At 42.3% G+C, this 144,179-nt stretch overlaps 10 protein-coding genes and 3 long non-coding RNA genes across 15 annotated transcripts in view; 3 read left to right on the top strand and 10 right to left on the bottom strand.

Moving 5' to 3' along the window:
- LOC306938389 (aldehyde dehydrogenase family 3 member A2-like) overlaps window positions 1-11,606 on the bottom strand; it is a 16,438-nt gene extending 4,832 nt beyond the window's left edge. Inside the window, exons 1-9 of the mRNA XM_079522555.1 lie at window positions 11,492-11,606; window positions 9,915-10,082; window positions 7,977-8,208; window positions 5,996-6,081; window positions 5,677-5,885; window positions 3,611-3,728; window positions 1,874-2,015; window positions 1,305-1,471; window positions 639-738 (exon numbers count right to left, since the gene is read on the bottom strand). Of these exons, the coding sequence (XP_079378681.1) occupies window positions 639-738; window positions 1,305-1,471; window positions 1,874-2,015; window positions 3,611-3,728; window positions 5,677-5,885; window positions 5,996-6,081; window positions 7,977-8,208; window positions 9,915-10,076 (1,216 nt within the window). The 5' untranslated portion in view covers window positions 10,077-10,082; window positions 11,492-11,606. The remainder of the gene's footprint in view (window positions 1-638; window positions 739-1,304; window positions 1,472-1,873; window positions 2,016-3,610; window positions 3,729-5,676; window positions 5,886-5,995; window positions 6,082-7,976; window positions 8,209-9,914; window positions 10,083-11,491) is intronic.
- Window positions 11,607-27,220: 15,614 nt separating this feature from the next.
- On the bottom strand, window positions 27,221-33,965 carry LOC306938533 (uncharacterized protein). 2 transcript variants are annotated; one of them, XM_079522757.1, is made up of 4 exons: window positions 33,860-33,965; window positions 32,935-33,117; window positions 31,339-31,440; window positions 27,221-29,973 (listed from the first exon to the last, which is right to left on the bottom strand). In XM_079522757.1, the coding sequence occupies exons 2-4, from the start codon at window positions 33,014-33,016 to the stop codon at window positions 29,057-29,059; spliced, it is 1,101 nt and encodes a 366-aa protein (XP_079378883.1). In that variant the 5' UTR covers window positions 33,017-33,117; window positions 33,860-33,965; the 3' UTR covers window positions 27,221-29,056. The 2 variants fall into 2 exon arrangements, with proteins under 2 accessions (XP_079378883.1, XP_079378884.1); XM_079522758.1 differs by having other exon boundaries at window positions 27,221-29,970.
- Window positions 33,966-36,369: 2,404 nt separating this feature from the next.
- Window positions 36,370-53,850, top strand: LOC306937954 (uncharacterized protein; the record flags this gene model as incomplete). Its single annotated transcript, XM_079521977.1, has 5 exons — window positions 36,370-36,603; window positions 38,380-39,442; window positions 46,175-46,318; window positions 51,219-51,362; window positions 51,594-53,850. 5 exons carry the CDS (start codon window positions 36,370-36,372, stop codon window positions 52,883-52,885), a joined length of 2,877 nt encoding a protein of 958 aa, XP_079378103.1. The 3' UTR covers window positions 52,886-53,850.
- Window positions 53,851-58,431: 4,581 nt separating this feature from the next.
- Window positions 58,432-69,119, bottom strand: LOC306938436. The gene is made up of 4 exons (XR_013791725.1): window positions 68,965-69,119; window positions 64,979-65,123; window positions 63,541-63,684; window positions 58,432-61,932 (listed from the first exon to the last, which is right to left on the bottom strand). It is a non-coding gene; the product is annotated as an uncharacterized lncRNA (long non-coding RNA).
- Window positions 69,120-70,429: 1,310 nt separating this feature from the next.
- Window positions 70,430-82,078, bottom strand: LOC306938243. 2 transcript variants are annotated; one of them, XR_013791695.1, is made up of 5 exons: window positions 81,937-82,078; window positions 76,322-76,501; window positions 73,941-74,084; window positions 71,073-72,765; window positions 70,430-71,041 (listed from the first exon to the last, which is right to left on the bottom strand). It is a non-coding gene; the product is annotated as an uncharacterized lncRNA (long non-coding RNA). The 2 variants fall into 2 exon arrangements; XR_013791694.1 differs by having other exon boundaries at window positions 70,430-72,765.
- A 934-nt stretch (window positions 82,079-83,012) lies between these two features.
- On the bottom strand, window positions 83,013-88,749 carry LOC306938308. The gene is made up of 4 exons (XR_013791703.1): window positions 88,558-88,749; window positions 87,047-87,222; window positions 86,546-86,689; window positions 83,013-85,341 (listed from the first exon to the last, which is right to left on the bottom strand). It is a non-coding gene; the product is annotated as an uncharacterized lncRNA (long non-coding RNA).
- A 4,724-nt stretch (window positions 88,750-93,473) lies between these two features.
- Window positions 93,474-94,412, bottom strand: LOC306937882 (mitochondrial glutamate carrier 1-like; the record flags this gene model as incomplete). Its single annotated transcript, XM_079521896.1, has 1 exon — window positions 93,474-94,412. One exon carries the CDS (start codon window positions 94,410-94,412, stop codon window positions 93,474-93,476), a length of 939 nt encoding a protein of 312 aa, XP_079378022.1.
- Window positions 94,413-98,948: 4,536 nt separating this feature from the next.
- On the bottom strand, window positions 98,949-100,073 carry LOC306937881 (fructose-bisphosphate aldolase A-like; the record flags this gene model as incomplete). The annotated part of the gene is made up of 1 exon (XM_079521895.1): window positions 98,949-100,073. The coding sequence occupies exon 1, from the start codon at window positions 100,038-100,040 to the stop codon at window positions 98,949-98,951; it is 1,092 nt and encodes a 363-aa protein (XP_079378021.1). The 5' UTR covers window positions 100,041-100,073.
- A 499-nt stretch (window positions 100,074-100,572) lies between these two features.
- Window positions 100,573-102,009, top strand: LOC306937953 (cytochrome b-c1 complex subunit 1, mitochondrial-like; the record flags this gene model as incomplete). Its single annotated transcript, XM_079521976.1, has 1 exon — window positions 100,573-102,009. The coding sequence occupies one exon, from the start codon at window positions 100,573-100,575 to the stop codon at window positions 102,007-102,009; it is 1,437 nt and encodes a 478-aa protein (XP_079378102.1).
- A 2,310-nt stretch (window positions 102,010-104,319) lies between these two features.
- LOC306938241 (uncharacterized protein) lies at window positions 104,320-124,146 on the top strand. The gene is made up of 8 exons (XM_079522317.1): window positions 104,320-104,357; window positions 106,479-106,720; window positions 116,131-116,309; window positions 118,280-118,369; window positions 119,468-119,639; window positions 120,236-120,398; window positions 123,523-123,678; window positions 124,028-124,146. The coding sequence occupies exons 1-7, from the start codon at window positions 104,327-104,329 to the stop codon at window positions 123,573-123,575; spliced, it is 930 nt and encodes a 309-aa protein (XP_079378443.1). The 5' UTR covers window positions 104,320-104,326; the 3' UTR covers window positions 123,576-123,678; window positions 124,028-124,146.
- Window positions 108,669-116,730, bottom strand: LOC306938240 (collagenase 3-like). Its single transcript, XM_079522316.1, has 7 exons — window positions 116,642-116,730; window positions 112,775-112,888; window positions 112,296-112,384; window positions 111,493-111,783; window positions 111,068-111,287; window positions 109,867-110,298; window positions 108,669-109,423 (listed from the first exon to the last, which is right to left on the bottom strand). Exons 1-7 carry the CDS (start codon window positions 116,721-116,723, stop codon window positions 109,029-109,031), a joined length of 1,623 nt encoding a protein of 540 aa, XP_079378442.1. The 5' UTR covers window positions 116,724-116,730; the 3' UTR covers window positions 108,669-109,028.
- A 928-nt stretch (window positions 124,147-125,074) lies between the features above and the next one.
- LOC306939014 (uncharacterized protein) lies at window positions 125,075-131,777 on the bottom strand. The gene is made up of 4 exons (XM_079523452.1): window positions 131,598-131,777; window positions 130,289-130,422; window positions 129,101-129,243; window positions 125,075-127,979 (listed from the first exon to the last, which is right to left on the bottom strand). Exons 1-4 carry the CDS (start codon window positions 131,725-131,727, stop codon window positions 127,760-127,762), a joined length of 627 nt encoding a protein of 208 aa, XP_079379578.1. The 5' UTR covers window positions 131,728-131,777; the 3' UTR covers window positions 125,075-127,759.
- Window positions 131,778-138,278: 6,501 nt separating this feature from the next.
- ssr2 (signal sequence receptor, beta) overlaps window positions 138,279-144,179 on the bottom strand; it is a 6,568-nt gene continuing 667 nt past the window's right edge. The window contains exons 2-6 of the mRNA XM_079522146.1: window positions 143,508-143,665; window positions 141,643-141,741; window positions 141,201-141,309; window positions 139,706-139,783; window positions 138,279-139,452 (exon numbers count right to left, since the gene is read on the bottom strand). Of these exons, the coding sequence (XP_079378272.1) occupies window positions 139,342-139,452; window positions 139,706-139,783; window positions 141,201-141,309; window positions 141,643-141,741; window positions 143,508-143,665 (555 nt within the window). The 3' untranslated portion in view covers window positions 138,279-139,341. The remainder of the gene's footprint in view (window positions 139,453-139,705; window positions 139,784-141,200; window positions 141,310-141,642; window positions 141,742-143,507; window positions 143,666-144,179) is intronic.

The following is a 144,179-nucleotide window of genomic DNA, read 5'->3' as shown; positions in this document are numbered from 1 at the left end:
TGTTCCAGGTTGTTGGACTGGTTATAGGCACCACTCAAAAGAATGTTATACTAAAATATGTGATAACAAAGAGATATCATTACCAGGGTGGTGTTCAATTTTGAGTTGTAAATGACGTGCGTATATGGCTTAAATTAAACATTAATCCATGCAATTGAATTTCAACATGTCTGAAACAATATATGGCAGACATGACAGTTAGATCTCTCTCTCTCTCTCTCTCTCTCTCTCTCTCTCTCTCTCTCTCTCTCCTCTCTCTCTCTCTCTCTCTCTCTCTCTCTCTCTCTCTCTCTCTCTCTCTCTCTCTCTCTCTCTCTCTCTCTCTCTCTCTCTCTCTCTCTCTCTCTCTCTCTCTCTCTCTCTCTCTCTCTCTCTCTCTCTCTCTCTCTCTCTCTCTCTCTCTCTCTCTCTCTCTCTCTCTCTCTCTCTCTCTCTCTCTCTCTCTCTCTCTCTCTCTCTCTCTCTCTCTCTCTCTCTCTCTCTCTCTCTCTCTCTCTCTCTCTCTCTCTCTCTCTCTCTCTCTCTCTCTCTCTCTCTCTCAAAATGGTCAGCAGTTATGTCAAGCATACTGTGTATATAGTATACTGTGAGTCACAATCAATGGGCTAAACATGACGCTGATTCTGTATATTACTCACCCACTCCTCCAAAGGGCAGAGCACTGACGGTAAAGTGGACCAGGCAGTCATTGGCCACTAGGGCTCCACTCGATGTCTCGGCTATCACTCTTCTGATCAGCTGTCGATGGAGGAAGTAGCATACAGCGGGAAAGGAACAGTACAACGTTGAACTACTGTCATTTCGAACATCACTTTGTATTTTACTGATGGTTTTCTTATTTAGAATGCCAATGCCTGATGTGTATTGTGGTCACGGTCGATACCAACTACGGCGGAAGATTGGGAGTGAGTCTGCAGTTCTGATTGTAATGGGAAGTGCATTCCATAGTTTTGGAGCCAGAAGGGAGAAGAGTTTGGGACGTGTGTGGAGCGTTGTCCCGGCGTTTTACCTTTACCTGACAGCAAGGACAGAGTAGTATAATAAGAGACTGCCTAGTTCCCTTTCCCTGCTGAAAGGGCGCTCCGACAAGTAGCATGAATCAGTAGTGCAAGGAGAAAGACCCAGTCCCTGTCTTGATTCACCTGTGAATCCTGCCAAATGTGTTTGTTGGAGCGCCTGGACAAGCAGGTGGCACCCTTGGCCACCCTGGCTTCTGCGGTAGTGAGGGATGTGTTGTATATCTCCGTACCACCTGGATGCAATCATTATGTTAATAAGGGAACTGGTGGTGTGTGTGTGTTTACCTTGTTGTCTGGGGAGAAGACGTAGATCGCGAGAGGTTTCTCTCTGTCGTTGATTAACTGGATGGCCTCGTCAACACCACTCACTGTGAGGATGGGCAACACTGGTCCAAAGATCTCCTCCTGCATCACCTTGGACTCAGTGGTCACATCCCTCAACACTGTGGGAGCTGCACACAAGAAGAAGAAGAAGAAGAAGGCATAACTCAAATGCAGCACAGATGATAAATATTTCACATAATAAAGTGTGTTGCTATCATGTTATTTAAAGAGGTTAGGTCAGTCCTATATGAACCTAACCTGACTCCGCCAGATGGGGCAGCAGAGAGTACACTGGGTTCCCCCCTCCTGCTCCCATCTGGGAACTCTCAGGCAGACTTGATGCTCCGGCCAAAAAACGACCTGGCCAATCAGCGGCAGCTAGAGGCGGGATCAAGGCATACATAGCTCTGCTGCCCCATCTGGCGGAGTCAGGTTAATATGAACCCAGTGACATTGATCTTTATACTATGGGGATAAAGAAAGACGCCCTAGCTAGTAGCCTAGGTGACAATCATGCACGTGCCACACACCTATATAGCATTCGGATTCGTCGCTGTCTCCTCCAATTGCAACAGTGCTCCCTTCCATGAGCGCCATGACCCTCTTGAAGTGGCGCTGGTTGATGATGCGTCCGTAGTCCTCGAACGTCTTCGGGTTTTCTGTGTAAAATTCCTGCCATACAAATAAAATGTTGAACGTAAATACAAGACAAACCCTTCCTCAAGTCAATAGACTTAAACTGTGTTGTTACTAGAGGCATACTTGGTCGAGCGCAACCAATTCAATCTAGCTGTAATTTAGGCGCAGGAAGTGATGACTACATGCATCAGAAGTCGAAGACACACACAATATCAACGATAAGCGATGCAGTGAAACATTGTTCTGCCTGACAAGATGTTCATTGTACGTAGAGAGAGTATACAGTTTACTACCAGGCACGGCCGTGCGGGCCCTCCCCCCCTGCGGGCCCTGAGGCAGCTGCATCGGCTGCCTCTACTATATCTCCGCGCCTGACTGCTGCATTGTCGGAAAGTGCGCTTCGTTTGGCAGGTGTGAAGGCTCAATCGAATCCTAATGCACACCAAAGAACCACATTCTACTCCGCCAAAAAAACAGGGGTTTCACTTCGCTTCAAAACGCAGCAGAGTGCGGAAGATGTCCCGTGGACACACGTGGTCTAATGAAGAGATAGAAGCCCTTATTTCAATATGGCCAGACCATCATAGGCTTAAATGATGAAGGTTACACACAAACAATGCAGTGTATAGGCTACACTGTAGCCTATACACTGCATTTCATGTTGCGCACCCCCTAGAAGGCGCTCGCGCACCACAAGGGGTGCACGCACCACAGTTTGGGAACCACTGGGCTACAGGATATAGCAAGAGAACGGAGGCGAGCCGATTAGGTTCCATCGCACATTTGCACAATGTTGCAGGTTGCGTAAAGTGTTTGCACTCGTAGTAGTACAGACCTGGACCAGATAAAAGTGGTATGTGTGTTTGTGTAGCTGTAGACCAGTGTTGTTCTTGTTGACTAAAACTAAGACGAAAAATGTTCGTAGACTACCTTTTTTCACTGACGAAAACTGAATGGAAACTAAATGAAAACTAAGCTATTATGACAAAAACTAAAATGTTAGGAAGGAACTAGTGGACAAGAGATCCACTATAAGTCATTTTACACTTGGTTGCATGCTGAAAATAGCCGTGTTGTGAGCTTGTAGATCGGCTATTTTCAGCAAGTGTAAAATCAGCCATGACGACGACATCAAGGCCCACCAAAATACATTTTAGTCGACTAAATCGACTGTAGATTTAGTCGACTAAAATCGCATGACATTTTGTCGACTAAAACTAGACTAACACTAAAACATTCCATGTGACTAAAATGTGATTGAAACTAAATGAAAACTATTCAAAAGACTATGTCTAAAACTAAAATCAAATTTTGCTGCCAAAAGCAGTAGGCTACTCCTAATTAAACTACCCGGTTTATTTAATGTATGGGTACAATGTATTTTTTCACTGTGTAGTTTATGAATTGAACACATTGATAAAGTTCCCTGCTGCGTTTCTGATTGCTGCGGATGACAGCGCAGTGTGAAGGCAAAAACACAGCAAATTAAATATGCAAGAAGGATGCCACTTGTGTGAAGTGTGAAGGCAAAAACACGGCAAATTAAATATGCAAGAAGGATGCCACCCATTCGCATCGAGCCTACAGAATTAAGAGGTGTGAATGCGACCGTATAGTTTCAAACTGACCTGAATACATTTCCTGATCTCATCCACCACTTGGTTCTGGAGGCTGGGCTCACACAGGATGTAGTCGGGGGCGATGCACGTCTGACCACAGTTGACAAACTTCCCCCATGTGATCCGCCTACACAGGGGAACACAAGAAATTATCTTAAAACACAGATTCTTCAGTCACTCCGCACTGCTGTAACATTACACAAATACATAGTGCTCGAGACAAAGCTAATCAATACGCAGTTGCTAGTATACATGGGACCTCAACGGAAACAAGTCCAGTAGGACTTTTTGGTGTAAATCCTTTTAGACAAAGTGTATGTATAGTAATATAGTAAAAATGGCAAATACGTGCAAAATATAACACATGATGACATGATTATATGGGCAAATTTCCTAATAATGATGACTCAATCAGGCAAGCTGGTACACTTTCCCTTCTTGAGATTCTAACTGTGGGATTTCTTAACATTAGAAAGTTGTAACCTTAGACAAAGTATTGTTGTCACGCACATCCAAGGAACAGTGCAACAAAAGTTTAGTGCACTGTTCCGTGGAAGAAAATGCTAAATCTTCACTCTGCTACATTACTAAATGCATGGTGCAGGGACCACATGCAATACCGTCACAGACCACCAGGGTCCACAGACCACCTGTTGAAAACCCCTGGATTAATCAATCAATCAATACAATTAGGATTCTGAGCTACTTGAAGGAGTTGTAGAGAAAAGCTTTTTATTTGCATCAATTTACCAACTATTTAAGTGCTGGGCCCTTTCCCCCTCAAGTGTTCTGGTGCGACCAGCATTCTCAGTTCAGAACTTTCTTTCCCTGTGTGTGTGTGTGTGTGTGTGTGTGTGTGTGTGTGTGTGTGTGTGTGTGTGTGTGTGTGTGTGTGTGTGTGTGTGTGTGTGTGTGTGTGTGTGTGTGTGTGTGTGTGTGTGTGTGTGTGTGTGTGTGTGTGCGTGAGCGGCGCCAAATGAAATGTACAGTGGCCTGCAGTCTCGATCCTGTCCCTGAGTAACACTGTTCTATAAAAAGCCAGCAATCTCTCTTCAGCTACTGTACATGATGACTTACTGTGCATGCACCCACTCACATTTGCAGCTAAGTCGTCCTTGTCGTGTCTGTACTGATAAGACACAATGACATCCCACTCACAGAATAGACTTGGGTAGGTATACCCTCACAAAAAAAATGCAGTAATCCTGGTCTCTAAACTGCCTCCCCCTGGCCAGCCGGGGCGCCTGATGGAGGGGAAAGGAACTGGTTGGAATAACGTGTTCCTTCCACGCGCTACGTCCAACCAGGGAAACTCCCCCCTGTCAGGTGTAAAGGAGCAACTTCAGAAGAAGCATGAGTTCGTTGCTCTCCCCATGTCTCTCCCCATGTCCCCCATATATGAGGACTAGGTTGGCGGAGGGTGTGTAGAGGCCAGGATCACATTAGATTGACACAGGGGTGAAAAATGGGTTACAAAATCGTGGGATAAAAAAACAAAATAATAATAATAATAGACTTGGACCATATTGCTATATTGCCACATGTAATGTCTGTCTTGGAATGGCACCGGCTGCTAGTATACGGTGGATTTCTTATTTTTGTGCCTAAGTGGCTCAGAGAAAAAAAAGAAAAAAACATTTTAAAATGCGTAGCACAGTGGAATATGCACATAATAAGTGGTCCATTGGTATACATTTAGGGCTAAATCCTTTGGATTTCTGGTCAAATTATTGACCACTTATTTTGCACGCCTGTGGGTAAATAATGACATGTTTTATGATAATGTCCATCACAAGATGGCATGGTGATGATGACCCCTGATTATCAGTGGTAGATTGACAAACTGATTATCAGTGTTATATTGACAAACATACTGTATATGTTAAACAGTACACCGAGTACAGTATCTTACTAGTATCATACATACTTGTTAAAAAAACACAGTATATCACTATCATCAGTGGTAGAACACCATACTCACGTATATTGATATTCACTATTATTACTGGTCAATTACATACATACTCCTCTATGTTAAACAGTACTGTATATCTATTAATATAGTGGCAGATTACCGGCAGGCAACTCTGAGGTCACAGTTCTTGTCGATGTAGCAGGGACTCTTTCCTCCCAGCTCCAGGGTGACAGGGGTGAGGTGGCGGGCGGCGGCCTCCATCACAAGTCTACCCACTGTGCTGTTTCCGGTGTAGAAGATGTGGTCAAAGCGCTGCTTCAACAGAGCCTGGGTCTCCGTCACGCCACCTGTCACCACGGGATACAGCTCCTACAGAGGGAACATGGATGGATAGGCATCAACCTTTCATTCGTTCTGCACCACATATTTTACAACATAGTTGTTCCTTACACTTCAGTGAGTGCACAAGCTAGCCTTACCTTGTCTAAATAGAGAGGGAGCAGTTCCTCCATGACCTTGGCAGAGTGAGAACTGACCTCGGAAGGTTTAATTACAGCTGCGTTTCCTTAAAGGTTCAAAGGAGAAAAGCAGAACGTGAGCTGAAACTATATGATATCACCTCAGTGGGTTATTATGGCAGTTCTTTATCGTCTAAGTGAGGTGAATGCACGTCACAAATCAATGCATTTTCCCTCCTCCATCAACATTCATAAATCACTTCAAAGGAACCCTGGTATCTTTTCATTGTCTCCACCAGGCCGAAGGCATGGGGAGAGATGTATGTATGCCAACGATGAACCTCTATCTGCCCCAAATGTTCCAGAACGGCCTGTTATAGTGCCACCAGGATAGCCTGGCTAATAAGCCAGACTCAAATCACACTGTCGTGTGGTATTTGAGTCTGGAGATGCTGTGTATGGATCTTGTTTCCCGGGGTGCGGGTTCAAACATTTTCTCTTTGACGCAATTGGTCAGAGCTACTGTCAGTCAAAGGTCTCAAGCATTGAACGTCAATGTACCAAAGCCCGCCCATATTGCATACCGTGTCCCGATTGGCCACACCAGTTCTCTGGTGTAGGAAATGGGCGTACAATTGAGCCTCTCCAGACCGTAATCCGCCGGCAGGCAATTATTTTTTGCCAACGGCTGATTTGGTCTGGCTTATTAGCCAGGCTACCACCAGGAGGCAGACTTTTGAAAAACAAATTTTTTGATATTACTCTTTTCTGTCCAAAAATCCCGCAAATCGTTACACACACTATCTCTATAGTCATGTGTTCAAGATGGATCTGTCCGATATTTCATATTCCATCCTAATTGGCCAACATTGGCTTTCAAAGTTTGCAGGATTGACCCGTTTTGAACAAAAAGCCTCAAATCATGCACGCAGCGTGCAATTTACGTGAAATCTTTCACAGACTTTCCTACTAGGCTGAGGAATATATCCCACCCTTTTCACATTGGCTTGTTATAGCGCCACCAACAGGTGGATTTTTGCTAAACAATTTTTTGAACAAACAAAAACGAACAAAAATCATCCAATTGCCATCCAAGGCGTAAGAAGAAATGGCACCCTTTTCACATTGGCCTATTATAGCGCCACCAGGAGGCCACAACCTGACCTGCCCTGGTGGAGACCTGTACCCCGAGGGGCACTTTAATCTAGTCATACCTGTCCCTATCTACAATTATCTCTGTTATTGTGGACACAGACTTAGTTTCAATGTCCTGGCTTCGAGAAAGACTTGAAGTGAGGGGCGGCTTTATATCATAAATGGTCCATAGACTTGACTGCCACATGACGTCACGTGGGGCATACATAAAGCAAACATATAAAGTCCATAGACTTGGCCGCCACATGACGTTGCAGGGGGGGCACACACAAAGCCAGGTGTTGGAACACTTAAAAACGAGTACATTATATATAGGCTACTGCAATAATCCACAGTCATAATGCCGTTTGGTGTGAGGAAACCCACAGTCAACATGGGGAGAAGATGCACAGAAAGGCCCCAGTGAGCCTCGAGTGGGAATTAAAACCTTGTAATTTCTAGCTGTGAGGCAATAGAATTAACCACGACCACGAGCCACTGTGCCCAAATAATAATTTCTTCAGAGCCTGTGAACAGCTTTCTATGGCATAGGCAGCTCCCGGCAGGGTCCGCCGGGAGAAACTAGACACAGCTGCAGGACATGAGACTAATTAATTAGAGCGACAGAGAGAGAGGGGATACGTGTGTGCGTGTCTGCGTCAATTTAACAAAGGTGCAGACAATCAGAAATCAGCAGAGAGAGAGACCGACGTTTGCACTGCCGAATTGAAGTGGACTCGGCCCCAGACTTTTTTTTTCTCCCTGGAAATAAAAAAACGCCTGGGTTTCCGAGGCTAGTGAACTAGTGACTGCTCAAAGCACGTGGCTCTTATCTCCTATCTAACACTGAATTTGCATATTTAGTTACCAGCAGCAATCGCTCCGACCAACGGTTGAAGGGTGATGGCCCAGGGGTAGTTCCACGCCCCGATAATGAGCACCACTCCCAGGGGCTCTGGTTGGACGTATACCTCGTCCGCTATGGTGAGGAGGTTCTTCTCCACAGGCCGAGGGGCGGCCCACTCTGCCAGTTTACCTATGGCCACGTTGATCTCTGCCTCCAGGCCCAGAATCTCGAACAGCTCGGTCCCGTGTTCACTCTGAAAAGAAGAAGGCGTGAGAAGAGCCTTTCAATGATCATTCCGCATACAGTATATAAGGTGGGTCACTAGGGAAGAGTGGGCACTTTCAGCTGAGAAGAGTGGGCACTAGAGAAGAGTGGGCAACCAGGAAGACTATAGGCACTTTCAGCTGAGAAGAGTGGGCACTAGAGAAGAGTGGGCAACCAGGAAGACTATAGGCACTTTCAGCTGAGAAGAGTGGGCACTAGAGAAGAGTGGGCACTAGAGAAGAGTGGGCACTAGAGAAGAGTGGGCAACCAGGAAGACTATAGGCACTTTCAGTGAGAAGAGTGGGCACTAGAGAAGAGTGGGCAACCAGGAAGACTATAGGCACTTTCAGTGGGGGAAGACAGTCCTAACAAATATCTTTAAAACACTAATAGCCTTTGTCCCAGTTAATATTCACATCACAATTGCCAGTTTTTGCCACAATTAAAATAATAATAATTGTTTTCATTGGTTGCATATAGACGTTTATCATGTACCGTTTGTGTAGCTACTGTGTACTGTACATGCTCACCTAACCAATAAGCAGAGAACATGAACAAAGCCTGTATGTAATAACAACTATGGTCATCTGCGCCAGTGTGAAATGTATATGTGCATGTGCATGAACGGCCGCATACACAAACGTGTTCCTGGTTTGGGGGCTGAAATAGCTCAAATGAGGAAACTGTCTTTGCATTGGCTCCACAAATTAACACATAACAGCATGTAAAGAAAATGTTTCAGTAGTGTGTGGTTGTTTGTTCCATTCATGCTCAGTCTTTCAATGTATTTTGCAAATGCTGTGATCCAACATGCTAATGGCCACCTATTACATGGTATTGTATAATAGCTAGATTACCTGTGAAAAATGATTGAGTTAACTTATGATTATCATCATAACTAATGCCTAAACCTATAACCTTAACCTCAGTAAAACTATGCCTAAAGCAAACCAGTAAACCAGTTTTACTCCAGCAAGTTCAACCAAAGTTTAAAAAAAAATCACACCCGTTTGAACTGAGTGGTGCAGATCGATTGAGTCGGGCACCCCCCGAGCGTCAAAAAATGCCCGATTATCGGCTAGTGTAAGGCCACCTTAAGACGAAAAATGTTCGTCGACTACCTTTTTTCACTGACGAAAACTAAACGGAAACCAAATCAAAAGCTATGATGACTAAAACTGAGACTAAATATACTGACAATTTCGTCAACAAATAAAAACTAGACAAAAATGTTAGGAAGGGACTCGTGGACAAGAGATCCAGTATAAGTCATTTTACAATTTGTTGCATGCTGAAAATAGCCGATCTACAAGCTCACAACGTGGGTTTGTAGATCAGCTACTTTCAGCAAGTGAATAAAACAGTCATTACGACGGCATCAAGGCCCTCCAAAATACAATTTGTTCGACTAAATCAACGGTAGATTTGGTCGACTAAAATCTTATGATATTTAGTCGACTAAACTAAAACATTCCAGGTGACTAAAATGTGAAAACTATTCAAGAGACTATGACTAAAACTAAAATCAAAATCTGCTGCCAAAAACAACACTGCTGTAGGCCTACAAATTGCATGGCAGCTGTGTTCATGTTCAGAATAAGAGAGATGAGGTCTTATTTTCTCTCTACGGGTAACAGCCGTGGTGCAGGCCCTGCTCGCAGGCCTACACGCCGGGTCTCGTGATGTAGACCTCACCTTATTCAAGTCCTTTTTGACAGCGTCTGCGATGTCTCTCCGCCTCTCTGCGATGAAGCGGTGCAGGCTCCTCAGCTGGTGCAGTCTGAACTCCAGAGGCTTAGTCTTACCTGTCCGGAAGGCCTTCCTCGCACGCTCAACCACCAGCTGCTCTCCAGACATCTTGGACTGAGAGGAGAGAGATTCTCAATCAAATCAAGCTTTATTTATATAGCACATTTAAAACAATCGAGATTGACCAAAGTGCTTTTACACAATACAATCTAGAAACAGTTATGCATATAAAATATGGATGTATGAATGTGCACCCACATAACAGCAAGAAATGAAACGCCGAAATGACAAAAAATAAAAAAAATCAGGAATGATCAAAGGCCATAGAAAAGAGATGAGTCTTAAGAAGAGACTTAAATAGTTCAATGGACTGAGCACTTTTAATATAAAAAGGGAGGCTATTCCATGCAGAGAATGGGTGCTGCACCTCTCACCTCTTCCCCCATCCAATGTTAGACTGGATGGGGGAACAGTCAAAAGCAGCTGGCCGGCAGACCTCAAAGGTCTAGCTGGAGTACAAACATCCAAGAGGTCAGATCAGTATAGTGTATAACAAATAAAAGTATCTTAAAATCAATTTGATACATTCATTAGTTGAGACTTGCTTGGTATTTTGGAATCTCAGGTCAACAGGCTAAACTGATGGGGTCCACGGCCACTAGATTGTTAATAGAACATGGTGGCCCATTTAGTGACATCTAGGTGAAAACAGTCATTTACATTCTTTCAGTAGAAAAGTGTATAGGTGAGGTACCCTGTGGCTTAAGATATGCATGCCCTGCAGCCTTTCAGGAACACAAAGATAGCTGTAGCCTATAGCATTCTGTTGGGTAAACAGCATTTTCATGCTGTAGCATGTTCATGGATGTCCTTAAATAACTAACAGTGAAGAGTTATACCTATATAATAGAAGAGATTTAGGCCTATCAATGATTAGCCCCATATGTGCCCTCTCCCTACGCTCATTCTGTAGCTCTCGGAGCTACAGAATGAGCGTAGGGAGAGGGCACATATGGGGCTAATCAATGATATAAACTTAAACAGATGGGTGGTCCCACAAACAAACAAATACATGACTAAAGCATTGGCAGTGAAGACATGCTTTTATTATCGACTCAGCTTAATTAATTATATTACGACTAGCACTATAAATATAAGAAACACATGCTTGTTAAACTGTATACTTCATGCTGAATAATGAAGCCGTCTGTTGGTAATGTTAGTAAACATTGGAGTAAGCCATTTGTTTCATGTTTGAGGTAAAGAATGAATTAATGTTCTGAATAGCTTATTTCCTACAAATCAAAATCTTTAAGAATGTGTGTGAATATAATCCCAATTATCTTTAAAATAACCCCAGAGTGGGCCTTTAAAAGTAATAGATAGATGTATGTATGCATTACTGTCACAAGTTGTCACTGTTAGCATGGCTGCTAACAATACAATACGCTATATGGAAATATTGGTACAGTATGTTAGTATATTATTGTTACATACACAACAGCAAAAAGAGTTTGTTGTACCTGAGTCAGTCGATCACCTGCAGCCGATTTCAAAAGAGTGCAAACTCAAAGTTGCAATAATGGTCAAGCTGTGGTGTCGCCCTGTGCCACCGTTGGCACTGTTTTTCTGGCAGCCCTAAGGGGCACTGTTTTTCTAGCAATTCTAAGCTAGCAAATATAAGACTTCCGGGGGACGATCTCTTCAAAATAAGAGTGCCCTCTAGAGTATTGAAAAAAAGATTAATTTGCACATTAAAACTATAAATTAAGCATTTAACAGCGTGCAAACAAACTTGTGTGTCTTCTTTGTTGTTGGAGGAGCGTCCCACTTCACAGATGTAAACCGCCACCAACTGGACTGGAGGGTATCAACAAACATTAATTTATTTATTTATTAATAAGTATGTATTTATTGACACAATCACCACTACAATTACAAATGACAGCCGGGACAAAATGCAGTTACCATACGCCTACTGGAAAATTAAGCTTACACATGTTTCATGATAAATGCATTTTTGTATTCCCATGCTTTGTTCTTGCCTAATGTAAATCGCTCTAAATGCCTAAATTGTAAAATAAAATATAGCTGCAAGCAGCGATAAGGCGGGACCAAGAAAGAAGACAATACGCAATAAGAACAATATGCACGAATAAGAATAATGGGCTGAGTTGTTGGTACCCGGATTTGAACACACAACCTTGTGGTCCAAGGGCAAGAGCTCTAATACTGACTGAGCTACACGAGATATTCAGTTACCCCATTGTAAACAGAAAAATCATTCAGTGTTTTTGATAACAATTATGTGTGTCCTGGTTTATGGGATCATTGTCCATTACTACATACAGTGTGTTCGATGTTCATGTTTTCACATACAAACTTTCAGATAATGGTCCATAGATTGTGTGTAGGACTTTTCAGGTTGTATTGGTGCCTTGCTTGGTTTCATTGGTTTCCTCCGCCATCTGCTACTATAAGCAATAATATGTAAAAAAAAAAAAAAAAAAAAAAAAAAGCAATGGGTAGAATGCTCCCCAATTTTTTTCCTCTGTGACACATCTAGGGGCCGCAATCTGCATTCAAAGATTTTCAATGACAAAGCTTCTAGGAACATCTTTGAATGCAGATTGCGGCCCCTAGATGTGTCACAGATACACCATTTTTCTGGGAGCGTTCTACCCATTGCTGTCTGAATACCAAAAGAAAAAGAAAAAAAAAGTCATTACAATTTTGACATATTATTGCTTAGCAGCTTTAATGTGTATGTGAATGACTCAATGTAATGCACAATCTATGTAAAGCACCATTTCCCATAGTCCTGAGGAGGGGAGGACGAGTCTTGCTTCCTGAGAGAACAGATTGGCCCAATTCCAATTGCTGCCCTCAGCTGTAAGTGCTTGAGGGTGAGAGGCTGCAAGGGCTCCAATTAAAGGAATGGGACAGTACTTTGAAGATGAATCCGTCATTCATGACACTTAAATCTTACTGTTCTTATTTACAGTAGGCAAGACCGAAAAGGTGTAGCCTGCCACTGAAGCAGAGGCTTTATTTATGCCACCCTATTTGAAGATTTCTTTACAACAAAATCATATTTCCAGAGCTTAGTTCGACAAAAATAATAATATACATCAGCATATTTTAGCATGAGACAAACCAAGAATACAGAAATATGCAATACAACACCCATGATATGCATATTTTCGGTATAAGTAGGCAAAAAAACAACAACAATGTTATGTAGGCTACATATGTTTTCATGTCCATCTCTGCTTGGCCTATTAATACATTCATTGTTGATCAATAATAAATGTCTATTTAGTCTAGTCTATTTTAGTACTTCAAGTAATATTATTCATTATTAATTGTATTTCCATATAATTTTACTTTTTTAATTTTAATTTTACTCATTTCTCATCATGTTTGACAGTTTCTCTTATTTCTATTAAATATATAGCCTATCTTCCATTCCGTCTTCCTTTGAGAACAATGAGACACTATTATTTGTTGACAACAGACATTACAATTCATAACTAATTTGCAGTGGCTGAAAAGTACTTGCAATTTGTACTCAAGAAAGAAAAGGTATCAATACTGCAATATAGAACTACTCACAAGTAAAAGTCCAGAATTCAAAATGTACTTGAGTAAAAGTACAAAAGGATTGGCATAAAAATGTACTAAAGTACTGAGAGTAAAAGTACTCATTATGCAAAATGTCTCATTTAAGGTTTTAAAATGTAGAAACATCTTTTGAAAATAGCAGATCTACAAGCTCACAATGTGTTGCGACGCATTGTGAGCTTGTGGATCAGCTATTTTCAAATGGCCAAAATCTAGGCCTGCCTATTGAAGTGGTTACTACAGTATATGTTTTGTAATAATTGAAATCTACAAAGTAACTAGTAAAACGTTTTCAAATAATTGTAGTGGATCGAGTAAAAGTACAATATTTTACTCTAAAGTAAAAGGTATTGGAACTACAAATGCCTAAAAATTGTATTTAAGTACAGTAGCCTACTTGAGTACATGTAGGCCTACTTAGTTACTTTCCACCACTGATGATGATGAAACCTAAATGAAACACACATGATAATTCCTTTCAGCTGCGGTTCACTAGTCAAAAACGCTAGCTTTGCACAGGTTTGGCACGTGTGTGGGTTGGGTTTGGGGGATCCATTTGTCTTCATCCACATTGTGTGGTGTTGGGTTTCCTACACGACTGTATCTAAGGAAATGAAACAGAGTTACAGTAACAATACTGTGTCATTAAACATGCAGTATAAGTGTACACTTCTCATGCAGTTTTATCATTCATTAAGTAAGAATTTCAGTCCATCATATCACAAATATCTCTGTTCAGTTCTAAATCACTCAACAAACACTTATGATTGTGGACTCTGATGCTATTAATAAATGTTGTAATGTTTGTACAAACAAAATGGAGTGATACAATCTACTAGGTGAATCAATATAAGGTTTAACCCCCAATTTCAATGGATTCTGGTAGTATTGGGCATGCTAAATAACATACTAAAAGTCTACCAAAATCTACTCCCCAGAAAGCCGTCATTTTCAAGATTGCGTCCCAGACGGAGTTTAAAATATATATCTCAAATGGGAAAACATTTGCAAAGTATTTTTCAACTTATTCTAGTACCTCTGGACATGCTTGAGAACATACTACAAATTTAAGAAAATATACCTTTGGGAAAGGCGTCATTTCCAAGATGACGTTAAAAATGGCAGGCTTATAAAGCTTATAAACGGCTATACTGTATATCTCAATTGAAAAGAAATACACAAAATATTTTTCACTTGATTCTTGTACCTGTAGACATGCTTGTGAACATACAAAAGATTTAGGAAAATACACCTTCTGGAAAGGCTTCATTTTCAAGATGCCGTTCAAAATGGAAGCCGGCACCGCTATACTGTATATCTCAATAGAAAAAATTGATACAAAAGATTTTTCACTTGATTCTGGTAGTATTGGGCATGCTAAATAACATACTAAAAGTCTACCAAAATCTACCTTCAGGAAAGGCTTCATTTTCTAGATGGATTGAGATATAGCAATTTTAAGCTCCCGGACGTCGTTTTGGACACCATCTTGAAAATGAAGCCTTTTCCAAAGGTATATTTTCCTAGATTTTTGTTATGTTCATAAGCATGTTCACAGAATCAAGTGACAAATCATTAATATAAATATATTCTATTGAGATATACAGTATAGCCAATTTAAGCTTTGCTGGCTGCCACGGCTGCCATGTTGGACGTAATCTTGAAAATGAAGCCTTTCCTGAAGGTAGATTTTGGTAGACTTTTAGTATCTTATTTAGCATGGCCAATACTACCAGAATCAAGTGAAAAATCATTTGTATACATTTTTTCTATTGAGATATACAGTATAGCGGTGCCGGCTTTTGAACGGAATCTTGAAAATGAAGCCTTTCCGGAAGGTGTATTTTCCTAAATCTTTTGTATGTTCATAAGCATGTCTACAGGTACAAGAATCAAGTGAAAAACCTTTTGTATATTTCTTTTCAATTGAGATATACAGTATAGCCGTTTATAAGCCTGCCATTTTTAACGTCATCTTGGAAATGACGCCTTTCCCAAAGGTATATTTTCTTAAATTTGTAGTATGTTCTTAAGCATGTCCAGAGGTACTAGAATAAGTTGAAAAATACTTTGAAAAGGTTTTCCCATTTGAGATATGGCCATTTTAAACTCTGTCTGGGACGCAATCTTGAAAATGACGGCTTTCTGGAGAGTAGATTTTGGTAGACTTTTAGTATGTTATTTAGCATGCCCAGTACTACCAGAATCCATTGAAAAACCTTTTGTATAAATGTTTTGGGGTTAAGGGATATTTCTTCCTAAAGTGACTCACCTATACAGAAAATCTGGCTTTCCAATCAATAGATGGAACGCGCATGCATAAAGTTGAGTGGCAAATTGATTGGCAAAGAGTGAGTTTAATGTAGTTTAAAGTCGTTTAATACTATCAGATAGGACTTTTCTGTTTGGATGTATGCAGTCAAGGCCAGGAAGTAGTTCTGCCACACATTAGGCATTCCCGCATAACTTCCGGGTAGGATGATGATGTCACGTACCCTCTATTACAGATAAATCCATTTGTGAAAATGTGACAAATTCCCCTTGATGGGAAACTAGTTGTAAACATAATTCAGATAAACAATTTCCTGTTGGAAATAAAAGACAATCCATTTTCATAACGTCACATCTACAGTATATCGGTTATTAAAGATGAGATTACTAAGCAGTGGAAGACACAGTTTGAGAGTTAGATACATCCCAGTCCAGATCAACGATGTATAATGTCAGTGAAAATTATTTTTTTAAACAATATTGTAAGTCTGACAATCTAAATGCGTATAGGCCAATCAAATGAACCATAGATTTAAAAAAAAATCATTTGATTGAATCATTAAAAAATATATATACTGTAGCATTTTCAATGTCACCAGATTGGTTGATAACTTCATAGACATTTGTGTCGCCTAAAGGTAAACAAATGAGCATCATTCTTTCAATAATGGTTTCAATTATATAGTAATGATCTGTGCTATGATTCATACAAGAATGCACTATTCACCAGTGGAATCTACCAACAGTCAACGCTACCTGGCGGCCCCTCCCATGAACAGCTTACTGGGAAGAGAGGCAATATAGACCTGGCGTCCTTCCAGCGGTATGTCCGTCCGCTGTCAGACTAACCCCGGAATAGCAGTGGATGGACTTCCAGGCACATGCAGCAGAACAACTACAGAGAGTGCTGATTCTGAACTGGTTGTCAGAGGGTTTCGACAACTTGGGATGCTCGCCCAAAGACAAGGCATGCAAGGCTGGCAAAGTGTGCCATCTCTGCTGCCCTTTATGGCGGAGCTGCCACTGCTTGTGCCCAAGGAGTGCTAAGTGACATGTGTATTATATCATGAGGACATATCCATGAGTTTGTGAATGTAACCTTTACTGCACCTAAAATATTTGTGTTCCTGTATGCTTTCCCTGTGTGTGGACATAAATAAATTGTTAAACTGTGTGTGTGTGTGTGTGTGTGTGTGTGTGTGTGTGTGTGTGTGTGTGTGTGTGTGTGACGGCGCCGTGCGTGCGTGTCCTGGGCATCAACGGACTGAACACGCAAAAATGTAATGTAAAAAACAAAAACGGAGAAGCATTTCTAAAAAATCTAATTAATGTGAAGCTGAAAATAAATGACTCTCTTAACATTAATATTCCACAATACCACCAAATGAAATTAGATTAAATCACATGATTGGATGACGGATGTTTAAAAAAGTAATACTGTATACCATTTTCATATTCATCAGGGTCGATGGGTCTGTAATTAAATACAAATGAAATATTTATCAGAAATTAAGTATCTACTGCTATCATGTTGATGGATAGACAGAGATCAGTATTGTACTTACGTGACATAAACTGGATCTGTAAATTAAAATATCAGTGTTAACTTGAATATTTGAACCAAATAAAACTGTAATTGTAATGTTATATCAGTTTCTTCTTCATGTTAAAGCGTGTCAATGAGGTGATGTCACTGTCACACACTAAACAAAACTGTCCTATGAACAGAGAACCTGAAGCATTTCTTACAAATCTAATTCATCTGAAGATGAAAATAAATTACTTTCACAATAACAACAAATTAAACTAGGTTCAAATAATTTGATTGGATGTTTCAAAAGTGTATAGGCTACTGTACCATTTACATATTCATCAGGGTCGATGGGTCTGTAATTAAAATACAAATATTCAGAAATAAGTATAAACAAGGTAATCTACTGCTGTCATGATGATGAATAGACAGATCAATATTGTACTTACGTGACATAAGCTGGATCTGTAAATTAAAAACAATAAGTCATAACTTAAATATTTGAATCAAATAAAAACCTATAAGTGCAATTTGATATCAGTTTCTCATTGCCTGCCAAGAACGTGTTTTCATATGTCAGCGAACAGCATCATCTTCTGTAAAAACACAGGAGTTGCAGTCACACAGGAAACAGGAACTAGACGCGATCGCAAAATCCTGACCCGCTCCTGTGGTGTTTATTGTTTTCACGAAAATGGTATCAATACACTTTTAGAACAACATGTTTGTGCCAGCATGGTCTGGATGACTACATTTATTTCTTGATTGCCTCTTGTCTTGTTTTTTGTTTTGTGTTGTGCTTCGTCGATTTCAAGAAGGCACTGGACTCTCTACACTACAGTCTACACAGAGGAATGATAATGAAAATATTTAAGGCCTACGATGTTCCTCCCAACCTACTCCCAGCCATTGAGACCATATGCATGGGAACGAGAGCCAGTTAACATTACTATTCCACAATAACAACACATTAAACTAGATTAAATATAACTTGATTGGATGTTTAAAAGGCATATACTATACCATTTTCATAGTCATCAGGGTGACTTATGACTCCATACACGTGTGTGTCACCTAAATATAAACAAAGCATTAATGCAGTGCTAATAATTGCAATCATGGTTTCATTGTAGGTAATTATTCCGCAAATTTTAAGAACAAGCACAGAACAAACTGACTGACTTACGGTGCTTCCAAAAACAACATTCATTGATTGATCACTGGAGGAGAATTTAGATTAGAAAAAGAATCAGTTTTCATTATCAGAAAAAATAAATAAAAATAAAATGAACGTGATTGGTTCAAAGACTGACCATGCTGCAGTGGGCAGTACAAATCATCAGGATTGCCATTCTGGGCTCCAGCTGAGCCCTGATTGGTTTTCGGAGCTACAGCTGATCCCTGATTGGTTGTCTGGTCTGCAGCTGAGCTCTGATTGGTTCCTTGAGACTGAACAGGTCTGTAATTTAGAAGATGAACACCAGATGAAATCTACTGCTGTCATGGTGATGAATAGACAGAATAATACTTAGTAGTACTTACCTGGCACAGCATAGATCTGTAAAATAAAAAAGAGCAAAAAATACATTTGAGCCTTTGAATTTGAATTGTCATAATATTTCCAATTTTAAGGAGAGTTGCTCAGTGATTTTACCGGTAGTGTAAATGTACTTACACACCAGGAGCGACGCATATATACAATATGCAAATGAATATTACACATACTATTAATTTGGTGGTGCCTCATTCATATGTACATGATTTCATTTACGCACACACAGTCGCACACACGCACATCACTTACTGCACTTTTAATCTAGATGTAATCCATGTAATGTAGTCCTTCTCACCTTTACACGTTGTGTATCTACACAACAGGATCAGCAGTATGGTCAGTAGATTCACAACCAGAAGTCCTACAATCAGACCCACAAGATTTAGAGAACTGGGTACTACTACCACAGGTACAGTCACTGAAGGTGGAGTACTTCTAGGAGATCCGGTCACTGAAGGTGGAGTACTTCTAGGAGATCCGGTCACTGAAGGTGGAGTTCTTCTAGGAGATCCAGTCACTGAAGGTTGATTGGTTCCAGGAGATCCAGTAGTTCCAGGAGATCCAGCCACTGAAGGTTGAGACACAGAGACTTTAATGAAAATAGTAGAGAAACTGATGTATCGGTCTCACCGATGACATCTGCAGTTTTGCCACTGATGTGGCCCGATGATTTATATCATCATTAATTTACTGTACACTGCCATTTAGCAGGGGTGGGCAACATTGATGGAGAGGGCCACTATATTTTCACACTCACTCCAGAGGGCCACATTGCATATACGGGAAGGAAAACCTCTTATCGTCATTCTATATCACACAAAAGTAGCAAAAAATATATTATTTAAAGAAAAGGGCCCGGTTTCCCAAAGGACACCTCTTACACCATGGTGTAAGAAGTGGTGTTGCACATGCTCAGTTGCTCCTCTAGGCCGCACACAGAAGCCTGTGAACATAGACATTCCGTGCATAGATGTGCCACACAATGGCAAAAATGTTTTTTTAAGAGTAAAGAGAGCCTACTGTCAGCTGTCCAGCAGTCCAAATATTATTAAATTAAATTTCAGAATGGTAGACCTGTAGCCTACCATACCAGGCCTCAGGCCTGAGGCCTACCATTGCATGGCACATCTATGCACGGAATGTCTATGTTCACAGGCTTCTGTGTGTGGCCTAGAGGAGCAACTGAGCATGTGCAACACCACTTCTTACACCATGGTGTAAGAGGTGTCCTCTGGGAAACCGGGCCAAGGTTAATAAATGTCACTGCCATCCAGCTCTGTGGTGATTCTCCTCCAGAATATTTGCACTTGTAGAATCCCTCATCAGACGTAGACACAGCAGGTATGATCATCTGTCCATTGGTTTTAGTTTGGACCAGTTGTTCATTTCTATAAAAGTCCACGTTGGACAGTGACAAGTCTGTTGTGTGTTTGCACTGAAGAGTGACAGAATGTCCCTCTGCCACAGGGTGGACAGGACTCACCAGGATGACAGAACCATCTGTAAAAACAAGTTCAAAACAGTCCACATATTAGCAGTCACACTGAACTATGCATTTAAACAGCATGTTTTAATGAGTTAATGGAATGCTGCCATATTGGTAGGTAGTGAATGAAGGAACTGGACTCACCATGTACTGTGATGTTGACAGCATTGCTGTACTCTTTCAGACCAGACAAACACCAGAACACTTCACTGCCGCTTTCACTGTGGCCGACATCACATGTAAATCTGGTCATTGACACTTTCGGTGAACACTGTTCACCCCAGTGTCCTCTCTGATTGAACGTCATCACTCTCCATACAGTAGGGTTTCCCTCACAAATCAGTGAAACAGACTCAGTGATGAAGTGTTGAGCTCACTGTGAGGGAAGCTGAAGAATGACGATCTAAAACACAACACAGGGTCAGAGGTCAAACAAAGAGCTCCGTTACAATGACACGGTGGTTGACAAAGTACTGAATCTATTCATATTCATATATATATATATATATATATATATATATATATATGAAATGAATATCAAATATATAAGTACTGAATCGAGCAACTTAAAAACTGTCTGGGATATTCACAAAACCCTAACCCTGTAGGTTGTTTAGAAAACATTCTAGAATAATTATGAATGATGAATTATGAGTCACACTCACCACCAGAAAACATAGACTGAGCGTAACTGTGGTAAGTGTAATAAACTGGGTCTCCTCTCCCAGCTTTACAATTATATTGTCCTGTGCCAGTAGGACCATGCATGATGTAGGAACCTTCAACAGTCCCATGGAGGATACCAGGTAAGAGCTCGTAGTTGTAGCCTGTTGGTTTAGGAACACGCCTGTGCCAGTAGAACCTACTCCATCCTGCAGGTGATTGTTTAACTTCACAGCTTAGAGTCACTGAACCTCCAGGACTCAACCATGTAGGAGACACACTGAGAAGTGAGAACAGGGATGGGTTTGTCTGTTGGAAAGCACAATTCTCTGGATTAAAACACAACATTGGGCCCTATTTTGCATGTCTTAAGTACCAGGTTTTATGACTTAATTTAAGACCTGGAGGCGTGGCCAATGCTGTTTGGCCACTCAAAACAGCCAATAGCATGGGCCACGCCTCCAGGTCTTAAGTTAATTCAATCATAAGACACAGTACTTAAGGCACGCAAAATAGGGCCTATTATTTGTCATTTACCATGAAATAGTGCAATAAGCCCCAGAAAATAATGCATAGAAAACTATGCTATCATCATATCAGATTATTTATCTATCTTCTCCTTCTTTGACCAACAGTAACCCAATTTCCATCAGCACGCTATCGGTTAACAGCACTGATGGCAAACAGTGTTCAGATGGGTTTAAATGTCTCTAAAACTGCTGCCCACCCATCAGAAATGATGAATGGTACTGATATGTTGTGGTATTTTTGATATTGGCAAAAAAAAAATATTCTCCATAACGTTTGATTGGGTCGCACATTTGGGTGGGATCTAGAATCAGCCCTGGTGGAGGTGGGGAGACTGGGAGACCCCTGCTATACTGTTTACCGGAATATTGGAATACAGAGATATTTAGCGTTGATTCAATTAAAGAAATCATAAATGAATGGATGAAAAAAGGAAAGAAGATACTGTGTATGAATTGTGAGTCTGTCCAGTGCCTCAGTAAGGTGCATAAAGTTCATGCTAACATGCAAGGCTAAAACAAACTATTTATGGAATACTGTAATCAAGTACTTGTTAATTTTTATTGACTGTCCACGTCAAACTGTGAAAATCAGCAGTCAAAGTTATTTTTTTATTGCGGATGATTAAAGTAGTGTCCTTTGTCCTTTTGATAATTATGCTTTTATATTGTTTATGCAGTATATTAATCTGTACCACAGTTCCCTAACAGATGATCGTCCTTGCCAATTTCAATCCATTGACTGCAATAAAAGTCTTGCTTCACTGCTGTCCTTTGACCGCTGATATTCACAGTTTAACGTAGGACAGTTAATAAAATTAACAATTACTTGATTACGGTATCCCATAATAAGTTTGTTTTCCACAGTTCCCTAACAGATGATCGTCCTTGCCAATTTCAATCCATTGACTGCAATAAAAGTATTGCTTCACTGCTGTCCTTTGACCGCTGAGTAAGGGATAATATCTGGCTAGGTGGTCATTGTCGGGAGATAATTCACCGACAGGGAGTTTAACCACCGAGGCGAAGCCGAGGTGGTTACACTCCCTGAAGGTGAATTATCTCCCGACAATGACCACCTAGCCAGATATTATCCCGCTTATTACATGGCTAACTAACATAAATTAATACATTGACCCAAAACACAACAAAAAAAGTATTCCATAAGTTCGCGCTGGCTGCGTCTGCCCAGCTGCAGGGCTGCAGCACTGTCAGAAAACAAGGAAGTGAGTTGATCAAATAGAATCCATTTTCGGGTCCTGCTTCGTCTATTTCTCGCTCAAATGTTTTCAAAAACATTTTTAAGAGCAATGTTTAGCTGTAAATTACATTGTGTGTCACTAGTGTGTGTGTTTACATGGCTGTTATGTTGGAAACGGCAGTAAATCAAGCGGGGCGCAGCCGCGCAGCTGGTGGTGCTCAGAGGGTTTGATTAGGCAGCGGTCATTATACAGCGGAGCGGTCATTATCATGAGATAACTCACCGCTGAATTAAGCGATTGACCAATCAGAATCAAGCATTCAACCAAGCCATGTAATAATATTGTTTAACGTAGGACAGTTAATAAAATTAACAATTACTTGATTACGGTATCCCATAATAAGTTTGTTTTGGCCATATATATATACACACACTCCATAACTTTTGACTGGGTGGGCAGGACGCACATTTGGGTTCCGCCCCCCCCCCCTTAGAACCGGCCCTGCTTTAAGTACATTTTGACGTCAACACTGTACTTTTACTCGAGTACATTTTGAATTCCAGATATTTACTAACGGAGTAGTGATGACTGGTTAGTGACAGCTTGGTTAGTGAGTTGGACTCCTCCCACCAGTCCCTACCACTTTATTGAGTCATATACTGAGATACGGTTAATTTTCTATAAAAGAAAAGGGGCTTGTCGTTGTGGTGCTTTGGTTTCTACAGACAGTACAGTACAGTACATGCATTCTTTGTGCAAATTCTCATCTGAAACATTGTGATCTGCATTATGGATACGTTCCAACCCTTCCTGAATTTCTTCGTGGCACAGAAGGCGATCATCGGGTACTGTCTTATGGCTCTGATAACCATCGGTGGTGAGCGTATCTTCTCCGTGGTGTCCTTTGATTGTCCATGCAGCAAAGAGAACTTTGAGTATGGGATGACTTTCCTGCTAGCCCCGGCGGCGGTGCTTCTGATTCTGGGCCTTTTCTTCAGCACCAGGCTGTGGTGGATCTACACGGAGAGTTGCAGCCGCGGGAGGGTACAATGCAAATGGCAAAAGGAAGACTGCAAAATCTTTGTTCGTGCCTGCATAGTGCCTGTAATTTGGCTGTGCGCGTCTCTGCTAAATGGCAGCTTTTATGAGTGTGCTGCCAGCGGCATGAAAGGGTATTGTTTGAACGAGACAGAAGATTGTCTTCAGGAGTTGGTGAAACTGCCCTGCGACAAATCCGGAGGCAAGGAGCAGAGTCTAAGGTTTAAGGCACACGCACAGGTTAAAGCACTGCTCTTTTGAAATGAAATGTGGGCAGGACATTTTGTGTAGCACAAGGACACATTGTGCAGGATTGAGTTAAAATATCGGATTAACCTCACCAGCGTAACATTTGCTTTATGTTCAATAAAGCTTCAATGCTATATGTAAGTGTCTGTCTGTCTCTCTGTGCATCCACAGATGATAGCCTGGTATCTCATGATTGGAGCTGCCATTGCTGGTCTCCTTGTCTTTTGCTGCATAAACTTCTGCTCTCAGGAGAACTATGCTCAGCGCATGTACAAGAAACACTATGCACGGAAACTGAAAGAGCGTGTTGATGCCTTTGCCATGGACTACGCCAGCAAGTTGGCCGAGCGACAAATCCAGAGGGTCCTTAATAACGAAATCCCCGATCCCCTCAGTGTCCCCATCGATTGGGAGCACATCCCCTCTTACAACAGTCTGCTTGAATTGGATACAGACCCAGCAAATAAAAATGAAAATAAAAAAGAAGGTCAAGACAATGATGCGTATACACACCCGAAATACCAAGGCAGTGAGTTTACTGAGACTGTAATGAATGCCACGGACATCTGACAAATTATTGACTCAGTTAGTTTCAGCTCAGTTAATTTTAAACTTATTACCAAGACATGTGGCCATGAATTGTGGAACTGGTAAACACTGTATTAACTATTAATCCTTAGTTACTCGGTTTGTGTCAGGCACCATGCACTGTTTTACTTTAGTGTAATGTTTGGGGGAAAAAAATAAAATAAAATACACAACCACCTTGAGTTAGAAAGTTACAAGTGTATGATTCTTTTTTTTCTTACTTAGATTGTTTTTTATGAATCAAGTGAGTTAGAAATTCTAATTCTAACTCAAATTTGAAGTCGGTGGGGCGAGCGGTTTTCGAGTTACATGGATTACAGACATACGTACGTACACGTACAGAGACGTGGTGCATTTATAGTAGGATATCATTGGCATCACTTACATTTTATCACAGTCAATGTAACAGCGTCACTCCATCCTGTTGAAGACTGCTGGTCACTTTTGGGACGACCCTGACACCTGTAGTCTCCACTGTGAGGCACAGTGATCCTGAATTCAGATTGGTTTACTGGTATGTCTGAAGATGAGCTGGTTGTGTTCCATTCATAAATCCAGTCAGTGTCTCCTCTCTCTATCTCACACTTCAGAGTGATGGTTTCTTAACCAATAATGGAGACCAACTGGGCTGCAGGATCACAACAGACCTTCCCAGTCCCACTGTGTACATGAAGAAATACATATTAATGCACAATGACTGCGTACAGTGCTGCAATTTATAGTGTTGATGTTTTTAAGCAGGTTTGCAAGTTTAGTTTAGATTTTAGTCTCATGCAAAAGGCTTAGTTTAAGTTTAGTTTTTATTATTATTAGTTTAGTCTTTTTTTATTTTTTTTATTATAAAAACAAGTTTAGAAACAGTAAAAATAGAAGATCTGCAAGCTTAGCATTGTGAGCTTGTAGATCTGCTATTTTTTACTATTTGAAGATGTTTAACAACAAAGGACATTTTTGGTATCTTTCTAAACACACAATAGCCTACAGTTTCAGTTATATTTTTTTGTAAAGCCTAATTTGTGTTTTTATTTCATCACTAAAATTTATTGTAGGCCTAATTCTAGTTTTATTAACTTTAGTTAACTACAATAACCTTGCTCTACCTGCCTGTAAAACACAGAACAGAGGGTATCTGTGTGACATTATCATCATACATGGAAGTTTTGCGGGACACCTACTGAGTGGCAAAAAAAATATTTCTGGCCTTGAAAGCCCATACATCCAAACAGAAAAGTCAGATTTGATTGCACTAAACAACGTTAAATGCCGTTAAACTACGTTAAACTCACTTTGCCACTCGTTTTTTATATATATATAAAAAAAAGGCAAAACTAAATTATGTTGCTGTATTCCCCACCAGAAGCACCATGGGCCTGTTTGGAACGAATACCAGGCTTTCCTCCGAGGTGGAAAGTCTGGTGATGCGATGTGAATGAAACGCAGAGTGAGTGGACAGAAATGGTGTCTTCTTAATACAGTTACCAGACGTGTGGCCTGAGCCCTATATGCTTTTCTGGGCCGGGCTGCGGAACAAACTAGCGCTGGAAACCGACGCTGACTTCCTATTGGTTCACCAACCTTTGAGCCCGCCTCCTCTCCCCAGTAGAATGCAGCGGAGAACACCGACTTCACCAAAGTTCGAGAAACTTTATTGGTTTAGCGAAATACTCCCAGTCCCACTTTGCCACTTTCCCTGCTTGGCGCGCCCCGGGCATTTTTATGTTTCCTTTGAAAACAAAATGCTTGCGGTTTCCGAGGCTACACAAGACATGCAACGTTCGCCAGTCCTTGCAACTAAACTGACTAATAATAATAATAATAACAGACTGACATAAAATAACAATTGAGATGGTATGTGAAACGGGTGTAAATATAACTTTACTGAGTAACTAAATAATACATATTAAATTAATCATCACCTTGACCGTGTCCACAGGAGATGAAGATACTCAGCACTGAAAGATATTTGATGAGACAATATCAACATATCATACATATTTTCATATTAATTATTAATAATTAACACAGCACCAATATACAGCTATACAGTTGACAAAAACAAACTAAAAGGTGTGCTCGTTTCCACCAGGCCGGGTTGCTTACCCATACCCAAGGCACTGTTATGTTATTAGTCGTGGGGTCATACATGTGCAAGTGCATATATTGTGTGTCTGTCTGTTTCTCTGTGCTAATCTGTGGCACTTTACTCACACCTTCCCTGTGGCTGAAGGAAGAACCTCCATCCCAAATTATTGTAATCGGCCTCACGGTGGCGCTATAAAAGGCCACATCATATTTTAGCCAATAACCTTTGAACCTTAGGGTTTTTTTACCCTGGATTCCAGATCATTTCACAACTCCCAATATTGGCACCGCCCATTTCTGCCTTACACGATTTTCTGCCAAAACTGACACAAATCCTAAACTGCTGTAGAATTTTGTACACACAGTAGTCCAATCGGCCTCATGTGGCACTGTAACAGCCCGCTTCACATATTGACGTACTCTTGAACCGTAAGCTGTGATTCCTTGGATCATGATGCAACTCCACATAGGCCCCATCCATTTGTGCCACAAAACACTAAATGTCCGACTCGTACAATATTAATATTAATAATGATAATAATAATAAAAGTAATAATATAGAATGTGAGGTTATGGGATACTCTGTACTGTAGAATTGCATCATTATTGTTGAAATTATTTTTTACATTAACATTGTATTAAAACTGGTCAAGATCCTATAAAAACAACATTACAACATTGTTCAAACTCAGCATGCTTAACTTAACAAAGTAGGCATATTGTTGTTTATTTACAGCCACATATTTCTACATAGAATTTCAAATACAAAAAGCATTACTTATATTAGTGATATATCTAGTAGTAATAATAGTGATATATCAGAGTTCGTAGTAATAATATTTTATACTCAGAGGAGAACACCGGACAGAGCACGCCCCATTATGTCCTGAGATTAACTACTCTGAACAAACTTCTACTTACTCTATAAATTTAAATAATAGCTACTGCTGAGAGAGAGGTTCTGCTGTCGTTCTACATGTAGAATACAGCTTAATGAAAACCCCATGATGTTCCAATGTTTAATGTGTGTAATCTTGTTCCAATCTAGTGTTCAGTGTTCTAGTGATCAGCATTTGGAATTAATTTTGTACTGGCCATATATGGAGCGTGTCTTACTCAGCACGCTAAAATACCTGAAAACATTATAGGTTAGAAATAAACCACATACAGTAGTAGCTGCATGCTTTGCTGCCCGTCTGCTCTGACTTGTAAACAAACAAACTCCATGCGTGGTGGAGCTACATCCCATAGCATGAAGGGATGAGACGCTCTGTTCGGTACAGAAACACACAGCCTTCGGTTTCAGACTGAAACTGCAAAATAAAATGCCCCAAAGCCATTGCACCTCATCTTTAAAGTCACGTGACTTGTCAACACAGCTGTCCCCTGTTGAAGATGATGCTGTGGGCTCCCCTGCGCCCACCCGCCTCCCCACTCCTCTGGCCTCAGACTGTATCAAATATGAATGACTGACTATCGTAAACGATAGACATCTCCCCAACGATATCGCCGAGACAGTTTGTTTATTTTTGGACCACAATTATTATATGAGACGATTTAAGATGACCCCATGTTATTCTCCATAGAGAAAAACTTCTGTGAACTTCTGTCAGGATTTCGGCGCTCTATAATAAATACTAATAGTATAACGCTTTACAAACACATCAACCAGCACTGAGTGGACCTAAATTCTATATTATTTAGCGCTTGTTGTGCCACTTCAGCGTTGCCCATCATGCTGCAGATTCATTTTCTTTCATCATCCTTTCGAGAACAGGGGCGCGGGGTAAATAGTATCCCAAGCGGCACACTTAAACACTTTACTACTTATTTCGATGGAAATAAGCGAATTAGCACTAAAACCCAACCACCATTGGTCTCACAACCGAAATGTTGCTCTGAATAATAAACTTAGAGATGGGCAGAGAAAGCCTTTGAATTTGAACAGAAACAAAATAAAAAGGCTCACACTAAAGGCATTTGCCAATGTTTCATGTATGTAATGTAACCATGCTCTAGTCTAGCACAATTCTGATCAACGCTGCCAGGATCCCAATCAACAAGTTTACTATTTTTTGTAATTTACTGGCGGGTTTTTTGGATTAATTGTTTCCGTTTTTGCTTTATTTAAATTTAAAAAGATTGTAAAGACAGGAAACAAGAGACAATGAAATGAAGTGTTTTTTAAAGACAATCGTTTATCTGATTCTGAAAATTGTCAGTTCAAGATTTACATGCAATTTAATGATTCTCTGTGAATTTGCTAAACTGGTCATAGAGGTTTAGTCTTTCCCAAATGATTTCGCTGGTGTTCTTTTAAGTGAGATTCTCTCTTAAATTTGTGACCACACTGGTCACAGTGGAATGGTCTTTCTGCAGTGTGGGTTCTCTGGTGTATGTTTAAGTATCTTTCTGTCATAAAATGTTTCCCACACTGGTCACAGTGGTATGGTTTCTTTCCAGTGTGAATCATTTGGTGTGCTTTTAAGTTAGATTTTGTCGTAAAGGTTTTCCCACAGTCACAGTGGTATGGTCTTTCACCAGTGTGAATTATCCTCTTGTGTGTTTTAAGGCTGGTCAATTTGTTGAATTTTTTTCCACACTGATCACATGTATACGGTTGCTCGCCAGTGTGAATAATCTGATGCGTTTTTAAGTTAGTTTTGGTCCTAAAGGTTTTCCCACACTGGTCACAGTGATATGGTTTTTCTCCGGTGTGAAGTCTGTGGTGTACTTTAAGGCTGGACATGCAGTTGAAGAAATCTCCACATTGATCACATTCATAGGGTTTCTCTCCGGTGTGAATCATCTGGTGCCTTCTAAGTGTGGACATGTGTGAGAAGCGTTTTCCACACTGGTCACAGCAGTGGTGTTGTGGGGGTTTCTCGCCAGTGTGAATGTTCTGGTGACTTTTAAGTGTGGACATGTGTAAGAAGCGTTTTCCACACTGGTCACAGCAGTGGTGTTTTGGGCGTTTCTCTCCAGCGTGAATCTTCTGATGCCTTGTAAGTCTGGACATGCATGAGAAGTGTTTTCCACACTGGTCACAGCAGTGCAGGTGTTTTGGGGGTTTCTCTCCAGTGTGAATCTTCTGGTGCCTTTTAAGTCTGGACATGTATGAGAAGCGTTTTCCACACTGGTCACAGCAGTGGTGTTTTGGCTTATCCAGACTTCTTTTTCCATTCACTGCTGGTAAGACAGAGACAGAGAGAGGGAAGATGCAACAGTGGATTGAATGCCTTGTTCTGCTAGTGATTGAACTGGAACACATACATTAAATAAAGAGCAAAATAGTTGGGTAATTTCTGATACTTCCGTGACCACGGAGAGCAAAGGTCCGTTTCTCAGTGGATTTATAATCTATGAAGGTTAAAAAAACAAATTGAGCCACCCCCCATGCCTCCCGCAAAAAAGTCACAATACCCTCAAATCATTCACTAAACTCACCCCACACAGCCATCAGATTTTTGTAGTACTGAATCTGACTAGTGTCGATTTTTCAACAGTGAGAAGCATGGATAGAGTGGCGCTGGCTGATGACGTATAAGGGACATGACGTATCAGCAACAACGTGGCTACGTAACAGGTGACGTGACGTTATGAAATGAGTCTTCTGCCTGCTGGCCAGACTGCGTAGCGAGTGACAATTCAATGCACGGAACGCAGGCTAGGGATTTTCAGTCCTTTGCACGAACTATAATAAAAACACTTTGCGTCGGCAGAGCATGGTTACAACCATAGGGATTGACAGAATGAGATTGCTGCGTTGTGGCAGCGGTGGCCGAACGGTTTGCGGAGCGGCCTTGATACCGGAAGGTCGCCAGTTCGTATCCCCGGACCGGCACGTTAAAATTACCACCGCTGAAGTGCCCTTTAGCAAGGCATTGAACCACTACCATGAAATGTTCTATGAGCAGGGCCTGGCTGTAAACAAGTATCTGATGCTTAGTCCAGTTACCCTGGGTAAATATAGTAACTTTGCTTTTTGCTTTGTTTTGTTCGATCACATGCCCTGTATTACTCACATCTTACAGCGTCACAGAGTCTTGCGGACAGCAATTTTGTGCGTTGGCCAAGTATCGCAAAATTGTGGGCCATTTCAATATGGGCCATATATATATATATATATATATATATATATATATATATATATATATATATATATAGTTCAGTCACACGTGCAAGAGACTCTGAGTAGAGTTGCTTCTTCTTCTTCACTTGGAAAGGAGCACTATATAATATGTCCAGTCGGCGACAGAGCCAGATATTCACTTCAGAAACGGTCTGGGAGGCATCGGCGAGCACTTTTTTCGGCGCTATAGCTTCTCACAGAGCCTTTCACACACAGCGAGCAAAACCTCGGCGATCAAAGCCCGATCTTGCGTCAGATCGGGAGTTTTGTCGGTGAGCGACCTCTGGATCCCCCAAGTTACTAATGTTGCTCTGGAGAAGGAAGTCTGGAGCTCTCTGGTAGAGCTGTTGCGTGGAAAACACACATATATATATATATACATAGTTTATTTTACTTTTTTTAGTATAGTTTAAGTAACTTACCGAGTTCTTTATGATCTTTGGGTTCCCCCTGCTGATCAGAATTGTTCCTGGTGGGGTTGAGAGACTTCATCTTCACCTTAGATCTTGAATCCACAGTCAAATCTAAACAGAAAATATTTTTTTTCTTTTAGTTTTTTTTATCCCACGATTTTTAACCCATTTTAGCACCCGGTGCCAATGCTATATGCATCCAACCCTTCAGGCCGCCAGCCGACTCATTGATAGTGGACGTACGGTCGTGATTTTGTAGGAAACAAAAAAAAGTTATTTAAACCAGGGGTAGGCAACCTTAGGCACGGGTGCCAACATCGGCACAGGGGAGGTTGATAACTGGCACACTGGTGTTTAAAATTAAATATTAAAAAACGTGTAGTCAGTTAAATGAAGTCCCTTCACTTCTACATACAAATTACATCCTGCACATAATTCTACATTCATTCAAACTCCTAACTCTGACTGGGGAGTCTATGAGATAGATGAGTCTAATGATCATTACATCATGATGTGGGCCAACCAAAATACATGGGTCTAAAATATCAGAAACTCTTTGTATGTCCACCATCAACGAGTCGGCTGGGAACCGGAAGTGCAGCGGCGGCCCAAGCTGAACACGGAAGGGTTGGATGCATATAGCCCATTACCTAAACTGTAATCCTGGGCGCTCTTCTCCCTCAACCTGGGGAGAGCCCCGAACTGAGCGCATGTTGAGCATGCTTCTTATCACTTGACATGGGGGAGTTTCCCCGGTAGGACGTAGCACGTGGAAGTTATTCTAACCAGTTCCATTCCCCTCCATTAATATGTATTTACTAGGGCTGTCAATCGATTCAAATATTTAAATCGCGATTAATCACATGATTGTCCATAGTTAATCGTGATTAATCGAATTAATTAATTGTAAATTGTAGGGGTGCTGATATGCAACTTATTTAATATTTGAGTCATTATAATACTGATGCTAAATAAACCCAGGCTTGTTTCCATTCCACTGTAAACAAAAAAATGTGGAAGTGAAGAGAGGGAGGAATTATACAAAGTAGGGTGACATTGATGACATCACAAATATGACCAAATCAGTTGAGCTGTTCCTGAGAGCAATTTCCATAAAAGCCCCTATATGATGAGAAATCCTGATTTTTCAAAATTGCATATTTGTGGGAATAGAAAATACAAGGGAACTAAAAAAAACACCCAAAAAATGGATAAAGTTAAATTTGACGTTATATGTCCTTTAACAATAATTCAACTCTTGAGAGTGTAAAATGGAACCAAATGGACCAATAAGGGTCTACTTGGTTTCATTTTACACTCTCAAGAGTTAGAGTTCTATAAGGGTCCATTTGGTTACCAACTCTCCATCATTTAGCTGGGGTCCACCTGGAACCCCCTCAAGGACCACCTTAAACAGCCTGCCTTAAACAGATCGTTTTCAAGTTTTTGAGCAGTGCCTCCTCTCCATTAAGGAGCTATGTCCGTCCGTCCGTATGTCTGTCTCTGTGTCTGTATGTCCAGGCACGGAAAGCTGCAACACCTAAAGTGGCCAGTACAGTACAGCACAGAGTAAAGTGGCACAGAGTAGTACAATACAGTACGAACCCTGGGCCGGGTCTGGATATTCCGAGGACCCCCGGGGACCCCCACACGGACCCCCCGGGGACCCACATGGTAACTCTGTCATTTCTTGACCGTTTCGGACGTGCGACAGCTCACCGGAACCGGACCGGCCCCCTGGTTGCGTTTCTGGGGGTCTGGATGTCTCAGGGGTCGACGCACAGTACACTACAATACAACACAGAGCACAGTAGAGTACATTAACTATAACAATACATGTATAGTTGCACCGCTCAGTTCACACAGGTGTGATTTTTAATACTCAACATGGGAGTAGACAAATGCTTGCTTTATGCAAATGCATGTTTATAATTATAATTGGAACAATGGCATGGTGTGCATGGAAGAGGAATAAATGCTGAAATCATGAACTCAACACACACACTCCCAGACCTCTTTCCTTTCTCCCCCCACCTCTCTCTCCCGCACACAGACTCACTCCAAGTCCCTTTATGTCCAGCAGTAAAAGTATCAATACTGCTATTTAGAAAGCTAGAAACACTGTTACAAGTAAAAGTCAAGTCTGGAACTCTCTCTCTCTCAACCAGCGACATCCGTTCTATTAAGTATAGCAGTCATTTGTTGTTAGCTTTAGCAGACACCAGAAGACATTAAACCACTAAATATGAGACACCGGTGTTAAAGTGTCACGGCGTATCGGTGTCTTTACCTTCTTTTTTCATATACCATGGTTAAATGTAGGTCACAGTGAGTTGAAATGGTAGTGTAAGTTCAGTTCATCTAATAAACAAGTTAAACAACACGTTACAACAACATGACACATGTTCTCGAATCTGGCTAGGAGGCTATGCTGTGCTGTGCAGCTATGCTGCTGTTTTACACATTATGCTATCCTCTGAAAGCTCTGTGTTTCGTGTTGTTTTCAAATGTCAGATATAAAGTATTTTACCTTAAACCACTTATATTAGCCGACGCCCGTCGGTCGAAGTGTTGTTGTTCAATGAAAGCGCTGTTTGTTCGATTCGAATTCCTTCTTCTTCTTTTATGGCGGGTTGCGACCTATTTTAAGGTGTATACCGCCACCTACTGTATAAGAGGCCTATGCCCTTCTATGCTGTTCACTGAGACCCCCTTTCCACCTGTTGGTTCCTTCAGTTCTTTTTGGTTCTTGGTCCATAGCTCCAAAATTGGTGGGAAAAACTAGACCTATATTAAATTGTTTATAGGATAAATACAAGTAAATGATTCTGAATACATGATAACCCTTCCACAGTAGTAGCTTTTTCATATTTTTGATTATTTTGCATATTTTCCTACATAATGTCTCATTTGCATATTTAAAAATCACACCCATGTGAACTGAGTGGTGTAAGGTCTTATATAGACTGATGTGTGAACTGGGTGACCATAGCAACCATGCTCAACCATGACAATAAATCATTGTCTTCGTGTAAATAATCAACTGGGGAAGTTTCATGGTGATAACAATCTAATATAGTTATGGTTTTGCACACTCAATTCATAATTAACGTTCCAATTTTGGAGCTCTGGCTCATGGACTAAGAACCAAAAAGAACTGAACCAGTTCCCATTGGGAACCAACCGGTGGAAAAGGGGCCTGAGTGGTTCAGTGAGTATCACATGTTCAGTCACGTCCGGTGTCCACAGGGTGGAGCTGTAGACTAAGTAGAACACCCTGTAACATCTGAAAATAAAGAAGAGGATCCAAGGCACTCTGTTCCAATGAAGTGAAAAAGCCTTTATTGTAAGTTTTATGGCATGGCAAAGATCATTACACAAAAGGGAGGACCAACGTGCAGTAGTGCACAGAAGTGGAGACACTTAAGTAATACAGGATGAGAACACATCCGCAATACAAAAGTACATTTTTTGGGGCCCCCATAGCAATTTTCAAGTTTTTTCGTGTTTTTATCAACTTTTTGACCTACATTTAACAAAATCAATGGCCAATGAAGGTCCCCAGGAGCTTTTTTCAGGGCCTCAAACCCAGTACAGAGCGGTCCAATTTCCCCGAAGGGCCCCTGAGAGCCAAGGGCCCCTGGGCCACGCCCCCATTGGCCCAATGTTTTGTAACAAACTAATTTAAAAAACAGTACTGATAAACGTTCTGTAGGCAAGTTCATGTAGAGAAAGTAAAGATAGGCCTTACATGACGAGATGGAGAGAGAAAATGAAGTTTATCACCAGCGGAGTATGGGGATCTCACCGGGACACCGGAACGTCACGAAGGAATGTCTCTGCGTTTTCTGGGCAGGAGAAGAATGCGGTTTTGCCTTTGAACATTATTTTAAATCTACACGGGTAGAGTAGATTGGATGGTGCGTTCTTGGCATTTTTTCTTGATTGGATCATACATTCGGCGTTTCTGCAGCAGGGCAGCACTGTAGTCTGCGTAGACATGGATACGACCCCCCTTGAACAGCAGCTCACCCTTCTCCCGGGCAAGTTGCAGGATTCTCTGCTTATCCTGGAAATTAAGAAATTTCACCAGAATTGGCCTCGGGCCCGCTTGGGAATCCTGACGACGAACCGTCGGGGTGCGGTGAATTTTCTCGATGACCGGCGAGGCGGGGAAGTTCTCCTTGCCGAACAGATGGGGGATCAGTTTGTTCATGAAGCCCATGATGTCGTCGCCCTCCTCCCGTTTGGGACGTGCAGGAAACGCAGGTTCGAGGACCGGCTTCTATTCTCGGCGTCGTCGGCCTTCTCCCTCAGGTATTCGTTCTCTTTCTCCAGCTTTTCCACCCGAGTTTCAAGTTCTATTAAATTATCCTGGTTAGCGCTGACTCTTTGTTCAAGCTGTTCGACCTGGCCACCCAGCGTTGATAGCTTTCCCTCAATAGCTGTTAGGCTGGTATGGATCTTGTCCATTTTTGTGTCGAAATGGGAAATCATTTCAGCCTTCATTTGCTGTAGGGCAGCCCAGATGGCTTAGTTGGAGATGGCTTCATCCATGATCAGCAGGTGGTATTGCAGTCAGTAGTCAGTGCAGTTAGACAGATACACTGAGCTAACTTGAGCTACTAGAGTCAGATTCTTAAAGCTGGGTTATCAAAGTAAAGCTGTGTATAGTCAGGATTTAAAATAGGAGCAGCAAAAAGGCCTAATAGTAATAGTATAGTACAGACTGAGGCTTCAGCAAACGCTCATGCTCACACCATGGTGGCCATCTTTTCAATCTGTGCGTAGTTTTGCTCTGTTTGGGTCAATGCCCGGAAGCCGAACGCGACAGGCTGTGCCTCCTGGTGCAAGCAACAGCCCAGACCTGCCACAGACTGGAGTCGCTTTGTATGGTGACCTGGCTTGTTGAGGCAGCCAGTGCCACGGCACGTCTTTGTCGAGCAGTCTCCTCAGTGGTTCACATACGTCTGACAAGCGTGGCATGAATCTGGACAAATAATTCACAAACCCAAATGGACCCCTTTTGCGTCTGCGGGCATGTCCAGAACTGCCCTGATCTTGTCAGGGTCAGCCTTGAGAGTTGAGACAGTCTTTCACCGGCTCAGTCACACTCAGCTTTACTTCTCTGCATCGGTCCATCAGAGCGATGAGGTTTGTGTCATCGTCGTGATTGGCCTCATCCTCTGTGTCCCCACAGCCGACTATGAGGATATCATCAGCTATGGGTTCAATCCCCTTCAATCCAACCAGCAGTTTATGTTGCTTCCTTTGGTACAGCTCAGGAGAAACTGACACACCGAAAGGGAGTTTCAGCCAACGTTTTCTACCCCACAGTGTCCAGAATGCCATCATCAGGCAGCCTGCTCTCTTCATCCAAGCGGCACTGTAGAAATGCGTCACGTGCGTCCACGAGGGTGAATATACAAGGCCTTTGGTAGCTTATTTATACAGCACGTCATCCTAGGTGTGCATAATGCAATGGGACCATTTCAGAGCTTATTTGGGTTGATGCAAAGTCAAAGTCTCAATTTGTCTGGCTTTTTCACTATACTGATCCAGTCCATGGGGTTGAGTGACGGTGTGTGTGTGTGTGTGTGTGTGTGTGTGTGTGTGTGTGTGTGTGTGTGTGTGTGTGTGTGTGCGTGCGTGTGTGTGTGTGTGTGTGTGTGTGACTGACACCACATGCAGGGTAGAGGAGCTGTAGACTATAGAACACACTGTAACAGCCCTCCCATATGACACAGATCGAGTAGAAAGTGGTGAAGTGGTCATTTAAACAGTAGGGGGGGGGGGGGTGAAAGCATGGGTGAAACAAAGCAAATGTGTGGAGCATGCGCAGTCAAGGCCTTGACTCCTTTACTCCTTTACTCCGTCCCAAAAATTGAGGAGACACTGTGGAGGCACTGGGGGGACAGTGGGGACACTGTGGAGGCACTGGGGGTCCATTGGGGAGGCACTGTGGGGACACTGGGGAGGCTCTGTGGAGGCACTGGCGGGACACTGGCACTGGGGAGACACTGGGGAGGTACTGCGGAGGCACTGGGGAGGCACTGGGGGGGCACTGGGGGGACACTGGGCAGACAGAGTTGGGACAGAGTAAAAAAAAAAAAAAAAAATGTTTTTTTTTTTTTTTTTTGGCGCCCCTCCCCCATGGCGCTCGAAGCCGCCGCTTCGTCGGCCTGTAGGAAGAACCGGGCCTGCATAAAACTGTGTTTTAAAAAAGTGTTTAAAAGTGTTGAGGTAGGTAATTGTGTGTTGTAAATCACAGGCTAATTTGACAGTGTCAGTGTTAGATTATAAACAAATAGTAAGTTCTTAAAGTTGGAGTGCCATGATTTTTTCCCACCCTAAAACATGATCATCATGTATTATTATTATGTAAGGAGGACGATTTGTGTATAGTATTTGTTAAAATGTCATTTTTATTATTTTCATTAAGTATGCCTGGTGGGTGGTGATGGGTAGTGATCCACCTGAACTGAAGCCACACCCACAGCTGTTTGTTGTATGATAAAGGGGGAGGGGTTAGGGGAGGATATTGTGGTTGTCACTATATCACTGGTTTTTTCATTGACACATTTGACTGTCAAGGTTTCAGCCTCCAGGAAGAAACCCTAAATACAAAGGGCATACAATCACTGCACATAAAAACCACACCAAGAGGTCTAATGAAGTACTGTCACCTCATAAATGCATGAAAAACTGGGGGGGAAATTACAAAAATCACGGCACTTCATCTTTAAAATAATGTATTATTTGACTGGAACCCAGTGGAGGGAGGCCAAGATGGAAGGTTTAGCAGTCGGCAGCAAATGTTCGCAAAATTCGACAGCAGTGCGAAAAAATAATAGCCGCATTTTTGCTCTGTGGAAATTTGTTGCTGATGTGGAAGCTTGCATTGACTTTATGAGGATTTTTTAAGCAAATTTTCCGCATGAAAAATTGTGTGTAAAGACCTTAAGTTGCTCTTTAACGCCACAACATGGCACAATACCTTCACGATTTCTTCATAACATGATTTATTTCTCTGTTCTGTTTCCTTCCCAGGATGTGCTTGTCACAAACCAGAGCCTGGCAGCTGTGAGTAGCAGCAGTGTGGCTCCACAAGACACACAAAGGAAGCCGGTGACACAATCGCTGCCCGTTGAGTCAAGTCCGTCCACTGACCATCTGGACGAAGCGCTCGACATTGACACTAGCCGCTCTGTTATGTCACGCCACTGCAGTCAGAGGAGTGAGCACAACAGCGGCTCCTCCTTCGCCCCAAAAACGGCTGCCTCACCCAAAGCGTCCTCGTTAAAACACAGAGGTGGAGGTGTCAGGACGGAGGAACGCTCTCCATCACAGAGGTCAGAAGTGCGGGAATCTATGCAGATGGCCAGGGATGTAACAAGTGTGAACGCAAGTCACGCCGGTCGCAGTTGCCCAATAAGCAGCCCTGCGGTCAAAGTGAAAGGTGCTCGGCTCAAGTTGGACGTGGTAGACGCGCCGGCCAGCAGCTGTGCCCAGCAGACCCCTCCGACCGACACAGGCGATAGTTTAGCCTCAGTGTCCCAGTGTGTGTTCTCTCTGACGTCAAGTGGGGACTCCGCTAGCATTACAGAGAACGAGTTAAACACTCAGGCGTTGCTAAAGTGTGGACAATGCTATACTGTTCCCAGTGAGTTTCTGTCACTAGACCAAGACGTGATAGGTGAGGGAGGCGAGGCTGGAGAAGAAAAAGAGAAGGAGGAGCGGATGGTAAAGAAAGGAGAGAACACATTGGGGCATGAGGGCTCGGCTCTGGCCCTGGCTCTCTCCCAGAGTCTGGTGTTAAACCCTGAGCCCATGGAGATGGTAGGGAGAGAGGAGGAGGGCAGCAGCCTCGTCTTGGGGTTTGAAAGCGAGATAAATCCCGTGCCACTTGAGAAAGAGGACGCATTGCCGTCGTCGACACAGCAACAGAGGAACGGTTCTCAGTCAGCATTAATCAAGGTGTCCACCAACGACCATGGTTCCCAGTCTCAGCCTAAAGACGTGTGTGTGGCTCCCGATTACCCCTCCAAGGCTGACGGGGAGGGGCCTGAAGCAAAGGGGGGCGAAGACAAGAGCCTCAGTGACAGCTCTGGAGGTAAGGTCAATCACACAGAGAAATCCAAGCTTCTAACAAAAAAACATGATCATCATGTACTATGATCATACTAGGAGGAAGATGTTTTGCGAAAGTGTACAGAAAGTGTTAAAATTATGATTTTAAGTTAATTAAGTATACCTGGTTTTCACCTTATCACCACCAACCTGAACTTAAGCCTCGCCCCCAGGTGTATGATAATGGAGGAGGGGTTAGGGTTATGATGAATCGATGATGTCACTAAAGTGGTGTATTTCTATAGCGGGTATGCGTGTGACATCATCATCAAACCCAGAAGATATGCGGGAACGCCTACTGAGTGGCAAAAAACTACTTTCTGGCCTTGACAGCGCTTACATCCAAACAGAAAAGTTGTATTTGATTGCATTAAACAACATTAAACTCACTTTGTCACTCACTTTGCCACTCAATTTGCCATTCACTTTTTGCATTTGCATAGCCTCTATGGAGCCGTTTGGCTCAAAGGCTTTCAGCTTTCAGGAAGAACCCCAAAATACACAGGGTAGACATTTGAATACACTTGGGGGTCTATTAAATAAGGACCACTTCACCACTTTTCAACCTATCTTCATATAATAGGTCCTCACTAATAATCATGATAAAATGGCACAATTTTTCTTCTACTCAGTCTGTGTCTCATAAGAGGGATGTGGGCAGTTCAGCAACCCTTCCACCAGTGACATCATCGTTAGGCAGATGTCACTTGTAGGCAGAACAAGATTTTTTTACAAATATATTTCGATTCTTATTATCGTGAGAACGTTGGCTTCCATTTTCGCATCGCGTTTCTATTAGCTTGGATTCCCCATCAGAGTAGAAAATATTGTGCTATTTTATCATGATTATTCAGTAATGTAAATAGGGTGCATTTTTCGTCCCAAAACGCACTTTATAGTTATGGGACGCAATACACCAACAGCCTCTGCGTCCATAGGACGCAACTTTATCCTGGCTGCACTGAAGACTATGGCACTCTCTCGGTCACACACTGTTCTACGTGGAAGTCTAGCACTCTTTCGGTCACACACTGTTCTATGTGGAAGTCTAGCACTCTTTCGGTCACACACTGTTCCCCCCCCACACACACACACACACACACACACAGAGAGAGAGAGAGAGACACGACATGATGAGCCCTCGATCGTTTTAAACGTATTTCTTGGACCACTCTGGAATAATATTGATCGTTATACATACTGTATACAGGTCTGCTAGTACTAACCTTTTTATTTCAAATTGACCGGCCAAAATAAATCCACAACACACATTTTAGTGTGTTGCTCCGCTCGCTTGTCACTCCAACTTGCTTTGAGCTCGGTGGATGCGCTTTCAACGCAAATATGAATCAGCTGGTTAACGAGCCTCGTTGACCCTGACCCTGGTCCCTTGACTTGACTTGAATTGGCAATCAACGGCACTATTAATGGCAGCTGTATAAACGCTTCTCTTTTGTCTCTTGTCTTGTGTGTATGCGTGTGTACTGTGTAGGGCAGGCCATTGGATTCTTCCCTGTAGACAGGGACTCAAGTGACTTCTAAGTTCCACTTTTCCAAAGAAACACGACATTATTTTACATCCACAATGGCAAGCCTATTTGCATTACAATAATTACAGTACAATAATTGCAACTGCTTTTGGTTAGTATTTCTTACTGAGTTGTGCTTGCTAATACTACTAGCCTACATAAAACATATACTGTATAGGCCTATTTGATATTTTTATATATATTTTTTATAAAAAATGTTTTATTATTATTATTATTATTAAGTGGTGCAACCACTCCCTTACAGAGCTATGTGTGTGTCTTGGTGTCTGGGTATGAGCACAAAAATACCATGGTTGTTTTTCACCATCTGTGCGCAACCTAACGCACACACAAACACACACGCACGTATTAACTGTATATATGATGCTTTCGGGGGGTGCCAATACATTACAGTGACAGTACAGTACAGTACAGTAGAGGGACCGCCACACGGTAACTCTGTCATTTCTCAACCGTTTCGGACGCGGCGCGGCACGCCGGAACCGGCCCGGCCCCCTGGGTGCATTCCTGGGGGTCTGGAACTCCCCCCCCCCCGCGAACCCCCTCACGTAGTTGCACCACTCACTTCACACAGGTGTGATTTTTTTTGGGACTCATAAGGATTTTTTGGGACTCATTCGAATGACCACCTGTGCATCCCGGGACCCATTACATTGAAAACCTATTTACATCACTGATTATTAGTGAGGACGTATTATATGAAGATAGGTTGAAAAGTGATGAAGTGGTCCTTTAATGTTAACTCCATAAACCTATACAAAAAAGAAAAACACAAATCACGGCACTCCATCTTTAATTACATCTTCGTCAGGTCATCGGATAACCTGACAGATTTGTTTTACTTGGTAGCACTCTCTCTAGGTCGTCCTCAGACGAGCCCTCCATCGTCGTTTCCAGTCATCCCGGTTCTAATACATCTGGCCAGTTCGTTGGTACTTTGCGCTCCTGCATCGCTCAGTACATCCACGTATGTTAGCGTGGGACGTCATCGTGATCGATGCCCGTGTATTGGTTCCCAGAGCACCAGTTTGCTGGCTGGCAGTTCTTGATGCCTTTGGCAGTGTCCTGCTAGTCTCATTCTCCTGGCTATTTTCTGGCTCACCTTTGGTAATCCCTCATAGCGAGTCTTGTTAGTAACATGTACAGTCTTGCTGATGTTAAGTACTGCACGCAGCATTCTGGTGTAGCACCCGTCAAGGGACGTCTGCAGTCTTGGCTTCAGGGTCCAGCATTCACTAGCACTGGTGCTACAACAATTTTTTTTTTAAAGTAACATAAAATGTTAAAATACCCTTAAAACACATGGTAAACAACCACTGAGTCTTTATGCAATAAGCTGGGTCCAGGATTTAAAATGTAGTGTCCTGGTGGCTGTTTGTCCCTCATTCATCTATCTCTTTACTGAGACTGTCACTGAGGTAGCAAATATCTATAATTTGACTTTCTTAATTATAAACGAATAATAGCAATGTGTCGTATATGAGGGTATGTCTGTCATGATATTGGCCATATTGCGTATAGACTACTCCTGATGTGCGCACCGATCAGGTTTTTTCTTATGTTGTCATATTACATTTCTCAATAGGTTACAAATTGATTCTTCTCATTCACAGACACCGTCGTTTGTCTTTCCCTCCGTAGCTGGCTCAGATCCTTTGTCAACTTAAAATACTTATAATAATGAACTTTCTGACAAGCGGTGAGATTACACATAAAGCTCGGCACATTTTTCCCCCCGATGGCAAGGAGCGCTTGTTTTGGGTACACTCGACATACCATTTTGGTTGCACCTCAGCAATTATTGTCGCACAGGTGCTCCCTATACAATGTTTATGTTGCCCAGATTGCATTTCAGGATTATTTGTGACCAAAACAGTAGCAAATCTCTACCCCTGTTTACTATGTCGAAGCAGGGGTAGACATGCTAAGAGTTATAGCCAAGACTGATGTCATGAACTGATGCTTATTTGTTTTATTTAACCTATGTAAGACCGGAACCCCATTTTGGCGAGTTTTGCCCTTCAACACGGGAACCCATTGTTGCTATGTACACTAGTATATAGCAACATAACAGAATTTAGAAGGCCTTTTTAAAATCGGCCTCAGTCCTAAATGGGTTAATGTTCATGGGAGCATTTCCGAGTGTTCTGACACTGACACTCTGATCAAGTTGCTCAGAAGCGCGATATGCGATACTGTGCGATATAGTTCTCAAGCCCCCTTTAAAATGAATAAAAAAATACATTATTAATAAACGAAAGTTACACTAAGCTTTACTTTACTATGTTGCTTTATAAATGGCAGAGACGACAGTGTTTACATGACACAGCTTAACACAACTCTTCTTTACATCCAAACTCACGGAGCAACTATATCAGCCTAATAACAAGCAGCAAACGGAACAGTAACAATATTCCCCGCTGCACTGAAAACTCTCGGATGGTGCACTTATAGCACAAATAGCCTACACATGTTGCATGCGATTTTAGAAAGCAGAAGGAATCTAGCCTGGTTTTCACGCCACCAGACGAGGATCATCATTGGTAATTCATTCCTTCTGTAGATAGCAAGTGAGTTTGGTTTCTGCTCGAACTCTCTTGGGCACAATCAGCGCAGGAGCATCGCTCATTGATCTCAGCAGAGGTCTCTAACCAAGAGTCCTTTTTTTTGGCTGGATGTGGCAGTGCCACTGGCATTGTTGGTTCCGCGTTCGCTGCGTTCGCTGCGTCCGCGACGGCCGCTGGAGGGCGTCCATCGGCCCACTGTCAGGGATCCTGCGGTTTTTCTGCCCCCTTGCGGTTTCAACTTGTAATAGCGCGATATGCGATAATTGCGACAGCCCTAGCCCTCCCCATGTGAAGCATAAGGATAGCATACTAATATAGCATTGACACTTTTTTTAAATAAGATTTTACACCAGATCACAGCACTCCGCAACAGTTTGATTTAGGAATGGGAATTATCAATTAATTCATTAATTTATAATTGATACGTTTTGATAACCTTATTGATCGATTAACCGGTTAGTTGATAAGCGCCGTTTTTGTTTTGCGTTAATTTCCCTCTATCTAACATAAAAATCTACATTTTGCTGATATAGAGAAAAATACAAAAGGCATATTACATTCCTTAACACTTATACCGCCATTGCTGTAGATCTAGGTCAATTAAAGCCTAGTATTTAATGCTACGCTTAACGCCATTGCCGTAGATCAATGGCAATTGCGCTTTTATAGAGCTTTCGATCGATCAAGCCATAATGCTACTTACGTTAGCATCGGGTAGCTAGCTGTTGCTGTCACAACACTGGGTCGCCCATCTTAGATCGTCGGCACCATAATAATTAGGGGTGTGCATCTCTCCCTTACAAGACGATTCAATACGTATCGATACGCATGGGCTACGATGCAATTCGGAGACGATACATTTTATATACAGAACGATTCGATTCAGTCCAAATCGATGCGATTTCGATTTCATGGAATTTGATGCGATACGATACGGTGTGATCTTAATTAACCTTTTTTAGATTTTTAATTTGAAGCTAGATCTATAAAGAATAGGCTTGGGACTAATTCATCTCAATTAATCACATTTTAATCGCATATCAATAGGCCTATTTGACCTGAGCAATGAGAAGCTTTTTTTCAAATGGATTTGGATACGAGTGAATCAATGAATAGTGACTATACATAAGCATAAGCAATAAAACAAGTAGTAATAATAATAGTGATACTAATATTATTTATATAATGCTTCTCTGAGTACCTAAAGATGCTTTTCAAGGGGAACATGAGAAAACAAATAAACAACTTTATTAGGGAAAATAACAGTGGAATGAGATAGCTGGGGAAAGCAATATTCTAGAGGTGGGTTTGAACTTAGGGTGGTGGCATAGTTTTGACAGGTCTGCCTGCTGTGGACAGTGAAACCCTGACCATTAAACACGGGCAGACGCAAGGATACAGTCTATTATTCATTGTTATAGGAAGCAACATGTCGATGCAAAGATGTGTAGCTGCTCCAAATGATATTCCCATTCATCTTTGTGTCTGCCCGTGTAACCTCGCCTCACCAGGCTTTCCACCTCGGAGGAAAACTGGGAACGGATGGAAAGTACCATAGTGTTATTAACACTTAGCCTGCTAGCATTTATTGACAAATTAGGATCTAATTCATGCCAGAATTTTTCCCAGTTGAGCTCTTATTTTGAAAAGCCATATTTCAATACTTCCGGAAGTGAGCATAAACTAGTAAATGATACGGGTCCCGTTCAACTGTTGTTGGAATAGGAGATACAGGCGATTGAAAGAAACAGAAAAAATATCGATATGAATCGGTAATCGATTTTAACATTAACGATGCGACTACATCGATGCACGTGTGTCTGGATCGGTCAAAATAGCGTCTGAATCAGACGTTGGTTCGATCCTAAAGTGAATCGATATAATTCAACTAACTGCGGGAAAAACACAGATGTACAAGCCCAAAGCGCTGTGCATTGCGACGGGTATATTGTAGATCTGCTACTTCCAGTGCAGGACGGGCGCATGCTCTTAACTATGCATCAGCAGCCCGTGACAGTCACAACACACGAGCAGCATAAACCACTCGTCGTCAGATGGGGTGCACACACAGATACATAATTGCACACATCTGTGCTTTCATCCACGCTTCCATAGCCTTTTAAATCCTATTTCCCATCCATGGGCACAAGCAAAGTGATATCAGCAGCTTCCACCCGATCTGGATGGTGGTGGTGTTGTCTGACGAGGGTAGCTACTAGCTAGCTTGGGAGCTAACATTAGTTTAACTCTGGTCCATATCGTTAGGAGTCCTCCTTAATCAAGTATTTATTTGACCATTGACGATACAGGGCCAGGCAATTGCATCTTTGTACTGTATGTACGTTCCTTGGCCACACGTGCGCAGACAGCATTACATTCACAGAAAGCCACCCAATGATAGAACCACAGAATAATTAAGAATGAACTGTTCAGTTTAATTGATACATTTCTTAACTATTAACATCCCTAGTTTTTGCTTGATTTGATTAAAATGTGATTTTGATTGAACATACAATTACCAGTGCGTTGTTGAAGCCATTCAGTGATCTTCTCTAAACATTAACTAAAAGTTATTTCTACTGATTATGTATTTCACAGACCACCACAGGGAGACGGCTACAGCATCAGGAGAGATGGTCTCCAAAACATATTCAACATTGTCAGAAGAACAGCGAGGGATAGACTACGGACATAGACTGCTTGATGCAAGGAGGCAACCGGTAGTAAAGCTGTACAGGATAAGTATGTACTTATATTTCCTTAACTGGTGATTTAAACCAGTGGTTTTCAACCTGTGGTGGGGGTCCCCATATCATATGATTTGGAGGGGGGGGGGGGGGGGACAGTCAAGTGACAATGTAACAAAGTTTTGTTAATACCTTGTTCTTATTATCTAAAAAAAGAAATCAAATAATAAATGAAAGAGCCAAACATTGTGGAAATTTTGAACTGTGGACCTACCCTGACAAGCACTTGAGTTGTTGCATTACATTTAGTTTGACTCGGTTCCACAGATAAATGTTGTGAAAATAGCCGGTCTATAAGCTCATAAAGAGGCAAACATTGTGGAAATGTAGAATTTGAACTGTGGACCTACCCTGACAAGCACTTGAGTTGTGACATTACATTTAGTTTGACTCGGTTCCACAGATAAATGTGAAAATAGCCGGTCTACAAGCTTTTTTTATATAATTAGCGCGCGATTAATGCACGTGAAGTTTGACAGAACGGCTGAGAGACACACACTGTGAGATTCCAATAGCCCTGCCTCTCTCATTCCCACTCAGTCCGTCAGCCTGAGCCTGTGCGGCCGGGGTGTGGAGTGTAGAGTGTGGACACAGTTGAGCAGTGAGCAGTCGTCAGCTAGGCTGAATGCCTCCGTTGGGCTCGTTATTAATTAATTTGATCCACAATGTGTAAGATCAGAAGCTCTTTGAAGTGGTCATTGGGCAAAAGCAAAACTCTGACAGTTTTGGTTGACAAACATAGCAGTTAGTTTTGAAAGCTTGATGCTACACAGACCATGCTAATGACTGCTAAAGCTAATGTTGACAGCCTGACTGTGTGCTTGCAGGAGAGAGAGAGAGAGGCAGGCGGGAGGCTCTCGTGTGTGTGTGTGTGTGTGTGTGTGTGTGTGTGTGTGTGTGTGTGTGTGGTTTATGATTTCAGCATTTTTTCCCTCTTCCATGGCATTTGCAATAAAGCAAGCATTCTCCCATGTTAAGAGTATTTAAAACTTGAAAAGCAGTGGTTCTGAACCAGTGGTCCGGGGACCACCAGTGGTCCTTGAGGGGGTTCCGGGTGGTCCCCAGCTAAGTGATGGAGATTTGGTAACCAAATGAACCCTTATAGATCTTTAACTCTTGAGAGTGTAAAATGAAACCAAGTGGGTCCATTTGGTTCAATTTTACACTCTCAAGAGTTGATGCAGAGGCGTTCCAAGGCCAGCAAGTCGATGTAATCCCTCCATCTCATCCTTGGTCTGCCCGGGGGTCTCCTCCCAGTGGGATGTGCCTTCTAGGGAGACGCTCGAGAGGCATCCTAACCAGATGCCCGAACCTCCTAAGCTGGCTCCTTTCCAGGCGAAGAAGCAGCGACTCTACTCTGAGTCTCTCTCGCGTGACTAGTATCTCTCTGTGCCAAAATGTATACCCTCTCCCCATGTTGAGGATAGAACATCAATTAGCTAAATAACATAAACTCACTTTTTTCGTGATTAGTATTTTATTGGATTTTTTATTAACTTCTCGCTGCCAGGAATGTCTTAGGACGTCTTTTTATATATTTATTGATTAAGAATGTACGGTAACGTTCCCCTTGAAAAGCAGTGGTTCTGAACCAGTGGTCCTTGAGGGGGTTCCGGGTGGTCCCCAGCTAAGTGATGGAGATTTGGTAACCAAATGAACCCTTATAGATCTTTAACTCTTGAGAGTGTAAAATGAAACCAAGTGGGTCCATTTGGTTCAATTTTACACTCTCAAGAGTTGATGCAGAGGCGTTCCAAGGCCAGCAAGTCGATGTAATCCCTCCATCTCATCCTTGGTCTGCCCGGGGGTCTCCTCCCAGTGGGATGTGCCTTCTAGGGAGACACTCCTTTCCAGGCGAAGAAGCAGCGACTCTACTGAGTCTCTCTCACGTGACTAGTATCTCTCTGTGCCAAAATGTATACCCTCTCCCCATGTTGAGGATAGAACATCAATTAGATAAATAACATAAACTCACTTTTTTCGTGATTAGTATTTTATTGGATTTTTTATTAACTTCTCGCTGCCAGGAACGTCTTAGGACGTCTTTTTATATATTTATTGATTAAGAATGTACGGTAGCGTTCCATGTCGCTAGGCAACACTCGGCTCAGTGTATTTGACTGTAGCAAGATGGCTGCTGCATAATGGCCGAGATCTCGGAATTGAGGCTCAGATTCAGGTGATTGAGCAGGATAACGATAATGATAATGAATTTATTTATATAGCACATTTCAAGACATAGTCACAAAGGGCTTTACATAACAGGGTAGGATGTCGGAGTTAGGAGCTCATTAAAAAATCAGCGCTATGTCGCGGTTAGTATATTAACGATTCTGATTCAAGTGAAATCAACTACCGGCAGATTAGTTCTGATTTTCACTTCCTGCTAATTAAATAAGATGCTGCTGCATCCGTCGGCAAATAGGTTGCAGCACCTTAGTCAATGGTGGCAGCGAGTTAAGATTTACAACAGATCAACAGTTTTGTTTGAACATACATCTACCAGTGCAATGTTGAATCCCTTAAGGCAGCGGTTCCCAAACCTTTTTGGTCGTGCACCCCCTATTTCCCCCTTACCTAGCTGATGCACCCCCCAATGTTCTATTTGGCCGGAAAATGTAAATACAATTTTATATATATATATATATATATATATTGTGCATTATTAGTCCTGCGCATCCTTTCAGTTTCATTTCAGGGAGATTGACACACACACACACACACTAGAGATGCAACGATACTGATTTTTCAATTCCGATCCGATCCGATATATTAATTTTTGAAATTTCCCGATACACTCCCGATATCCGATATTTTACAAAGCATAAAAATGTAATACAAAATGCGCATTGACATTATTTTTGGTAGCGTGGCATTGGTTAGAGATCTCAATTTAGTCAGACCATTATTAACACTATCCTAAACCCTAACCTAACCCAAGCCACGATGATTTGTAACCCGCAGCATGGGTCTGACTAACGAGTGGTTTGACTTGAGGGAAGTCCCCTTATTTTTGAGGGGCGCAAGCCCCTCCTATATTCAGCTAAGTGTAGATTTTTGTCTTACACAAACATTAAATTCCTGTTGACAATGAATGGAGAATTTACATCATAGTGTCTGAGCAAATAGACATGTTACGTCATGATGATGTACAATGATAAGAGTGCCCCTCACTTCACACGGGTGTGATTTTTTTAATTGTAGAATAGGCTTCAAATAATAGAGCAGTCATACTATTAATATTGTTTGTTGTGTAATGTTACACAAGGGTGTAATACACAGCATATCTCTAAATAGCAAATAATGTACAAATGCCTTACATTTAAATTCAAAGAGGGGATGTTTATGGTTAAGTGTTTAAAAATAAGAATAAGAAGTGTTTAACCTGTAAACCTTAAGGAAATGGCAACCTGTTAATTAATAGTATGTTTTTTTTTTATTATTATTATTATTATGTGCAAAGGTACCTTTTTACCCCTAAAGTGATGCCTGCATGTAACCTGTTAATTAATACTATGGTCTATTAATAATAATAATAGTAATTATTATTATTGCTATGTACAGTGGTACCTTTTACCCCTAATGTGATGCCTGGAATCAGCTGCGCTATCATGTGACAAAATAGCCTGGCTAACAAGCCTTGAGCCTTACCGACAGAACTCGGGGAGAAAAAAAATACCTCAGGTCTCAGGACGTTTGTTATGGTGCTGGTGTTGTGTTTATGCAACTTTAGTTTGCAAACTCTGTCTTTGTCTTAAGAATTGCACTAAACTTACAATCTGAATCAATATTTGAGCTTCTGAGTTCTGACAACAATGTCATGGTTTGATAACTGAGCCAATTATATAAAGACGGATTTAACCGCGACGACGACGTGCGCTTATTCTTCATCATCGTCACAGCAGCATTTCCAATGGCAATAATAAAGTTACAAAGATTGAATCACATAGCGCTAAACAGCACGTGTGTGCAGTTAATATATAGCAGAAGAATGGATTACAAGAGCAAGATCATCAACAACAATGTCAGAACGCAGCTGTGGTGTGGAGATGATCGAGTCTCCACCACACAACTGCGCATAAAGTGACTTGACTGATCCGTGCGACGACGGGTAAACTTTATACTTCTAATACTGTTAAGTCTGTAAGTGATTCCATTCTCTTGCATATTGCACCTTAGTGGGTCTTTTTTTCTATAGTCTCTGTTTGCAGTCTGTACATACTGGAGGTTGGATTCGCTCACTGCACTGTCTGTGCAGAACGGACTGTAGTAAACATTAAACACGTTTCCCCCTCCTGTATCGGAGCGTGTATCGGTGGCGTCAAATCCGATCTCCGATACATTAATTAAGCTGGATCGGAGGCCGATCCCGATATAATATCGGATCGGTTGCATCTCTAACACACACACACACACAATTAACGACTGAAGCATTTCCAGCTGGTGTTGTTCATTACTTAGCTTGCACTGCACAGTGTTCCTGGTTAACATAGCCTTCTGACACGTGTGGATTACTGGATTTTAGTTTGGTTAACTAAAGATACAACAGCAAAGCATGGACAAAGTAAGAGGTCTTGTCTTGAGTTAAAACTAAAGAATCTGCCGCTGTGCATGTGTGAGGGGAGGGGGAGGAGCGGGGGGCTGGAATGTTGACTGCACTCTCTCTCTCGTGTGAGTGTGAGACACGGAGCGGCTGCGGCTCTATACAGCTCCATAAAACGGTGTTTTACCGATTTTGCTATTTGTGTTAAATAACACCATAAACTGTCCGCCATTAACCTTTTCATGTCACGCACCCCCTGGTGGCCACTCGCGCACCACAGTTTGGGAACCGCTGCCTTAAGGGATCTTCTCTGAACATAACTAAAGGTTATTTCTACTGGTGATTTCCACAGACTACCACAGGGAGACGTCTACAGTATCAGGAGAGATGGCCTCCAAAACATATTCAACGCTGTCAGAGGAACAGCAAGAGATGGACCAGGGACGTGGACTGCTTGATGCAAGGAGGCTACCGGTAGTAAAGTTGTACAGGATAGGTATGTACTATTTCCTTAATGTTGCTAATTAAGTATTAATTACTTTGTTTCATATAAATGAGAATTTATGTTTTGGAAATTAATGACCGTTTCATATAAAAAAAACATGTTTTGGAAATTAATGATGCTTTTGGAGCAGAATGTCTTGCAACTATCAAGGTTATAAAACTGAGGGAACACTGAAAGAATGGCAGAATAATATGCTGTTCTCTCATTTTATATATTTCCCAGATCCCCTGCGCCTTCCTTTGTGTAAAGAGCTTTCCCTTGAACAGCAGGTGAGGAACCCCAGAAGGAAGAAGGAAAGGAAAACAAGAGAGGAGGTGAAAGCACAAGCTGATGAAGACACATCACAACCAACTAGTGATAAGCAGCTCCTCTGCAAAGGAAAGACAAGCTTTAGTTGTACAGAATGTGGCAAAGGGTTTAATAATAAGCAACATCTGAAGGTGCATGTAAAGATTCATACTGGAGAAAAGCCCTTTGCGTGTAAAGATTGTGGGAAATGCTTTTGTCGAATGGATGTTCTAAAAATACACATGAGGACTCATACAGGGGTAAAGCCCTTTGCTTGTACAGTTTGTAGCAAAGGTTTTAGTCAAATTGGTCATCTACAATCACACATGAGAAGTCATACAGAGAATAAATCCTTTAGTTGCACAGAGTGTGGTAAAATGTTTAAACGAATGCAACCATTGAAAGTGCACATAATGATTCATACAGGAGAAAGGCCCTTTAGTTGTACGGTTTGTTCGAAGGACTTTTGTCAAAAGGAAGTTCTAAAATTACACATGAGGACTCATACAGGAGAAAAGCCCTTTCCTTGTACAGTTTGCAAAAATAGCTTTGTCCAACCGGCTCATCTAAAATCTCACATGAAGACTCATAGGGGAGAAAAGCCTTATAGTTGCACCATTTGTGGCAAAGGTGTTCGTCACAAGGGTGAATTAAAAATGCACATGAGGTCTCATACAGGTGAAAAACCCTTTGTTTGTATAGTTTGTGGTAAAGCGTTTAGAGAAACTGGTCATCTAAAAACACACATGAGGACCCATACAGGGGAAAAGCCCTTCAGGTGTACAGTTTGTGGCAAAAGTTTTAGCCAAATAGCTAATCAAGTAAGACACATGAGGATTCATACTGGGGAAACGCCGTTTACTTGTACAGTTTGTGGCAAAGGCTGTGCGCAAATGGCTGCACTGAATGTACACATGAAGTTTCATAGAGGGGAAAGGCCTTTTACTTGTACAGTTTGTGGAAAAGGCTGTCGTGAAATGGGTCATCTAAGAACTCACATGAGAACCCATACAGGAGAAAAGCCATTTACTTGTACCGTTTGTGGTAAAGACTTTGGTCAGTCATCTCATCTAAAAACACACTTGACGACTCATGCAAAGCCAAAAGAGGCATCAAGGCAAACATCAAAGAGGAAGAAGAAACATCTGCAGTGCACACTTGTTTCTAGAGCTCCAAAGAGACTTACGTCATTAAATGGCAAAAAATGCAACGTTTCGACTCTCTAGGTGTGTATTGCCACACCAGAATGTGACATGTTACTGTAATGGAGAGATTGAGAGATTGTAATGGAGATTATGTAGACATAGCACTCTATAGTGTATGTAGTGAGTACAGTGAATCTGTACAGCGTCACTGTACAGATATTCTACTGTTAAGGCCCTTTCAGATGAGCAGCGATTGCCTAGTAATTAGACAGGGGGTCCCTGTATTTGTTAGTACTAGGCAGTACTAACAAACGTGCACATGCACGCGAGCATGTGTCATTTTTGTTAATTCAGAATATGGTAACCCTAGTATTGATGATGGAGTACCATGATAGAAAAAACATGGCTGTATCTAATCAACATAAGTATTGAGCATTATGCAAAGGTAGTGAGTTGAGCTTTCCTAGACCTGTGATGTGACCCCTCAATCACCCATATTCAGGACAGCTGTGACACCTGGCTGCTGACTGAATAAAATGGAGCCACACCCGGCCATTAGCGTAGCTGGCTTGTTGTGGTTGCCTGGTGGTTTAGGTGCAAGAGACTCATTGATGGTATGCACTGCAGTATGCACGGTTTCATGTGTTTTGATAAATGTAAGTTTTGAGCAAAAACTAGTTTTGATAGGCTGCTTCTTTCTTCCTACCACATGTCGTAAGGAGCACTGATGTCATGGCCTAGTGTGGCCCTCTTAATTTGAGGAGGAGCTCTTTGCCTCTGCTGTTTTTGTCCCTATTATATTGGTTATTTGTGTTATTTTGTTGACACCCTTTAAAAACCCTGCTACTGGTATAGTATAGCACATAGGCCCCTAAATGTCATTTGTAATCCCTTTTCATATTGACTTTGATATGGATTGGTTTGGTAATTAAGTCATTAACTAGTATTTTGTAATTTATATACATGTTCTAACCCATGATCTTCTTACAGTGAATGTAATGCTGCCTTTATGCTGCCTTGATTTATAAATAAAACGAAACGATATGTTTTGTATAACTGGAAACGCACGTCTCTGCTCCCCTTTATTTCAACCCTGTGGGTATTCAATGTGTATCATATATTCTCTGCATGAAACTTCCAGAGTGGCGTAGTCTGGTGTTCTGTGTCCGGGCCTTAGTGCCCAGGTCACACAAACACAACACAAAAAAACATACCAACCTACTACTGTTTTGCCCAGAAAGGCCCATCAATGGTAATGCCAGATCACACCTGTCCACACTGTTTCACACATACACACACAGTCAGGGTAGAGATGGTAATGCAAATGGCTCATTGGGCTTACTGTTCATAAACCATTACCACATCAACAATGTCACTGTGTGGGGGGGGTGTTAACGTGTAAAGGAGTGGGTGTAATTATTTTAGTGCAGGCATTATGCAGGTTTAAAGGGGAATTCCTCCCTAGTAAAAATATATAAAAAAATAAAATAAAGATATAGTGGAGCTGGGGCTGGAGCTGCTGCTGGGGGGGTCTAACATCAGCTCACGTAGACCAGAAAGAGTGCAGTGTCAACAATGCATGGAGTGTTGCTGTCACATCATCTAGAACAGATGTGAACAAAAACCAACTGCGCGATTGAATAGGAGTTCTAGCGTTAGACCCCTCCAGCCCCAGCTTCATCTCCAGCTGCAGCCCAATTTTTTTGTCAATATACATAATTATCAACTTACTTTGGTAAAAAAAGGTTTAGGGAGAAATTCCCCTTTAAGGCTGGGTTGCCTGGGCTTTTAAGTAATGATAAGCAAATAAGCAAATGATAGTGTACTGCTCTGACTGCATGGGGAACAAGCTTATACACACACTTTGTATCCTGTAACAGGAACCAATGAAACATGGACTCACAATATTGGCGCCCATACTTTAGTTTTAAGACAGACAGACAGACAGACAACTTGAAAGGTTAAGTGGGGGCGGGGGGGAGTCAAATTACTGCTCAGTTTCTGTCTAGATGTGTGCCCCCCATCTCTCTCTCTCTCTCTGATTGGGCCATCTGATACACCCTCTGTGGGTACTTATAGCAGGGCTCTGTTCTGTTTGGTGTCACTGCAAGTTGTTAAGAGATATTGGTCTTTAAGTCAAGAACACAGAGAGTTAACTTCGAGAAATGGCTATACTGCAAACACTGAAGTCCTTGGTCAATGAGCGACTCTCTGCAGCTGCTGAAGAGATATTTGGGACCGTTGCAAGAATCCTTACAGAGTATGAGGACGAAGCTATCCTTTTGAGGCAAGGAATTGAACAGCAACGCAGTCTACTGGTGGTTTCAAATGTGACAGGTTGGTTAAAAATCACACCCGTGTGAAGTGAGGGGCGTTAATATATTAAAGTCTAACTCATGTTGCTATATGATTAGGTGATGTAATGGTGATGTAAAACAAACATTAAACTCTTTATTGTTAATGGCATTTAATGTTTGTGTTAGTGACTAAACAATCATTATAGGCCTACTCTGTCCATTGTCAATGGCGTTGACAATGGACAAACATTAAACCTGTATATACCTATATAGGAGGGGCTAGCACCCCTCAAAAATACACACTTGACTAATCATTACTTGCGCAAGCAGAGCGCACAAGTAATAGTTTTCGTCCAGCGATTCGATGCGTATGTCGCCGTTTGATGTGTATGCGCCGTGCCAGCGTATGACGTAATGACTAATTGTGCTTGATATGGCAGTGGTGTCAGATTACATACATGTATAGGCTACATAGGGGCATTACCTTTAATCCTCCCGACACTAAAACATATTGTCATTACGTCACCATCGAAAACCAATTACACCCTGGCATTGGGTCCTTTAATCCACATATTTATTACGTCATCATTGAGAGCTGTACCAGTTATACCCTGACGTCATATGCTGCTACGATACATACGCATCAAACGGGGCATACGCAAAGTAACCACATTATACCGCTAATCAACTTACAAATTACATATACATAGCTGAGATTTGACAGTTTGTAGCGGTCGACAGTACTTGCGCGCTCTGCTTGCGCACTAGTAGGCCATTTATGGTCTACTTGTGTGCAACAAGCAAGTAGGCACTCGACAGAGTGTAGTTCAATTAATAATGTAATCAAGAAAATGAATTTCAGGGTCAAGTAGATAATGTAGTGTATTTGAATGTAGTAGTGTGTTTGTCATACACATGTATGTTGATGAAAACACACCTATCAATCATATATCATAATTTAAGTCCAACTTTAGACTACATTGCATAGTGCTGATGCAAGACAAATGTGCTACCGCTAACAATAGAGGGTATGCGCATGCATAAAGTGAATGTCAAATCGGGTGGAAAAGTGAGTTTAACGTCATTTAACGACTTTTCTGTTTGGATGTAGGGGCTGTAAAGGCCCCTACATCCACTCAGTAGGCGTTCCCGCATAACTTCCAGGCATGATGATGATGTCACGTGCATACCCTCTATAAAGTATTCATTCAACCAATGCAGCATCAGGCATTGCAGCATTAAAAAAAAAGACGAAACATAACACCAATTTGAATTTCAAGCATTTGATGGCTTTGTCTCATTTTATGTTTTGCCTAGATATCCTGCACCTCCCTTTATGTAAAGAGGAGGTTTTCCCTGAAAAACAAGAGAGAAACTCCAGTCTGGTCCAGGAGGAACTGGAGCCTCCACAGATTAAAGAGGAACAAGAGGAATTACTTCTAAGACCAGAGGAGAGGTTGACATCAATAGCAGTGAAAAGTGAAGATGCTGATGATTATGACAATAGAGAAACAAAGCTTGTAGTCATCACCTCATCTGAACACATGGAAACACATGATGATGCCGCGGGCTGTGAAAAATCACAACCAACTAGTGATGACCAGTTCCTCTCTTCACATTGTTCTGAATCTGACACTGATGATACTGAAGACAGTGATGATTGGGAGGAGACCAGGGGAGACCAGTCAGCTTTAAACACACTGAAATCACACAAGACGCAAAATATGGGAGGTCAAACATTGTCTTTGAAAAACAAGCTTTCCCACGACCTGACATTGTCAAAACAAACTCACTCCATGGGGCGTCACACAGAGAAGAATATATTTGGTTGTACAGAATGCGGCAAAATGTTTAAGCATAAGGGCAGTCTTAAGAAACACACAATGATCCATACAGGAGAAAAACCATTTACCTGTACAGTTTGTGGCAAGGACTTTGGTCGAAAGGATGTTGTACAAGTACACATGATAACTCACAAAGGAGAAAAACCCTTTACTTGTACAATATGTGGGAAAGGCTGTAGTCACAATGGTCATCTAAAAATACACATGAGGATTCATACAGGGGAACGGCCCTTTACTTGTACAGCTTGTGGCAAAGGCTTTGTTCAAACATCCGCTCTTAAAACACACATGCAGATGCATACAGGGGAAAGGCCCTTTACGTGTACCGTTTGTGGAAGAGGCTTTAATGAAAAGGGGAATCTAAAGAAACACACGAGAACTCATACAGGGGAATAGCTGTTTCCTTGTATAAGTTGCGACAAAGTCATTTGCTTGATGAATGTTCTAAAAATCTACTTACTGTAGGCCTCATATAGGGAAAAATACACATATTAAGATAACATCTATCCCTTTCTGCCACCTTCTGCTCCATTGATTCTAGAGACTGGCCTAGACATGACAACCAATTCTTGACCACAATGTAAAAGTGTAACTTAGTACGTTATCTCAACTATATATACTATATACTAATATAATATAGCTAATATAATAGTTTACATTGTCTCCTATATTTTCAATTATATTTCAATGCATTATTGAAATAATCATATTGTTTATATTTAGATGGATGCTAGGATACAGGGGAGTGTATCGTCATTGATAAATAATCGAGGACAATATCAATTTATTAAATCAGAATAATACTGTTAATAATGTTAATAATGTTGTGTGTCTTCATAGAGGTGTTTTGTAAATACATGTTTTTGTTCATTCAAATTAAAGTTTCTCAACTGCAGATACAGAAAGTTTGGTCAAATTACTTGTCGTTAATCTCCTTTAATGCAGGGACATTGTATTTAAAGGAGAAATCCAGACCAAAAAACATGTACCCTATAATCCTGTCCCATACATGTTGGTCCTTGAATTATTTAACAGATGCCCCCTGTGTGCCCATTTCCGCCGCCCGTACCACGGTAAAATGCAGTTAGAATGGAGCTAGTTGTTTTAATTCTAATGTGGGAATTTGAGTAGCTCCAAACTTATTTTTTCACAAATCATCTATTAATAGTGTGCTGCATGGTATTATTGCGACTGTAGGTCGCATTTGATGTGAAAACCGTCAGTTGGTCGGGCTCCATATATGGTCACGCCTGGTGAAATCACACCTCCATATATGGTCACGCCTCATGACATCACGATTTTTTTATCATTGAAAACCATGAGTTTTTCATGATTTTCATCAATTTTATCGTAAAAAAATTGATCAAAATGTTGAAAAACGACAAAAAATAATTTGTATTGTCAAACCATGAAAAACGTGATTTTTAATCATGAATCATCAAAAAATACATACTATGTCGTTTTCATTGTACAGTGTTCATTGTATTTACCTTTATTTTTACTTGTATTCATACGTTTGTCTTGTAATAAACATCCAAAGATGAAAGGTGGTTTGTGGTACTGTGTGTACATGACAAAGAATCAGACGAAGAGTCAGCAATTTTAGTGGTGTTCCAGTTCCCCAATTATGTCTGCTCATTTCTTTTGTGTCGTCACATCCAATTTCACTTTTAAATCTGTGCTCTGTTTGAGTTCTCTATTCTGATTGGATGGAATTGGTATCCTGAAGGTTCATTTTCAGTTTGCTAGGGATTTGGAGAGACATGAACAAAGCAATGAGTACTATCAGAGTATAGAGACATTTTGATTCATTGATTGAATACTTTATTGGCAGAAATGTAAATGGTCAAACACTTAGTGCAAAAGGACCCAAAAACGTCCTTGCAGTCTTGTTTTCATTAAAGGTCCATGGGTATTAATCATAAGCATAACATGAAAAATAACAAGTAATAATAATACAAGGATATGTACAGGTTGGGGGGAGATGGCAGTCACTTGACTAAAGGAGCAGTTAACACTTGCTTTGGCAAGAAAATATGTATTATTGGGAATACAACGCAACAATAACAAAATACAATACTAATTGGTCTCATTGAAGGGGAGAAATAATCAAGTTTCTTTTTTTATACGATTACACAATATATCATTTAACAGAGACACAAATTGAGTTTGTTTAACCACATAATTACCCCATATGGTTGAGTGGAGTCCCTCAGGGCTCTATATTAGTATATTTTCTCTTTTCTGTTATTGTGGGGAAGTTATAGCCGATAGTTGCTTAAGTAAGAATAAAAAAGTACTTCCTTTTAAATGTACTTAAGTGCACTGAGTAAAAGTAAATTTCATATTTTTCATATCAATGAATTTTATTTTTTCACATTTAATTTATAGGACCTTGTAACTCTTGTTTCAGTTTGGTACAACAATATAATTAATTATATACGTGCAGATATGCATAATGCACCTAATAAAGGCTTGGATGTTCAACTTTGGAGAATGCATGGGAATCCTTAACAATATACCTGGTAACGGTACAGTCCATCCTCCCACTGTCCTACAGCGCCTGCCAATGTGAAAAGATTTGCTCTTGCTGACTATTGCTGCTCTCGTCCTTAGCTACTTTCAATAAAAATATAACGCAACTCTTAAATTTACATTATATTCATGGTGAACGATGAGCGTACTTTTAAGTTGTAACTAAGAGAACCAAGTGACAGATTGATTTTGTTTAATGTATGGCTCTAGTTAGTAGTTACTCATACAACATTAGTTGAGTCATTGTCGTTCTAATAACAGGAACGAACACCATAAAGTTGTACAAGCCTAGTAGTGAAAAGGACATTTGAAGCTGCACAGTTACTAGATGTTAGTAGCTAGTAGTTAGTATATTTTCTAATGTTAGTAGGCTAGCCTGAAGAAAGTGAACCAGGGACCGGTTGCAGACTCAATGGATTGCCTAGATCAGATTAACCATGTGTTTCTGTTGGAGAGTTTTCCATCAAATCAACATGCTTCCACCTTTGCACTCCATTCCATGCACTTTGCATGCGTTTTTCCACTCACATAAGGTCCAACCACACTTGGATTTTTGTCTGTTTGTGTTCGATCGATGCTGCAAGGCTGGGAACGAGGCTAATGCTGCTGTGTTTACGCTACACTCCCCGTCGTCTCGCTCGAAGGACGGTGACTGTCTGAGCTTTTGTCTGAGAAAATTTACAAAATGCTTCCAGTCTAAGGCCCTTAATATCATCAAGGACGGCTCCCACCCCAACAATAGACTGTTCCCCCCTTCCCATTCACAGAGACGAAAGGGCTACAGATGTCTCAAGACCTCAACCACCAGATTCAGGAACAGCTTCTTCCCCTCAGTCATTCTGTTGAACTCCCTAACCAAGTCACCCCACCCCCCCAAAAGAAAAATATGACAAAATATAATCCATCCATCCATGTTGATATTGTCATAAAAATATGACAAAATATAATCCATCCATCCATGTTGATATTGTCATATTGTGATGCACCTGCTTTAGTATCCATGACTTGTCAAGTTGTCATTGCCATCCTGGAATATAATTAATGACCACATTTGTCTGCGGGTTAGGGTTAGGGTGTCATGTCATGTGTCAATGTGTTTTGCCTTCATGAGTCCTCATGTGTGATTTTACATGACATGCTTGACCAAAGCACTTTCCACAAACTTTACAAGTAAAGGGCTTTTCCCCCGTATGGGTCCTCATGTGTATTTTTAGAGTACTGTTATGTCTAAAGCATGTGTTACAAAGTGCACAAGTAAAGGGCTTTTCTCCTGAATGGGTCATCATGTGTGTCTTTAAACTACTCTTTTCACGACATCCTTTACCACAAACTGTACAAGTGTAATTCCTTTCCTCTGAATGAGTCCTCATGTGTATCTTTAAACTACCCATTTCACGACATCCTTTACCACAAACTATACAAGTAAAAGGCCTTTCCCCTGTGTGAGTCCTCATGTGTGATTTTAGATGACCAAGTTCATGAAACCCTTTATTACAAACCTTACAAATACAGGGCCTTTCCCCAGTATGATATCTCATGTGTATTTTTAGTTCACTTGTGTGAGTGCAGCCTTTGCCACAAATGGTACAACTAATGGGCTTTTCCCCAGTATGAGTCCTCATGTGTGATTTTAGGTGAGGTATTTGACTAAAGCCTTTGTTGCATACTGTACATGTAAAGGGCCTTTCTCCTGTATGAGTCCTCATGTGTATTTTTAGACTACCCTTTTCACGACAGCCTTTACCACAAACTGCACAAGAAAATGGCTTTTCTCCTGTATGGGTCATCAAATGGTATTTTAGAGAAGCTATGTGAGGAAAGACTTTGCTGCAAACTGTACAGGTAAAGGGCTTCTCCCCTGTATGAGTCAGCATGTGGGTTTTAAGATGACCTTTTTGTCTACAGGCTTTGCCACAAACAGTACACGTAAAGGGCTTTTCTCCCGTGTGAATCATTGCATGCGTCCTCATATCTGCCTTTAAATGACACACTTTGCCACACTCTTTACAACTAAACGTTTTCTTCTTTGTGTGACTCCTCGTAGTGCGAGCTTGTTTAGATGATTTCAGGCCCTGTGACAGCTTGTTGCTCAAAGAAAGTGTGTCTAAAGCCGACTGATCTTCCCTGGTGTCCTCCCAGTCAGCACTGTCGTCAGTGTCAGATTCAGAACGGTGCAAAGAGAGGAGCTGGCCATCAATGTCTTTTTGTGATGTTCCACAGCCCTCTACATCAGTTTTTGTGTCCATGTGTTCAGTCGAGGTGCTGGCTACATGCTCTGTCTCTCTTTTTACACCCTCGTCTTCACTTTTCAACCCCTCCCTTGGTCTTAGAAGTAGCTCCTCTTCTTCGTCTTTAACCTGTGGATCCCCAGGTTCCTCTTGTACCAGACTGTAGCCCCTATCCTGTTGTTCGGGGGAAACCTCCTCTTTACATAAAGGGGGGTGCAGGACATCTAGAGAAAATATAAAAATGAGAACTCTGTTAAATGTTAAAACTTTTTTTTGCAGTGTTTCCTCTGTTTTGTAGCTTTGATAACACAATCATCACTTTATTTTGATTTGATATCTAATAATCTCATCCCCATCACATAGTGGCAAAACATTATGTATTTTAACACATTGAGTGCGCCTGCTAGATGAAGGTGGTACGGTGCTTCAGGGCCGGGGATTGCTTGACATTCCACTCTGATGCGCTTCCGTTTCTGGCTTCCATTTTAGATGCTAAAGAATAGCATCAATGCTACCGAGCTAAAATGAGGTCCATACTTGCTCTAGAAAACGCCAATGTTCCCATCGGGCTCACCGGATAATCAGAAAAGACCTCCGAACATCGCAGATCTGTTCAACACCACGGGCAGGGCTTTAGTTTCGAAGAAAAAAGCCTGCAAAGTTGCGGCCTAAAACAGAAGCCAGTGTGGTTGAGTGAAAAGAAACGGTGCGGGCGGGGCCCTAGCAATGGAGCATAGCAAACGAAGCGGTTAAAAAAATGAAACACAGCGAGGCAATGTTCTAGCGATATTAAATGCCTTAAGACGAGCCTGCTTGTCATGCGTAACCAGCACATGGCGCAAAATGAATTACCTGTCCTACGGTCCTAACGTGTTAATCGTCTCAAAAAGGCGTGGCCTAATGGCTCAATAGCGCCCCCTACAAAGGTTTGTGCTTGAAGCCCCACAATACGGTTTCACCTACATGTATGCAAATTGGTACACACTTGAATTATGTCAGCCATTTTTAATTGTGGTGTGTTGGCGCAATTTATGCCATTTTCATGTGCTACACTTTAACAAACTCCTCCTGGCAGGATGGTCAGTTCCAAATCAAACTCGCTCAGTGTACACAAAATACCTTAAGGATGAAAAGTTATCGACTGTGGCGAAGCGTCAAACAGGAACTGAAAATGGCAGATCTACAAGATTAAGTCTTTCTTTTTTATGTTAAGTATTGATGAACTGATTGTCGTACAGACTTGCGGGTGGCGTTATTCGACTTGGTTCAGAGTCTTTGTCCTTCATTGGTGTAACTTAGCTTCGCCCCTCTTCTTATTGGTCGATATATCATAGAAGTAACTATGATATAGGCTGACAAACAGCCTACAAAAAACACGTCTTGAATATTTATTTTTAAATGACCTATTGGAGTTTGAAAGAGTACTGTTACCTTTTAGACTGACAAATGTGTAGATATTCTTTAATCAAATGTATGCAGTCAGAACCAGAGTAAAGGTACCATGGGTGTCTTTAATTTATTTTGATTTTATTTGTCTTTTATTTGAATAGCAGCCTAATCAGCGGCTGAGAAAAATGTAATAAATAATTATTTTTGAATGAATTATACATCTGTAATGTCGTTTTTGTTAGTTAGAACCTAAAAGCAAATTCATAAGGTGATGGCTAAATAAGTGTCATATCCGATTAATTGTTGTAAATAATCGGCCGATTAATCAACAACATTGCTGCAAATGTGTGCGGAATCTAATTTTTCTCAATCCCCTCAATCATGCACCAACATTACGGCCCTGAGACAAAACAAGGTTAAGAAAGAGAGAGCACTCAATTTACCGAGCTCCAGGTGGTCTTCAGGTTCCTGTTTAATAGAAACAGTCATGGTGTCCAAGTGGTCTTCAGGTTCCTGTTTAATAGAAACACTTGTGGGTGGTTCTGGAGAACTCATCTTCACCTGCAGGATGGAGTCCACACACTGGTCTGGAATGAAGGAATAGAATAAGAAAGTCAATAATAAGAATAATAACTATATGATATGACAAGAGTTAAATGCACACGGAGAGGGTTTAAGAAATGTGCATGACAGCATTCAAAGCCGCAGTGAAACAGCTGATCACTGTAACGAGAGCTACACAGTTCTTCAACATACATAACATACGACATATAGGTCAAGACTGTGACGCATCACGGCCACAAAGGGACCTATAGACTGATCTAAAGAGTCATGAACAGTGAACACACACGCAGTACATTCCTCCTCCGCTGAGAGGTGTAGATGTTGAAAGCGTGTTTTCCGTTCAAAGTTTACCATGGACCTAACAGCAATGTTTATATGTTTTGACTGACAACATTTAGACTAGAGGTTACATTTATGCGTTTGGGTTAGAGTTATTTCAAACACTGATTTTTAGATGGCAATGCAACGGTATCTCATTCTCACTCCAAGGACATGTCGACAGTGCGACAACATTCAAAGGTTCCCACCACTCCTAATTCTCAACAAATCTCTGTGATTCAAATTTCCTTAATCAGTAAATGGAGCAATTAGGGGTTCAGAGTCTTGCTCAAGGACACTTTGACACCAACTCTTAACATGTTGGTGATACTTCTTTATCAAATATGTTTTTGTTGAAAGGCAATCAATGATTACAGCCCATGTTTCAAGCATCAGGTAATGTCCGACATTAGCCTAGATATGCCTTTACGCACTGTGCTTTGTTTTGAGCCACACTCAGTCACAGGCACATTGCTCAGATTAAATATAATGTTTAGAAGTATAGGTTCGGGTTGTCGCTATTATAAACAGTTGTCATTTTTATTTAGGGGGTTGAAATCACTTTGTCAGGTTCCGAGCTGAAATGCAACAAAAACATATTTGATAAACATAAGTAACTGTACAACATGTTACCGATAAGGAAATGTAGCTCTCATTACAGTGATCACTTGACAGCGGCTTCGAATGCTGTCATGCATTTCCTCAGCTGGCACATTAACTAAACCCTGTTCGTGTGCCTAATTAAAGCAGCGATTGCGGTGTTTTATAAGATGCCATTAACTGGAACAACGACACATCTCCAGGTGTGAAGACCTTCTGCCCGTGGGAGAAAGTTTCAAATAATGATTATTTTGAGGGGGTCTAAAAAAGGTCCAAAAAGGATGAGAACCTCTGGTCTTGTCTAATAGCCCTGCCGCCCAGGCCAACAGAACGCACACAGTACTTGCTCGCTGGAACTAGTGAAAATAATACATTAAGATTTTCTGAAACACATCATACCTATTTTGTACAACTTTACTACAGGCTGCATCCTGGCATCAAGCAGTCCACGCCCCTGGTCCATCTCCCGCTGTTCCTCTGACAGCGTTGAATATGTTTTGGAGGCCATCTCTCCTGATGCTGTAGACATCTCCCTTGTGGTGGTCTGTGGAAATCAAGATTATAAATAACTTTTAGTTATCATTCGACAAACTTCTACAATGCATTGGTAGTTGTATGTTCAATAAAAAAAAATCACATATCTCATACACTGCCATGGATGACTTTTAGCTTTTTATACTAGATGACACTCTTGGCTAAGCTATGATCCACCGTTCAACTCCCAGTGCAGACTAATTACGGCGGGTCGGTCAGGGGCAGAATTTGAGAACTCTATGACAGAGTAAAAGTGAATTACCAGTCAGCTCCATCTTCATAATAGATAGATACACAGACAGACAAACATAATGATTATTTGTATTAACATTTAATCTTAGGGCCCTAACTGGGTCGGCCCAAATTGCTCCCGATGTGCAGGTTGGTGCCATGCGTGGTTTCCTCCGCCATCAGTGTATGAATGTGTGTGTGAATGGGTAAATGTAATGCACAATCTATGTAAAGCGCCTTGGATAAAGGCGCTATATAAATTCACTTACCCCCATAAAAAAAGATTTTTCTAAATGTTTTGAAAATAGCAAGCTCACAAAGTGCAGCAATGTGAGTTTGTACATCGTCTATTTTCTAAAAGCAATAACAACAACAAAGGCTTAAATGTTTTAAACTGTACCTCATTTTGCTAGGGGCCCCCTGAAACCCCCTCAATGACCCCTGGACCGGTGGACCCCACTTTGACAACCAGCTTGCACTGCATGGCCTTGTAAACAGTTTATTAGTGATTCCCAAACTTTTCAGGTTGAGACCCAAAAGAGAGATTAGACGTTTGCTCGGGACCCATAGTAGTGAAAAAGCAGCTCTACAAGCGCACAACTCAGCGTGAATGAGCTTGTTCACTATTTCACTATTAATTTCGCTCCTATGCCACTTTTAACAAAAGGCCGATGCACACCTCAGAAGGCTAGTGACAGGTGCGTAGGGCAATAGAGCATATATTAAAAAGGGTCCCGCACACTTGCGAAAATGTTGCTCTTTATTAGGTCGCCGTTTCGGTAGCTTATACCTTCATCAGGACAGACAATGCCACTAAAATGTGGAACGCCCTACCAACAGCCGTTAAGAACTAGAAGTAGCTTCTTTCAAAACCGCTCTCAAAGAGCACTTATGGGCAGCTGCAATTCGAAACTGGCACCTGTAAAAACTGGCACCTGTAAAAACGTAAAGCCCCCACCCCCCATTTTTCTAACTGTACATGTTTTCCCTTTTTTTCTAACCGTGTAGTTGATGATTTTTCCCCTCATAGTTGTGTATATTAAGTCTTTAAATGTTTTAATGAATTGAATAATGGAGGACGTAGGGACTGAGGGAAGTTAAGGTTAAGAATAAGGTTAGGTTTAACCGTTTAAGCATAATTTACTTAGATTACTTTAGGAATACCAGGCTGCGCTGTTCCGCCGGCTGTACGCCCGGGCCGAGTTGGTAAAGGGGCGAGTAGTTTTGTATTCGAGGGAACATCTCTAAATGTCTCTAAATGTTTTGATGATTTGAACATGGTGGACCCTATTGGAAACAAGTGTAATGCTTAATTGGGTCGTCCACTCACAGTTAACAGCCTTTGTATTGAGTTTGTGCTTGAAATGTACTGTAATTCTGCAAACTGTTAATAAATTCTTCAATCAATCAATCAATCAAAAACATATTGGGGCTATATTGACCTGTAAGTTTCCGTGAACTATATAGGCTACCCATACAATCTGTCAATAACATTTTCAATCAATCCCCGTTTCTCAGCAACAACAAAAACAACCGAGAACCAGTGAGTGCCCGACGTTTCTTCATCCAACAACAATCAGATCGGTTTAGGCATTGTGATCGAGAAAGAAAGAAAAAAAAAAAGGAAAAAATAAAACATGCATTAACGAAGACGGCTGCGCAAGATGATAAAATCTTCCGTTTCTACGACGAGGGTTGACGCGGTCTCTGAACTTGATCTGGTCTCTTTATAATCGGATAAACCATTAAGGCCATGTTTGCCTTTGTAAGCCTACTGAATTGAACATGGTGGACCCTATTGTATAACAAGTGTAATGCTTAATTGGGTCGTCCACTCACAGTTAACAGCCTTTGTATTGAGTTTGTGCTTGAAATGTACTGTAATTCTGCAAACTGTTAATAAATATTTCAATCAATCAAACTCGGTACGTTAAATGAGACTAGTCTGCCTTGCATTTGTACGTTCAGAGCTCTACGGAGGCATGTGGCTGCCGTTCTACCCACTATGGGTTATGTAAACGACATGACTTCAGCCTGTGACTGCAACTTGTTCCTGTTCGCAGATGACTCAGCACTGCTGGTCTCGGACAGGGACAAACTGCAGGTTGAAAATGCCCTCAGCTCTGAACTCGGTAGAATCTGCACCTGGCTCGCTGATAACAAACTATCTTTACACCTGGGAAAAACTGAATCCATTCTCTTTGGCTCTATTAGTAATCTCAGCAAGGCAAATGGCTTCTTGGTTAGAGTGGGTGACAATATTATCACACGTAAAGATGAAATTACCTACCTAGGTTCCATCCTGGAGGCTAATCTTTCCGGTGATAAAATGGCCACCAACGTAATCAAAAAAGTCAACCATAGAACAAGATTCCTCTACAGGATCTCCTCACTGGTCAACAAAAACACCTTGAAGACCTTAACAGGAGCCCTTGTACAGGGTTTCTTTGACTATGCATGCACCTCCTGGTACCACAGCACCTCAAAGGCCCTTAAAACCAGGCTCCAGACTTCCCAAAACAAACTGGTCAGGCTCCTACTTGATCTAGCCCCCCGAACCCACCTCACCCCTGCCCACTTCGACAGGCTGGAATGGCTTAGGGTCGACGACAGAGTACAGCATCTTGCAATGGGTCTGGTCCACAAGATTCGATACACCACCAAGATACCCATGTACCTGTCTAGATACTTCCTTAATGTTAACGAAGTCCACACCCACAACACCAGAGGGAGTGCAACGAACCATGTACAACCCAGATTCGGCACAAACAAGGGACTAAATTCTTTTCGCTCCTATGCCACTAAAATGTGGAACGCCCTACCAACTGTCATTAAGACATGCGAATCCCTTGACTCTTTCAAAACCGCTCACAAAGGGCACCTACGGACGGCTGCAATTCGAAACTGGCCCCTGTAAAATCGGAATCCCTCAAACACGAACGCAATGACAACACAAGAGACGGTCGCGGCCACACAGCCAACTCAAGGTATGGCCACTGAGCCAACTTGGGGACCCAACGCAAGGACAACACAAGAGATGGTCACGGCCACACAGCCAACTCAAGGTACGGCCACGGAGCCGACTTGGGGACCCAACGCAGCTCCTCCAAGGAAAACAAACAATTTAACGGAGCTGAACGTGAATCCCCCCCACCGCCCACCCCTTTTTTTCCCCTCACTGTATATGTTTCTTTTCCCTTTTTACCTCCTTTTTGACGAATTCTTTTTTGATGAATTCCTGTTCTGTCTATAGAAGTGTCTATTTGTACGTCTCTAAATGTTTTGATGATTTGAACATGGTGGACCCTGTTGGAAACAAGTGTAATGCTTAATTGGGTCGTCCACTCACAGTTAACAGCCTTTGTATTGAGTTTGTGCTTGAAATGTACTGTAATTCTGCAAACTGTTAATAAATTCTTCAATCAATCAATCAAAGACCTGAGACTCTCGTAGATTGAAAATGTCAGAATCGATTAAATGCATCTATGAGAGTAAATCTTAGTCTGATATGGGATTTATAGAATCAGCAGCTATGCTAGCCACTGGAAGCTCCGTGTTTCATGTCTTGTTTTTCTCCATAAATTAACATAATGTCACATTGTCAGATATAACGTGTTTACCTTCAAGCCACAGATGTTAGCCGTCGAAGCGGACCCGCCGGACCGTTTGTGTTGTTCAATGAAGAAAGACTCATGAGCTGTTTGTTTGAATCCCCTGACCGTCCCGTCTCAGCCGCCTGGAGGCTTCGCTTTGTTGTTCCACCATGAAGAATTGATTTAAAAAAAACTACAGACATTACTTCCGGGTGAACGTATTCGCATGCAATAAAATCTAGTTTCGCTCCCTGCTGGAGGTGGTGTGTAACTGTCACATAATATTGTGTGTGTGTGTGTGTGTGTGTGGGTGGGGGGGGGGGGGGGGGGGGGGGGTAGATAGATAGATAGATAGATAGATAGATAGATAGATAGATAGATAGATAGATAGATAGATAGATAGATAGATAGATAGATAGATAGATAGATAGATAGATAGATAGATAGATAGTTAAGACTTGTGACTGCAACTTGTTCCTGTTCGCAGATGACTCGGCACTGCTGGTCTCGGACAGGAACAAACTGCAGGTTGAAAATGCCCTCAGCTCTGAACTCGGTAGAATCTAGCTGCACCTGGCTCGCTGATAACAAACTATCTTTACACCTGGGAAAAACTGAATCCATTCTCTTTGGATCCATTCTCTTTGGATTCCTTTGTTTACAGGATCTCCTCACTGGTCAACAAAAACATAAGGCTTCTTTGACTATGCATGCACCTCCTGGTACCACAGCACCTCAAAGGCCCTTAAAACTAGGCTCCAGACTTCCCAAAACAAACTGGTCAGGCTCCTACTTGGCCTCACCCCCCGAACCCACCTCACCCCTGCCCACTTTGACAGACTGGAATGGCTTAGGGTCGACGACAGAGTACAGCATCTTGCAATGGGTCTGTTCCACAAGATTCGATACTCCACCAAGATACCCATGTACCTGTCTAGATACTTCCTTAATGTTAACGAAGTCCACACCCACAACACCAGAGGGAGTGCAACGAACCATGTACAACCCAGATTCGGCACAAACAAGGGACTAAATTATTTTCGCTCCTATGCCACCAAAATGTGGAACGCCCTACCAACAGTCATTAAGACATGCAAATCCCTTGACTCCTTCAAAACCGCTCTTAAAGGGCACCTACGGACGTCTGCAATTCGAAACTGGCCCCCGTAAAAATCTGAATTCCGTTTTTTCCCCCTCACTGTATATGTCTCTTTTCCCTTTTTACCTCTATGATGAATTCCTGTTCTGTTCTTTGACTATATAGAAGTGTCTATTTGTACGTCTCAAAATGTTTTGATGAATTGAACATGGTGGACCCTCAAGTGTAATGCTTAATTGGTGGGTCGTCCACTCACAGTTAACAGTCTTTGTATTGAGTTTGTGCTTGAAATGTACTGTAATTCTGCAAACTGTTAATACATATTTCAATCAATCAAAATATATATTTCAAAATGTCTTCTTTATTTTAAGGTCACTAGCATATTTTGAACAATCTTCAAGGACCACCCATGCCAACATTAATGCAGGGATCTTCAATGAATTTCGGACCAAGATGAGATCGAAATGAGGCAGGGACTGCCCACTACAAAAGCCAACTGTTTGCGTTGCAGATTAAACTATTTAGACTTGTTTGACAGCACTATCATCAGTGCACACATAGTATGTTGGATTCATGATAATGTGCATTTTCAGACATTTATTAACCACTTAACTGTCACTATTTAGTAAACTCGACCTTTGGCTCTGTACTGGCACTGTTCTTTCCCCCACAACTCCTCGCAGAGCTTGTAGATCTGCACTTTTTGGACTCTGAATGGGATGCCAGGGTTCAGGTGGACTGGTTAATTGAACATCAATCACACAACGATTTGGCATACCCTCTGTGAAACCAGACCCTCTATTGAAGACCCCTGCAATGATCTGAAAGCTGGATTTATACCTGTATTAGCTGTGCACCGTTGTGTGTAAGTAATCCTTTTTGTTCAAATAAACATATTAGATATGACAATAGTGAAGTAGAGAACACATTAACCCAAACACGCCGGGACAATGCTCCACACGTCTCAAACTCTTCTCCCTTCTGGCTCCAAAACTATGGAATGCACTTCCCACTCCAATCAGAACTGCAGACTCACTCCAAATCTTCCGCCGTAGGCTGACTCTTCAGACTCCATCTAAGCCTGTAGCACTTGCCATAGCCTCGACGACCTTACAGGCGTATGCAAAGGCTCAAGTTATGTAACTTAGATAGCATTTTATGTAGACATAGCACTCTATAGTGTACACAGTTTAATTATATAGATATTCCATTGTTAGGTTCTTAGCTTACGTATGATTAATGATGACTATTTCTATGTATTTCATGTATTACCTTACCATTCTTTTATTCTTGCTTACTGTAAATCGCTCTGGATTAAGAGCGTCTGCTAAATGGCTAAATTGTAAATTAAACCTTCCTCATACAATGAGTAATTAAGACAAGTCACAAAATAGTTGCAAAATATAGCACTAATTTAAATAGCCAGGTTAAAATGCCTATCATTAGCAACAACAATTTCAGGGTTCATTTTCACATTAAAAACAAAAAGGTATTAAAGTAGGACAACACTACACAACAAATAACAGAATGCAATGTGATGTGGGAAGAAAAAACATAAAGAAAACAAAAAAAGCTAACATTTTGATGAACAAATTATTTTTTGTTTCAGTAACAATGTGCACACCTCATATATTCAGGTGGGAAATTTGATCAAAACATTTGCCTCAACTAAATGTGTTTTGCTTTTTTATGAGTCCTCATATGAGATGATTGCCTAAAGCATTGGCCACAGACTGTACAAGTATAGGGCTTTTCTCCTGTATGACTCATCATGTGTGTTCTTAGTGTACTCATGTCACCACAGCCTTTACCACAAACTGTACAAGTACAGGGCCTTTCTCCTGTATGACTCCTCATGTGTGTTCTTAGTGCACTCATTTCACCACAGCCTTTACCACAAACTGTACAGATAAAGGGCTTTTCTCCTGTATGGGTTCTCAAGTGTTTTTTTTGATTGGCTATTTGACTGAACCTCTTGCCACAAACTGTACAACTAAATGGTTTTTCCCCTGTATGAGTTCTCATGTGTGTATTTAGATGACCAGTTTCATGAAACCCTTTACTACAAATTACACAGATGAAGGGCCTTTCCCCTGTATGATACCTTATGTGCATTTGTAATTCATGCTTGTGACTACAAGCTTTGCCACAAATGCTACAAATAAAAGGCCTTTCCCCTGTATGAGTCTTCATGTGTGATCTTAGATGAGCACTTTGACCAAAGCCTCTTTTGCAAACTTTACAAGTAAAGGGCTTTTCCCCTGTATGAGTCCTCATGTGTATTTTTAGAATATCCTTTTGACTAAAGTCCTTACAACATACCGTACAACTAAAGGGTCTTTCTCCTGTATGAATCAATGTGTGTGACTTCAGGTATTGCTTTGATTTAAACATTTTGCCACATTCTGTACAAGTAACACATCTCTTATCTGAGTGGCTATTCATATGTGTTTTTAAATGTCCCCGTTGACTGAAGCCTTTACTGCAAACTGCACAAGTAAAGGGTTTTTCCCCGGTATGAGTTCTCATATGAATTTTTAGATTGCCTTTAACCCTTTTCCCACACACTTTACAACTTTTGTTCCCTGTGCGGAGGCGTGTCTTATCACTAGCTGCTTGTGATGACTTCAACCCCTCCTCTGGTGTAAGTAGTAGCTCCTCTTGGTCCTCTTTAATCTGTGGAGGATCCGGTTCCTCCTTGAACAGATTTGAGTTCCCTCTCTGGAAATCTAGGAAAAATAAAAAAAGATATATTTATTCAAATGCATTTCATTCATTCCATAGTGGCCCTCAGTCTTACAGCTTTGGTAGTTTCCTAGTTTCCTAGTTTGCCTAGGTGAACTGAGGCAAAACATGCAAGTATGGAACCTCTCTCTCCTTAAAGGACCACCATGATAAAATAGCTTGTCTCATAAGAGGGCTGTGAACAGTTCCGAAACCAGTCCACCAGTTACATCGAAGGGGAATCCAAGCTAATAGGAACTGCAGGCTTTCTATTCCGAAAAGTTAGCAACACGAAAATGGAAGCCATCGTTCTCACGATAATACAAATCTAAATATATATTTTTTTAAATCTTGTTTAAAAGAAATCTGCATAACGATGATGCACTGGTGGATGGGTTTCTGAACTGCCCACAGCACTCTTATAAGAAATAGATCCACAAATGAGTCTTGAAAAATGGGGGTCATCTTATAATCAGAGTCATCTTACATTCGGCATTTTGAACATATATATTAAAAATGGCGGAAAATCTAAGGGTCAGCGGTCAAAGTGGCAAATTTGTTTGAGACGCATATCTGTAATGAAATTTCATATAGGTTCATATAGGTTTCATATAGTTCATGACATATGCCTGTTAATTTTTTCAATTGATTGCTATAGCGCCACCCTTTGGCCAATGTTTGTGAGGCTTGTGTCTTCGCCGTTTGGCATATTGCAAAGTTTAGTAAAAAGCCAGAACTGACACACACACACACACACACACACACACACACACACACACACACACACACACACACACACACACACACACACACACACACACACTGTGCTTGGCCCTCTAATAATAATACTAATGCATTATTACTGTGTGGATGGGGATTTGTTTGCTTATCGGCAACCAAGGCTCTCTTGGAAGTTCCGGCTACCCAAAAATTGAGCCCCTGAATGGCCATGCATTCAAAATATATTTTATCTTGTCCGTACAAGATACTATCTTGTACATACTAGATAATATCTCGTCCGTACAAGATATTATCTCGTCCGTACAAGATAATTATTATCTTGTACGGACAAGATAATATCTTATGGCCTATCATTGAACACAATTAACTCTTCATTGTTGGTAGGCTTTCCAAATATTTTCCTATGTTTAAACCCCCCTACATAAAACAGCATATATACCTATTCTGTACAACTTTACTATCGGCTGCATCCTTGCATCAAGCAGCCCACATCCCTGGTCCACCTCTCGCTGTTCCTCTGACAACATTGAATATGTTTTGGAGACCATCTCTCCTGATGCTGTAGACGTCTCCCTGTGGTGGTCTGTGGAAATCAACAGTAGAAACAAATAACATTTAGTTATCATTCAGCAACCTTACATAATATAGAGAAGATCAAAGTGTAAAAAGTATAAAAGCTTTAATCCCTATAAAGATAATATCGGATACATTTTATACATTCAGTATATCGTTGATGTCAGGCAAAACAGTCTAACTACATGTTTTGTTTTTTGTTTGTACCTGTATATTAATATAAATACATTAAAATGAATTAAGATAAGATTAATTAATTTGAGCATACTACAGTGTCACTCAAAAGCATCAAAGGTAGCAGGAGCCAGTTCCATAATTAGCCAATTTACAACCAAGTGTTATAATTCAAAGTGGTGTATACTCCCACCTCACACTAGGCTAAGGGCCTTGCCAGACGAGGACGTCGCGGGCTGTTCCCCGCCTAAGTTTGTGAACGATATAAAACTTTACTGCGTCTACATTGCGGTTATGTTAATTATGTTTGCTGTACACACGAGCGGTAAACTGCTCCGTTTTCAAGATAAAGATGCAGTACACATGGACGGCCTGTAGATGGCCACCAAAAAAAAAGAAAAAGCTTATTCTAAAAGTAGGCTATATGAAAGCGTTGGTATTTCACACAGGTGTTGCCAAATAACTAATTATCTTGATCAGATGCGCATATGACATATCTAGGTCATATCAATGTAATGAGCAGAGCAGTGCTGCTTCTCTCTCCGAGTCTGCACACACTGACTGACCAGCTAAAGTGTATGCCTACTAAACCATAATATATGACAAACCTTGGATTAATTCTTCTGAAAACAGCAGCAAGCACAAAGTAAGTGTGTGAGAGAGAGAGAGAGAGAGAGAGAGAGAGAGAGAGAGAGAGAGAGAGAGAGAGAGAGAGAGCGTGCGCACCCCTTCTCTAGCTCAGATCATCATACACAGCTCACAACGAGGAGCGGCATGGTACATTGTGAATTTATGAGTTTGACTTTAGAGATTGAAATATATATATATATTCGCTGGTGCGCAACACCTCTGAATGTCAGATAATTGCTCGTTTAGATTGATTCCACCTGCTGGCAGCACAGCGCTAATCATTGCACACAGGCTATACAAAAGTATTAAAAAAAGAGCAATTGGAAACAGTGAAAACAGGCCGTTTATAGAGGAATATGGACAGTAAACAATGTGTTTATCCTACCTGTGGTCTCTCAATGCAAAGCCGTTTTGAAGTTACACAAAGAATGTTTAATTTCCACCCAAGAAGAGAAGCACTTTGATGAGGTCCATGCATGCTGTGCAGTGTGCACTGCGCAGTCAGACCTGCCTGAGAGGAACGTGCGGTGGCTGTGCTGCCTATCTTGTATAGCCTATATACTAATCTATTCTACACTACACCATTTAATAGTAACAATAATGTAGAAGATCCGTTTTTTTTCTTGTCTTTCCAGATTGGTAATCACCATCATTTATATCTGTTCTCCAAAAATAGCTCCTCTACAAGCTCGTGCATGCGGGCTGCAGATCGGCTATTTTTGGAGAAGAGATTTATAGACATTATGTGCAAATATAAAATAGCTGTGATACTTATATGTAAGTGGTTATGGTGAAATAAACCATTAACACTAGTTAGTTTGGAGGGGGCGAGGGGACTATGACATCACCGTTTCAGCAAATTAGGCGGCATTCGCTGTACACACGGAGACGTGAAAGTCGCATCTCCAAACTTTCCCACTCTGGAAGGTAGTTTCAAAATTAGCCGTTAAAGTCCCCCAAAACGCCGTCTCCGTGTGACAAAAAGGGCAGATCGGCTAATTACTTGCCCTAGAAACACCGAAATCGTCCTCATCTGGATGGCCCCTCAGTTTGAACTTAGTGTGAGGTGGTGCAACTGGCTCCGAGATCAGCAAGGTCGAAATGTCTCACAAAGTGACACATGCTGTTATAGATCTGCTATTTTAGCTGCATTTGAATTTTAATCCTGAAAAGTTAACAATTTTTGTCATGTCTAAAGTAGTACTAACTTCCGTTGACAGTGAGTGCCATCAACTGAACTGATCGAGAGTAAATGTTTTTGAAAATAAAACATAGGCACATAAGCTAATTGCATATTTCCATCGAGGCCCTTATTCATGTACATTATGTGTAAGAACGTGCAGTGATTGCCTATATAAAAGAGAAATAAAACAAAATATAAATAAAATATAAATAAAACAATAATCAAATGGCATCTGTGTGGCCTCCATTACAAGCACGCACCTGGACTGTCGACGCACTCCTCAGCTGTCAATTTCATGAGCATGGTCACCTGCTGTCGCTCGGAGAGGGGGTAATACCCGGCCCGGATTCCTGGCATCCTCATAAGGAACAGCAGGCCTGCCTGCCAGGTGTTGGTATGGGCTCCTTTTTAAAGCGCTTATGCTCCGGAACCTTGCTTTTCTGTAAAGACAGAGAGGGACTAAATCAAACTAGGATTAAGGCGATACCAATACCAGTATAAACCCGCCAATAACGTTGGTATTGGTATCAGTGAGTACGCACACACACTGTGGCAGTGTGGCTATGCAGGCCAATGCTGGTGTCGCTGTACACGTTGCTGTTTTCTCCTCTGCTCCTGGAGGTGTGCGATGCCCTCATGGCTGATGGTGCGCCAGGTGTGGCGATCAGCAGCCAGGTCTTCCAGTGCAGAGGGTTGGATAGCACAGCACTTCAGGAGGGTCTTTATGTGGTCCTTGTAGCGTTCCCGCTGTCCCCCGGGAGACCTTTTGCCGTAGAGAATCTGCCGGAGGAGCCTCTGGCCGGGCATGCGGATAACATGCCCCACCCAGCGTAGATGTCTTTGTGCAAGGAACACTTGGATGCTGGTTTGTGTCTGGTCATAAATGTCCACATATGGGATCCTGTCCTTCCAGGTCAGACCCAGGATTTGTTGTAGGCAGCGGATGTGGAATCTCTCCAGGATTCTTACGTGCCTTTGGTAGGGGGTCCAGGGTTCCAAGCCATATAGCAGTGTGGACAAACAGACTGCTTTATATACAGCCGCTTTGGTAGAAACTGTCAGGTTTCTATTCAGGAAGACCCTGGTTTTGAGCCTAGCAAAGGCAGAAGAGGCTAAGTCAACACGGACCTGGATGTCATGGTCAATGTTACAGGTGGGGGACAGGACTCTTCCGAGGTAGGTGAAGTGTGGTACGATGGTGAGCTGCTGGCCATCAATGGTGAAGACAGGCACTTCTGACTGGTGACGGTGACTCACTGATACCAACGTTATTGGCGGGTACGTAAATATGTAAATCTTGCATGTCACAAGGAAAACTGGGAAGATTATTTGTTTCCATTAGGACAGACAGAAAATAACTTTAGTTTGCGTTTAACCACTTAAACCTATTCTGGGGAAACATTCACCAACAATAGCAGATCTACAAGCTCACAACACGTCACAACATTACTGCAGGCTGGAAAAGAATGCATCAAATCAAAGCACTCGAGCACTTACGGTAGGGCATTTTTTGTCAATTCAAATAATGAATAGTTTATATGAATTTGTTTTCCGTCTAAGAAATAGCTCAGCATTTTTGTATTATTAAAAGACCACTTCACCACTTTTCAACCTATCTTCATTGAATTGGTCCTTTAGGAGGGCTGTGGGCAGTTCAGAAACCCGTCCACCAGTGACATCGTAATATATATATATATAGTTTTATTTGTATTTACTTTTTATTTGTATTATCGTGAGAACGATGGCTTCCATTATCGCATTGCAACTTTTCAGGAATTAAAGCCTGCAGTTTATATTTTCTTGGATTCCCCATCGACGATGTCACTGGTGGACAGGTTTCTGAACTTAAATTCCCAGAGCCCTGGCTGAGCCTTCCATGAGACACCAAGTAGGAAAAAAAATGTGGCATTTTATCATGAACATGTAATAGTGAGGACCTATATGAAAATGGGTTGGAAAGTGGTTAAAGTACTTAATCTGGGTAATCACCAAATTCGCCAATACAGAGGAAAACAATGGAAAAGAACACTTGCCATATCACAATAGTACAATATCCAAAATCGCAGACGATATCCAGTTCGACTGACACGTTTGTCTTTATTAGCCTTGACTGATTGATGGAATACTTTATTAACAGTTTGCATGGACAAGCACAGGGAAGCACAGTACAATACAAAGTCTGCTAAAAGGATGAATCCAAAGCTTTTTGGCTTGTTTCCATATTACGAGTCCTCATCCCCATGTAGGCTAGTATTCTTACCCTCACGTAAAAACATTAATCACAGACGCAATACTACCATTAAAACGCCTGAGGGCGAGAAGCAACCTCGCCCTAAAGGGCGAGAAATGATTGCGTGCACGCATCTGCCTCGTTGACGGCAGACTGCTGGCGCTTTGGCATGGGGGTCAGTCAGATCAACATGGAATTAATTCTGTACTGGCCAAGGAGCATGTGTTTCTCACAAACACCAACACGCACAGTCAAAGCTAACACTACTCTCCGAAGAGGCAGCAAAGACTGGCCTCAAGATAAATGTGAAAAAGACAGAACTCATGAAGGTAAACAACAAACAGGATCTCCCAGTCCAACTACAGGGAGACAACATCAAAGAGACTGACCGCTTCACATATCTCGGGAGCATACTGGGCAAGGATGGTGGATCAGATGATGACATCAAAAGCAGAATAAACAAGGCCAGACACGTTTTCACCACGCTACGACCCATCTGGAACTCCAAGGCACTGTCCCTCCGAAATAAGACCAGAATATTTAACACCAACGTCAAGTCAGTTCTCCTCTATGGATCAGAGACATGGAGAGTGACAAATACTACCACCAACAAACTCCAGACATTTGTCAACAGATGCCTAAGGCGCATTCTGAACATCAGGTGGCCCGATACAATATCAAATGCCAGCCTGTTGGAGAAAACCAACCAAAACTCCATCAGCCAGGATGTGAAGAAGAGAAAGTGGGGGTGGATTGGACACACCCTCCGAAAACCTACTGACAACATCACTAGGCAAGCACTGGACTGGAACCCACAGGGCAAAAGAAAAGTGGGGAGGCCAAAACAGACCTGGAGAAGATCAGTGGAGAGTGAGGCAAAGACGACCGGATTATCGTTGGCCCAGCTGAAAAAAACTGCTCAAAACAGAGTCCGATGGCGGGGTGTGATTGCGGCCCTATGCTCCACCTAGGAGCCTACAGGAATAAGTCAAGTAAGTCAAGTCAAGGAGCATGTCTTGAGTGTACCGGGTTTGATGAGGTCAGATCAACATATGGAATGTCAGAACAGGTCAGTTCCATATATAAAGATCTAAGAGTGGTAGCGGAGACATTCTCTTGAGTGTACAGGGTTTGATGAGGGCAGGGCCTTAATTTTCAGGCCTGTTGAGAACTCTAGTTTTCGCTGGCTGCCGGGCGTGGCTGCACTAATAACTTTGGGGCAGGTCCGTCTAGTCTAGAGTTGGAATGGACAGGTATCAGTCAAAAGGGAGACATCGAAGAGGAAGGATGGATGGGGAAGGATCAACATATGGACAGGGTTGGGAAGTAACGGATTACATGTAACGCCGTTACGTAACCAGAGTACAAAAAAACGGTAACTGTAACGTCTTAGGGTACATTTTAAAATGTGTAATCTGGATTACAGTAACGGCCGTATAGTAACGGGGGTTACAGGCTTGATTACAATCTCCCCTTCCCCTCATCAATTTTAGGGCTACAAATAAGTTAAAACACCAAACAATAAAATAATCAAGTCTTTGCGCTGTGTGTGTGTTGCTGCTGCTGCTGCTTACTGCGCAGTGAACACAGGCTCGCGCCGCTCGGCTCCAACACGAGCCACATCGGTCACAGGCAGTGGTTTCCCCTGCCGTCAGACTCCCCAGTCCCGACATATTATATTATATTATATTTCATTAGTGCTGTGATCTGTAACCAGCGGACAATGATCTGTAGGCTACTGTACCCGGGGACAGAGCTAGGGGAGACAGTGAGAGGAGGCGCTGCGTCGGGGTGGACTGACTGGAGCGCTCTGGGTTAGATTTTGACGGGGAGTGGAAAAATGATATAAAAGACACCGTTCAAATGACACTTTAATACTGTAGTAGTAGGCTCGCTAAAAACCATAACTCTATGGACATAATAACATCCAGCGGGGTGTAATCAGCCCTCCTCAACAGCTTGGTGATATGTTCAAACGGGATACAAATCCAAAGAGTTTCAGTTGTATCAGTTGTAATTAAATCTGCGATTAATTTCAGCTGTGACCAATAGATGCGATTGCAATGCGCTGGGTCGCGCATTGCAAAGTGAAACAGTCTGAAACTCATCAGCTCCGTAACGTTGCGCTAGAAAGCTGTGTGTGTGTGTGTGTGTGTGTGTGTGTGTGCGTGTGTGTGTGTGTGTGCGCGCACCTATCTGTCTGCCTGCCTGCCTGTCTGTCTGTCTGTCTGTCTGTCTGTCTGTCTGTCTGTCTGTCTGTCTGTCTGTCTGTCTGTGTCTGTGACAACTTGGTGTTAAAGTGCTAGTGTTTTCCTTCTTTTGTTTTAATCAATATCATTTTGTAGTCTTACCCTACAGCATGACTTTGGCTAGGGCCTATATTCTTTATATTTGTATATATTATGATTTTAAATGAATTAGCCTTTTGTGTGAACACGTGCCTTAATTGCCTAGCCGAATAGGACTGTATTTTAACATGAATCATAATAAGGTTGGAACTTGAGAGCCAAATATTTTCTGAGGAGGTTCTGATTGTTGTAAAAAGGTTGAGAACCACTTATTTAAACATATTTCTGTTGTCCTTTTCTTAATTTCATAAGCTCAACATTCTTGTCTGGTTATCAATGGTAAAACGTGTTTTATCTAATTAAATTGAGTTTTGCTTAAAAGTAATCAAAAAGTAACTGAAAGTAACCCCCTACTTTTTAAATTGTGGTACTCGGATTACGTTACTGACTACAATTTTTAGCAAGTAACTTGTAACTGTAGGGGATTACTTTTTAAAAGTAACCTTCCCAACCCTGCATATGGAATGTCATAACATGTTCTGACATATATTCCATATATGGAGGGTTTGAGGTCAGATGTAGAGTTGCTGGCCAATATTGATGGCATCAGGGATCTCCATATATGGGCTTAATTGCGACAGCAAGTCGCATTTACTATGACATCAGGGATCTCCATGAGACCTGGGCTGCCCATATATGGGGACTTTCCCATGTAGCCTATGGGGATTTTGAGTGACTGACTGATGGACAAAAATGTACGATTTAAAAAAACACATCATAGGCTATAAACGTATGTTATGTAAAGGTTATGTATTATTTTTTTTACATTATTTTATGATTTGTATGCCTGTTGTATCTCTTGTATGTTAACCCCGTGTATGTATCCCTATGGACCTGATTGATTGATTGATTGAAGAATTACAGTACATTTCAAGCACAAACTCAATACAAAGGCTGTTAACTGTGAGTGGACGACCCAATTAAGCATTACACTTGTTTCCAATAGGGTCTGCTAATAAAGTTGAATTGAATTGAATAAGAAACAAAAAAGCCTGTTATTCCCGATGTACTGTTATTGATGGGATGTTTAGTACTAGTAGGCCTAATAAGTAGCCTATGTGAAGGCCGGTACATCTAATTTGTCCTAATGAGTCCGGTCGTAATGGTAGTGTAACATCTAATAAACAACACTTGTACCACCAGAGCCATATTAGATGGCTAGTCTGTAGGCTACATCACACAACGATCGACTGCTACGAGTAGCATTCTGTATCCACTCACTGGAAGCTCCGTGTTTCATGTTGTTTTTTTCTCCATACATGAACACATCATGTCAGTTAATAAAGTGTTTTAATACCTTCAAGCCACGGATAGCTCGTCGAAGCGGGCCGTTTCTGTTGTTCAATGAGAGGCTGTTTGTTTGAATCCCGTCTGCGTCTGACTGACTGTAGGCCTATGCTTCTTTGTCCCACCAGCCACTTATGACAAAAAAGAAGGAAAAAAACATAGGTCTCTCAGGCATGCGCATTGCGCAAAGAAGGGCACGGGTTTAAAACGCCGCACGCACGCACGCCTTTTGCCCCCTGGTGGAGGAGGAGTGTAACTGTCAATGAAGAAAGATTGGATGAATGGATCTGTATTGCATTATTGCCATTATTATGCGCGCTCACACACACACACACACACACACACACACACACACACACACACACACACACACACATGGAGAAACTAGCCTGGCAATGTGACACAGCCTCTGAATTTCCATTTTGTTTCACTTTATTCAAGGGTAGAGATTCAGGCCGACACATCCTCTGAATTTTCATTGAGTTTCACTTCATTATTCACGGGTAGAGATTTAGGGCTGGGGCATTTAAGTGGCATCTGCATTTAGCGGCGTGGTCAGTAATAGTTGGCAAATGTGTCCAAGTTGCATAATAGTGTGTCCATATAAAGTGCTCCTCGGAGCACAGGTCTCCGCCAGGCAGTGCTGAATGAACCCCTCCAAGGGCCCTGGCGCGACACCAAATCAAAAAGCCCCCCCATGTGATTCACGTGCACATAACTGATAAGTATAGGCTCGAAGACCATTTGTTGGTTCTATTTTAACCATTTTGATGGGAATTATTTTGATCAATAACTAAATAATGTAAGTCAGGACCAAAACCCTTAAAACTATAATATATCCAGACAATCAGAAAAATGTATACTATTTATTATAACCCCAAAGAAATTATCTTAATAGTTTGGTATTGCAGAAATATAGGACTGTCTGTCAGTAAGAACCTTAGAATCAATATATTACCTCAGTAGTTACCCAAGATGAGTGAAATACCCTTTAAAATCCTTTAAACGCTTTAGCTAATTCCAGGCAGAGAAACACTTTGAAAAACCCAAATAGTAAATAGACGGAAGCATTGACTACAACAAATATAAAGTATAGGGTCATTTATAAAAATGAGTCTCAATGAAACAGATATTACAAAGATTCAGGATTTACATAGCATTAATCCATAGGTATAAAAGTCTGAAAGGAATCGTGAATAAAATTTCTGAAATTGTCCATGGTTTTTAGGGAGAATATGACGTCATCCAAAATGTTCCCCCTCATTTTAGTGGATTACTCTTGATCTAAATCAATCCGTCCAATTCTAATCAAAGATTAGGTTTTTGACGGCCCATCGGTCGGTCCCGTTAGAATTAATCATACCTCCCGTCACTTTGACTTTGACTTATGACACCCTTCCCCCACAACACAGCCACGGAGCAAGCTTGTCTCGTCAAAACCACATGACTCCCATTGAAAATGAATTGCGAGCTGCTCTGCCTCCCCCTGTTCCCCAAGGACAGCGAGAGAGCACCCTGTCATTTATGTGTGAGCAACGCCTAACCGGACAAATATTATTATGAAAACATGGCCATCATGGAATTGTTTGTAAACAAAGAACAAATAAAATACCTATCAGGAACACAATCAAGAACGACACTTTTTGCGTTTGCGCACCCCAGTGAATGAACGTGCACGCATGCATTCAGTGCACCGCCAGCATGGGTATATTCAGTGCACCCATATATAGAGTTATAAGGCTTCTCCCCGACGCTGGATCTGCTATTTTTGAGTATCCTCCCACAGAGTGGTTAAGAAACTGTTGACCATAAAATAGTGGGGTTCCAGTGTTGCGTTACATTGAAATCGGCAGAAGTAACAGCTGTACCTATTTGAAATAGTCTCGCACACAGAGTTCTCACAATGTTCAGGTGTGCAATTTGATCAAAATATTTGCCTCAACAAAATGTTTTTTTTTTTAAAGTTTTTTTTTTGTGGCTTTTGCCTTTATTTTTTATTTTTTATGGAGGGACAGACAGTAGACTGACAGGAAATGGGGAGAGAGATGGGGGGTGACATGCAGTAAAGGCCGTCGGGATCGGGAGTCGAACCCGACTGGCACGGTGGCACTACTGACTGTGCCACCGTGCCCCCTAACTAACTAAATGTTTTTTGCCGTTGTATGAGTCCTCATGTGCGTGTTTCGATGAGCTGATTGCCTAAAGCATTGGCCACAGACTGTACAAGTAAACGGCTTTTCTCCTGTATGACTCCTCATGTGTGTTCTTAGATGAGGCATTTCACGACAGCCTTTACCACAAACTGTGCAAACAAAGGGCCTTTCCCCTGAATGAATCCTCATGTGTAATTTCAGTGAAGACTTTTGATTAAAGCCTTTACCACAAACTGTGCAAATAAAGGGCTTTTCCCCTGTATGGGTTCTCATGTGTGCACGAGAAGTTTTTTGAGGAAATCTTTTGCCACAAACTGTGCAACTAAAGGGTTTTTCCCCTGTATGAATTCTCATGTGTGTGACCAGATGACCAGTTTCATGAAACCCTTTACTACAAATTATACAGATGAAGGGCCTTTCCCCTGTATGATACCTTATGTGCAATTTTAATTCATGCTTGTGACTACAAGCTTTGTCACAAATGCTACAAATATAAGGCTTTTCCCCTGTATGAGTCTTCATGTGTGATTTTAGATGAGCACTTTGACCAAAGCCTCTGTTGCAAACTTTACAAGTAAAGGGCTTTTCCCCTGTATGAGTCCTCATGTGTATTTGTAGAACCTCCGGTTGAGGAAAATCCTTAAAACATACTGTGCAACTATAGGGCCTTTCTCCTGTATGAATTCTTGTGTGCATCCTCAGGCTTTGCTTCCTTTTAAACATTTTGCCACATTCTTTACAACTAATGCATTTCTTGTCTGAGTGACTGATCATATGTGATTTTAAAGGGCCTATATGAAAATAACTTTTGCTGCAAACTGTACAAGTATAGGTCTTTTTCCCGTTATGAATCCTCATATGTAATTTTAGAACATCCATTCGACAAAAGCTTTTGCCACAATCTTTACACGTAAAGGGCCCTTCTCCTCTATGGATCACGTTGTGCTCCATCAGACTTTGCTTATGATTAAACATTTTCCCACACACTTTACAACTAAAGCCTTTCTTCCCTGTGTGGAGGCGTTTCTTATCACTAGTTGTTTGTGATGTGTCACAGTCCTCTACAATAGCTTGGGTTTTCATGTGTTGAGTTGAGCTGCTGGCTACAGGCTTTGCCTCCCTGTTTTCACCACCATCTTCTTTTATCACTCCTAGTAACTTCAACCCCTCCCCTGGTGTAAGAAGTAGCTCCTCTTGTTCCTCTTTAATCTGTGGAGGCTCCGGTTCCTCCTTGACCAGATTGGGGTTCCTCCTCTGGATATCTAGGAAAAATGTAAAAAGTATTCATTATTTCATTGTCATTCATTCCACGGTGCTCCCTCAGTCTTAAAGCTGTGGTAGTTTCAAGAACTTCAGCTGTACCTTCCCAAGACCTGTGGCCAATTCTACAAATGCCTTTTAAATCAGTAGTTCTCACACGTTCAAAATTGTTTTTAAATGTAAAAAAATAGCAGATGTACAAGCACGGCACAAAGTGATATGCTATGAGCTCATACATCTGTTCCTGTGAGCAGCAGCTTGTACATCTGCTCTTTTTGAACAGGCATTGGCCAAAATGGCTTTAGAATATTCCTTTCTTAACACCACATGGATTTGATCCTTTCAAACTTCATTTCAAATGTATATTATTTTAAATATAAAATATTGTATCCACAGCAGAAGCCTCTTCCTTTCTCTAAAATTATGCGCTGCAGCGCCGGTCGCCGCTGGTGCTGAGAAATATGCTTTCTTGGGAGATTTGCCTTGCTCATTTTAATGAAGCTGAAATTGATTAGATACAAGCCCAGACTTTTCTGGAGAACAGACACGCATTGCTCCACTCCGAGGATACCTGCTCATTGTGCTGTGATAGAAGATGGAATAATTTTACCTCCACATGAAAGAGAAATTCGAATCAAAACAATGTATTTGTCTTTGGTTTAAATATAATTACGGTAGGCTGGGTGGGGAAATGTGACATGGAGGGAGTTTTACAGCGTGAGCGGAAAATCGCTTTTTCGGGATTTGTGCTCATTGTGCTGTGATAGAAGTTGGAATAATCTTTACCTCACAGCAATGCCGTTAATCAGCCCCTAATATCGATGTTCTGTTCAAACACATCAATCTGAGCCCAAAAATATGGCATCGGTCCTTAGAGTATATATGAATAGAGACGGCACCCGGTGGAAACCCTGAGGCGCAATGGACATAGTGGCCTAATTTGGTATTGCAGCCTGGGCCAAACACATGAACGCGCTGGTCCGTTGACTATCATTGCGCACGTTCATGATGACACGTGAACGCGGTTTCAGTACAATGGCCCAATCAATCCCAGAATGCACTCTGTTCCTACAAGGAAGGAGGAGTGAAATCGCCTCATGCGCTTTTGAGCAACTTAATGCAAGTGGATGGGAGGAGAACTCGGGTGACGTCTCTATTCATATATACTCTAAGCATCGGTCGGGCTCTACATTAAACAGTACATACCTATCCTGTACAACTTTACGACAGGTTGCATCCTTGCATCAAGCAGTCCACGCCCCTGGTGCATCTCTCGCTGTTCCTCTGACAATGTTGAATATGTTTTGGAGGCCATCTCTCCTGATGGTGTAGACGTCTCCCTGTGGTGGTCTGTGACAATCAACAGTAGAAATAACTTTTTATTTATAATTCAGCATACCACAGAGATGATCACTGGAGATTAAAATATCACATTTTAATCAAATACAACTTTTTTTTGTTTTGTTTTGTTTAATGGATACACAAGATTTTAAACAAAGGAGAAAAAAAACCTTTCCCCTTTTTCCCTGGACCAAAGGCAGAGTGTGTGCCGATTTGTGTGTGATTTCCGATATACCATTACAAATAAAATTTTGTATTTGATTAGAATCAAATATAATATGGCAGCTATACAATGTAATATTTATAATTAAAACTACAAGACAGTGTAGATAACATGGAGATGTGGCCTCCATTACAAGCACGTACCTGGACTGTCGACGCACTCTTCGGCTGTCATTTTCATGAGCAAGTTCACCTGCTGCCGCTCGGAAAGGGGGTAATACCCGGCCCGGATTCCTGGCATCCCCATAACGAACAGGCCTGCCTGCCAGGTGTTGGTAGGCTCCTTTTTAAAGGCGCTTCTGCTCCGGAACCTTGCTCTTCTGTAACGAGAGAGGGGCGACAACCAGTGTTGCCATGTCCGAAAGTTATTTTTGTTATACTTTGGGCTTCTTTTTATGTAAAGTTGCTTGTAAATATTGTTGGTTGCGAATTTTTGGGGGCTTGTTTGAATGAGTTTGAATGATCCTCTTTCAATCTGCAAAGCCTTTTTTTCATAAAAATGAAACTGTCAAGAAATTCCACTTAGGTGATTATTTTTGTGTTGGAGTTTGTTTTCATTAACAGCCTTCTGCCTCCTGCATTATGTGCAGATTTAAACATGGCCATTCAGTGACTCCGACGAGCGCTTCCACACTCCAATGCTCATAATATGTCTACTTGTGTATTTTTATGAAACAAACGCTTTGCAGATTGAAAGTCTGAGGATCATTCAAGCTTGCCCTACAGCTGCAATGTTGGTGAGTTTAACGTTAAATACAAGCAGATCAGAAATTTCAATTTGATCAATGGGCTGTCAATGGAGGGTATTGCAACTCTAGATTCAACCCAAGATATATTTTAAAAGAATCACACACACGAGTGAGGGGCGCTCTTATCATCGTACATACATCTCATTCCAGCCAATCAGAATTTGCATCCTCACCTTCATCTTCAATGTTTGTGTTACGCAATTAATGTTTGTGTTTGCTTTGCACGAACAGTCAAAATTGTCCATTCATTGTCAATGGCATTTAATGTTTGTAGTCTCTCGAGACAAACTCTTGACTCCGTCAAATTCAAAGGAAAAGAGGGCACTGTTTTTCCTTTATTTTGTAACGATGGGTTCTCAGATTCAGATTGGTATTAGCCAAGTCTAGTTCCAATGTACTGTTAACATTGATGTGATGTATAGTAAGCATGTGAATACATTCATGTTAAATGTAAGTCTTAATGTGTTGTAATGGTGTAACATGTTTTAACAACATGTTTACAACGCAACATGATGCTACTAGCACCAGTGTTTTTTGGCGAATCTAAGCTAGCGAATATAAGACTTCCGGTGGACGATCTCTTCAAAATAAGTACCCTCGAGAGTAAACTGAATCCATTGAAAAACACATCTAAACGATTAAAACACATTTAGACGATGCTCTACAACACACATTGTTTCTTTGTAAAAAATGAAATCAATAATAACTTCAAAAATAAATGGATAAATGCTGGAGTGCGTGGCCTTTACAAAACGGAAGTGAAAAATTCCTTATATTCGCTGATTATACGGAGCTCTGACTAGCATTCTGTATCCACTCACTGGAAGCTCCGTGTTTCAGGTTGTTGTTGTTTTTTTCTCCATGAACAGTGAACATGTGTCAGATAATAAAGTGTTAACTTTTTACCTTCAAGCAACGGATAGTTTGTGTTATTCAATGAAGAGCTCAGAGCTGTTTGAATCCCGGTTATCCCGTCTGGCGTCTGGATGCTTTGTTCCACCATGGATAAAACCTACTGCTTGTTCTTTCTGGCGGGTCATGTTACTACTATGTGTCTCTCACGCATGCGCGTTGGTCAAAGAAAAGTCTGGTCCACAACCCCCCTCTACTCCCCATAGAGCACACCCTCCCCCTACTCCTTTTAATATGGTCCACACACACACTTGCCTTTCGCACCCTGGTGGAGGAGGTTTTGATTGATTGATTGATTGAAATATTTATTAACAATTTGCAGAATTACAGTACATTTCAAGCACAAACTCAATACAAAGACTGTTAACTGTGAGTGTGAGGTGGACTATATTTTACGAGACCACATATTTTACGAGACTTTCATTTTGAAGTCTGGTGGATTGGTACGAAATTGTAGGTCAATCGTTCAATATTTCATAAAAGTATAGATACACTTGTCAGTGTACAGTTTAGAGCCCTGAACATTTTCAGGTATGGAGCCATCACAAACCCGCCCTATGTGATACATTTCATGTACAGTTTCATGAACTGTTCAGGGAATAATGGTCAATTCATTGATGTTAAGTGAGGTGATTTGTGATAGGTATAGTTTTGTCCAAAAATCCTTCACTTTAAAAAAAAATAAAAGTATGAAACTTGGTAGGCCTACACTTGGCACACTGAGTCCGTTTGATTCAAACTGTTCCCGAATACGATTGCCTGGTCCCCGCTGGCCATGATTCACATTGGCCTTGATTCTTCCACACCCGTGTACACTTCATTCAACTGTATTCAATGCTTTCACATTGCAGCGATCCGTATCTGAGTACACTTCAATCGTTCCCGAGACTGCATGCAGTGAGCCGCTCCTGGGAACGGTATACAGCATTCACACTACCACAACATCCGGGACCATACTCATAGTGTGAATCTGCCCAGTTTAGGGCCCTGGACAATTTCAGATATGGAGCCATCGCAAAAACGCTCCTTAGTAGCCATGGCAGCTATATTTTAGGGCATAAGGGCATGTTACAGATAGGAATATATTGGTCTGTTATGTGTCTGTGTTTTGTATGTGCATGCGCCCGTCTTCTCATTGGCTCACTGCTCTTCATCCTGCGGCATCCAACCAGCTCCTCCATCTGACAGCATAAAGCCACCCTGAGAGCTTCATTCATGGCCGCTGTCATTATTCAGTAAACTCTGGCTAAAGTAGAGACAGCGTGCCCACCGTGTAGGGAATAATAGTGCCTCAATCCATTCATTGATTAAACTCTTTTTTTTTTTTAAAGTTCTGTTTATTGAATAGCACTTAATGACATTCAACAGTATAGTCATTGATTAAACTGAAAAAGTTGCTACTTCCTTTTAAAGTGCATATTGTATCGTGATCCAGGCCAAGATAGTATCATATTTAGGTAAGTATTTTCTATATTAGTATATTTTACTGTTATAGCATTTCACCAGGTAGTTACGCAGGTTCCTTCACAATTGCTCAGACTCTTCAACAAAGTTCGGCAAAAACAAACATTATTTATTCTGTACTTATACTTACAATTGTATAGTACAAAACACTGAAGTCCTTAAACCAGAAACCTATAACGCTAACCCTAAACCCTAAGGTAAGTGGGGAACATAGAACCTGGGGAACATAAAACCTGGGGAACATAGGGATGACCTCCCTTCACTGTATTGGAATTAGGTAAAGAATAGAGTAGTCAAACAGTTAGGTTCTTTTATTGCTAATTAAGGTGCAGTTATAGGATTCAGGAGGGTTTTGGTTAGGATAAAGAGGTAGGTGAAGTTTGATTGTTTCATTCCTTGATTCCTACTCAGCCCTGCTCACTAGCCGCACGTTGTAGCACTTATTCTTATTGTCTTCACTAACTTGTATGCCACTAAATCCATACTGGAATAAAACATACATTTTTGGCATTAAACATCTTGCTTTTGTTGCGTCCCATAAACTCCCTAGACCCAGTGGGTCATAACAACAACACATAGGCCTATAGCCCATAGTGTAGTTGTAGTATACTATATACTTTCTTTTACAATATGAAAATATTTGTATCATTACATCACCGCAATGCTGTTGATGTAAATATAATGAAAAATTGTGATCTATCTATAAGTTCACAATGCATCTTGATGTGAGTCGTGACCCGTGTGCTTGCAGATTGGCGGTTTTCACTACAATGCTAATTCCTTTGACTTATTTTTTATACCTGGTATTGTGGGACAGTTATTTTAGCACTTAATAGCACACTTAGTGGATAGCCTTTCAACAGAATAGAACATGATAAACATTGGTAGTGAATGTTGACAACCAGGACATTTTAGAGCTTTGTCAGGATTTGGGACAGACAAATTGGTGATGCCTAACCTTATTAGCCATACCGGTATTTTACTATTTTGAAAAATATTTAAAATAGTTCAACTAGCCAATCTACATTGACGCGTTGAGAGCTTGTAGATCGGCTATTCAAACTATTTAAGAATGTTTTTCAAAATAGTCAAAAATCGCAAAAACGTTTAGAGATAATGGGTAAGGCTGCCAAGATAGTCCATCTGTAGTTCTGTACACTATGTTTCCAAAGTCCTATGTTCCCTGGAAATATGTTACCAAGCTTGCATATGACAAGTTAATTTCTATTGTTTTGTCTGTGTCTTAATTCAAATTCCACATCAATGGAGAGAAAGATTCTCAGAAATTGCCCTCCATTCATTCCAAAAGGGGGAACCTCTAGAGACTTATCTAGTATCTACTGTACCTCCATACAGTGCATCTACCCCCACCCCCCCTCAGGGTGGCATTGGTATTTGGTACCCCCGGAGACTCCTGGGGTACCAAATACCAATGCACTCACAATATTGCATTGGTAATAGTGTGGATGGAGGTTGTGTTGATGTAATTCAACTTTATGTGCATGGAGGTTATTTGTATAGCACATTTCATGACATGTAATGCAGCTCAAAGTGCTTTACAGAGCAATAAAGAAAACAAATCACACCCGTGTGAAGTGAGGGGCGCTAAATATATTAAAGTCTAACTCATGTTGATTAGGTGATGTAATGGTGATGTAAAACAAACAGTGCCAACACAAATATTAAACGCCATTAACAATAAAGAGAGAATATGACGTAATGAGTTACATTATGATGTAAATTTTCCCTTCATTGTCAATGGCGTTTACAAAACAAACATTGAACTAAAGACAAACATTAAACCTGTGTATAGGAGGGGCTAGTGCCCCTCAAAAATCATTATGACGTAAAATAATCTATTTGCTCAGACACGATGACGTAAAATTCTCCCATTCATTGTCAACGGGAATGTTTGTAGAACAAAGTTTGTGGACGAACACCAAAAGCTGGATATACGAGGGGCTAGCGTCCCTCAAAAAAGTAAAGGCATAAAACGACATTAAAACTAGAAAAAGTGCCCTTCTGGGCACAGGTCTCCACCAGTGTGTGTGATGTTTGGCAAAATGTTTAGGAGTAGTGTGTGTGTGTGTGTGTGTGTGTGTGTGTGTGTGTGTGTGTGTGTGTGTGTGTGTGTGTGTGTGTGTGTGTGTGTGTGTGTGTGTGTGTGTGTGTGACGCGTGTTGGCCTGCTGTAGCGCCACCATGAGGCTGATTTGAAAACTGTCAATTGGCATTTCTTCCTCAGCCTAGTGGGAATATGCATGCACAGTTTCACCGCAATCGGACGCTGCGTTTAGTAGTTGTGGCGATTTGTACAAAATGGGCTACTCCTGAAAAGTTTAGAAGCCAATCGTAGCCAATGAGGGTGCATTATGAGAAATCAAACAAACCCGTCTTGATCACATGACTATGGAGAGCATGTGTACTGATTTGCGTGAAATTTGGATAAAATCTGAAGGAGTAATATTAGAAAATGTGTTTTACATATGTCGGCCTCCTGGTGGCGCTATAAAGAGCAGATGTGAAAATTTCCAGGCAAAGGTTTTTCCTTGGCCTCTAGGGAGTTGGCATACAAAGTTATCCACAAATCCGTGCAGTTGGAGGTAAAAACACTTTTCGGCTAGTTATAGCGCCACCATGAGGCTGAGTTGAAAATGTTCACATGGCATTTCTTCCTCCGCCTAGTGGGAATGTGCGTGCGCAATTTCACGGAAATCACACGATGTGTTCATGATTTGCAGCATTTTGTTTGAAACTGAGCACTCCTGCGAACTTTGGAAGCCAATCTTAGCCAATCAGGATGGAGTCTGAGAAATCTGAAAGACACATTTCGTTGAATGGCTCTACAGAGACTGTGTACCAATTTGCGTGATGTTTAGAGAAAATCTGTAGGTGTACTGTCCAAAAACTTGTTTTGCACAAAGCGGCCTCCTGGTGGCGCTATAACAGGCCGTTCTTGAAATTTTGGGGCAGAGGTTCATCGTTGGCATCCAGGGAGTGTGTGTGTGAAATTTGGCATCGACCGGGTTAACGATGCCGGAGATTAGCTGTTCACAGACGGACACACGGACGGACACACGGACACACGGACGGACGGACGGACACACGGACGGACGGACGGAGTGCAAAACATACTCTCTCCCCATGCCTTCGGCTAGCGAAAAAGGCAATGAATAAGGCAATACAGTGAGGACATGAATAACACAACTCAGGGCAATTAGATCTATGATGCACTTCAACAATCATGCCCTGAAAATGTTGAAGTAATAAAGAAATATCCTTTGAAACAAACAACTGTGAAAAATAACAAAATGCTAAATGATAATGCTTTGACCCAATTTCCCTGAAAACCTTGTTTTACAATGAGATGACCTAACGGCACGCACTCTGTGTATTGTGTGATGGGAGGGAAAGGCTGCAGGTGGGGTGGAGTGGGCATTCTTATTCTTAGTGGTCCTTTTTGGGCAAGAAACTGAGAAGTAATTCCCCCACCCCCAGGAAGTACACCGCTTGGGCGATGCCAAAGAGAGGTGCTATGACCAGGGCTCTGCAGTATGCCCCCTTCATGAAGGCTGACGGACCCTCGTTACGCATGATCTTTCTGACGCAGTCTGCCACTCCATTATATGTGTCTTCTGCACTCCCTCGGTGCAGGGACTGCAGTCTTGTCTTTATCACGTCTACAGGGTTGACAGCGACAGCAGCCGTACTCCCGGCAAGACACCCGGCTACAAATGACACGTAACAAGGCGCGGGCCCGTCCGCGCCTCGTTTACCCAGGTGATTTAGATTGGCAAAGAGGGGAAAGTAGATCATGGAAAAAGGAACGTCTCTGAGTAGTGTGGCTCCTAAGCCTTTATATAAACCAGCAATGCCCTTTTCCCTCAGCAGCTCTCGGGTCAGCTGTATGGCGGTGGGAGATCTGGTCTCCACAGTGCCCGCCACCACTGTCTCGGGCATTAGCTTTTTCTGAGCCGCAATTCGTCCGGCATCTTGGAGCTGAATTTTCAACATCTCCATAGGAGTTGTGACAATAACCGGGCATGTACCCGCCCCGCATGCAGCCAGCATTTCCTTGACCAATGTGAGCTTCCCGTCCTTCGTGAGGTGTTGCCTGAAGAAGTCATTTGCAGCCAGCTTGATGGCTTTCTCTGGAGTGACCAGCGCAAGGTTCACCGCCGCTCCTCGGTACATTCCGAAGTATCCCTCCGAACGGATGGTCTTGATAAGGCAGTCGGACATGCTAGTGTAAAGGCGAGATCCATTTTGTTGGTTTTGCAGGCGGGTTTTGGCCAGGTCAATGGGAAACACACAGGTCACTCCAATCAGGCCAGCGATCCCCCCATTGATCAATTTGGCAGGAAGACTGATCTGCTTGTCAGCCATTGGCAGAGGCCAATGGACGTGTCAATCAGTCCGTCGGTTGTTTGGTCGGTCAATCAGTTGCTGCCCCACTCTTTAGGGGTCAGTTACACTGTGGCATGTGTCTCTCTGATGGAATAATGAGATCTAATGGTCTTGTCCTCTCCCTGAACCGATAAGAATGGATATCGTAATACTAAGTAGACTAGAAAGGTGGAATTCCGGGAAATTGCATGTTGTAATGTACAATCGTTAGCGTTTGCGATTGGCCTGTTGTCTCTCGATATTTTAACGGTGGCATAACACTGTGCAGTGAGGTGGACTTCATGGAGTCCGGGGCAGCTGTGATTTCAGGATCAGCGTAGATATCTTTCTCATTAAAGTCAATGATGTGAAATCCTTGCAATGAAGTTGTTCTACTTGGTGCAGCATATGCCATTCCTGGTTGTAAGAACTGTGTCAAGGCCACACCTTTCATACAAGAAAGGTGTGTTGTGGATTGCCATTTATATTAATATTGTGATGTCACTCCTGCCTGATTGGACATTATATTGTCCAATCAGAAAAGGGATATAAAATGGACTTTTAGGGTTACAGAAAAGGTTACAAAAAATCACACTTGTGTGAAGTGAGGGTAGCCCACTATGGCTGCCATGACATCACATGGTGGGGACCATAAGGTGACGTTATCTCTAAAATTAGAGATTTTTCTAAACCGTTTTCTACAATGCTTCTTTCCTTATTCCACCCTGGATTGTTTCTTTCTTCTATGAATTATCCGGTTCTGTTTCAATTTATTGTTTGTTGTGAAGCTTTTCCACACAACAGTTGTATATAGTTTCTTTCCTTTGTCCATCCTGGCTTCTTTCTTGTATGAAACAAAATTATTACAATATGTATTTATATCAGCCAGATGACGTCCTACGTTGTCATTTACTGCCCTAAACAAATATTAAAGTCCATAGACTTGACTGGCAAACAAATTACAACATCATAACTGCCCTAAACAAACTTTAAAGTCCACATAATCGACTGACACGTGACGTCCTTTCTGAAATACATGCATTGGAGGAAATAAAACACAACTCCCCTCTTCTAGGAGTAATTATTACTAGAAGGGGCCATTTGATGTGATTTGATGATGACGAATAAATCAGATTAGCGTGCAGCTGGTGCACCAACTTGGGAGAGTTTAGGGCGGCTATAAATAAACATGGCGGAAGATTCCGGAACATTACTGCAGTCGTTTCTGTCCCCCACACAGAACAGAAGGAGACATGAAGAACTACTACCACGTCTTAGGTGTCCGGAACAACGTGCCACAGGACGACATCAGAAAAGCGTACAGGAAGCTGGCGTTGAAGTGGCACCCAGACAAGAACCCAGACGACGAGGACGCAGAAAGGAAGTTCAAAGAACTCCTGGTGGCGTATGAGGTGCTGTCGGATGATAATATGAGGGACGTTTACGACCGCAAAGAAGGCCTCTCAGGCAGTGACCGTGTTCACAATAGTAAGGATGTTTACGACTGTAATGAAGACATCACAAACAGGGGCGGAAGCCGTTCTCACAAGAGTACCGATGTTCACAACCGTACAGAAGGCCTCGTGAGCAGGGGCGGAAGCCACTTTCACAACAGTAACGATGTTTACGACCGCAAAGGCCTCTCAAGCAGAAGCGGAAGCCATTTTCACAACAACAGACATGCATATGACAGTAATGAAGGCCTCTCCAGCGGAGGCGGAGGCCGCTTTCACGACAGCAAGCACTTTGGCCGCAGGCTCTCATGTAACCGAGACGTTTTAAACAAGTTATTCCTCGGCCTCTCGGAGCGCGAGGTTCGCTTGCTGCAAAGCCTGATGCCCACAACCATAGCCCACTTAAAAAACAGGCTCAGCTGAACACGCTGAGTGCGTGTTGACTGCTCTCATTCTTCTCATTGATGCCGTACTTATTTTATTGCTGAATTGTTTTGTACTGTTCTGTCATATTGTAACTGTCAGGCAGAATCCTTGAATCTCCATGGTTCAACCTTTATGTTTTTTCTTTCGTAAGTGAACGCCTTCATTGGTCGAACAAGAGTGTACCAAAAAGTAGCTACAAGCTCACATTTGCATCCGTCTGTGGCTATGGTTGCAAACATGAACATTCTTGATGGCACATTGGTCATATGGTCTTGAACATTCAGTGGCACATTTCTATGGTCGCAAACCACTTGAACAATCAGAGGCACTTTTCTTCTGCATGCCATGAAATTAATCCCTTACTTTTCCCATATTGTGATTAGTACTATCGGCAGCAACACTGCAGAGCCCCAATATATATTTTTGTGTGTGAATGTTTCTCAAATTGTCTGATAATTTTCTGCTGTAGCGCCCAAACTGTGGAAGGATCTTCCACCAGTGTGTCAAACCTTGCCTGTGTTTAAATCACGTTGGACAACTCGATCACTTGCGCTATTACTTGGCTTTCGATGATACAGACAGACACATTCTCTAGGCCTATGTATTTCCCTCTGTTCATTAGTGCATCTGGTCACAGGCCAACCAGACCTGTAGTAAGGGCATTTTATCAGGTATTTGACAAATCTGGGAACTAAATCGTTACCAAGAAATTTCTTCACCAATGTGTTTCTAAAGGTGTCTAATAACATGTACTAAAAGTTTGAAATTCAACTCCCGTGGGAAATTGAGTTATTAGCATAATATGCATAATATGCCCATAACATCCTATATAAGGCAAAAAAGTCCAAATTTCATCATTCTTTAAGTAGCATGTGACATATGAAACTAGGGTGATTGCATGATTCTGAATCCATTCCAAGCATTAGTTTTGCACAAAAAACACTCCTTGGGCTAAATTAGGCCATATCCAGTTGACCAAAATGTGCTGACCTCATCACGTTTGTGTGGCCGTTTTCCTCTCAAGGAGTTTTTTTTGTGCAAAACTAATGCTTGGAATGGATTCAGAATCATGCAAACACCCTAGTTTCATATGTCACATGTTACTTAAAGAATGATGAAATTTGGACTTTTTTGCCTTATATAGGATGTTATGGGCATATTATGCATATTATGCTAATAACTCAATTTCCCACGGGAGTTGAATTTCAAACTTTTAGTACATGTTATTAGACACCTTTAGAAACACATTGGTGAAGAAATTTCTTGGTAACGATTTAGTTCCCAGATTTGCATAGATTTCTCTTACTACTGTTATTGTCAGTTTATTGTATGTTTCCTAATTTCTGACATCACGTGGGTCTATGGGGTTTTCCATTATGATGTCATCATGCTGGCTGCCATAATAATATGGGACTCAAAACGAACCAGCAATGATGATCCATACCATGATCCATCTATTAACCAACAAGACCAGCTCCTCAAAAAAAATAAAAAAGTTCAATCTCTACCACTTTCTCATGTTCTCGTTAAACCACCCGATACCTTGAACTAAATAGGAATCATCCCATCGAATGGGGTGTAATCATTGTCATCGTCCCCCATTCAATAGGATATATTTACAGTACAGGGCCCAAAAGCCAAAGTGCATAGATAAACAATAAAATGCCATATCCTGTAAGCTGATTGTATGCATAAAACTATCTTGATCTTAGTTAGGCCTACAGCATATTATATGATGAGTACTGAGTTAACAATAAGTAATATGTTCAAGACACATAACTTGTTTTTGACAAGAGGGAAATGTGAAACAAAAAACTACTCCAATGTCCATAATCATTCAAATGAAAATGTAGGTTACCTCCAGCATTGTGCAAGAATAAATTAAAATGTAGGTTACCTCCAGCATTGTCACTCAAAGAGTGAAAATGTTTACATTTAAAAAAAAAAAAGTATGCTATTGCTTGATACGGTACAGTTGTTTAACTGTGAACACGACAAGAAGAAAGTTGTTTAACTGTTCAGCAGATGAGGAAGGGCGAGATCCCGTAGCGACAACTAGTCAGGTTGCGACTAGTAAGAAACTAGTCGCGACCAATAAGCAACTAGTCACGACCTGGTCGTTGGTCGCTTCTACAGGATCTCGCTGTCTCTCCAGCAGATCTTATTCTCATGAAAACAGTTATCTTACAAAACCCTTAAACAAGGCCAGGGTTAAATCCCAATATCTAAACGCTTTTGACTGAATCATGGAGCCAGAAAGCAAGGTATTTGATCATAACATTTCGTAAAGCCTGCTGGAGACTTCACGTTTCCACACATTACAAATGTTATTTCATACACAATATACTGTGTGGTGTTTTAAATTTGCTCTGTGTAAAGGGCAGACAACCTCTTGCTTTTTGACTATCAAGCTGTCTTTAACTATAGTGTTTGGACTTTGTTTTTACAGTTTGTACGTTTCATTGTTTGTTTGTTTCTAATCTGTGGCACAGTATACAACTCACAAAGCTTTTTTTTATTGCTGCTCACCCTTAAGGCATGCTACTACATCAACAGACTCATTGTTTCCAGTGTACAGTATATATTTTTGTATAATAATAGTTATTCTGTGGTGCTAGCAGGATGCTGAAGATCTTAGATAGAGAACTGTCCATGCTTAATAAGTGTGGTTAGCTACGTACAGTGACTCTCCGCCTGCGGCGCTGGCTCCATCGGCAACATGTTTGCCGACGCAGGCCTGGCTGTTAGCCAGAGCTCTCTTCATGAACTCCTCCTGGCAGGCGTTGCCATTCTCCTTCTTGCCTCCCCATGCTTTGAGGGCAGAGGCCTGCAGAGCACGGCCGTAGGAGAAGGTGATGGCCCACGGCCTGTGCAGAGGGCATCTGTTCATAGCGTTCAGGTTGATGGACGCCTCCTCCTCACTCTGGCCACCAGACAGGAAGGTGATGCCCGGGACTGCGGGGGGCACAGTGCGCCGCAGGGCAGTGACGGTCGCCATGGCGATCTCCTTGTTGGTGTACTTGTGTGAGCAGGAGTGTCCGGCGGTGACCATGTTTGGCTTGAGCAGGGTGCCCTCCAGGTAAACATGGTGGTCAGACAGGGCCTTGTACACAGCGGCCAGGACCTTCTCTGTCACATACTGGCATCGCTTCAGGTCGTGGTCACCATCAGGGAGGATCTCGGGCTCAACTATAGGGACAATGCCGTGCATCTGGCAGACACTGGCATAGCGGGCCAGGACGTTGGCATTCTCAACGATGGCCAGTCTAGAGGGGGTGGTGGGGGTGATCCTCAGCACGCAGCGCCACTTGGCAAAATCTGCACCGTCCTTCTTGTACTGGGCGCAACGCTCATACAGGCCATCGAGACCCTGGGTGGTGGTCTCGCCGTTGGTCCCGGCCAGGAGGACGACGCCTTTGTCAACCTTGATTCCGACAGCCATGCCTCTCTTCTTCAGGTATTCGGGGAAGAGCAAGCCGTCGTCGGTCTTCTGGTACATGGTCTCGTGGAAGAGGATGACACCGCCGATGCAGGGCTCTATGCGCTCGTTAGCGGTGAAGAGCAGCTGACGATACAGCCTCCTGTTCTCCTCAGTGTTCTCTGCATTGACGCTCTGGAAGCGCTTGGCCATGCTGCCGGTAGACTCGTCCGCCGCGAGGATCCCCTTGCCGGGAGTGACAATCTTGTGAGCAATGTCCCTGAGATCCTTCTTCTGCTCAGGAGTGAGGAAAGGGTATGCGTGAGGCATCCTGACTCTTCAAGGTTGGGGAGAGCTGGGTAAAGCTGGGAATCTGTGTTGATGCTCTGTGCCTTGACACATCGATGATCGAAGTGGAGGAATCCGGGGCTTCACTTGCCTTTTATGTCTTAGGCTGCGGTGCTTCTGTCATTGCGGTGATGTCATTCATCTCCTTATTTGGAGCCCCTGATAGTCATGCCCAAAGATAGGGCCTATATGATGTCAGGCTTCGGTGTTCCAGCTAGGCCCATATATGGAGCTTCCAGGATGTGGTCTTGGTCTATGATGTATGATGTTTGACTTGGAGCTCCATATATGGAGCCAACTGAATCGTTTGAGTCATACATCATACCAGCACATTCTTCAAATTGGATCAGAGAGCTTGAAATACCACAGAAACCTACTCTATTTCGTCATCGAAGAATTTCAGAACTGAAACATTTCGTCTGCATTATCAGTTGACTACTTTGTGCTTGTGTTAGAACCAACGAGAACCTCTGTTTTAAGTAGTTTTTACACTTCCAGTTTGCCTGCAGAAATTATGATATTCACATACCGAGTCTTCAGCACTCTGCGTCGAGCCTTCTCAGAATCCCACAGTCACATCCTTGTGTCTTTGAAGCATGGACAGGCCTCAGTCAACTATGCCCAGAGCCTAGTTGGAGCACCAGAAACCCGCCTCACAGCCCTGGAGAATGGCTTGAGGATTGCCTCAGAGAAGGCTGGAGACACAGCCACCTGCACAGTTGGACTGTGGATCTGTGCCGGCAGTCGCTACGAGAGTGAGAGGAACAATGGAGTAGGGTTCTTTCTGGAGCACATGGCTTTTAAGGGGACCAAGAATTACCCCCAGTCCACCCTGGAGCAGGAGGTGGAGTCCATGGGTGCTCACTTGAGTGCCTACATCTCCCGGGAGCACACTGCATACTACATGAAGACCCTGGCAAAAGACCTGCCCAAAGCTGTGGAGCTGCTGTCAGAGGTGGTGCAGAGCAGCCTGCTGAGCGAGGCGGACCTCGAGCAGCAGAGGGCCGTGGTCTTGCGGGAGCTAGAGGAGGTGGAAGGCGACCTGCAGGAGGTGTGCCTGGATCTGTTGCATGCCACAGCCTTCCAAGGCACCCCTCTGGGACACAGCGTCCTGGGACCCTCCAGCAATGCCAGGGTTCTTGCACGTCAGGATCTTGTGGAGTATATCGACAGCCACTACAAGGCCCCTCGCATGGTGTTGGCTGCTGCCGGAGATGTGAACCACGAGGAGTTGGTCAGCTCAGCAAAGACTCACTTCAGTGGATTGCCTTTCGAGTATCGGGATGACGCCGCCCCCGTTCTGCCCCCCTGCCGTTTCACGGGCAGCGAGATCCGTGTTCGTGATGATGCGATGCCCCTGGCACACATTGCCATCGCCGTGGAAGGAGCTAGCGCCACCAGCCCAGACATTGTGCCCCTCATGGTGGCAAACTCTATCATTGGCAGTTATGACGTTACATGTCTCGGCGGGGAGCATATGAGCAATCGTTTGGCTCGCCAGGCAGCGAAACACAACCTGTGTCACAGCTTCCAGAGCTTCCACTTATCCTACAGTGACACCGGCCTGCTGGGTATTTACTTTGTGACAGATGGACTGCACATCGACGACATGATGCACTGGTCACAGAATGCATGGATGAACCTTTGCACCACGGTGACAGAGAGTGACGTCGCCAGAGGCAAAAATGCTCTTAAAGCCAGCCTGGTGGGACAGCAAAATGGGACGACGCCGATTTGTGATGATATTGGCAGACACATCTTGAACTATGGCCGGCGCATTCCTCTTGCAGAGTGGGATGCACGCATTGACGCTGTGACACCCAAGATGGTGCGTGACGTCTGCTCTGAATACATCTATGATAAGTGTCCAGCTGTAGCCGCTATCGGCCCCATCGAGCAGCTACCCGACTACAACAGAATGCGCAGTGCTATGTATTGGCTGAGGTTCTAAGTTCTACCTTTGTGGAATGCATGCATTGACGCTGTGACACCCAAGACTAGGGCTGCGCGATTATGGCCTGAATGATTATCACGCTTATTTTCGATCAATATTGAGATCCAGTGTTGTCCCTGAACGTGTTCAATGAACGATTGTTCATGAACACGTTCATATTTTGGGTGAATGTGAACTGAACGTAATGTATTTCTGCTTCATAAACATTATTGTGAACTCGTTTACAGGAGTTAAACTATTAATCTGGTGTCTGTGAGGTCAGATGTAGAGTTGCTGGCTGGTTCCATATCTGCAGATCTCGGTGATCTTCTCCATGTAGGCCAGGCTACAGGCAGTCAACGCGGGTCCTGAGGCAGAGTCAGTCAAGCCAGATGATGCCGGGGGCATGGCCAACATCTTACACGTGGCCAAGGGTGAGCGAGTCAATAGTCATGCTCCGTCAAAGTCTTTGGGAGCTTGACCAACGGACCAGCATGTCTTGAGTGTACAGGGTTTGATGAGGTCAGATCAACATATGGAATGTCAGAACAGGTCAGCTCCATATATGGAGATCTAAGGATGGCAGCGGGGGTAGTGTCTTGTCTTCTCTATGTATGGCTATCCAGGGTTTGTTGAGGTCAGAGTCGTGATCTTCATATATGGAGACGGCCATATATGGAGCGTATTATGAGGAGTGTGGGACTGACGGCCATATATGGTGGTGTGACGTGTCACAAGCATGTCACAAGGCGTGATGGACTGACGGCCATATATGGAGGCGTGACTGATGGAGCGACGGAGCGATGGGTTTTACAGGTTTTCATAGTAATCTGCGACCTAACAAACAAACAAACAAACAAATGCAATCAAAAAGAGTCATCCAAGTCTTATTTAGTGCGAGAGGAAGCGCGAGCTCCAAAAGTGCTATTTTGCATGCCACTCTACAAAAATGGTATATACCGTTTTTCAAAATGGTATGTGCCTTTCCAAACCGATATGTGCCATTCCTGGGAGTGGTATGCCGTAACAAAAATGTTTTGTACGATTTTTGGTTGGTTTATACTACTTTCAGCAGTTCCGTGGCCGTTTGGGGTAAAACTCAAGTCTCTCAAGTGGAAACCACGACTGAGTGCAGGGGGCCTTTATAGTCTAGCCACGAGGCTAAAGACAAACCTTAGCCAGGCTAGAAATAATTATAGTAGAGCAGGAGGTAGGATCTGGGATCAGGTTATTCGATCAGATCACCCAGCCGGAGCACACACAAGTCCAGGTAAGATTAATTTAAAAATGTAAAATGCCAATTAGGTGCCAAAAAGCTGTTTGGGAGCAGGTGTCTGCATGTGGCTCTGCTGCTGCTGGTTGCTGCTGCTGCTCTTTCTCACAATGACCACTTCCTGTCTGTCATGCTGCTTCCTCCAGAAGCGTCATGGTGAAACCACAAGCTCATTATCTGCTTCAGTTGAACGCACACACGCACGCACGCACGCACACACACACACACACACACACACACACACACACACGTGCACACACACATGCAATGGCCTTGTAGCTATAGTATACAGTGGTTCACAACCTTTTTAGGTCACGGCCCCCACTTGGTATTGTTGAGCAATTAGTTTTAGTTTGAGGAATTATACATTTAGTTTGACTCATGTTCCATAAATTATGGTGAAAATGCCTCTAGATCTGCTATTTTCAAAATGTTTGCTTCCTTCTCATATTTGACAAGGTTGATTACTTTTGATGCAATAATGGTCTTCTTTCTTTATCCCCCCCTTTCCCCCTCTTAAATGGTCTTAAAAAGTCCTTAAATTGTCACTTCACTGTCATTCTGGTTGAGAAGTTACCAATGAACACATTGTGAAAAAGATGCATCCCGGTATGTTACTGACATTGTTGACTCCATTGTTGAGTTCACTAGCAAAATGTTTTTGTTTCGACATCAAACCCAATGAGTTGTACATAATCAATTAGGTCATTAGCAGAACGTCATTATTTATCAATCAATATTTAGCTGTACCATAGTCCCAAGACCGTGAAAATGAAGCTATAGTGCATTAAATCGTAGCCTATATATAACTCAGCCTACATTTAATTTGTTCTTTATTTTAACATCTTTTGTAAATGAATGGCCTCTACTAAACCCTACGAAAATAGCATGGAAATACACAAGGTGTCCCACTCTTCAGAACAATGTATTTTGCTATAGTCAATAAATGTAGAAAAAAATCGCACCAGAAAAAAGAAAAGGAAAAAAACAAAAAACAAAAAAACTACACCACAGACAAAGAGGAAACGTGTGTGCTGTCATTGTTCAGAGTTCACAGCGAACATGGACTCGCACGACGATCAGAGCCTAACAGGTCAGAATCATATCTCTTAAATAGCATTATTATTGTGTATTAAAACAGCACACTTGTGTGTTATGTTAATTTTTTTACAAAACATAAGCACTTCAGCCATATACTTTGGTCTAATAGCCGATCTACAATGTGTCACAGTGTGAAACTTGTGAAATGGGACATTCTGTATGAGCACTTTTACTTTTGGTACTTTAAGTACATTATGATTCTTTATTCAAGTACATTTTGAACACCAGACTTTCACTTGTAACATGAGTATATCTATATTGTGGTATTGACGCTTTTACTTAAAAGTGCAAAATGTGAATATTGTTTTCCAACGACTGCTTACTTAATACTTATTATTAATATCAATGTGCTGCTGCAGTGGTTTTCAACTCTTTTCATATAAAGGTCCAATAATTATTGGGCATTTGAGCCACAGACCACCATTTGATGACATTTAGCCTCTCAGGCCCAAAACTTTGAATCATGTTGTTGTATACACAAGAGGGTGTGCGTTATACAGTCATTAATGGCACGCCTGTGCTGCTGCACAGCACATGCACATGCACAATGCATCTACAGAGCATTGTACTTTTCTGCACATAATGAATGCATGTTTTCTCTCGTAACTTCAACCGGATTCTGCGAGAGAAACAAGCTAAACAGTATAGCTCACTTAGCTGTAAAGTCTGAACTGAAAAAAGCCATTTAGCCGACATAATTGTCTCCACCAGGCCGAAGGCATGGGGAGAGAGTATGTTTTGCACTCCGTCCGTCCGTCCGTCCGTGTGTCCGTCCGTCCGTCCGTCCGTCCGTCTGTCTGTGATCAGCTAATCTCCGGCACAGTTAACCCGGTCAATGCCAAATTTTGCACACACACTCCCTGGATGCCAACGATGAACCTCTGCCCCAACATTTCCAGAACGGCCTGTTATAGCGCCACCAGGAGGCCGCTTTGTGCAAAACAAGTTTTTGGACAGTACACCTACAGATTTTGTCCAAACATCAAGCAAATTGGTACACAGTCTCTCTAGAGCCATTCAACGAAACGTGTCTTTCAGATTTCTCAGACTCCATCCTGATTGGCTAAGATTGGCTTCCAAAGCAAGCAGGAGTGCTCAGTTTCAAACAAAATGCTGCAAATCATGAACACATCGTGTGATTTCCGTGAAATTGTGCACGCACATTCCCACTAGGCTGAGGAAGAAATGCCACATGAACATTTTCAACTCAGCCTCATGGTGGCGCTATAACTGGCAGAAAAGTGTTTTTACCTCTAACTGCACGGATCTGTGGATAACTTTTTATGCCAACTCCCTAGAGGCCAAGGAAAAACCTTTGCCTGGAATTTTTCACATCTGCTCTTTATAGCGCCACCAGGAGGCCGACATATGTAAAACACATTTTCTAATATTACTCCTTCAGATTTTATCCAAATTTCACGCGAATCGGTACACATGCTCTCCATAGTCATGTGATCAAGACGGGTTTGTTTGATTTCTCATAATCCACCCTCATTGGCTACGATTGGCTTCTAAACCTTTCAGGAGTAGCCCGCTTTGTACCCGTTTTGTACAAATCGCCACAACTACTCAACGCAGCGTCCCATTGTGGTGAAACTGTGCATGCATATTCCCACTAGGCTTTGGAAGAAATGCCACTTGACAGTATTCAAATCAGCCTCATGGTGGCGCTACAACAGGCCAAGCCACGTCACACACACGCACGCATGTACGCACACACACACACACACACACGTTTATATTGCTCCTAAACATTTTGCCAAACATCACACTCACACTCCTATCCTCCTGGTGGAGACCTGTGCCCAGAAGGGCACTTTTTCTAGTTTATTTTGGGTCCAAAGCCCTTGTCAGTTACCTCTTTTTTTCTTCCTGTTTTGCTGGCATCCCAATGAATATACAGGTCCCATGCTTAGCAAGGAAATCCAATCTAAAATGAGTAGTTTAGTCACCAGATGTGTGTGTGTGTGTGTGTGTGTGTGTGTGTGTGTGTGTGTGTGTGTGTGTGTGTGTGTGTGTGTGTGTGTGTGTGTGTGTGTGTGTGTGTGTGTGTGTGTGTGTGTGTGCGCGCATTGTGCGTGCGTGCGTGTGTGCTGGTTGTCAAATGACACAGAGAAGAGGCCCCTTCCACCTGAACAGGCCCCCAGCCGCAAGACTCCGCCCACCAAACCCAGACGCAGCATCAAGCTGCGTGGAGCGGGGCCAACGCAGCAGGCAGCCAATGACCTGCGTGGGGCGGGACAACCACAGCAGCCAGCCAATGACCTGCGTGTGGCAGGACAACCACAGCAGCCAGCCAATGACCTGCGTGGGGCGGGACAACCACAGCAGCCAGCCAATGACCACAAGGATCAGGTAGGCTACAACTGTTACTTTCATAGAGCCATAAACAAGGCCCCAGTGAGGCTCTTCAACGTTGAAGCACTGGGCCCTAGTGGTAAGAGGGGGGACTACAGGCGGACCTGTGGATTCATGACCGGGAAACCCCGTGGAGCTGGGCTTTAACATTGAGCGCTCGGTTGCACTTGGTCAAATTTGCGGAAGTAGACGTTCTGAGACGGTTCTTCCGGGTGCTTCAAAACGCCACTGAGAAACTTCCACTGACATGAATAGCGGGGGGGGGGGGGGGGGGGGGGGAATGGAACCAGTTGGTGGAAAGGGGGCCTTAGTGTAGTGTAGGTATACAGTGCATTGGTTCTAAAATGTTTTAATTTCAAGGACTCCTATAACTCAGGCCCTTTGGTTCCAGAACTGGTTCCATTCTAGCCTGGATCCAGCCCAAAGACCCCGCCCACTCTCTGAGTGGACTCCGTCTCTTGGTCTGGTGTTGCACTGTGAACCTATAATTTCTTCGGTACAAAAATGTATTATCCAATGAGAATCGGTGGTGGGGGTGGGTCTAACGAACAACCAATCAGCGCCGAGTCCCGTTTTCAGCGTCATCACACAGCGCAACACACAGAGGAAGGAGGGAAAAACAACACCAATGGCTACTGCATAGTTGAGGGAAATTCTAATCCCCTCCCCCTTGAAATCGCTCAGACAGGAGACAATGTCAGACTGAAGCTTCAAGAAAGCTACAGTCTGATAAACAGGATAGTTCCATTCTAGATTCTTGCAACCTTGGTGCTTTCACGGAGGAACCCACGGCCAGTTCCGGATAGGGTTCTGAACCAATTCATTTTCAGTGGAGTTCAATATCAGCACCCTGACTCAGAATGGAGCAGATCGAGGCAGAGCCATAATTCATTACATTAGCATCATTGGTAACAAAGGAGAAGGAAGTAAGGCAGAGGCCCAAATGCCCAATTGCTTTCCAATATGGCTGCTGTGCATAGAGCAACCTATTGTAGTAGTCTAACACAGGATCTTTTGTCATAATTAGACGGGATGATTTAGATTGCGAGTTATGAACGTTTTAAGATTTTCGTTGTCGTCAGCTAAACAGGCAGGGAACATTTTCGATGACGTGTCACTGTTGTGCAACACCGAGGATTGCGCAACAAGCGCCTATAGGCTGTAGAGCGATGCGATCAGTTTTCATAGCACTAATTTGACGGAGATTAATAAATCTCCGTCTCGGGCAACTGACCGTGAACTTGAACTTGACGGTGATCTCCGTCTTGCGCCTCCAATGTGTTAATAGCCTACTTGCCTGGGAGAAAACAAACAAAACAAGAAGCATTCTTACTGGCCCCACTGTGAATACAGATGCTCATTATGGACTGTGCTCAGATCTGTTTGAACAGCTGTCCTATATCTGTCGTATTTTATTGTATTTATTATAAAAAATATATATTATTTGTTTTGTAGTGTAGATTGGCTATGGTATTTTCAGTATAAAATCAGGCATCACACCATCAAGGCCTGCCAAAATACATTTCTGTCGACAAAATCAATTTGGCCGACTAAAACGGAAACCTTTCAGTTGACTAAAATATGACTACAATAAATTACATTGTATTCAAAAGACTATGACTAAATTGCTGTCAAAATTAACACAGTGTCCAACTTGTTGAGGTCATAGCCTACTCATTATAGTATCTGGGCAGCCTGTAACCTCCATGGACATACATGGCCATCCCCAAGACACAGGCTGGCTGAGTGGTAGCACCTCGCCTACAGATTTGTCCCGGAAACATTGGTTTTGGAACATCTGTTTCGCTTCACTGGGCTCAGAGCAAACATTGCTCCCATTGCCTATAACCAATAATTAATCACGTCAAAGGTGAACACATGTAAGCACTCAAAAGCAATCTAAACAGTATGATGTAAATAACATTAAAAAACACCAACATTTTTAAGAAACTAACGCCCTTTTAATAGATACCAAACAGCAAGAGACAAATACTGTAATGAACATTGGATCTTTGTATAAAATCAATCAATATAAAATAATATTGATATATAATATGTAAACTATTGAAATGTACAATTCATGATAAAAAAAAGGTTCATATAACTGAACAAGTTTCTAATTGTGATGGCAATATAAATTGTGATAATAAAAGTAAATTCCGGATACTGGAATTTCACTTGGAGTGTAGTGGAGTATTTCTACATTGTGGTATTGATACTTTTAGGCTTTTAACATGTGAGTACTTCATCCATCACATGCAGTTTGTTTTGGTAGCCCCAAAAAACAGGGCAAAGTCCTGCTCCTTTAGTAACAGTCCAGCCACGAGTAGTTCAGCAGCACTCTGTTCACGCGTCGGGACTGATAGTGATACTCGCTTTGTCTGGCGCCGTCCGAGAAGTACAAGTAGCCGTGGTTTTGGAACGCAGCGTCCACCTGGTACCCGATGCCCGGGAAGTCCTTGTACACGGACTTGGGGTACCCTCGGTCCATTGCGAACGAGCCCTCGTCGAAGCTCCAGTACAGGTTCTTGGTGAAGAAGAGGGTCTTTCCCGTGGACGGTACGTGAACGGCGGCGTCGATGTCCGAGACGTAGGAGGGGAAGCCCAGGGTGGACAGGGGCTTGGGGAAACCCCGCAGGACCGTGGTACCTCGGGTTCCCCAGTACTGACGACCGTGGAAGAAAAAGACGGTGTCCTTGCCTATAGGCGGAAAGGAGCAATGAAGGGAAGTTAAAGGGGTAGTTCACCCCCAAAAAATGCTTATTTTCTATCAATTACTCACCCCATGAAGCCTTTGAAGATTGTTTTTGTCGCATTCCTAAGCCAATAATTTGATGACCGGCTGAGACTCAATGGAGATTTGAGACTCAGCCGGTCATTACATTTTTGGCTTAGGAATGCGACAATTATTATTATTATTATTTTTTAAATTGAATGAATTCAAGGCTCCATGATCTACAAACGTGTGCAATTGCTGATCAGCAAGCTTGTACATTGGCTATTTTCGAATACTTTTCGAATCGTTTTCACTTTCAAACAGTACAGAAGAATGAACATACTCAAGTAAAGTAAAAATTACCTCAAAATCGTATAGTAATTGAGTCAATGTAGACTACATAGTTACTTTTCCCACACTTTTTTACCTTTGTGTTCGTACGCAGCACTGACGCGGCTGATCCGAGGCCACGTCGAGCTGATTCTCTTCATCGTCAAACCGTTGCCGTTCTTCTTCCAGTAGTGGCCATTTTTGAAGAAGTGCAGCTCGTTGCGGATGGCGGTGGCCGCGTCGAACTCCAGGTCCCGGTCGCATCTGGTCGGAGGACGTGGCTTGGGTCTGGGTTTGGGATCGGGTTTAGGCTTGGGCCGGGGTGGTTCGGGTTTAGGCTTGGGCCTGGGTTCGGGGTTAGGCTTGGGTTCGGGGTTAGGCTTGGGCCTGGGGTCGGGCCGGGCGGTCCGGGTGCCGTACAGAGCCTGCACTCCTCTGCGGTCATCGGCGGGCAGCACGTAGCCACGTGTGTCAACGTAGTGGTAGGTGGGGAACATCAGCGCAGAGCGGTCCTCAGAGTGACCCAGGCCTGTAGGGGTCAAAGGTTATTAGAGTCATCATTTACTAGTTTAGTAGTAAAGGGTCTGTTTTAGTTTCATTTTACTGTTACTTTTAGTATTGGGGGGAGGAGGGTGTGCAACATTGTTTTCTCGCTCAACACTAAACAAACAAACATACAGTACAGTGTAAGTGTATATACCCTTGCACTATAGTATAGGGTAGTCGGGTGAGAACTGACCGACCGAGCTAAATGATGTATGCATGTTGTGAATTTTCAATTCTTGGGGTCTTAGAACTGACATGCAGCCAAAATATATCGGAAGATACAATTGTCTTGTCTTACACTACAGTAACCCCCTTCCTTTTCCCCCCAACCTATTTATTTTTTATTTTTGTGATGATTTGAATTTTGTTGTTATTTTTCATGTTATGATTATGAATTGAATACCCTGGACCTGAATGGTGATATCCTTTTAGACTGACTGATAGTAAGTAAGTCAGAGAGGCTTATTGTCGGTATCCGCCAGGGTGCGGGAGTCTATCCCCGTTTCAATGCGCTAGACCCCTGGGAGATGGAATGCTGAGGTGGAGCACCACACCTACCATCAGCTCCCAGTACTTACCGCACAACATCAAGCCGTGCTACTCATACGCTGAGTTGGCAGTGCCCGGGATCAAACCCATGACCTTGCGGTCGAAAGGAGAGTGCTCTACCGACTGAGCAAACCGGACACAAATCTGACTAATAGTATTCAATCAATCAATCAATCAATCAATCAATCAATCAATACCCTCACCTAGGGCGTGGCCTAGCTCGTGGGCAGCCACCAGGAGCAGGTTGATGCCCCTCTGTCCCAGCACCCACTTCTCGTCGTCGTCGAAGTGGGTGTCGCCTCCTTCGCCTGGGCCCGGCGCGTTGGCGTGGGCCAGCACCCCACTCGGACCGTCGAATGGGTAGAAGTCCCCATGGTGCCTGGCTTTGAACAGCAGCATGATGTCTGCTGTACCACTGGAGATCTAGATAGATAGATAGATAGATAGATAGATAGATAGATAGATAGATAGATAGATAGATAGATAGATAGATAGATAGATAGATAGATAGATAGATAGAATATTAATATTAAATGGATTTATTTTTATTTTTTCAAAAAACTATGAGTAGAAAAAAACCCAAATCTAAACGTGCCCTTAAAATGAACACCGCGTCCATGACGTATACCTGCTTGAAGTCCAGCGGGATGACGTCGCTGTAGAGTTTGAAGGCGTGGGCGATGGTGGCGTCCACCTCCCTCCTGCTCAGCTGGTTGGTGTACAGGGTGATCCTGTAGGTCACCACCCTCTGCCGCCAGCGGGGGCGCCCGGGGAAGTGCTGGTAGTCGTCCACGTCGGGCACGCCGCAGCGGGGCTGCGACATGACCTCCAGAGTCCTGGCGTCCGGCCTGCCCGTCACCTCCAGCCCGAAGAAGCGCTGCATGCTCTCCAGCGTCTCCTCGAAGGAATGCATGGTGGCCTGCCTGTGTGCGGGGGTGCAACGGTTAATCTACTTAATCGATTACGATCGATTATGAAAACACACACACACACACACGCACGCACACGCACACGCACACACACACACACATACATACCATATATATATAATGAATGGAATTTTTATAGTGCTTTTCCAAGTGCTCAAATTAAGTGCTTTACAATGGTTCATTCATTCATACATCGGGAGGTGAAGCGGCGAACAGGCGAAGCCAGCGTCCTCACTTCCCACATTCACACAGCAATGGTGGCAAGCTCACACCGACCGACTCATTGGAGGCAATGTGGTCAGGAGGAGCCAGGATTAGAACCACTGACCCACGGTGTGAAATGAGGGAAACAAACCCATGAAATGTAACAATGTGTATGTTATTGTTCTCTAATGCAATTCCAATAGTGAAAGCTGTGTTGTGTTTACCCGGCGAAGAAATGGCGGATTCGCCCAATTAAGCCGCAAATTACCCGTAAAGAATAAGCGAGTTGCAGCTCTACTTGCCTGGTGCTGGAGTTGAAACTGGGCGGCTGAGCATTGTAGTAAAACTGTGAGAGGTAGTCCTCCGCCCGCTCTCTGTTGCTGGACACTAAAATAAAAAAACAACAACAAACATAGTACACTGAAATAAAAAATAAAAACAAGGGCTTTGCAGGAAACTAACTGAAACTGTATTGTGTTTTTAAAAAAAAACTAAATCAAATCGTACAGAAAATGTCCCTTTAGTCTTTGTTGAAAATATTGAAAAGAAAGATGTGACAAATCTGATCTTCATTATGCTATTCTTGCTACTTGTCAGGCGTCGTTCAACCTCGAACCCCTGACGCATGCATAAGAAAAACTTAAGAAACTTAAGCCCTTTCAAAAACATGAAAAACTAAGGTAGCAAATACGCTTTAAAAGCTCATCAAAACTAAACTGAAATGGAGAACAAAAGGTCAAAACAAAATACAAAAACAAAATTCTAAACTGTAATAACCTTGATTCACAGTCGGCGGTTCCGTCGGAGCGCCGCAGCAAAGCCAGGAATACGCCATTATGATCACGACGGTAACGACCGCTCCATGATCCATGCTGGTACTGTAGCTCACACCTGAGGTGGAAGAAGTCAGGGTCAGAGGTCACCAACATGTCAAGTGTACACACGGACAAATGTGGCTTTACTTGGTCTTGATTTTCTTTTTTACAAGATATTTATAAGAGCTAATTACTGAATGTTAAGTCTCCAGGTTTCCTTCAGAATATCTAGGACACGCATTTACTACGACACTATGGCACATTAGGAGTCCAACTAGTACTAGTGGTTCTCAAATGTTTTATTTGCAAGGACCCCCTTAACCCTGAGAGTACAAATGGAAGTATTGGCATCAAAATATACCAGTATCAAAGTAAAACGACTAACATTTGTAGTAAAATAACTGATCTACAAGCTTAGGAATTTGCAGAAAATAGCTGATATAAGCTCACAATGTATGCATCGCAATGCGACGGGCTGTGAGCTATTTTCAAATACCCGAACTACTGTATAAAATATGGATTAATTGGTTAATGTATAATAATAATAATAATAAAATAATAATAAGAATAAGAATAAGAATAATATATAGGCCTATCTAAAAAACCTATACTAACTATCAAATAACAAAAAGGTTACCTCTGTGAAGCGTAGTGGAGTAGAAGCAAAAGTATCGATAGTAGGAAAATACTCAAGCAAAACAAAGTTGCTTAAGTATACACGTACTTTCCAATTCTATAGCTACAACCTTCTCCTATCTGCAGAGAAGAGGGTCTGACAACTCCCTCTGACACACCTCCTTATATAACCAGGGCTCACAACGTTCGTATGCGTGAGTGAGTGAGGCTGTTCGTCATTTCCCCCACTTGGGGTGTGTACAATACGTGCTGCTTACGGAGGTTGCGTAAATGCTTACCGTAACGGGGGGGTTGAAAGGGGGAAGGAGGAATGTGTTGCCCGAGGCTGATGTATCAACGGTTCATTCTTTAGATCAGTGGTTCTCAAATCTTTTTTTGGCTCAGGGCCTAATAACCTTTTCATCCACGGCACCGCTGAATTATATTGTTTTGCACCACCTTCATTTGTGTCAAATATATAACTCTTTCCCCCCTTAGATACAATGGCACGAGGAAAACACAAGAGAATATCTGTTTCCATTCGGACAGATCGAAAATAACTTTTGTACCTGGAGTTTAACCACTAGACGATCTATAAGCTCACAACGTGTCGCAACTAAACACGATGTAACCTTGTAGATTTTGTGACCTTGTTATTTTTGATGAAGAGACTTAAAGGACCACTTAACCACTTTTCAACCTATCTTCAAATAATTGGTCCTCACTAATGATAAAATAGCACATTGTTATCCTACTCGGTCTGTGTCTCATGGGAGGGCTGTGGGAAGTTCAGAAACCCATCCACCAGTGATATCATCGATGGGGAATCCAAGTTAATAGAAACAGCATGCTTTATATTCCTGAAAAGTTGCAATGCAAAAATCCATAAACGCCATGAACGTTTTTTTATGGAATGATTTCAGAATCCTAAAACACACTGCTTAGAGTTTAGCGAACTGTTAGAGATGTTGTGAAATGTTCTGGCAAAGAAAGTGCTGACAACAGTGGAAGGTATATCTCTGTATTTCACACACAACCACCTCTCACAAAACTTCCTCAAAGCTGAGATCAAAATAATGACTGTTTATAGCTAATTAGCTGTATTAGCTAGTTTGTCACTAGCAGATCTGATCTACAGGTGTTGTGTTGTGTTATTAGCTAGGTATTTTTTGAGGAAAGCTCCTCTCCTCTCCTCTCCTCTCCTCTCCTCTCCTCTCCTCTCAGTTGTGTTATGTAAGACAGCTGCCTGATCACTGACCTCATACTGTGTGTGTGTGTGTGTGTGTGTGTGTGTGTGTGTGTGTGTGTGTGTGTGTGTGTGTGTGTGTGTGTGTGTGTGTGTGTGTGTGTGTGCGCCTGAGCTGTCACCATGCACGTGTCCCTGCATCACCATGCACATGACGTGACATTATCAATGTCACAACCATGACTCACCTTTACACTATTGTGACAACTTAATATTGTGACTGATAACCTAATCCAATGAGTGGCACCCAGACCCCCACCAACTGATTGGAACTACCGGTGCTAATATTCACCAAAACCAGACCAGAACTCCCACCACAAAACTCCCGGTAGTCAATGTATATCTTTGCAACCTGGCAAGTATTTCCTACAGCTTTAAGTCCAAAAATCTGAATTAACTTGCTTTTGGTCAAAGTCTTCTGATATCTAAGTAAAGTAGGTCGGGAGAGGCCGGCTTATTGTCGGTATCAGCCAAAACGCAGGAGTCTGTCACTGTTACAATGCGTTGGATGCGGTGGATTGCTGAGGTGGACCTCCACACCTACCATCAGCTCCCAGTACTTACCACAAGACTTGATTGCTGCACCAAGCCGTGCTACCCATACACTGAGTTCGCGGTGCCCGGGATCGAACCCATGACTTGTGGTCCAAAGGCGAGATCTCTACTGAGCTACAAGGACACAGAGATATCTAAAACCCTATAAACCACTAAAACACTATACAATCACTGCATGTAAAATAGCAGAATAACAAAAACAGACGATCTATACAAGCTTGTAGATCGGCTATTATTGCTGAAAGTGTGCCTATTAATGTTAAAACTCGGGTAGTCGTTAAAAGTTGATTTCTCCCTCTGTCATTTCCTCATATTTCTAGTTTATGTCATGCAAATTCGTCCAGTGCATGGCCTATACTGCAGGCCTGGTAGACTAGATTTAGAAGACATTTTGATGCTCTTGCTACTGAAATGTCTTTATATGGAGAAATCCCATCATTTAACATGCATCTCTATGGGGGAAAAGGACAGCTTGCCCTGTCTCCTCGCTGCTAACGTGCCAATTGGACAAGGACGTGTTGGGGAGGGACTTAGCGAAGGGCGGATCAAACTAGCGCTGGAAACCGATGCCAACTTCCTATTGGTTCAGCAACTTAGGTGCCCGCCTCCCAACCCCCCCCCCCCCCCCCCCCCCCTGCGATCACGAGGCTACTTTTCTTGTGTCAGGAATTTACATTAATTCTCTTTGTCTCCCTCTCTCCTTCCTTCCTTCCTTCCTTCCTTCCTTCCTTCCTTCCTTCCTTCCTTCCTTCCTTCCTCCCTCCCTCCCTCCCTCTCTCTCTCTCTCTCTCTCCCTCTCTCTCTCTCTCTCTCTCTCTCTCTCTCTCTCACTCACTCACTCACTCACTCACTCTCTCTCTCTCTATCCCCCCCCCGCCTCCCTCTCTCTCTGTGTCTCTTAGAGTGTGATAATAAAGAGGATGTGTCTGTCTCTCATCCTGGGGCCCCCGGATCCCCTGGAGCCGGGGTCTGCCGTGCTGAGGGCCCAGACTCTGCTGTGGTTCCAGAGGAGCCAGCTGCCCCGCCTGCGTCAGCCCGGACAGCCCCTGCCCTGCTGGCTGCACGGCTTCGCTACACGCAGGTCTCACTATAGCGCCGTTATTATCCCATTAAAGGTTTCATGACATTCATTTTCATTTAATTTAATTTTTCGTTTTTCTTTTAGGTTTTATGACCTCAATTACACCCAAACAACCTGAACTTTGAACGTTCAGACCACAGAAAATCTACTGAATGTTTGGTTTTGGGTTCTTTTTTGGGGGGGAGGGTGCAATTGAGCTTCAGAAAACGTAAAAAAAAAAAAAACAATTACAAAAACTTATTTTTACGTCACAATCCCTTTAAAGGAGTAGTTCACCCCTGAAAAATGTAAACTTTTTAGAGATGCATGATGTTGAATTATGACATACGTACTGTATACTCGAAGCCTCCGCTCTTGTGTTGGCTCTTCCAACACCCACCTTCTCCCCGTCCCCAACACCAAGCTCTGCACCATGGGCGACTGCCTGGGCCTTCTGCCACACAGACCCATGTCTGTGGAACTCCCTCCCCTCGCACCTGGAGAGCACCACAGTCATTTTTGTTTTGCTGGTCAAAGTAGATGTTTGGCCCCCCTCCCCACTAACAGCTGGCACTCTTAAAGAGACCGAGACAGGCAGACTGGCTGTTCTGCGAGTACAAAGCCATTGACGGTCACATTATAATTGTGTCATCAATATCGGTTCGATACCAATATGGCATTTTTATGGCCGATATGGCCCAAAAAAGCTGCCGATCTACAAGCTAACAACGCTTGAGCTGTGGTTAAACGCCGTGTATAATGTTACTTTAGGTGTCATGCTGCCGACCTGAAAAAACTTTAAAAAAAACTGAAAACAAACTTTACTTAACTGTAGAAAACACATAACAAAGGTTTCACCACACAGGGCAGATAAACAAACATAAAACAGCAGACCCGGAACACAGAGGCAACACAACGCTTATGTTCCGACACAGAGTCAAACCAACCAGTCCCTAAAATACCAGAGTCAATTAGTCCAACACTCAGTGCCATTGTCCACAGCTGTGTTCAAGGAGTTGAACGGTCTCTCAAGGGGGCGGGGAAACACACCGGGTAGAGGGGAAAATATCGACCTGGCATTGTACGTCCTGGGACAGGACGTGACATTAGGATCACAGCAATGAAATTAAATTAAATGAAAAGAAAAAAGAAAAGAAAAATAAATCTGAACAACTGAACTACTGCAGTACATAACCTCAACCTTAATGTCAAGTATAAAGTTATTTTCATTTCATTCAGGAAATAACGTACATATTTACTGTACGTACCCATACGAGTTCATTTGGTTCAATTTGTACACTCAGAGATAAATAAACACTGAGCATTTTTACAGTATAGGTCCAGAGATAAATGAATACATTAATAAATGGGTCTGTGAGCTATAATGCCTGTCAAGCTGGGGGTTCTTGAAAATCAATGATGCTCATACAAGAGTCAAGACTCATAAGTCATAAACACAGAGGAACTAACTCGTCACCACACACAACCACCTCTCACAAATAAATCAGGGAACTGCTAGTGTGTGTGTGTGTGTGTGTGTGTGTGTGTGTGTGTGTGTGTGTGTGTGTGTGTGTGTGTGTGCGTGTGCGTGTGTGTGTGTGTGTGTGCGCGTGCGTGTGTGTGTGTGTGTGTGTCAGTGTGTGTGTGTGTGTGTTCCTAAATAACCACCAAAAATAACATATAGCATCAACCTCATATCTCTGTATTTCACACACAACCACCTCTCACAAATAAATCAGGGAACTGCTAGTGTGTGTGTGTGTGTGTGTGTGTGTGTGTGTGTGTGTGTGTGTGTGTGTGTGTGTGTGTGTGTGTGTGTGTGTGTGTGTGCGTGTGCGTGTGCGTGTGCGTGTGCGTGTGTGTGTGTGTGTGTGTGTTCCTAAATAACCACCAAAAATAACATATAGCATCAACCTCATATCTCTGTATTTCAACATTGTGACACATTGCGACACACAGATTGAAGGTCACGTGTTGTGTTGCTCTCACAGGGAGGCTGAGGACATGCTAAAGGCTAAACCACAAGGCTGCTTCCTGCTCAGACTCAGCGAATCCAAGATCGGTTTTGTTCTGTCATACAGGTACACGCACACACATTCTTTACGCACTCTTTACATTATGTTTGTGTGCATTCGGGAGCTAAAATGTACAGTTCACTTAAACATAATTAACATGCCCACATCATGTTGCGGGCCTTACGAGCATTGATAGGCTACTGTACTCACATCATGAATTTAAATAATTTCAGAAATCATAGCAGACGCACACACTGTAGACCATAGATATACAGTACCTGTATGTCTATGCTGTACACAGCTTGGCTGCTGGAGCAACGGGCAATAGTTGGCAGCAGGGGCTGCCTCTGGCTCTATTAATCAGGCACCATTTGGTTCCATTTGTACACTCTCAGAGTTATACACCCGTAAGGGGGTTTTGGAACCCCCTAAGGAACCATGAGGACCACACTGGACCACCCTGGACCGACCACACTGAACACAGCCATCATTAGGTATCATTGGTAATGGTAACACCAAGTAAAGAAGAGGCCCAATTTATTTCCAATAAGACTGCTTGTCATTTACCTGTCCATTGTCCCTGATAAACACAGTGGCGTGCACAGATACACACCTGCCCTTTTCCCTCTGGACAAATGTGCCCTTTTGAAAAAAAAGTTTTGTTTTTGTTTTTTTGTACATGAAGTGTACACTGTACAGTATGTGGACCATGGTGACATTGATCAATTCTTGATAAACAGCTTCTAATATATTATTTAGGCCCCAAAATCTATAAATCTCACACTATTAAGGCAACCGGCCGGTTCCACGCGCTGCACAAGGTGCCCTTTTTTCACTTGAGCACCTGCCCCTCTAAATGTCTGTGCACGACACTGCAAATACATTCCGGTAGCCTACAAAATTGCAGTATTGTCACTGGCCGGCAGAAACAAGCTAACTCCATTTTTCAGGTTTTTGATTTTGTTTTCTTCATACATTAATGCTATTGAACACCCTTCACTGAACACACACGATGTCTGTGTGTTGGTTAGAACTCCACATGATGTTTTTCCTTGTATTTCCTGAAAAACATTTTATAGTTACAGTAGGTGGTTTCTGCCAGACAGCAGAGATATGATGTATTGATTGAGCAAGTAATACTTCTGGTTATTATTATCACCACAGAGGGAGGGACAGGTGTCGTCATTTCATCATCGAGGAGGAGGTCGCCACGGGCAACTATCTCATCGCTGGGGAGGACAGTCGCCACAGCGACCTGGAGGCGCTCATCACTCACTATCGCCGACATCCTGTGGGTCCGTTCGACGAGATGCTCACTGAGCCCTACTCGCACCAGGTGACATTTTTAGAATCTGTCTCAGCTCTTAACAGTCCCTGCCATTGACGGAGATCTCTGTCAAGTCTAATCCAGCGCTTTATCGCTGTTGATGGAGATCTCCGTCTAAGGGAGAAGTGATTCATTTTCCTCTCCCTTAGGCCTGTTGACAGGTGGCATCCTTTTTTAAAGGATGCCAGTGATGTGCAATTTTTGAGGGAAGGAGTCAGGCTAGCAAAATGGGTTGACAAAAGGTGGGTTATGGGCCCCAGGCTGAGAAGTAGTCAAATGTATTTGTTTTGGCAGGTTTGAATGAAGCTTAGTCTCAAATAATGACATTGGGATATTGGACCAGGAGGTGGTTTATCAAGAATACAGCCCAAATATGTAATCTCTTTTCTGGAGATTACTATGTCATAAACTCTCACCTTGAAAGCATGTGCATTGACCTTACTGAGGGAATGTGTGCGTGTGTGCGTTCGTGCATGGGTGCATGCACACGTGTGTGCAAATGGGTGAATTTACCATGTGTTTACCAAGAATCAATGATAATTTCATTTGATTGAACATTCATTATGTTTTACCAACAACACGCGTCTTTGCAATCTCTCCCTCAGTCTGGAGGTATTGTCGAGGAACTAGACGTCACGGCTAGAGTCAGCGTGACACATCCATGTGAACAGAACGCACGGACGCCGTCGTCGCCAGACAGTGACACACATGTCGTTCCCGATACAGTGCTGGAACTTGAAGCCCCGCCCCCTGCCACTGCAGTCCAAGGTCAGTATGGGTCTTAGCTTATGGGGGGCGGGGTTCCAGGTGGTTCCATTTGTATACTCTGAGGCCCCTTTTCCACCAAAATAACTTTGGTTCTAGAACTGGTTCCGTTCTAGATTCTTGGAACCTTGGTGCTTTCATGCTTTACGGTCCAGTTCCTAACCTAACTTTTAGGGTTCTGGACCGATTTATTTTAAGGGGAAAGTAACACTCTCAACTGGTTCAATATTAGGCGGGGAAAAAGAACCGAACTGGTTCAACCCCGGTGGAAAAGGGGGCTTGAGAGTTATTGGGAACCATTGTTTTAGTTCACTATAATAATAACCTTGTCCAGTCCGTCCTCCCAGACTCCAACCCAGTCCCAGAGTACGCTGTGGTCAAGAAGATGCTGAGGAAATCCTGCTCACTACCTGAAAACCATGTGAGAGATGCTACAGCACCGCCGGACAAGCCAGAGGCAAGACTGAAATAGAAAAAAAGAAAACCCACAAATAAATAAATAAATAAATGACACATTCCTACACTTTTCATTTCTCACAACTTTTCAGAACAATTCCTAAAAAAAAACAACAACATACCATTTTCAAAAGACAAATAAATAAATGGTAAATGGTGCATTTAAATAGCGCTTTTATCCAAAGCACTTTACATAGATTGTCAACAGGCATAAAAAACCCAATTTTCGGCATGTTTTTAGGTATAAAATGTGATGTAAATCAGGCTGTGAATGATATATCAACAAACCCCTCTGTAAATTTCTGCAGAATATAGTTATGAATAGACTGGAAAGTGTGGTGTATGTGAGTGCAACTGAAGTGGAGATTCTTTGTCCCAGGTATGAGGAAAACTCATTTTGAGAAAACAGCCTTGTATTGGACTGACGTTATGTGTCTTTCAGGACCTTTCACTGCTTTGCGGTAGATATTTTGACATTCGTTCTTTTCTTTTTTTTAATGTTGCCACTACTGTTGGAGCAGCCATAAACTACACAGGTTCATCCCGATGTTCTGGGCATCTTTGTAATGTTAGTGTTAGTAAAAAGCAGGTAAAAGAGTAACGTTTGAGGAAGACTAACATCAGTCACTTTTCCATTCACTGTAGTAGAAGAGGTGCGGATTTAAACCGCAGATATGTCGTCTCCGCCTACAACAGGAAATACGTTGCCTGCGACCATGAGACCCGTTTCTGAATCGGTCTATAGTGGGAGTTTGTTCCATGCCGTGGAACCAATAAGGGCACGTCTCAATTTGTTGACTTTTGGTGAGTGCGCAGATGACTGGAAAGACCCCTTTGAGCCTGGAAGGGGATGCAGAGCAGGCACAGTTTCTTTCTTGGCTTTGCGCTGTTGTCTCTTCAACATGGCACAGGATCTTCTGCTTTTCTCACAGAGAACGGCACCCTCCTGGACCTTTCTTCTCCAGGCCGGTCGATCCTTGGCTAAGTGTTCCCAGTGGTTCAGGTTGATCTTAAAGCTCTTCAAGGAGGATTTCAGAGTGTCCTTGTAGCGCTTTTTGGGGCCACCTTGTGCTCGTTTGCCACTTTCCAGTTCACCAAAGAAGACTTGTTTTGGCAATCTTGTATAGGGCATTCTCGTCACATGGCCAGTCCATCTCAGCTGGGCTGTTGCAAGCAAGGTGGGGATGCTGGGCAAATTGGCCTTGCTGAGGACTTCAGTGTCAGGAACTCTGTCCTGCCAATTTTGATCCTCAGCAGTTTTCGCCACTCCTTGCCCACACTGAGTCACGTAGGCGTCCAAAGGCTGCACTGGCCTTGCCGATCCTGAGGTTTATTTCCTCATCTATGTGTACAGCATGAGACAAAGTACTTCCAAGGTAAGTAAACGTGTCAACTGCTGAAAGCTTTTGGTTGTTGGATGGATGGTGGGAACAGTGTAGGGTTTTCCTGGAGCAAGTTGATACAGGACTTCAGTCTTCTTTATACTGATTGTTAGGCCAAAGTTGTTGCAGGCTGAAGAGAAGTTGTCCATACTGGCCTGTAGTTCCTCTCCTTCCTTCTCGTGTGCCAAATACCAACTTCTTCATCCCACAATGGCACATTCATCCCCTATATTTAATGCGATTGCATTCACACCTGCGGTGATCCGCACTCTGCTGTGCTTTGAAGAGAAGTGAAACCCCCGTTTTTTGGCGAAGTAGAATGCGCTTCATTGATTTGCATTAGGATTCGAATGAGCCTTCAGCCTTCACACCTGCTTAACGAAGTGCACTTTCCGACAATATGCAGCAGGATATGTTTTAATCGCAATATAGCATGCTGGTGTGAATAGTAAAATCAAAACTGTCATCAGAGTAGGCCTACTTTAAAATGTATTGGTCTGGTATGACAGTGCTAGTTTATCAGACTGTATTGTATTGAAAGCAGAAGAGAAGTAAGAACAGCACGCTTGCATGATTCTTATTTGACATATCTAGGTGGACCAGTGTGCAACCGCATGTACCGCAAGCCTTTTTATAAGCAAAGTGACTGGGGTCAAATTTGTCTTTAGTTAGTACTAACAAGAGTATTCTTTCGAGTGATTTCATAATAATCACTGAAGTGAGAGCTATGGGTCTATAATCCTTATGTTCTGCATGGACACAGATACAGGACAAACTCACTCAACAGGGAACTACGAACCAACAAGAACACAGGACTTAACACAGGATAACAGGGCACAGGTGAAACCAAAATACAATCAACACTAGCTATAGCAATAGGCTGGGGGGCTAAGAGGACACAGGTGGAACACGCACACGGACACATCACAAGGTAGATTATACAAGCTAGGTAAACAATAGGCAGACAGGAAACACTAGGTACAATACTACAAAATAAGAAAACAAAACCAAGGCAACAACAAAGTAACAGAAAACCAAACAGAACAGGAACACATGACCAATACAGAATATACTGAAATGACAGAACTATATGTTAATAAGTCCAAAGCCTAAATAAGGACGGACCGATCGGAGCGGACTGTGACAAGATGTTTGATATGAATTATCAGACACTATTTAACTTCAAGCTCCATGTTAGTCTAATTGAAAACGCACGTACATTTTCTTTTCTTTATTATTATTACAATTATTATTATTATTATTGTTGTTGTTGTTGTTGTTGTTCCCAGGAGGTGATTCCAGTCAACCATGGGCCAGCAGTGGGTTGTGCAGCAGGTGCTGAATATGCCCGGGTCAACAAACCTCCTCGCACCCGGGCTCATGTTGACTCCTCCCCCTATGTCAATGTGCCAACAGCACTGGCCCGCCAGCCAGCGGCCCAACACGTACTGACATTTCTTTTTACTTATAATAAATAAATAAATGGTCGCAATACCACCATGTAGAGATACACTGAACAGGCGTAGGCTACTGTCATTGCATCAAATATACTTAGTTTTTCACAAAATAAAAGAAAGACGATCTACATTCTACAAGCTCACAATGCGTTGGAATGCGAGATGTTGATTGTAGATCTGCTATTTAGTATAACCATAACGTGTGTTTTCAAATAATTGTAATGAGATGCCGTGGCATTGAAAAATGGTCATACCACAAGTAAAGAAAAAGTACCTCAAAATTATCCTTAGATCAATATACTTGTACTTAGTACCTTTTTCCCCTCACTGCCGACAGGACGTGTTGTCAGAGCCTCAAACGGAGGGTTGTTGTGACCTCCTGCAGAGACCAGGAGGCCAGGGAGCCAGGGGAGAGCCCGGCTCTTACTGGATCATGGAGCACCCCATGGAGCATACCTATGAGGAAACCCCTCTTCTAGCGGCCAGAGATCATACCTATGAGGAAACCCCTCTTCTGGCTGTCAGAGACCAGAGCAGCACTGAGCAGATTGACTTCTACGCTATGGGCAGGTGGACGGACATACACGCAAAAACCCGTAAGTACTGATCCATCCATCCATCCATAACCGCTTATCCAGAGTCGGGTCGGGGGGGTAACAGTTCCAACAGAGATTTCCAGACATCCCTTTCCCAGAGTAACATTAGCCGCCCCCAGCGAGGACCTTTGTAGGCAGGCGCTCGGGAGGCATCGTACAGTCGTACCAATAGCAAAAACGTAATGCAACATTTTCCAGTACTTTCAAGATGTTTTTTTTAAGGATGACTTGACCCATTTTCAATGTATCTTCATATAATTGGTCCTCACTTATGCTCATTATAATAATATGGTACCATTTTTGTCTACTTGGTCCATATCTCAGAGGATGGTTGTGGACATCTCAGAAACCTGTCTACCAGTGACATCATCCATCTAATAGAAACTGCAGGCTTTCTATTCCTTTTAAGTGTCCATTTGGTTCTATTTGTACACTCCCTGTGAATTCAAAGCTTCACATAGATAGGGAAAAGTCATTTTAGGGGTTAAATACTTTAACATCTCAAACATTGCATTAACGGCTTGTAAAAATAGAAAATTCAAAAATAACTGATGTACAAGCACAACAATGTGCACAATGTCCTCTAACCTTAGTTTAGTCCAACGCTCCCCCAAAAGAGTCAAATTAATGCTATGGATTTTACAGTGTAGATTGTGGTCCCAGAGACAAAATAAAATCAAAAGGAGTTCCATGGACTAATACATGTACAATCGGGGTACTTAACTCAAGTAAAGTACAAGTACTTCAAAATTGAAGAGTTGAAGTGAGCATTGTTTCAAACATGGCAGTCAAAGTTTTTATTTGGAAAGATACCGGTTTAGTATTTTTCCCCCAAAAAAAAATGTAAACACACTTTAAACCATTACACTAGCTATTTCACTTCCCTTTGTCATTGTAAGAACCTGGAAGGAAGTTACTCTGCAGTCTGCACCTTGTACAAATTGAAAATATACACAAGAACATAATCCACATAAAGACAGAAAACAAATCAAATGTACAAATTGGAAAGAACTGTCTTCTTTTCTGTTTGCAGTGAGCTTTGGTAGGAGTCCATTCCTGTGTTCATTGTCCATATAACACAGCTCACTGGTATTGTCCAGGTGGCTAAACACTAAACATCTGACTTGTAATTCAGCTGTAGCCGACCGATATGAATTATATCAGCCATTGTTACATTTTTCTTCTGTATCTGCAATTGTGCAGCTGATGTGTTCTCATTTTTAACCTTTGATATCAATTATTGTTCAGATTTAATTCAAAATGGTGCCATTTTTTAATAATTACGGGACAAAACATTAATAATCGATGGTCTAGGACAGACAGTGGTTCTAAACCCGGGACAACATTTTGCGGGGTTCCCAGATAACAGTAAAGTGAATATTTAAGAACGTTTTAATACTAAATGAAAAAGGTCTGAATTGTCAAATAATATAAACATTTTGCAACTAGCCTATCTACCAGCTTGGCTATTTTCACCATATTTGGAACTGAAACTAAATGTAATGCCTCAACTCCTACAATACTTGTCGGGTCGAGGTTCCCCAGTTCAAATATGATTATTTTGGGGGTCACGGCCTGAAAAGGTTGAGAACCACTGGTCTAGGTTTAGTTTACAGAGTAGGCCCCAGAGAAGAATAAAAAATAAATTAAAATCTCAAATAAATAAAATCGTCATTGGAGCCAGAAGTGGCACCGGCCGGGCTCTGTAAATTACAGATGCAGGAAATGTGTGTGACACCTCAAACTCTGGGGTCAGAGGTCCACATCATCCTGTGAAGCCCTGACATGGAGATCTTTTGTTGTGCAAAACAATAACAGCAAATCTATTTACAAATCAATTTATAAACCCAAACACAGCTCTCAAGAGTATAATCCAAGTGACTTCTATGGAGTCGTATCCTAATTTCTAAAAAAAATAATAATGATATGCAAATGTTACTTTTTTTATTCACTTCGCACCAGAACCTGCATGAACACGAGCTCAGTTCTATACAATAAAAAAATCTGTGAAAAAGCAACGTTTGTTAAATAAATAAGGATACGACTGGATACCAGACAGACACTTTGATTACACTCTGGAGCTTTTAAACAGATTTTGATAGTTTTGCTTTTGTGTAATCCTGGCTTAATTGACTTCAATTAAATCAAGTATTTTCTATTGTTGATTCACCGTAAAGGAATGGTACACTCTCCAGAGTTATGGGGATTCCCTGAGAACCACTGCCATAAGAGAATGCAACAAAAATAACCCTGTGAATTCAAAGCTTCACTGGGTGTGAAATAGATTTAGGGGTGAAATTCTCCTTTAACTTGCATTTGATTAAAGCTAGAAAATTCCAAAATAGCTGGCGTCACAACAATTTGCATTTTCCTTTTTCCTCTTTTTTGTGGAGATTTTCACATATATCCAGTTGACCAAAACTGGAATGCCAGGTTTAAAGTGGCTGAAAATCAGGACACACCGACTGCCAAATTAACGATACCGATGTCGTAAAAAAATACAGTAAAATAATCGCCCAGATGAAACAATCCAACCGATATATCTGGCTTCACAACAAACTGATGCAACATCTTAAACCTTTACAGGTCTGCTGTAACTCCGAAAGTGTACAAATGGAACCAAATGAACCTGTGAGGGTTCATTTGGTTCCATTTGTACTCTCTCAGAGTTATAGGGGATCGTTGAAATTAAAATAGGTGGAAAACCATCGTCGTAAAGGCATACGACAAAATATAGAAAATCCCCATGTATTCAAAGCTTCACAATTCCCCATGAATTCACAGATTCTTTTTAGGGGTAAAATACTCCTTTAGTCACACTCAACTTTTATTCTGCCAATGCTTCTCAATTAGAAAGGAGCGTCTTTTACTTATTTTTATCTCAAATAATTGCGATTAGACGACTACGTAATAATTGGGCCAACCCTATCCATTCTCATCGAAATGCATTGGCAGCATCCGCCCCTTACAGGTATAGAATCAAAGTGCGGTGTGACCACGCCCTCAACAGCTCCTCGAGCGCTGGGTTCAGGGGTGATCTAATGCCCTCAAGCGCTGGGTTCAGGGGTGAACTGTAGCCCTCACACCTCATCTATACAGGCAAGGAGCGAGCATTCCGACGGCAATATCACGCGAAAGTCCAGATATGTCATTGCGTTGAGACATAGCCTGAGCCTGAACCAATCAAATAACCAATAAATAGTAGCGTGTAGATCTCAACCAGTGTTTGGGGCCACGAAACCTCGCTCAAATAGAGACTCTGCGAGCGAATATAGGAGGGGTGGACGACGACGCTGCACGGCACGTTGTCACTCGCAGTACATCTGGACAGTCTTATTGAAAAACATGTATTTCTATTGAGATTTCATCGTTCGCTCGCTGGCATCGCTGGCAGTGTAGATGAGGTGTAAAGCAGTGTGTTCAGGGGTGAACTGTAGCCCTCAAGCAGTGGGTTCAAGGGTGAACTGTAGCCCTCAAGTGGTGGGTTCAGGGGTGAACTGTAGCTTGTGCAGCACGGTCAATAGTTCTATCTTGGCCAGGCTTCTCTTTTCGGGGGGCAGCGCCTTCAGCATGGGCGCCAGGCTGAGCAGGAAGGATTCCTCAGCGTCCGGCTGCTTGTTCAACACCGACATGGCGTACTCCTCAAACCACTCGTCCGAGTTGGACCCGCCTCCTCCTCCTCGCTCCGCCTTCCTGGGTGGGTGGAGCCATTTGGACATTGTAGTTGACGATTAATTGTCATACAAATAACGATTAAATTGTGTTTTTTATATCAAATGTAATTATATTCCTGGTTGAATATGACAAATAGTACACACTAACTTAAATTAACTGTTTTTTAAACAATTTAAACAAATCGGATTCCAATCTGGATGTGGCACAGATCTGATTCAGGTTGCATTTGGCTGCCAGTCTGAACACAGATCTGTGACAGATCCGATCTGGTCACTTGCAAATGCAGTGTGAACGGTCGGGCCAAAATATCAGATTTTTTTTTATTGTCATTGTCGGGGTAAACAATACATTTTATACACAAACACAGCATAGCACCATTAGGTTCTCAGTACAAAATTCACATTGTCTCCCCAAAGAGACAGCAGCAACATTAAAGGTAACACATTTGGAAAAAAAATAATAGTAATCATAAATAATAATACTAACAATAATAATAATAAAGTGAAGAAATGTAAACATGAAAGACAACATCTGATCGAGTAGTTCAGTCAATGGACATGAAAGAAAAAAGAAAGAAAAGAAAAGGAAAGAGGGGAAAGGGGGGTGGTCCATCAAAATATCAGATTTGAGAAATAAATCTGATTTGACTGGATGTGACTGCAATCTAAATGGGCCCTGGGTCTCCCTGTTTCTCCAGCTATATAGTAAACAGAAATAAAATTTCAAACACACTTAGACCACCCTTAAACATAAAAATCACACCCGTGTGAACTGAGTGGTGCAAGGTCTTATATAGCCTGATCAGCTGTGGTCTGACGTAATGTCAGTGACCATAGTAACCATGCTCATTCTTTTGGGCCCCACGTACAGGTACACACAAACACGGATACAAACAAAGCTGGTTGTTGGAGTGGTTTGCACCACTCAAAAACACTAATGATTGACAATGACCGGTACCAATAATAAAAAAGTGATAATGTAGTATTACCAATATATTTAATAATTTTATACTTTCAAAAACATAAACAATGTGCAGAAATAGCAGATCATTAAGCCCACAACGCGTTGCACTGCAACATGTAGTGGTGATCTTGTAGATCAGCCATTTGTTGTAGATTGCCCATTTAAATCGGACGTACTTCCTGAGTGTCCTGCGGGGGGCGGCATTGGGAGCGGCCTGCAGGAGTGGTGGGGTCTGCTCCTGGTCGGAGCCTGACTGCGGGGAGACGGGGGAGCAGTGGGGGGGGAAGCCGTCCTCCATGGGTCCCCCGGCGGCCAGCTCCTTCACAGGGAGGAACAGCAAACACACATCTCACCACCAGTGGTGCATAAAGTATATACTCAAGTATAGAGATGTACTGATAACAGTTTTCCCTTCCCGATACCCGATTCTGATACCCATAACTTGTGTATCGGTCGATACCGAGTAACGATCCGATACCAGGACTAGGATGGTGGTTCTCAGGGCCTTGAAGAAGGAGCGCCTTCGTCAGCGTTGTATATGATACACAACGCTGACGAAGGCCGTTGGCCGAAACGTGTTCGTTGTGCTGCTTGCAGCGTACCTTACCAGAATGAAACAATAAATAAAGTGCCTTAAAGGACTAATCCGTGAGTGCTGGTATTCTCCTTCTTCAAGTGACTTATTCCTGACTGTGCACCCGGTAAAATGTTCAGAGAGTTTGAGACAAGTTGGAGTCGTGCGTGCTTCCTTCATTTAGAAAGGTTCTCAGGGCCTGCCTGAACCTGAACTGAACCTGAACTGAACTGTGAGCTTGTATATCAGCTGTGCTCTGCACGCAATACAGTTATGCGATGAAGTATACAGTATATGGTGAATGCTGGACCCTGAAGCCAACCCTGCAGAAGTCTCTAGATGGGTGCTACACCAGAATGCTGCATGCAGTACTTAACATCAGCAAGAGTACACATGTTACCAACAAGAATCTGTATGATGGAATGCCACGGGTGAGCCAGAAAATAGCAGCATCCTGGCTGCCAGCAAACTAGTGCTGTGGCAACCAAACAACACACAGACATCGGTCACGAGGACGTCCCACATTAATATATGTGGAGGTAGTCAAGAAAGACGCAGCGGTGCAAAGCACCAACGAATTGGCCAGATGTATAACCGGGATGACTGGAAGCGACAATGGAGGGATCGTCTGAGGACGACCTATAGTCCTCAGACAACACTGAAGAGAAGGGTTTAATGGACTGTAACAAGTGCTCCCCAATACAACAGATTTGGGGATCTGTTGGGAATTGATTACATGAGTGTCCAGCCTCAATGTTTGTAAACAAATAATTGGTCTATTAATGCTTGCCTTCATGAAAGGGTCCAGGAAGCTCAGCAAGGAGCTGTGTTTCCATTTGTTGGGGCCTCCGTTGGCCCCGGTGCGCTTGACCTCTCTCCTGTATGTGTCCCGCAAGTTCTTCCACTTTTTCTTGCACTTGTCTTCTGCAAAGACAAACACATTGACCCCATTAAGACCAGGACCAGGATTTTAACCACTGTAACTATTACTTACATTTGGCTATTCAAAAATAGCATATATACACAAGCTCATCGCGCTATGAGACTTGTGTTGTTTTTTTGTGATATCAAAATATAAACAATTAATGAAACTAGCCTCTGTCTAAATAGCATGCTATCTAAATTGCATTAAATATATCACAGCCACTCTAGGGATAAGTATTAGACTTCAATATCCTGTAGCCTATACCTTTTTTCTGTATTTATTATAATGCATTTAGCCATCGACCCCCATTTAAAAATGTGTTGTGACCAGGGACCCCCATAAAAGATTTGTGTCTTTAAATTCTTCCATTTTTAAATAGCAGGTCTGCAAGCTCAGAACAGCTTTTTCAAACAGCTGATTTTGATGATAGTCTGTCTAATAACTGATTTCGCTGGAAGCAAAGTTGCAGGGTGGTCCCCGTTCCCCACTTTGCGATATTTCAGGTAGCCTACAGTATATTGTATTTATACTCTGTATCTATGCATATGACAAATAAACCTGAACCTGAACCTGAACCTGGATATAGGCCTAGTTGTACAACTGATCTGCAATCTCTTTAAAATAATAACAATCATTCACACTGGAGCATAAAAAACAACAATAGGCCTACAAAATAGATACATAGCTGGGTTCACTTGTCTTTGTCTTTAACGTTGTATCGCTCGCCGAAAATCACAATCACACAATGCATCATTGCTGTGAACGTGTAATAACCTATAATTAGTTTTACACACAGTGAAAACAATCACTTAATTTAAGATGATAGTAGTAAGTACCGGTAGGCTAATATAATCACTCAAACTATAGGTTTTCTTAAAAATAATAATAATAATAAAGGCTCAACTGTATGTCGCTCGCCGAAAGAAGCCGATCTACGCGTTGTGAGCTTGAAGATCGTCTATTTTGTTTCCCCCCTACGAGCGAGCACGTCGTACGGAGTCACGGACGAAGAAGCATAGCGATTCAAATGGAGCGGGGCGAATGGACGGAACGGGCCGCGATGCGACGACGCGTCGCTTTGAAGACGATCGCTTCTTTCTATTTTTTTCTTCCCCCTGTTTTCGGCAAGCGACACCAGGGCGTCGCTTGCGTGTGAACGCTGTGGTAGCCCTACCGGGCATGCCCGTCGCCTTGGCCACGCTGCGCCACGCGTTGCTCTTGGCTCGGAGGTCGTTGTATGACTTGAGGTTGATGTTGTACAGCTCCGGGAAGTCGCACACCGTGGAGATCAGCTTCTCCTCCATGTTGTGTGTGTCGCCGATCTTCTCTATGTATGCTGAGTGGGTTGGCGAGTGGCGACACTTTAATGTGACGATAGCGACACGACACGAAGCGTCAGCGACAGGGTCAAAGGTAAACAACGGGGTTGGAGGAAAAAAACAAAAAAAGAAAACAAAAAGCAGATGCAGTTTTCCGATGCAGCAGTGACACCCCAAGGCCGGGAGGCGCATTAGCTATCCTTTCTACTCTATTATATTATATTATATTCTATTGACAGTTTAATAAGTACAGAGTAAAGCCAATTAAATGGATAATAAAAAAGGCATTTTCTCCCGATTTGGTCCATAGCTAAATAAATACAATCTGCTACCATAATAGAGTGATTCTCAAACATTGTGATTTATGGGTCCCCCATAACTCTGATATAGTGTATATAGGCCTACAGATGGAACCAAATGGAACACTATGGGTCAAAATGTACTGGGTTACAGACCTGTAAGGGTCCATTTGCCCCCTTTTGGTCTCTGAACCAGATGTTGACAAACTTAGTCCAGAAATGATATGCATGATATGCATAATAACACGTCGTTCTCAATCTTTTTCATAACATGATGTCATGTCATGCAATTTTAAATAGAAATACATTTAAAAACTGTGTGTGTGTGTGTGTGTGTGTGTGTGTGTGTGTGTGTGTGTGTGTGTGTGTGTGTGTGTGTGTGTGTGTGTGTGTGTGTGTGTGTGTGTGTGTGTGTGTGTGTGTGTGTGTGTGTGTGTGTGCGCGGTGTGCGTGTGTGTGTGCGTGTGTAATAACTATTCTGAGGAATACTTTAGCCAAAAATAGCAGATCTACAAGCTCACTCTGAGCCATTGTGAGATGGGCTATATTTGATAAAAGTGGTTTGATGTAGAGCAGTGGTTCTCAACCTTTTCAGGGCGCAACCCCCCCGAATAATATTTTAACTGGGAACCCCCCACCTTGACAAGCACTTAGAATTGTAGGATTTGAGGCATTACATTTAGATTGACTCTAAATATTGTGACAAAGACAATCTATAATTTACATTTACAATTTAGGCATTAATCCAGAGTGAATTACAGTAAGCAAGAAACAAAAACATGTTAATACATCAAATACATAACAATAGTCATCAAGACTCAGTGGAATATCTATATATAATGAAACAATGCATGTACACTAGAGTGCTACAGTATATGGCCACATAAAATGCTATCTAGGTTACATAAATTGAGCATTTGTATACGCCTGTAAGGTCGTCAAGGCTAGGGCAAGTGCTACGGGCTACGATCTACAAGCAACGCAAGGTGTTGACAATTTGGCCATGCTTTTTTATAGGCTATGGTGTGTTGATTACTTTTGATGCAGTAATACCCTTCATTTATTTTCGTCTTTCTTTTTAGGTATTAGGTATTAAAAGTCCTTACATTACTTTACTGTCATCCGGAGAATGAATCTTTGAATCTTTTGCATCTGCCAGTGTGAACGCAGCATTAGAAGCTATCTATGAAATCGGTAGGTTTAATCTGAAACACAATTGAATGAATATGGGGATCCCTGCTCCATCTCCCTCTCTCTCATCTAAGGACAAAAAACATTGACGACCCCCTGCCATGCAGCAATCCAGAGAGTTCCCTCACCTGACCAGTAGGTATCTCTGTTTCTCTCTCCTCCAGCAGCCTCCCTCCAGCATCACGAGTACTCAGAGGTGAACATCAGAGGCGTTCCAGTGCTTTTATCATCACCAGGCAGAGTGGCTCCTCCCATTCTGCCCTCACCAGGCAGAGTGGCTCCTCGACCCAGTCTGCCCTACAGACCTCCATCTGCCAGAGGCAGCAACTGTCCTCCTGCACCGCATGCAAGCGCTGCTGAGGTACACTGTTGCAAGAGAAACAAGCAACCAGGTCTATGAAAACTAGCCTCGGGGACCGCAGGCGTTTTGTAAAAACAAATAGCCTGGGTGAACGCACCAGGAAATATGGAATAGGAGCACTAAACCAATAAGTGCAGAGGGGCGTCGCTCCACATTTGGTGACGTCAGTGTTAGTGAGCCTGCGTCCGTTTCCAGTGCTAGTTTGATCCGCAAATGCCAAGAAAAGCTTGGGTACTTTCAGGCTAATGAAAACAATAAAGGCGACTATAGAGTATATGCATCAGCATCACATCACTTTTCCACTGGGTATTGAGCCAGTTACAAATTGCAGTATTCTCTTTTAGAGCGGGTTTGAAGGAGGGCAAGGACTCGAGTCACACTTTTTCATTACTGTTGGTAGGGCATTCCACATTCTGAGGGAGGGCGAGCTCCAAAAGTGTTATGTGGTATTAGCTATACCACTCTTTAGAAAAAGTGTTTTATACAACTTTATAAACAGCTCACCCCTTATGCACATTCTGGTGGCATAGCAGTAGAACGAATTTGGGCTTTTGGCGCTTTGGCACCTGCCCTATTGCCTCAAAGTGCACTTTGGCCCCCAAAAAGAAATATTATGGCCTGCCCAACATATTTGGCCCTTACATTGGATAATAAGGGCTTCTTCTAGTATCCTCAGTGTGTTCATACTGACCACTGACCACCGATGAGATCCTGAATAGAAAACCTGTTCTTTGGTTGACTTTTCTGATGACTTTTGTTGCCATTTTTTCATTTGAGACATTGTCCTCTAAGTCAGTCACCAGAAGCAGGAATGTGTGTTTTTAATTGATTTTAGTGGCTAAAATGGGGTTTATAACAGACTTATAAAGGAAGGGGGGGCATGTCTGATGAATAATAACTATCAACTAAACATCACACCAGTGTAAAGTGAGGGGCGCTCAATCTTATTATCATACGTCACATTTTCTCATTCCAGCCAATCACAATTTGTGTCCTCACTTTTGTCTTCAATACACACTTTTCTCTTCAATGTTTGTGTTCACAAATGTGATGAGGTCATCACAAATGTGATGAGGGCATCACAAATGTGATGAGGTCATCACATTTGGGCAAGTGGCTATGGCTGTTTTTAGCCCATGGAGTGTTTTACGTGCAAAACAAATGCTATTCAGAATCATGAGAAACCCCTAGTTTGAGAGGAGGCTGAACAAACAGTCAAAAAGGACACGCACATCTACAAACCCCTAGTTTGACCCGTCACATGCTACTTAAAGCTAAATGACAATTTTAAATGTTTGCGTTTATACAGGTTGTTAATGGTACCCCAACTTTTAGCAGCTGTCACAGATTCTCCGACCTAGACCTAATGAAACTGAATTTCAACCAATGTGTTAGACACCTTTACAAACACATGGGTGAAGAAAGTTCTTGGTAATAAATGTATTCCCAGATTGTAATATCCCCTGACTATATGTTTTATTTTTTAGGCATCAGATGATATATCTTCATCACCATCCCAGCAGCAGCACCGAGGTCTGCATCCTGTGCTGCCACATCGACCTTTGACCTCGGACCCAGGAAGCAGCATCTATGAAAGCATTCCAGAGAGGCTGTCTGGACCCCCCCTGCCCCCACCCAACCCTAAACTACCCTCACCCAAACGCATCGTATAGAAGCAGTGGTTCCCAAACAGTGGGTTGCAATTATTATTATTTGTACATTTTGTTTTTAATTTCAAAACCTTTTCATGATTTATTTTTCAGTAATTTCATGAAGAAATGAAAGAAAAACAAAATTCCATAACTTAGAAAGAAATCACACCCGTGTGAAGTGAGGGGCGCTCTTATTATCGTACAGCATCATGACGTGAAATAGACACTATTACTGTATATCTATTTGCTCAGACACTATAATGTAAAATTGTCCATTCATTGTCAATGGGAATTTAATGTTTGTGTAGGACAAAGTTTGTGCACACACCAAAAGCTGGATAGGTGACGCGTTGTGCACATCTGCTATTTTCTCTAGTTTGGGTCCTGGGCAAACGTCTAATCTCTCTTTTGGGTCTCTACCTGAAAAATATATTTTCAAAAGAATAAAAAACAAATCCATTAATGAGGGGATAACATCAGCTATTTTCACTAGTTTGGGTCCCGGGGAGATTTCTCTTTTGGGTCTCGAGCTAAAAAGTTTGGGAACCACTGGCATAGGGATCGGTGGTTCTCAAAGTGAGGCCTGTGGATACCCCCATGGGGTCCTCGAAGGGGCTCCCCAGCAAAATGAGTTAAAGCAGGGGTGGGCAACTGGCGGCCCGGGGGCCACATGCGGCCCCCACCTTCACTTAATGTGGCCCTCAGGTTAATGTCAGAATACTGATATAATATTGGTTTCAGCTGTTACTATTCCACAACATGCAATCATGACCCGCTGTTATTACTTCAGTCTAAATTAGTAGCTCATTGCTTCAACACAAGTATAATTATTTGAAATTACATAAAAATGTTAATTTTCAGGATTCCAATTCAAAAATAGCAAAAGATAATTCAACATTTCAATTCAAATATAGCAAAAAATAGCCGATCTACAAGCTCAAAACGTGTCGCAGCGCGACGCGTTTTGAGCTTGTAGATCGGCTATTTTTGCGACGACAGTAATATATGGCCCTAGGGAGTGAGTGTGGAAATATAGCGGCCCTCTCCATCGTCAAAGTTGCCCACCCCTGAGTTAAAGGATGACTTTGTGCCATCAATATTGGCCAACAACTCTACATCTGACCTCAAACCCTTAGATCTCCATATATGGAGCTGACCTGTTCTGACATTCCATATGTTGATCCTTCCCCATCCATCCTTTTCGATGTCTCCCTTTTGACTGATACCTGTCCATTCAAACTCTAGACGGGCCCGCCCCAAAGTTATTAGTGCAGCCTCAACAGGCCCTAAAATTAATATCTTACCAAAGCACCAGCACTCGCCCAGCAGTCTGCTGTCATCCAGGCGGATATGTTGAACTGACCCCCCATTCCAAAGCGCCCACCCAGGTGGATGCGTGCATGCGACCTCGCTTCTCGCCCTCAGGCGTCTTACTGGTAATAATGATGATAATAATAATATCTGGGACTTACAGCGCTTTTCATAGGTACTCAAATATGCTTTACATGCTTTACATAAAAAAACAAGTAAAAGATAATTATTCAAACCAATAACAGTAGCCTACATGTAACAAGTTAAAATCAAGTCAGCTTGGGCTTCTCTCCCTCAGGCGTCTTACTGGTAGATGGAAATGTGGCTTTTTAGTGTTTTTAGACTAGTCGTGTCTGTTACAAAGTACATTTGTATTACCTTTCAAAATAATACTGACATTTTTAGCTTGCTGCCCTTGGACCTTTGGAATTTTGCGGAGTGGCCCCTGAGCCATCTTAAATTTAGTAGCCATCAACCTAAAAAGTTTGGGAACCACTGATGTATAGCATAAGAATTCAATAACCACTTTAACCCTATATACGTCAGCTGTGAGCTTATGTCTGCTATTTCCAATAAAGGCTTGAAAAATGTGGAATATATTTGAAACATTTTAAAACATATCTTGTATGCACATGGGGATCCCTGGCTGGCACAAAACATTTTCCGATGGTAGTCCGTCAGTACTGTACTGCACATATTTTTGCGAGCTTTTGGATGAAAAGAAAAAGTGTGAGAACCACAGCCTTATAATTACAGGTCTAACTGAGTGTACAAATGGAACCCCATTTGGTTCATCACACAATTCGGTATACACTATCTAGTGTATCATGTGATCAACACGGATCTGCACCATTTCCCATCTTCCATCCTGATTGGCTAAGATTGCCTTCCAAAGCTCACATGATTGGTCCGTTTCGAACAAAATGCCACAAATCACAAACACAGTGTGCAATTTCCGTGAAATTATACACGCACATTTCCACTAGGCCGAGGACGACATGCCACTCATTTCTTCCCCAAATCAGCCTCAAGGTGGCGCTATAACAGGCCAATTCCTGTTTTCAGCTATAACTGCATCGATCTGTATACAACTTATGTATGCGCACTCCCTAGAGGCCATGGAAAAACATTGTCCCTGCATCCCTCCACATCTGCCGGTTATAGCGCCACCATGAGGCCGATTTCTGCAAAACACATTGCTTATGTTAGTCGCACAGATTTCATCCAAATGTCACGCAAATCGGTACACATGATCTCTGTAGTCATGTGATCAAGACGAGTCTGTTGGATTTCTCAGATTCTACACTGATTGGCTAACATTGCCTTCCAAAGTTTTCAGGAGTGGCCCGTTTTGTACGAAATGCTGCACATCCAGAATTCTATCCTCATGCTATGAGTGATCTGGCTCTGCATTTCCTCAACAAAATGAAGAAAATTGTTGCAAAAAAACAAAAAAACATGTTTATATTACTCCTAAACATTTTGCCAAACATCTCACACAGTCCTATCCTCCTGGTGGAGACCTGTGCCCAGAAGGGCACTTTTTCTAGTTACATATATAAAGCTATTATATAATTTGTAGAATAAAAATTCTGTATTCAAGCCATCACGGGGTGAGAGAACGATAGAAATTGTCTGTAACTAAAACTTTACTAAAATCGCACTTGATGCTGAAACAAACTGCCTCACATTGTTTCACACAAAAAAAGAATAACAGCTACGTAAAGTTTGTCTTGTTTTATTGTCTAACAAAAGACAGACATTTCCATTCCAGACAAGACTTCAAATTCCACAATTTCATTAAGAAATAACAAATTAATTACAACATAAGAAACTATACAAACAGCATAGCTGGTGCGTCCAGGCCGCCGTTTGTATGAAATAAATGAAAAAAATAAACACCTGTTGATTCTAGACTGGTCCTTACACACTGGAAGTTTATTTCGGTGGATTAATTCCCATCAATTTAAACTGTCATGAATTCATCCACACAGAACACAAATATCATGTGGCGATAAAGCAATGCTCTTTTTCAAATTGAGGTTAATGTTTCAAATCAAAGCATCAACCTGTATGAAAGACATGAACTGCATGTATAGTTTGATGTGAAATGTTCGCCGTCACATTTTCAAATGGTTTATTCATTGTGCTCCCCAAAAATGCATCAATTTTTCAAAACCATTCACTGGGAGCGTTGTAGTGGAGTTCATACAACGCTTATTAAAAATATATTGTTGATAGTTTTGCTGTTGTTAAATCTCTGCCTGCGTTTTACTTCAATTCATGACGTGGTTTTCTTATTTTGTTGGATTCTTCGTTTGCCGCAAAGGATCGCTAGACAAATGAAAATTCAATTTGTATTCAAGCCATCACAGGGTGAGAGGATAGAAATTAAGCCTTTTTTGGGGGTGAAATACCCACTAAATAAATGTGCCCGGCATTGTAGGGCTACCGTCCGCGTTATAGATGGTCCTCCAAAAAACAAAACAAACAAAAAAAAGAAAATCAATGTCAAGGAAGGCCCTTGATCGCTGCAGTGTTCGTCGAGTCTTTTACCCCCAATATGGGTAAATAAGATACTGAAATATCCCCTCCTCCCCTCCCCAAGACCCAAACACACCCCAACTCTTATCCACATACGCCCTATTTTATACTCCCGTCCTACGACGGTATCGAATGGCCGAAATAGCTGATCTACAAGTTTCACAGCACGTTGTGAGCATATACTGTAGGTCGGCTATTTTGGCTGTTTGATAATTTTCAATTACAACAACGTTTTTGTTTTCTAGTTCTTCTTGGCCTTGGGCGAGTCGTACTTTCTCTTGCTGGAGTACCACAGGAGCAGGGGGATCCCGATGGACGGGAGGGTCATCACGCCGAACGCTGCCCAGTCCAGCTGTAGAGAACACACACACACACACACACGAGAAGTTAGATTAGTCAAATGAACACACATCTGAAGTCAAACCATGGACTATTTGTGACAGGGAATGTAGTCAGCAGTTCTCCTAAAGCACTGGTTCCCAAACAGTGGGTCGGGAGACTCGGGACCCATTTGTGGGTCACGGACCAATCTTTGTAGGTCACGACCTGAGTAAAAATGACTTTTGGCTCCCTGAAGTTAGAGGCACAGTTTGCAGAAGACTTACATAGTGAGGAGAGAAGCGTCTGTCAAACTCTCTCTGAGCCAAGATCCCGCCCTGTCCTGGAGCGCTGGTGTAGCCAACCTGTATGACAACAACATACCCATCACATTAGCTGTTGAAAAATAGCAGGTGCCGTGGTATGAGCTTGTAGAGAAAAATTGTGAAAATGTGGCACGAAACTTTTTTAAATTGAACTAAAATCTTTGCTTCTAGGGGGTCCCTGGTACAAAACATTTTCAGATGAGGGTCGGTGGCCGAATACAGATGATGTTGGGGGTCCTTGACATGAAAAGGTTTGAGCACCACCATTTAGAAGACATTTGTACAATCTGATCTCAGGTCTTAATGGGTTAAAGTAGTGAAAACAGCCGACTTGCAAGCTCGGGATGCGAGGCGTTGTGAGCTTGTAGATCTATTTTCACACTGTTGTGACACGATTTTTAATTTTTCATGTTCCATGAATACCCAGGAACTGAATGGAAACAAGACCTCAAGGACATTTTTTCTGTGATATCCTTTTGGACTAAGTGTTTGACTGTACTCTGTACCGTTTACATTTCTGCCTAATAAAGTATTCAATCCATCAATTGTACGGCAAAGTATAAACTAGGCCTTTAATTTGATCAGGCAAATTGATTTGAATCGATTTTAAGAAATGTATTTGACATTTCTCACATTGATTAGCCGATACATAAAACAAACTTGTGTTCTTGGTTATTTGATTAATCACATACGTAATAAAATAATCAACAGATGCAGCCCTAAAGCCCAAACAACACCAAAATGGTCGGGTCGGGACGAGACGGTTTTTAATGCATTGGTGTGGTTGACCTTAAAACGGTTTGTCCCAAGGGGTCCCTACTGGTGTGGTTTGGGCTTTACATGTGTTTTTATTAACCCATTAAGACTGAGAAAGCCTCTGTCATTTTTGAGTGGTGTAAACCACTCCTACGACTGGCTTTGTTAGTTTGTCTGTCTGTCTGTTCGTACCAAAAAATGAGCACGGTTGCTATGGTCACCCAGTTCACACGGGTGTGATTTCATTACGTCAGACATTACGTCAGACCACAGCTGATCAGTCTATATAAGACCTTACACCACTCAGTTCACATGGGTGTGAACTGGGTGACCATAGCAACCGTGCTCATTTGTTTTAATACTATGGCTATTCAAAAAATAGCAGATATGCAAGCTCATAACACTTTGTGCTGCTCTCAAGAGTTCAATTATTGTTAATATCTGCATTAAGTCTACACAATTAGAGAATGTAAAAGAATTGTTATTTTGATCAACATTTGCCTGTTGTCTCTCCTATGGTACCACATCAATACAGCATGGAATTGCGGACAAAATCTTATCCAACAACAAAATAATAGTATTATATAATGTGGGTCTGCAAGGCTAAATCTCATCAAATGGTGGTCCGTGGTTCAAATACCAAATAAATAATGGATCTTGATATGAGAAAAGTTGAAAACCACTGCATTAGAATACTCACCACCACTTTACCTCCCTCCTGGGCCAGGTAACTGACAGAGGCTGAGGTGAAGTTAAAGTATCCGGCCTTGAGGGGGCGCAACACCACAGTGTGAGACACATTGCTGGCACTGGGAGGGTGAGGGTTAAGGTTCACATACACACGATATGTCAATACCTTTTAGTTCATGATGATTGTCATACAAATTAATTCATTGTGTTTTTGGCAGTAAACACGGTAATAGAGCAATACAAAGATAGATATATTGATGTTTGCGTTTTTAGCCTTTTCTAAACAAAATGCACAAGGCCACGTATTATTGTATACTACTTAAAAGACGATCTGCAAACTCACCATCGTGGCACATTGTGAGCTTGCAGATCTACTACGTAATGACACCCACAAGATGGAGACATACTGAGTTGTGTTAAGAGTCTGTTGGTCATCATATTTAAAAGGATACGGTGCGATTCTGTCCCATTTGACGTTCAGCATTCCTGAGACGATCCCAAAGTCCTCCGGGGGGAAAGAGTCATCGGACAGCTCTACCTCCAGGGCAGCGCTGTGGAGGAAAATAATAATAATATCAATAATATTGATTTGTGTGCGTGTATAATATATATATATATATATATATATATATATATATATATATATATATATATATATATATATATACATATTTTTTTAACGCATCCTACCCACCCCCACCCAACTACCAGGAGCAGTGCCACTGAGTATAGTCATAGATGTATGTAAAAAATAGATGCCTCATTGGCCGTTCATTCGAGCGACCACTATTGACGCGAGGGCGGAAGTGCGCCGGACGTGCGGAAGGCACGCTGCGCCTTCCGCCACTCAAGTGACTAATACTGGCCAATCACAATCACAGCGAGTCTTTTCCGGGAATTGTCAGACCCGACTATCTGCTCTAGTCTCACTAGTGCCTCACTAGTCTTGCGTTTTTATACAATATACAGTAGGTGGTCTCAGCTTCATCCATCTCTCAGATAAGGGGTCCTTGGGCTGAAAAATGTTGGAGTCAGGACCCCTGCTTTATGGTAAATGTATATAGCACAAGGCACCAACCTGCTCATCAGGAGCAATAAGGGGTTCAGTGTCTTGCTCAAGGTAAGGTTGGGCGATATGCCAATGTTTTTCAATCGCCCATCGTCTGTCCAAAAATCGCCGATGGACGATATATTCGTGTCATAAAAGTAAAGTGAGAACAGCTCACTACAGGTCGCAAAAAAGCCAGATCTACAAGCTCTCAAGGCGCCGCGTCCTGCCTGCTTTTGCAGCGCCGTTCGCTACGCGTTGAGAGCTTGTAGATCCGTCTATTTTTGCAGCGCAGCTGCGCAGCCAGGGTAACAAAATAAAAAATAAGTTACAGGTGGAGATGAAGTGAAGTTGGAACGGACAAGCAGCTGCAAGCCAAGCTAACATCACAACCACTGGCTGGTGACAGTGTTGTTAGCCGCAGCAACATGTAGCCTGCCCTTGTAACTTCTCCTCCTCCCCGGAGAACTCTTGCCTCCCCGCACCGTCGGAGGGCTGCTGCTGCTGATCCACAAGCTCTCAAGGCATCGCGTCCTGCCTGTTTTTGCAGCGCTGTTCGCTACGCGTTGAGAGCTTGTAGATCTGTCTATTTTTGCAGCGCTGGTGTCGGGGTTCGTTCACGTTGTCAATAAAAAAATAACCTAGATTACAGGCGGAGATGAAGTTCAATCAGTGGGTTGAATCAGTAGCTAAACTAAGCGCTAAACTAACGATCCCCGAGCCTACACTAGCAGCCTGTTTTTTATTTTCCCCCCGACTTCACGGGTGGCGCATTGGGATTGTGATGAGACACGAGACAGCAGTGTGCATTCTGTTGTGACTGTATATTATTAAACTGCATGGGTCTGGAGCATAAACAACATGTAGGCTACAGTACAGTAGCCTCCCTCGGCTCGGTCCCTCCCAGCCTTTACTCTGGCTGCCAGAGTGTTCCCCGATGCTGCGGTGCGGGGACTGGGAGCATACCATTACGGGAGGAGGGGTTTTCCACCCGGCCGCTGTTACTATTTTGCTGGCCCAAATTGATTTTGCAAAAGAAAAAAATCGTCCCGAAAAATCGCCTAATAAAAATATTCGGCGATTGGACTCGTACATTCGCGATTGACGATAGATTCGTATCGTCACCCAACCCTAGCTCAAGGACACTTCGACACCAACTGTGGGGGAGCCAGGGATCGAACTGGGAACCTCACGGTTCCCATCCGGCTGCTCTACCCCTGAGCCACAATGATTTGGGCATATCATATGGTAAATGGACACACACTGTACCTGGTGCCAACGTTGTAGATGTTGTACTGCAGGGTGAGGTCTCTGCCCTCCACAGCGTAGCGGTTCAACAGGGCCTTAGAAGCCAGCAGGCGAGCCCCCTCCTCTCCCGTTCCCACTCCCAGCACCGCCAACAGCACAAACACAAGCACAGTCCTCATCTGAAAACACACACAACCACACAGTTGAGTTAGGGCTGAAAAAATATCCATAATCAATCATTTAATTATAGAGTAGCAAACCTTATTTTAGGGCATATCATTATAGGCGATAATGATGAAAATCTACAAGCTCACACTGTGTCGCTATGCATCGAGCTGTGAGCTTGTACTCATATTTCACCGGTGTGCAGCGAAATATATGAGTATACACATGGACTTTGGAAGAATTAAGACTGGGGATTCTACTTGCAGTGGTTGCAAAAAGAATGCTCCAGTTTAAAGGCTTTGGCAAAAAAAAAGCTTTTTTACATTACAGTAGTAGAGGTTGCTAATCTACCTAGCCTACGTCTACAATTAAGCAGCCTAGCTAACACGTAGCATGTCTACATCGCATACACTGATAAGTCTTATCTCAATGCACTCAATTAATTAGAGTAGGCAGTTTTCAAAAATAACAATAAAAAATGCACTTATAAATCACTGGACTTGTACTAGTACACTGAGATTTGTACAT

The sequence above is a fragment of the Electrona antarctica genome, assembly GCF_951216825.1.
Source record: "Electrona antarctica genome assembly, chromosome: 15".
Taxonomy (NCBI): Eukaryota; Metazoa; Chordata; class Actinopteri; order Myctophiformes; family Myctophidae; genus Electrona; species Electrona antarctica.
This window is presented reverse-complemented; position numbering and strand designations above follow the sequence as displayed.

Bases quoted from the DNA above. Each gene is read 5' to 3' on its own strand.
- LOC306938533 (XM_079522757.1), bottom strand. From the start codon at position 33,016: ATGACAGAGTTACCATGTGGGTCCCCGGGGGGTCCGTGTGGGGGTCCC. The intron at 31,441-32,934 runs GTTCGTACTGTA...TTTTCTGTTTAG, and splicing joins ATATCCAGACCCGGCCCAGG to ATTTGACTGTGGATTCAAGA. The intron at 29,974-31,338 runs GTAAGTTACTTA...CTGTCTTACCAG, and splicing joins CAAAGATCATAAAGAACTCG to CAGTGAATGGAAAAAGAAGT.
- LOC306938241 (XM_079522317.1), top strand. From the start codon at position 104,327: ATGGACTCGCACGACGATCAGAGCCTAACAG. The intron at 104,358-106,478 runs GTCAGAATCATA...CAAATGACACAG, and splicing joins CGACGATCAGAGCCTAACAG to AGAAGAGGCCCCTTCCACCT. The intron at 116,310-118,279 runs GTCTCACTATAG...TTGCTCTCACAG, and splicing joins CACGGCTTCGCTACACGCAG to GGAGGCTGAGGACATGCTAA.
- LOC306938240 (XM_079522316.1), bottom strand. From the start codon at position 116,723: ATGGTGCAGAGCTTGGTGTTGGGGACGGGGAGAAGGTGGGTGTTGGAA. The intron at 112,385-112,774 runs GTTATTACAGTT...TTTTTATTTTAG, and splicing joins ACCGCCGACTGTGAATCAAG to TGTCCAGCAACAGAGAGCGG. The intron at 111,288-111,492 runs GTATACGTCATG...CTATCTATCTAG, and splicing joins TCCCGCTGGACTTCAAGCAG to ATCTCCAGTGGTACAGCAGA.
- LOC306939014 (XM_079523452.1), bottom strand. From the start codon at position 131,727: ATGGAGGAGAAGCTGATCTCCACGGTGTGCGACTTCCCGGAGCTGTAC. The intron at 130,423-131,597 runs GTAGGGCTACCA...TTGTCTTTGCAG, and splicing joins CAAGGCGACGGGCATGCCCG to AAGACAAGTGCAAGAAAAAG. The intron at 127,980-129,100 runs GTACGTCCGATT...CCACCCACCCAG, and splicing joins CCCCGCAGGACACTCAGGAA to GAAGGCGGAGCGAGGAGGAG.